Below are 121,896 nucleotides of genomic sequence, written 5' to 3'. Positions count from 1 at the left end.
AATCTCCATCTGCCATCTCTCCGCCCAAGTCTCCAAAAGATTTAAATCGTGCTGTATCCTCTGACAGTCCTCATCACTATCCGCAATTCCACCAACCTTTGTGTTGTCTGCAAACTTACTAATCAGACCAGTTACATTTTCCTCCAAATCATTTACATATACTACAAACAGCAAAGGTCCCAGCACTGATCCCTGCGGGACACCACTAGTCACAGCCGTCAAATCAGAAAAGCAGACTTCCATTGCTATGCTCTGCCTTCTATGACCTAGCAAGTTCTGTATCCATCTTGCCAGCTCACCCGTGATCCCATTTGACTTCACCTTTTGTACCATTCTGCCATGAGAGACCTTGTCAAAGGCCTTACTGACGTCCAAATAGACAACAGCAACTGCCCTACCTGCACCAATCATCTTTGTGACCTCCTCGAAAAATCACTTGTACTTTAATAAATCAGAATTGTTAGAGCAATAAGAAGTCAGCTTTGAATTGTTGAACAGAATCTGGAAGGACTTCCCTTTTTTCTTGTTTGTGACGGAAAGGTTCTTCCAATTCAATATAAAGAGTTCGGTCGTTCAATAGTTTTACACTTTATTTCCGTAAAATGCATGTAATTCACCACACAAATCTGACGAAAACTGCAACCAACGTGATTTAACTATATTTTTGAAATCTTAATTACTATTCTATTTGAGAGTCCTTAGGTAAGTTGTTTCCAGGGACTTTGGAAGCAGATCCAATACTAACAGCTGAAAACCGATTTAGATACCTACTTGGAGAGGAATCTTCTTTCACGCTAGCGGGAAGAAACAGTACTGTGGGCCTAATTTGGCTCAGCCAAAGAGCCGGCATAATAGAAACATTTAACCGAATGGCCCATTTCTGTGCCAGACGGGACTATACTGTTCTGCAATTTCCTCTGCGTCATATATAAACTGACGTTTACAGTAAATAATTGAATAAGGTTCGCTCCACTACTTTCTCTAAAAATCGACCATGGTCAGTGAAATCGCATTGTCACATTAACATAATCGCATTACAAATTACCATTGGTTTGCTAAAGGTCTGGTGAATATAATCTGTGAAATAATGTCTTAGGAAGATGTAAAAACTCCACATGATGGTATTCCGGCAGTGCCCTTGTATGAATGAGTGTGTATTATTATTAAACGTGCACGAAATACGAGACAGAACATTTACCATACAATTGCGTTTAATTCCAAATATGTGTATGTGCAATTCTAGTCGGCATGTTGTGACATAAAACACAATGGAAGGAACGACAGCAGCGACTGTAAAATAATGATCTTTACGAAATAACTCAATTTGTGTGCTCAGTAAGTGGAGAAACGACATGTTTACTTGAATCACACTTTCTGTGGGCCCTGATGCCGTGAGATGATGCTTTAAAATTTCTGGCACGCCTTTTCTTCGATTTCATGTAAAGTGATGATAAAATGTGGAAGAAATAGTTAAGTAGGTCTTGCACTGGAAATTGCAATATAAGCATATTTAGCCAGATGTCGCTATGATTTACATCAAGGTCAGGTGATGTGGCGTATGGTTAACATAAATATTTTAGCTTATAATGCAATAGGTATTCAGGGAAGTACATACGCATTTCTCAATTGCTGGCGAAACACATTTTCTGTGAAAATTATTTCTTCATAATGTTGTCGTCAACAGTGATGCCATTCAGTGGTAAGGTAGGAGGAGCTGTATTGAGGAACAAAAAATCACTCTTGGATGATTCCGGCGATAAGCGAACCGTGTAACGAAGAGTTTCAGAAACAGGGAGCACCTGCCCAGCTCCATAACCATGCAAAGCGGATAATGGTGCAGGTCTGCGATTAAAGACGTCATTGGAATGTCGTCTCATGCAACAACTACAACTGAAAAGGCTGTGGTCACGCATGTAACTTCGGTCTTTCCTGCACTTCAGAACGACTAGAAATATAATAGTTGCAAGAAATATGACGCTTGTTGATCCAAAAATTATTATTAAATACATATTTAGATCTGAGACATAATCTGTGCTACTGAAATTATCTACACGGGTAGCCAGACTTTCCGTAATATTCGGCTGAATCGCAAAGAAGATTGTGACCGTGCTTGACAGACTCGGTTGTCCATTGTCCTTCACGAAGATAACCAACCTTTGTCCAGTGGTGTCTTTTTCCGTAAATTTTCTGGTAGTTCTGATTTCCCCGGAGTTTTGGCCCACAGTGACAAGACTCCGATCCGATGCCTCAAGCAGCTGGTAAGAAAGCCGTGCATTCTGCCCGGAATCCGCGTCATATGCAGTTACCTTAGTAACTAAGTAACCTGGATATGTTAATTGAGGCAAAATCAAGATTTCCGCTGTTGTGTTCCACGTTAGTGGCGAAGTAATAAGAGGAGCATTGTCATTTTGATCCAAGATAATAATGCTCACTATTGCAGTAGTGCTGAGCGCCGGTGTTCCAGCATCCTGAGCTTGAACTTTGATGTGGAATATCTTCAGATGCTCATAATCAAAGGAGCGCAACGCATGCATTCTTCCACTGTTGGAATTAATAGAAAAGTAAGCAGACGCAGGGACGTCTTCAATTAGATCCTCCAGTATAGAATAGGAAATGTCTCCATTTTGATCCAAATCAGCATCCAGAGCAGTAACCGAAAAGATGGATGCACCCGGAGTATTGTTTTCCATTAAATACAAATTGTATTTGGACTGCGTAAACCGCGGGACGTTGTCATTTACATCAGATACCAAAACGCTGATGGTTTTGTTTGCAGAAAGTGCGGGCGAACCAGCATCCCAAGCTGAAATAGAAACATTGTAGCGATCCATTCTTTCGCGATCCAGCATGTCGGTTGTTACCAACTTGTAGTGATTCCTTAAAGTGGTTTGAAGTTTGAACGGCATGTTGAGTGGAATCTGACATCGAACGCGCCCGTTTTCCGCAGCATCTCGATCCGTGATACCAAAGACAGAGATCACGGTACCTGGGGCCGCATCCTCTGATATCATTTTGATTGCTGAGTTCAGCTTTATTTCCGGAGAGTTATCATTCACATCGACTATTCGAACCAAAACTTTGGCATGTCCCACGTTTGGTGCGTTATCCACAGCTTGTACGTCAAGCTCATAAACGTCGGTGGCTTCAAAGTCCAGTAAACCTGTCACGCTGATCTCTCCGCTGTCTGCATTCAAACTGAATAACTCGCGCTCTCGTTGTGAAGCGTAATTACTAAATGAATATTTGAACTCAGCGTTCGCTCCTTCGTCTAAATCAGTGGCGTGCAGTTTTATCAACAATGTACCTTTGGGTGCATTTTCAAAGACATTTGTTCTGTACAATTCATGATCGAATACAGGAGCGTTGTCATTAACGTCAATTACGGTAATGATTATCTGAGCTGTGCCAGATCTATGCGGTGTTCCACCGTCAATAGCCGTCAATGTTAATTCAAAAGACGATTGTTGTTCGCGATCCAAGGGTGTTTTCAACAACAATTCAGCTATTTTGCTGCCATCGTTTATTGTCTTTAATTTCAGGCCGAAATGATCATTCGAACTAATCTGATAAGTACTTATCGTGTTTGTGCCCACGTCTGGGTCCTGCGCACCCATCAGAGGGAAGCGCGCTCCAGGTGTAATGGACTCTGCGATCTGCAATGTCATTATCCTTGTCGGAAAAATCGGTGAATTATCATTGACATCTAATATCTCCACTTCAACCGGAAACATGTCCGCAGGATTTTCCACCGCGAACTCCAAAGGAATGAAACAGATGGAGCGTTCCGTGCAAAGATCTTCCCTATCGATTCTTTCATTGACGATTAAAATCCCATTTCCCACATTTACCTCAAAATGCTGCTTTCTACCATCAGAGAGCAGCTGAAACTTCCGAGCTGATATTTCCCGAACGTTTATCTTCAAGTCATCAGCGATGTTTCCCACAAAGGCACCAATTTCCAGTTCCTCTGGGATAGAATAACGGATTTGACCGAAAACCAGGTTCGACATAAAAAGCAATAAAATATAAAATGCCCCGCCGTTCAGAGATTTCGCCATCGTTTTGGTTCTTGCAGTACGTATGGCAGATTTTCTGGTAAACAATTCAATCTCCGCCTTTTCTCATTTTAGTGCGTAGTTGATTTGTCGCGCAACTCTGATATTAAATACAAAATACACAAATGCGAACAGAGCGATCCGCCTGAACATGCCGCAAGAGGAAAGGCAAGCACTGCGTCTCTTTCTTTTCCACTCTGGTCTGTATTTGATGTTGATTGTGGAGGTAGATCTCTCGGAGCCTCTCAGCTCCTTATTGGCAGACAGCGACACAAAGAGCCTCAACCAATTACTGCACCAAGCTTTTCTTAAAGCAGACTCGTTTTGCAATTCTTCACAAACTGTGGATTGTATTTACAAGTGTTCAATAAAAAATAGCCATGCTCATTTTAATTGTATTGTCACATTGTGACATGTAAAAATATGCGTATTAGAATCCGGATCTGTGCTTTCATTACAATTTAAGTTCTAGAAAATCAACAAAAAAAATTATTCGCATAATCGCATATATGTCATCTGTTCGCCATCATTGATGTTTATTGTAAATAACGTTTAAAGAAATAAATTCACACTGTAATGCCCTTTTATTGAATTTGAACAGGTTCTGCTCTTAGAAGTTAATTAAAAACGGGTTGTAACTGCATGAATTCAAACTGTGGAGGAAAAGAAATATTGGTTTATTTTTTTAAGGATGATACCTTTGAACCAGCCGGATTGAAAGATTATAAGACCATGCGAAATATGAATAGTAATAGGTGGATCGGCCCCTCGAATCTGCTCTGCCGGTCAATTGGATTATGGCTGATCCGGTATTCCTCACGTTCACTGTCCTGTTCCTTCTCCGTAACCTTGATCAATAATCTATTTATCTCTGCCTTAAATTTACACAAGGACTCTTTCCCCACAATTCTCTGTGACAGGGAGTTCCAACGACTCACAACCTTCTGAGAGAAGACATTCTTCCTCATCACGGGAATAGGCTATTGAGCTGGATGATCAGCCATTATCATAATCAATGGCGGAGCAGGCTTCTGGGGCCCAAAAGCCTCCCCCTGCTCCTAATTTCGATGTTTCTATGTTTCTACTCAGTCTTAAATTGGCACTTATTTAGTTTGATGCTGTACCCTCTAGTCCGAGACTCTCCCGTGAGGGGAAACATGGTCTCAGCTTTTACCCTATTAAAACCCTTAAGAATCCTATATGTATCAATGAGATCACCTCTCATTCTGCTCAATTCCAATGCGTAGCGCCACATCGTTAACATGTGCTCATGAGACAATCCCTCCTTGCCATAGATCATCCTGGTGAACCTTTTCTGAACCACCTCCAATGAAATAATAGTTTTCCCTAAATAAGGGGACCAAAACTGCTCACAGTACTCCAGATGTGGCCCTTCCAGTACCTTGTGCAGTTGCAGCAAAATTTCCCTACTCCCATACACCAACCCCTTTGAAATAAGAGTCCAAATTCCATTTGCCTTCCTGATTACTGCTGCATCTGTTCCTCGTTTTCTGTTTTCCGTGCACAAATACCCACAAGTCCCTTTTTGTTGTGGCTTTTTGCAGTTTTATCAATTTAACTAATACCCTGTTCTGTTGTTCTCCGTTCCAAAATAAACAACTTTACAACTTCCCTCATTATACACCATTTGCCAACTTATTTCTCAGTTACGTAACCCTTCAATATTTCATTGCAAACTGGTTGTATCCCCCTCGCAACTTATTTTTCCGTCCGTTTTCGATCGTCTGGAAATTTGGCTGCCGTACATTCACTCTGTCCCACGTCCTTAATAAATATTATAAACAGCTGCGTTTCCATCAGTGATCCTTGTGGAACCCCAATGGCTGCATGTCTACCACCTGAAAACGCCCTTATGTCTACTCGCTGTTTGTTGTCCATTAGCCGATTCTTTATCAATGCGAATATACAATCTCCAACACCATGGTCTTCAATCTTATGACTTAAAACTTTATTTTGAGACACCTTGTCGAACGCCATCTGGAAGTCCAAATACTGCCTCCCCTGAAACCACGCTGGTTGAGGCTTCATCAAAAACCTGTAATAAATTAGTCAGACACAATCTCCTTTTCATGAAGTCACGCTGAGTCTGCTCGATCAGATTATGATTTGACAAATATACTGATATTACTTCTTTAATAATATATTCCAACATTTTTCCAATAGATATTAGGGTAATCGGCCGACAGTTACTCGCTTTTTGCGTCCCACTCTATTTGAATAGCGATGTCACGCTGGCAGTTTTTCAAGCCTCCAGTACTTCTCCAGAATCCAAGCATTTTGGAAAATTATAACTGATGCATTCACTTTCTCTGCAGCAATTTTCCCCCTTCATGCACGAGCCTAAGATCAATCTTAGCAACTTTCCATTCCGAATTTGCGCACAGACAATGACTATACCAGCTTCCACGATTGGTCCAGGCTCCCTGAGAGGCGCTCCGACATTAGTTACAGAAATATTTCATAATCCTCATATTTAATTATGCTAATTTAAAGGTTGGAAGGCTTACCCGACGGCTAGCGTGGAAAGAATGTCGTGATCATTTATTTTGAAATTCAGTGACGTGTGCGTAAAGGTGGTACCATTTGCATCTACTGGAACTGTTCTTCGTTGTGCACAGGCAACACATTGCCCTCGTCGTTCTGAAAACAGAACTCAGGGAAAAAAGTGACACATGCAGGCAGAGCTGCCCTCTGCTGGATATGCTGCTGCTTTGCTTTATTTCAAGACTCGAGAACAAATACGTGAGATGCGGTGGAATAAAACACAACGTTAAACTCCTTTTTATACTTTTCCATTGGTATTTTGGACCCACCATGAATCTTAGGTGTTAACCTCGAAATAACCTAACTTTGCTTTAACAAAGTAACTTTGTATTGGAAAAGCACACCGGTATGCATTTGCAAAGTATTCAAGGCATTATTGTACATTAAAGAAAACACCAATACAACCGTTGTATATTAGCAGCACTTGGAGAAAAAACAGCATACGCTATAGAATACTTTCTGCAAAGTGGATCTGGTCTTTGGTTGTCTTCATTAACTTTCGCAGATGCAAGGTCCAGCTGAATATTCGGGTCACCTGCAAATTCAAACTTTTTATCGTTTCGAATTGTTTCAATCAATCCTTCTCCCGCACAACGGAAATTTCCTGACTTTGCTCGTGCGACATCCACAAACGTGTCACTCCTCGTATTATTTTTCTATGTATTAAACCCTGTGGCGCTTCCTTTTTTTTGCGATACATCCATTGCTCTTTCATTTATTGCTTCCCTCCTATATCTATTTATGGATCCACGGCAATTCAATATTCTAGCACACATTCGATCCGATTTTACTCTTGCAATTCATCACAATTCGTGAGTCACGTCGGCTATATAAACGTGGATATATTTGGGTTTCACATTCGGGTCTTTAAAAAAAACATGCTTCTTTCCACACGCCAGGCGTTGTTCAGTGTCCCTGGCGCTGTGAAGCAACAGTGCTAACCGCTGTGCTACCGTGCCGGCAACAGCTGTAATGTTTGCCACCAGCTCTGCTGCCGAAGGTGCTGAAAAGCTGGCTGAGAAATGTCGGATTGCTGCCTAGGGGGCTCAACTCCATATTCTCAGTCAGGATTTACTCATTTGACGTCTTCTCGTCAGAGACACGCACAATTATGTTCTGCTACTTCCGCTGATGTAGGAGACTGTTGTATGGCAACTGTGCGTAACCGCATTCCCGTATGCCTGTATGCCTAGTTTCTGAGGTTTCGAGCGTGCCCTTTTGTTTAGCCTGGGCCTGCGAGGTGCCCACTTTGCGAATATTGTCATGGGGCAAGCACTACATAGGGCTTGGTGATGATGGGGTTAAACACTGGTGGGAACGGCTCATGCACTCGGCTCTGTTTTCGAAATAGTTATACTGCTAGTGCAACCTGAAGAATGGACTGATGTGCACTCCATTGTTATACTGTGAGAGATAACATTTAGAGGTGACAAGCAGACGCACTAAAATGTACTATGAAATTTGCGAACACACTTGATGTAAATATCAACCAATTATAAATGGCTTCAATACACGCTGTCTTTATCTTTGCAGGTTCATCCTCCCAAAATTGATCAACCGTTTTTTTTATTACTTTACGGCTACTGTGTTGAGAAGTTAAACTTAATATTTAGCCTAATCTATTTCTGATTTCCCAATTATTATATGTTCCTTTACTAGGTCAATTACTAGGGGACATAGGTTTAAGGTGCCAGGGGCAAGGTTTAGAGGAGATGGAGGAGGCAAGGTTTTTTACACAGAGGGTAGTGGGTGCCTGGAACTCGCTGCTGGAGGAGGTGGTGGAAGCAGGGACGATTGTGTCATTTAAGGGGCATCTTGACAAATACATGAATAGGATGGGAATAGAGGGATACGGACCCAGGAAGTGTAGAAGATTCCAGTTTAGTCGGGCAGCATGGTCCCCACGGGCGTGGAGGGCCGAAGGGCCTGTTCCTGTGCTGTACTTTTCTTTGTTCTTTGTTTGTTCTTTGTTCATTCGAACTGCAATATTTAAATTCAAGTCATTTCCCGTCGCTCCTGAATGAAACTTTCCATTTATTCAGCTTCCTGAGCACTCTATCTTCGTTTTCTTCGTGATTATTCCAAAGAATTTGCCTTCAAACGTCCTTTGTTGATGTTTTGGCCATTGCAATCAATTGTCTCCAATTCAATAAAGACGGACACTCTCAAAAATAGCCTGCTCCCTACCATATGACAATATGAGAACGATACTGCAGAAATGAAATATAATTCTTCTAATTTTCCTGACACCTCCCTCCTTATTGGGAAATGAACCGTCAATATTCGTTTTAGGATCCTTTTTCGCAGTAATTACTTTGCTTATCCACATACATAAACTATTACATTATAATGCGGGAACTACATGATAATATATGCAGGTTTGCTGTAAGATGGAGTTCACATCAGTCCCTTCTTCAGGTTGCAAATGTTGAAACTCCCATAAACTTTTGAAAAATAAATATTTTATTGTTTTTCACATTTTATGTTGCACGTTTCAGTTCTAACATTGAGTTATAGGTGTCGTCACCATACGTAGTATTTTACAAAGGCATCGTGGTGCGGTTATAATTATACAAGATAAAAGAAAGTAAAAAGACAACGACGTCCAAACAAACAAGGCTCAATATACATATTTCAATTTCCATATTCCGCCTCCCTTCGGTGGCTGTGGCGCCATTTGTTTGGTCTGCCTCAGAATCTGCCTGTTGTTGTTTCCAGCTTGTATTTCCCCACATGTTGCTGCTCCGCCGTCTGCCCTTGGGTCTATCCCATGCGGCTTTGCCCCTTCAATGGATTTTCAATGTGTCTGCAATGGGGTTTTGCCACCCCCCCCTTCCCCTTCCCCCTCCCAAGTCCCTTTCCTTTAAGATATGTGGCTCGCCTGTGTCATCCTCGTGTCCCCCCGCGCCCGCTCTATTGGTTGTTGACTACAAACAAGTCCTGGAACAAGTTGATTAATGGCTTCCACTTCTTACTGAAACCCTTTTCCGATCCTCGGATGGCGAATTTGATTGTCTCCTGTTGGAGAAATTCCGATAGGTTGGAAAGCCAGCCTGCAGCTTTGTGTGGTGCTGATCGCCAAAAGAGCAGGGTTCTTCGGTGGGCTATTAGAGAGACAAAGACACGGGCGTCTGCCCCCCTCCTCATGACGCGTTCTGGCTGGTCACATACCATGAATACACTTCTGGGCTTGGCTCTACCCTCAACCCCACAACCTTGAGAATTGCCTCAAAGAAGGCTGTCCAGAATCCGAGAACTCTGGGACATTACCAAAACAGGAGGGTGTGGTTGTCTGGGCCTCGCTGGCACCGTTCACATTTGTGCTCAAATGTGAACTTGCTCATTCGGGTAATGGTTAAGTGGGTTCTGTTCACCTCTTCCAGTTGCATTCGCGTTGTGCATGCGGACGTGGAGTTTGCCTTGTTCAGTGCTTTGCTCCAGAGCCCGCACCCTATCTCCATCCCTCGTTCTTCCTCCCATCTTTTCCTTGTCTCGTCCAGTGGGGAACGTGCCTCCTCTAACAGTCGACCATACAGGTACCCGCAGTTCCCCCTCCCTAATTTGCCTCCATCCAACAGCTCCTCTATCATTTATGGTCCTGGCGTCCATCGGTATGTTGTCTTTACTTTACGGAAGAAGTTTTTGATTTGTAAGTGTGGTAGTCATTCTATTTGGGCATTTGCAACCTTTCCATCAGCTCCTCTAGAGTCACTGGTCTGCCATCCATGAAGAATTCCAGAACTGCTTGTGTCCCCCTGTCCTGTCTTCACGTTTTAAAGGTGGCGTCAATTTGGCCGGTGTGAACCTGTGACTGTTGCAGATGGGGGCCATGGTGGAAATTGTGGTTAGGCGAAAGTGTTGCCTTCGCTGGTTCACTGTCCGAAGCCTGTCTGTTACCACTGGCTTTGTGAAGTGCTTGGCTGGCAAAGATGGCAGTGTTGCTCTGACAAGGGCCCAGAGGGTTGTCCCTATCCAGAAGTTCTCCTCCATCCTTATACGTTCTGTTTCCTGCTCCCTTACCCATCCTCTCACTCTTTTTCCTGTGGCTTCCGAGTGTTATGATGTATGTTTGGGAGGGCCAGACCACCCAGGCTTCTCTTTCTCTGCAGGACGCTTTTGGGGATATTTGGACCACCCCCCCCCCCCCCCCCCACACACACACACACACACACACACCAACTCACACAAACGCCACCATAATTTCGTCTACTGTGTGAAAAAGAACAGGTCTTGGTGAGATAGATCGACAGCGAACTGAACAGGGTGAGGATCGTGGGCAGGACATTCATCTTGATCGTCTGCACCCCCACCCCGCCCCTGCCAGGAAGAGTGGGAGCGTGTCCCACCTCTGCCTGTCCCTTCCTCGACCAGACCTCTCAGATTCCATTTGTAGAACCGTGCCCTGGATCCCACGTAGCGGAATTTGCTTTGGACTTTTTTAAGTGGCAGTACCCTTGTGGGTTCACTGGGAAGATTTCACTTTTGGTCAGGTTGTATTTGTAAACTGAGAAGGTTCCCAATTTTGTACAGGGGAAGCCTGCTCTGAGCCCTGACCACTCCCGTACCTTTATAAATTACATCCAGTCTACTCTGCTGATGGTATTTTTGATTCCATACATATGAATACCTCTGCTGTTTTCCCCCCGGATGGGGTCATTAACACGGTCATTAGACGCCTCATATTCAATGTTATTGTTTAACCTTAACAACGCCCGTCTGTTCCTCTGTGGCCATGTCTGGTACGTGGTTATCCAGTCGCTTGGCCAGGACCGTGGCCAGTATTTTGAGCAACGAAATGTGCCTGTACGACTCGCATTCAGTCAGGTCTAACATAGACAGAGTAATTTGGATTGAATTATCTCTCATTCGGATGGTAGTCATGCCTTCCATTCAACTTTTCCTACCTCCTCCCACTCTCACTTTAACATTTGGATGTTGCAGATCCCAGTGGGATGTTGGCGTCCAACACACCAGCATTTCAGTGGATGAGAGGGCGGTTGTCATTTGTGGTGCAATACAATACTGGAACAAGAACACAAGAGCTCGCTCCTAAAGTGCCACTTGTCATTCTCGTCAGTCCATTTTTCAATGACTGTACAAATGGCTCTGCTAAATCATTCAAAACAGGTTAAAAAAGAGCAATGCAGACATGGTGTATTCCAATTCTTTGCACAAAGTCTTCGAAAATGTCTCTCGTAAACATTGCCCTGTTATCAAAAACAAGAGAATCAGGTAACCTATAGAACATACAGTGCAGAAGGAGGCCATTCGGCCATTCTAGTCTGCACAGACCCACTTAAGCCCTCACTTCCACTCTATTCTGGTAATCCAATAACCCTCCTAACCTTTTTTGGTCACTAAGCACAATTTATCATGGCCAATTCATCTAACTTGCACATCTTTGGACTGTGGGAGGAAACCGGAGCACCCGGAGGGAGCCCACGCAGACACGGGGAGAATGTGCAAACTCCGCACAGACAGTGACCCAGCAGGGAATACACCTGGGACCCTGGCACTGAGAAGCCACAGTGCTGATCACTTGTGCTACCATGTTGCCCTAACTTGGCCTAGATTCTCTCTAGTTAGGGGAGCTGTAATATTGCTCAAGTTGCACAGTTCTAAAAAATTAGAATGCACATCCAGGATGACGAGAAACATGGAACTCAAAAAAGGCCCGGCAATGTGCACATGAAATCTATACCAGGGACGGTCAGGTCACTCGCATGGATGTAGTGGTTCTGGTGGCGCCGTCTGTCTATTTATCTATCTTCCTTAATGCTGCAGATTATTCTGCCGCAGAACATGTCCTCCAATGCCGCTCCGAAAGCACACTTTTCAGAGTGTTTGCATAATTCTGAAACAAAGTTAGTTCCTTGTCTTGTGAAATTTACTTTTTAATTTAAACTGTTGGACAATCACTCAGGCTTAGGATTGTGTTGCTTCTCAACGAGTGCAACTAAATGTGCAACCGAAATGCCCCCCGCCCCCCACCCCCACCGTTTCCGTTGTGTTGCTAAATTCTGATTAGCTTGTAAGTCTTTGGCACACACTCAGAAGATTTTAACCTTTTATAGCCTCATGTGCAATTCCACTTTCCCTCTTTGTTCCTGATGGCCCTTTTGTTTTCTTCTTGTTTCATATGTCCCTCTAGCAGGATATTGTGTGCTGTTCCAGCGTAAGCTGTCTGCTTAGACACGATTCTGGCACCTCTGAGAACATCTAGATTCTGTTTGCTGTGGGCATGCTTGAAGTACATGAGGGCTATCCACTTGGTTGAAGTAACTGGACCCATATCTGTATAATTAGTCCCAATTCTGTCAGCATTCACCTGTTCCATTTTCCGATTAGCAGTGAGTGCTGAGTTTCAAATGATGTTGTGCAGATGATTCCACTTTGACACCGCACTGTGGCTATGAACATTGCTTCCCAAAACAGTATGAGCGTGGATGCACAAGAACCCCTGCGGCCATTCTGGAACACTGGTATGGCAAGTATTGATCCGAAGTCAAAGTTTCTTCTTGCAGTGGAATATTTGTCTTGGCTGTGACCTGAAAATGCTACACTAGTGAGTACTGGTTCCACAGTCAGCCTTGTGGTATCTACGATCGAAGAGGACACCGTTGAGCGTGCAAATTCAGCACAGTTTGGCATCGAATTTGGAGAGAGAAACTCGGTTAATATTTCGAGTCTAATATAGCCTATTCGGAAAAGAAGAAAGGGAGGAATGATTTGAGGTTTAGGACTTTTAACAACGATTTAATTGAACCAAAGACAAGGGGTGTATTTAGTGTTCAGAATAAAAAGGTTCGATGCAGTGGACGTGGGGATTTCACAATAAATGTCACCACGCACTAAAAGCAAAGTAGCTGAAAGTGTTCATATCAGCGTAAAGGTCAGCATTGGATCAACGCAAAACACATTGGAAGAAGGTGCAGACTGGCACATTTCGGGGAAATCACGCATTTGAGGACATTGTCCATAGTCTAAGTCTTTGACCTCAATGTTGCGACAAAATGTACAGTGCCTGATCAGAAACTGAGGTGTTGTTACAACAGCTTGATTAGAGCTCCACTGGACCATTGAAGCAGGTAAAAGGCAGGAACCTGCACAGAAGGGGATGATGGTGATTTGGAACGGCACGCGACCAGAAAGTCACCGTTAGATCTGCAGCCGAGAGCACGTAATCCTCAATTTGGCTAGCAAATCTGTGCGTGGCCTCCTCATTGTAGGGCATACTGCATTGTGAGCAGCCAATACAACAGGCAGAATTGAAAGAAATACGAGTGATTCAGTTGACTGGAATATTTTGGACATTGCACCTTGGGAAAATGTAAACATCCAGGTATTGTACAATCTGGATTTGCATGGGAAAGTGCGATTGGAAGGGGATAAGGTGTTGGGGCTGAAAGGTGAGGGTGTCGCGGAGGCAATGGTCCTGTCAGGATCATGGAAGGGGGGTGGGGTAGGGGGACTAGAAGACGTATTTGTTAGGAGCATCAGAATGGAGTTAACATAAGTGATGGCGAATAATCCTTTGAGGAGGCTGGTGGAGTGAAAATTGGGGACAATGAAAACTATATTGCGTTTCGGGGAGGGACTACAACTGGTGAGGGCAGAGATTCGTGAGTTGGGTCAGACGTGGTAGAAGACACTATCATCCACAAAAAGGGAACTTTTCGGCTGCGGGAAAAGAAAGCCATTTGCAAGTGCCCTTGTGGAAGGTGGTATAATCGGAACCGATGCAATTCAAGTGAAGAAAGTAGTGAATGCAATGGGTTCCTTGCAGGACCAGGGTGTGAGCAGTTGTATGCACTGAAGCTCTGGGAGCCAGTCGGCATGTAATGAATGTCAAAATACAATGGGTTGGATACCCTTTCTGAGCCTAAGAAGAGAGGATCTGTGGTGTTTTATATCAAAAGAACCGGCGGCGCATCCTCACCGACTCTGCGACGCCTCCTCAGCGACCCTGCGACTGGTGAGTGGCTAGCAGCCACGCCGCGCAAAACTCCATCTCACACGACAAAAACGGCAGAGAAGGCTAGATCAGTGGCCACACATGTGCATGGCGACGACCTGCAGTGGTTGCGCCACAAAACATGGCGCAGGCTGTGCACGGACCCGACCTACCAGATAGTGCCCCCCCCCCACCCCCATGCCACTCCCTGGCCACCCGCTAGCAGTCCCGCCAGTCCTCTTGGAGCCACCCCCCGCCGACTGTGCCGTCACTGGACACAGTCCACAGCCGCCACAGTTGGCTCCCGATCGCTGAGCCCACAAGTCAACCCTGCAGTCGGGAAATCAACTCATCGGGGGGTGAAGCATCTGGGCGAGGGCTTTCACGTGACGTGCTAAGGCCATCCAAACGGTGATGCCATTTCGGAGGGAGTCGAGCATACAAAGTCTGCGTCAAACAGGCACCGCCGCCGATTTCCGCATCAAAAGGGATTCTCTACCTGATTGCCAATTGTGAAATCGGCATCAGGGAACTGTGAATCCTGCCCAATCGATCCCAGAAACGGAGTCTTGCTGCCCCCTAAGGAAGGCAAAGTGTTGGAGATGGACCACGTGAAGATAAAATAGGGGTGTAAATTGGAAACAGAATTGTTTAGTTTTCCAGTTGCAGGCTAGAGTATGAAGTCGCACAAATTCAGTCGTTGATATTGGAAAATGAATCTTGAACTGGAGGCCTAAATAGGATTGCAACAATGAATGGCTCCACACCTCACAAAAAATAAGCAATACAGGTACAATGTCTCATGCAGAAAGCCATAACCGCACTTTAATTTGGTGCAACAAGGATAAGCTACAGGTGAAATTCACCAATGAAAGAGCAAATTAATAATAATAAATGCTTATTGTCATGAGTAGGCTTCAATGAAGTTACTGTGAAAAGCCCCTAGTTGTCACATTCCGGCGTCTGTTCGCAGAGGCCGGTACGGGAATTGAACCAGCGCTGCTCGCATTGTTCTGTATTACAAGTCAGCTATTTAGCCCACTGTGCTAAACCAGCCCCTATTATTATTACATTATTATAATCTTTAGTATTATAATCTTTATTGTCACAGGGGGGCTTTCATTAACACTGCAATGAAGTTACTGTGAAAAGCGCCTGGTCGCCACATTCTAGCGCCTGTTCAGAAGGTGAAAGAGAAATTAGAATGTCCAAATTACCTAACAGCACATATTTCAGGACTAGTGGGAGGAAACCGAAGCAACCGGAGGAAACCCATGCAGACATCGGGAGAATGTGCAGACCCTGCACAGACAGTGACCCAAGTTGTGAATTGAACCTGGGACATTGGTGCTGTGAAGCTACAGTGCGAACCACTATGCTACCTTGCTGCCCACAGCTGTGCAGAAGACAAGGTTGGTCGTGGATGGGGATTGTTCTTGCTTCCATTCAGAGAAGAAACTGAACGCAATCAGACTGTCTTTGTGGGGAGATGAAGCCAGAATAATTGGGTATCTATAGTGAAGAAAGTGTGGGTAGTGTCAGGGAACTGGAATAGCTTGAAATCACATCGGTCCGTAGGAGAATCATGAATGTATGTGGGAAGAGGCAGAAAAAACCGAGAACAACTAGAGTCAAGAAAGGAAGAAATAAGTTCTGTGAAGCAGGAACATGATGAAACGATGGATCCAACAGGACAGTCCTGTTCTGGAATTTCGAGAAGTATGCGTTTGGAGGTCCATGAAATTTTAGCCTAGAAAGTACTACCTACGCAGCAGATTATTTAGTGGCAGCCATGGAAACAATGACTAGATCTTCAGTCTGGTGTAGTCGTCCAGGGGTAAATAGCAAGAAGTATCTTAGAGTTTGTGCCCGGAATCTGCAACGTCGAGATTGGTAAACCTGACGCAACTGCATCACCTCTGTCAGCAGACTTAGAAATCTACATAGAAAATCGAAGCTGGAGTGGATCATTCGGCCCTTTGAGCCTGCTCCACCATTCATTGCGATCATCATTGCTCATCAGATTCAATAGCCTCGTCTCATCTTCCTCCATATCCCTTGATCCATTTAGCACCAAGAGCTGTTTATAATTCCTTCTTCAAAATCAAACAACGGTTTGGCATCAACTACTTTCTGTGGTCGTGAATTCCACAGATTCACCACCAACTGGGTGAAGAATTGTAACCTCACCTCAGTCTGAAGAGGTTTACCCCTTATCCTCAAACTATGACCGCTAGTTCTGGACGCCCCCACAATCTGAAACAATCACTCTGAATCTACCCTGTCTATTGCTGTTAGAATATGTTTCTATGCGATCCCCTCTCACTCTTCTAAACTGCAATTCATATAATCCAACCGACTATGTCTTTCCTCATATGACAGTCCCGCGATCCCAAGAATCAGCTTGGTAAACATTCGCTGCCTTCCCTCCATACCAAAAACATCCTTCCTCAGAAAAAGACACGAAAACTGCAAACAATACCAGGTGTGGCCTCACCAATACCTTATACAATTGTCACAAAACATCACGATTGCTATACTGAAATACTCCTGCTATGAAGAAAAACATACCATTTACCCTCTTTACAACCTGCTGTAGACCTGCGCTGATTTTCAAAGACTGATGCACGAGGACACCAAGGTCTCAATGAACATTTTCCTCTCTGAATTTACACCATTGAAATAATAACATTTTTGTATTTTGCCAGTGAAGTGGATACCCTCACATTTATCCACATTATATTGCATCTGCAGTGCATATGTCCACTCACTCAGCCTGTCCAAATCACCCTGAAGCACCTATGTATCCTCCTCACAGCTCATCATCCCACCCACCTTTGTACCAGCTGCAAATTTGGAGATAATACATTTATCTCCCTCGTCCAAATCAGTAATATATCATGTGAACAATTAGGGTCTGAGCACAGATCCCTCCGGGAACCCACTAATCACTGCTTGCCAATTGGAAAAACAGAGTCCGACACTTTGTTTCCTGTCAGCGAACCAGCTTTCAATCCATCTCAAGATACTCCCCACAAACCCATACACTTTAACTTTACATAGTAATATGCTATTGGAGACACTGGAAAATCTTCTCAAAGTATAAATAAACCATATCCACCATCTCTCACTGGTCAACTCTACTCGTTGTATCGACAAAGAATTCTAGTCGTTTTGTTAAACATAATTTCCCTTTCGTAAATACAGGTGGCCTTTCAGTATATCACTCCTGGCCAAATGCTGCGCAATGAAATATTTGAAAATGGACTCTAGGAACTTCCCTACCACCAACGTTAGGCTATTATTAGCAAATTCAAGCATGGGCATGCAGCCCGCTTGACTGCTACCCCTTCCACAGACAGTCCATTCCTCCACGACCGACAAACAGTGGAAGCAGTGTGTATCAACTACCATATGCCCTGCATAAATTCGCCAAGGTACCTTAGGCAGGACTTTCCCAATCCACGACCACTACCATGAAGAAGGACAAGACCAGCAGATAGCTGGGAGCCCCATCACCCACAGGTGCCCTTGCAAGTCACTCACCACTCCGAAATGGTAATATTTCGCCGTTGCTTCACTATTGCTGTGTCAAAATCCTGGAACTCCTTCCCTGACGGCACTGTGGGTGTACCTACACCTCAGTGACTGCAGCAGTTTAAGTAGGCAACTCACCACCACATTCTGAAAGGCAACTGGGAATGGACAATAAATACTGGCCAACCACTGATGCCCACATCCCGTGAATGAATTAAAAAGCTGCAAAACAGCTTATATTCTGCTGTCTTATTGTGTGACTGATCTTCTCAATTCAGAACTAACAACTCAGGTCGATGGAAAAAAATACTAATTTCTCTAGTTTCTCCACGTCACTGAACTTTATCATTAATAGGATCATTCCAATATTTTTTCTGTACCCATGAATTAATTCCAGCTAGAATCGTGGATTGCAAAAAAAAGAGTCATCACGAGAGAGCGAGATTTCCAGGAAGAGATGGTGCTGCTGCCTATCCTGCTGCCGCTGCTCGAGCTTTAAACCGAAATTTAGATGTGGAAACACCGGGAAGGCATAGGATGATTAGATTCCCTGCTAAGTCGCAGAGTCACAACAGGAAGAAGTTCAATCGAATAATATATGATTTGATTTGATTCATTGTCACATGTACTGAAGTACAGTGAAAAGTATTTTTTATGCGGCCAAGAGAACGGACACAGTATATAGTTGGCAGAAAAAGAATAATCGACAGAGTACATTTAACAGTAGCCGAGCCTTAGTGAACAGTGGCTGGCCCTGAACAAATCCTGTCTGATCATCATGTCTCACCCCATGGAGGGAGAGCAATATCCTTATCGCTAGCACGTTATGCCATTATTTGGCACCAACATTCAGCATGTCTTAAAGGAAGTGGCGAATGAGTTAGTTGATGCATTGATTCTAATTTTACAAAGATAACTAGATTCAGAGAAGGATCCAATAGATTAGAATATAATCTAATCTAGATTATAGATTAGAACTATTTTTTATCTCAAAAAGGCAGGGAGACAGAAAGCAGGAAACTATGGGCGAAATCTTGAGGCTGCCTTGACGGCCTGCAGAATCGATGGTGAGGGCGAATAATGTCGTCAAAATATGGAAGCGGGATTCTCGCAGGAGAAATCATGGGCTGAATTCTCCATTCCGGAGATAGGTCAGGATTTGCGAACTTCCCAGCAACGGCGGGTGGCAGGTGGTGGCATAAAGTTTGCTGGACGCAGGATTTTCTGATTCTGCTGCTGTCAATGAGGATTCCCATTGAAGCCACGCCACCACGAAACTAATGGAAGGGTGTGCAATGCTTGCAGGACCAGTGAATCCGGCACCAAGGAACAGCCGACGACTTCTGGCCTAACTGTTCCCGCCGGAGTAAAATTATTTCTGATCTCTGCTGGCGCTAAAGGGGCGGCAAGGAGAGATCCACTCCTTTTCCTTGCAAATATACGCATGGAGGAGGAATAATTTTATTCTATAGGAATCCTGGTATTGGAGCACCAATTTCAGCGGGCGCCGCCATGCTGAGGTCTGGAAGCTGCACCTCCCCTCCTATCCCCACCACCACCCACAAGGCCGAACCCTCCACTACCGCCGGACCTGCTGACATGTCCCCGCTGACAAGTAGAGTCATTCTTCCCCTCAACATCACGGGAATACGCCCCCATATCACCCATGCACAAGCGTGACCTGAGCCCTACCTCCATCAGGCTCCCTCCAGCAGGCCGCCCATCAGACACCCCAATCATAGTCATGCATCTTACTCCAAAGGAAAGGGCCAACAGGAACCCCAGCAGGGACCTTAACAGAGACCCCCCATAGGACTGTCAACAGAGGTGCCCAACCGAGACCGCCATCGGACCCCCAAAAAAGACTTCCAACATAGATCCACTTCATCAGTCCACCTGCCCCCATCCAAAAGAGAGCCCTGCCTGAAAGCTGAAGAGCAGACGAGACAATACCTAAAAATCATTGCATTTTCATTTACCCTTTCCTGACATCCTCAGACAGAAGTGTTTAAAGCAGGAGCTGCTATATCGTTCAGAGTCTTCTGCGCATACCAAGTATAATTCAAAAGGGCTTGAAATTCCTTGACAGCCTTTGAAATGAAAATTTTCCATTCGATTTCACACAATAGGGCAGGGCATGAACCAATGACTGACAGTGTTGTTATTCCTGAGAGTGCTGTTTGGTGCATTGTTTATTGATCTTCCTTTTCACGCTCGAATGCATTTCTATTGCCCTGATTGGATGATAACCACAATGCTTATAAACACACTAACTATGATTGGCAGCCCCTCACCTCATCAAAAACAGTTCAGGCATAAAGCTAATAGTCGCGCTGAACATTTATGCCTGTGACCGATTCCAGTGTTCTACGTCGACCTGTGAGGGATGTCGCAGAAATCCACACAAAGATGCCCCTGAGTTGGCACGGATGCCATTTGCGCCGTGGCATCAGACTACATCACCTTCAGAACGTACCATCAGGCAACCATACCAGAGAAAACCCCAGATCAAAAACACCCATATTCGAGACAACTTAAATCAGAGACCCCCATGGCAGTGAGCCCAATACAACTTCACCCATATTAGAGACCATCATATCAGAGACCCCCCTATCAGAAACCTACATATCAGGAACCCGTGTATAAGTGAATCCCCCCCCCCCCCCCTCTGGTTTCAAAGACCGGCATCAGAGAACTCCGATATAAGACAACACCATACCAGAGAATCCACCATAACACAAACCCACCTATCTGACATGTCCCATATCAGGGACCCCCACCACGGAGCCACCCCACCCCCATTCCTCCCGATCAGCTATCCCTGTCTGGAAGTTCAAGTGCAGTCCATGGAGAAAAAGTGAAAAAAACATTGCTTTTTCACTTACCTGTCCTTTACTCCTACTGCCTCAGACAGATGTGTCGGAAATAGCTGTATCGTCCTAGAAAGCCAAAACCTATCACAAGGGTCTAAACCCCCTCAGATACTTTGATCAGCGAGATTTCTATTCAGTTTAAGGATGAAAATAGCTTTTAGTAGGCTGTAATTGACAGGGCAAAACCTTCCAGATAGCCATGTGACTCGATTGTTAAGTTTAATTTCCCGTTACTCATGAATGCATCTCAACCCTCCTGTTCTGAAGCTAAACAAATTGTTTTATAAACATCTAGGAGAAAAGCGTTTTCACTTCTTTTTCTGAGCAGAAAGCACATAACTGTTCTAGATACACTGACAACCTATCAGTCATAAAAACATTAGATGAACAGCCTGCTCATAATGAATGGCAGAGGAGGCTCGAAACCTCCGATAGCCTACGGAAATTGTGTTCCCGTGTATGGATCTTGCTGGAACACAGCAATTCCATTAACGCAAATATTGATTAGTTTATGTTCCCAGTGGCTAGTGTGAAACATCTACGTCCAGTTCTGTTGAATATGGGGGCTGTATTTAAGCTGCAGTACTTTGGTCTGCCTGTCGTTATTGGCTGAACCTCATGTCTGGCAGCAACTATTTGAATGCATGCAGAAAATTGCGCTCCCCTACCCTCCTGTGTAAGTAGAATGAAAGTGGACTTGAATATACGGCACTGATTCAAGAGCCAGAAATCTAGCTACTGATGAACACTGACAAGCAGTGAAAACACATTAAAGGCAAGCTGGATATTGCACAGGCAGGGGAGGGATTCTGTCGCTGCATTATATTCCAGAAGGAGACTGTGGAGTAGTAATAATATAACTCGAACAATTATATAGGAAGCCAGGCCGGAGCTCGAATCCCACCATTATAGCTGGTGGGGTTCAATTGTTTTACAAAATTATATAAGAATGTGGAATTGAGAGCTTTTCACAGTCATAAAAACCCTTCTTCCCTCCAGTAACCAGCCTCTCTTCTGGCCTTCCGTTCGATGTCACTCTAGACACAAATAATGTAATTGCCTCTAAATTGCCCTCTTAAATGGCATCTGGAGCAATCCATTTTGTACGATTAAAGCTGAAATTATCTGTCGGAGTAAACCAACTTCGAACATCGTTTCGTGTGTGTGTATAGTTTTGTTTTTGACAGGGTTTCATGGATCAGGCGTAAGCCTAGTGAGAACAAACAGCCCAGTCGTGTAACAATTATTTAAGACTATTTATTAAATTAAAGAAAAGCTCCATGAATAGTACGACTTTACTTCAAGACTAAACACATGAAGAATACATAGCTTATCCAGAACCTGCCCCTTGTTTAAAATTTCTCTACGTTCACTGAACTCCATAAGACTTTCCCTGTCCCTTAAAAACATCCAAATTATAAAACTGTGCAAGTTGATTCCAGCTGATACATACCACGTCATACAAGCTTGATGATCAAGTCTCGAAGACATATTTTCCTGGTCCACCAAAGACATTTACACCCCCTGTGCCAAAGTTTGTGCACTGCCTTCGCTCCACGAATTAGAGGCTGCTTGATATTATCTGGCTTTCTCGGTTGTTAGCTGTAAAAACCGACCAACAGGCTGCGCGGTGGAAAGGCGTCCAGCCAGCCTCTGCTGGCGCTGCTCAGTGTACCATTTCTCCCCTTTGATTCTGCATTTTACGCATATGGCTGTCTGCCTCTATCAAACTCCGTGACTTCAGTAATTTTCACGTGTATACCTGAATGATCTCCGGACCGTCGAGGTAGTCTGCTTCTATGAATAGGTGATTCATACCTGATTCTATCTCGATGTCTGCTAATCTCGTTACTGAGAAAACGCCTCTCATCCTGCCTTTAGAATGCTGGCTCCCGATGTGGTTTGGCGGATTTCTGCCTGCTGCTGTGCAGATCACTTTCTAGTATGCCCTGTTAAATTCGTCTTACTGCTGTTAATAGGCAGATACATGACACGCTGTAACAAACTACTGCAAAAAACCTCAAATGAATAAATCTGGAAAGAGTACCTCGAATGGAGCGGGGCAACTGAAATAAAAGAAAGGGAAACTCAGCCCTGCCGACCCTGAAAATACTTCTTTATAAAACTATGTGCGGTTTGTATAAAACTGGGAAGCTGTTCCACATTCTAATCAATTAAGAGCCTATGAGTGTCAGAACCACTAAATCATAAAGTACAGCCAACAGTGAGATACATTGGGTCATTAGTGGCCCTGTGGTTTCTCAAAATTGGCTCCAGGCTCCGTGAAATCTTATGACATCAGGTCAAACATGTGGAAGAAATGTTAGCCTACCCAACGTTGTCTGCATCTTGTGAAATAATAAAAAATGGCGCTGTTGCAATTTAAAAAAAAATACTTTATCAGAGTTACAAAGCCAGAGGTCAGATTTTCGACAGGGGGCAAACCCTTAAACCAGCTCCTTACCTTCTCCAAAAACTAATTCAAATTGAATCCAAGTCATGGTCCCCACAACAGAGTCATGCCAGATTCAGGCATTGCACCTGACGTCGCGCTCATCTTAGCCAAATGGCCAAGCTGTTGCAATTTTGCCTACCAGAGTCTGGTTCAGTTGGACCCGTCATTGATTATTTCTCCATTCATTCATAATAACTATCTTTTAGAAGTTTGGTTGACATTTCCCTTAACCTGCCCCCTTATCCAACCTTCTGATTCGATCATCACTTTTGCCCACATGGTCTCCAAAGACATTGTTCGACTCGGCTCAGGTCATTTTCTCGCACTAGAACTCTCAGTATCTCCCTTCTCATTGGACCGAGAACATTTACCTCAACAATATTCTATTAACCACATTGCAGAATTATTTGCCCCATCCCCACCCTACCACTCACCAACCACTTACTAAAAGATTATCCCTGTCATATTTGATCAATTAAAGCCCTGGAAAAGCATGACACCATAGCTCTTCCAATAGAGTTTTGATTCCCTGAAGATTTTTATCCTCTTTTTCTCTCTATCTATCTTTCGTTCTGTCTCATTATCACGGGGTGTAGGGCTTCCGCATGTCCTCTGTAGCGTGATCATCCCCTTTTGCTTCCAAACACCCATCGTTTGTGTTCCTCCCCTGACCCATTAACGCCATGCCCTCGGCAAATTTAAGCCATGTTTCTTCTGTTACCATAACGTCATATTCGCGCACTGTTATTTCTATTTGTAGCTCGCTTATCACGCATTGAGAATTTATATTCGTGCATTCCAGGTTGGCCTTCTGTATGCAGTACCCTCTATTCGACAGCTTTTTCCTAATATTGAACAACGTAATTATGCACCTCATTTCTTTAAGCAAATAAAGTGTTCATAAATATATAAAACGCGTTCTGTATTTATTCTGTGGCCGCTGTTATATTTTGATAAGACTTCAATATGTTTAGTAATGTGTGTCCTTTCAAGAAAGATAAGTTATAAACATGCTTCGCTTGCACTCATATGACCCAAATCTTCTCAAATGCGGTTGGCTCTTACACCCACGCCTGATGGTATCTCCCGACGCACTGCGGTTGCAGTAAATAGAATCTTTGAGTTGTAATCCCACTTTCCACGCAGCTTCCGTGTTACATTACAAACACGGGGCATTCACCACCGGTACATATTGTGACAACAGAGACAAGGGAACGCACATGGGAACACGTGTAATAAGGACTTCGATATATATTACGTTCCCTACCTGTCCGCTGAGTCAATGTCTACATGTAACAGACTTATAGGACCACCTTCATCGCATGGACTGAAGTGGGTTGAGAGTAAGGCTAATCCTGACTCCCCCAAGAGCCTTTAGAAATCAATTTTATCGTCACCTGACTGGTGAGGTTCAAATGCCCACAATGCACTAAAAGAAAACACAGACAGCTACTGAAAAAGAGGAAATGTATTAGTGTGACTGGGAAGCTTACACTTCCACTAGAATTAGAAATATCAGTTCACTGTTTCCGAATTTACTCACAAATTTACAATAACCGATGTCAAATTTCTCTCGGCAGATTTTAAAGAAGTTCAGTGATTCTGGAATGTTTCTATATTTTTATTATATCAAGGTCAATCTTTGCACGACAAAACATAATCAAAGCCAATGTAGTTAAGTAACACTGAAAGCAAAATGTGCAGCAGAACTGTTTACGTTATGATGCTTAAGAAACCCTTATCAGGTCTTTCTCTAGTTCAGTAAAATGAAACATTTAAAATGCTCAGGATTTATCCAGAGATAAATGCCATACCACAGATGCTGCGATTGGTAGCTTCTAAACAGAATAACAAGAACAAAGTAGTGCTTATGGGACTGCGTTTCTTATATATGTGCCCTTCCTGACTAATCCGTAATTTGTGACATCCATTCATATATCGACACATGGAACTCTCTTCATATGCTGTGCGTATGGATTGATGACTCGAAAATCAATAACAGTAAACACTGACAAATCAAATTATTTCCCTCTGTCAACTACGTTGATTTCGTCGAGAGGCAAGGTCGGATGGCACGATTTTAAGAACAAAAAATCACTCTGAGCGGATTCAGGAGAGAGACAGACGGTGTAGTTATACGAATCACGGATAGGTGCAGGAGTTTCGGGGTAACTTAAATTTGCTTTTGGGACAGATCTACCATGAAAGGCATCAGTCGAATTCCTTTGCCTGGAGCAACAAGTCCCAAAAGTGTATCCGTAAACATTTCTGTCTTGCTTGCACTTCAGGGCGATCAGAAAACATATTATTAATAAAAATATTGAGGAAGTTAACCCGAAACATAAAATTAGTAAGAGATTCGTATCAGAAAATAATCCAGGATTTCGAGGCGTATTTTTTCTCTCAGAGAAATTTTCGGTAACATTGGGCAGGACTGAAATTACAATTGTGACCGTACTGGAGAGGCTGGGCTGCCCCTTGTCCTTCACCAAAATGAGAACATTCTGTATTGGGACATCATGGTCCCTGAATCTTCTAGTTGTTCGTATTTCTCCAGACGTAATTCCGACACTAAACATATTGCGGTCGGTAGCTTCTACGAGCTGATAGGAAAGCCGTGCGTTCTGTCCGGAATCTGCGTCTGTAGCAATTACTTTGGTAACCAAGTATCCAGGATATGCTGACATGGGCACAACCTCCATCGCCGTTGAACTATTGTACTTTGAAGGCGCAATAATAACTGGAGCATTGTCATTTTGGTCCAATATAACAATATTGACAATGGCAGTGCTGCTCAATGGAGGAGTCCCGGCATCCTGAGCTTGGATTTTGATCTGAATTTCTTTCCGTATTTCATAGTCAAAGGAGCGCAGCGCGTAAATGTGCCCTGTTTCCGAGTTAACAGTCACGTCACCAGACCGGGAAACATCTTCCCTTCGATACTCCAAGAGAAAATATGATAGCTTACTATTTTTGTCCAAATCAGGGTCGAAAGCAGTAACAGCAAATATCGATGTACCGGGAATATTGTTTTCCATCAGGAATACATTATATGACGCTTGTGTAAAACGTGGCACATTGTCATTTATATCAGAAATCGAAACGAGGATGGTTCTTTTTGTTGAAAGACGGGGTGACCCTGCATCCCAGGCCGAAATACAGATGTTGTAATACGGAGTCATTTCACGATCCAGTTTATCGCTGATTACCAACTTATATTGGTTATTAAAAGACTTTTGAAGTTTGAATGGGATATTTGGGGGCAGCTGACATTGTACTTGTCCGTTTGCACCGGAATCTTGATCAATGACGCTTATTATAGCGACTACCGACCCGAATGCAGCATCTTCCCGTACTTTACGTGACAGCGAGCTAATTTTTAGCTCCGGTGGGTTATCATTAACATCAATTAATTCAACAAGAATCTCCGCGCGAGCAGTTAATATCGGTGTACCATTGTCCACAGCTTCTACCTCAAGTTCATAGATACGTTTTTCTTCATAATCTAATGATCCTTGAACTCTGATCTGTCCTGATATCGGGTCCAATCTGAAAAGCTCTTGAACCCTTTGATTGGCGTCGCTCCGTAAAATATATTTTACCTCGCCATTTGCTCCTTCATCTAAATCAGTAGCGTTTATTGTTAGCACCAAGTGACCTACAGGTGCGTTCTCCATTATGTTAACACTGTATATCTTGTGATCGAATACGGGTGTGTTATCATTAAAGTCCAGAACAGTAATTATTATTTCGGCATTGCCAGATCTGTGAGGAATCCCACCGTCAAAGGCTGTCAGTGTCACGTGAATAGTCGAATGTTTCTCGCGGTCCAAGGGAGTTTCTAACACCAATTCTGCAATTTTACTCCCATCGCTTCTGGTGTGAGTCTTCAGTCCAAAGTGCTTGTTTGTGCTGATTTTATAAATATTCACACAGTTTGAGCCGACGTCTGGATCGTGAGCGCTGTCGAGACGGAAGAAAGCGCCGACTGCAGTTACCTCAGAGACTTGTAAATAATATCTGTTTTTGGCAAAACTAGGCGAGTTATCATTTACATCCAATATCTCCACGTTAACGCGATGCATTTCCAAAGGATTTTCTAACGCGACATCAAGAGAAACGGAACAGGTCGAGCTTTGTCCACAGAGAAATTCCCTGTCGATTCTCTGGTTCACAAATAGAATGCCATTCCCCATGTTCACCTTCAATAACTGCATACCGTCATCATAGACCAGCTTAAATTTGCGACCTGTCATCTCTCGAATGCTTAGGCCTAAATCCTCGGCGATATTCCCAACAAACGCACCGTGTTCCAGTTCTTCGGGGATTGAGTAATGAATTTGTCCTGAAACTAGTTCCCCACAAATCAACAATATAAAATGTAACCGGCGGCTGAGGGGAGTCGCCATTGTCCCGGGATGGATGCGGTTGCAAATATACCAGAATCTCTCCTATTTTCAGGCTTGCGATAAAATCAAATGCGTCTCCTGGTGGAGGAATATATCGATATTAATCTGAGAAAATAAAATCTCGGAGTGTGCGGTCCCCTAATCTTGACTCGATGCTATAAATGCGGCACCGTCTGTCCTTTCCTTTGCTCTGTTCTGCGTTTTGTACAAAAGGACGGGGAGGTCGATCTCTTGCAGTGTTTGGTTTTCTTATTGGTAGACAGCGACACAAAGAGTCCTTGCCCATAACTGCACCAAGCATTTCTTAAAGCTGAGCACCCTTCTTGGGCTTACATTTGCAAGGCATGGGCATTTAATAGTGCGCAATGTAAATTGAACCTTGTGCCAGCAAATATACCCATGCATTGTTTGACAGATTCATTTGCCAATAATTTTTCAAACATTTTTGGGAATTGCAATTTGCCATTCACAGTTAATAATGTTGTAATTTTAAAAATTATATAATTTTCACGAAGGTGATCGGATGAGAATGATACTTTCAGTTGCGTAATTCTTATTACAAGGAACATGCTCGTTCATTATTTTTGAAAACAAATAAGTCAATTACAAGGTCCAAGAATAGAAGTCAACGAATTCAAAATTAATGAACATCTTTCCATGATGGCTGTGTGGTGGTTGTTTCTAAGTACACCTCAGCTTCCACGATTGGGCTATTCCAATACCGCGCGAATTGTAGACGACCAAGAAAACACATTGCTGCTTGTGCAGTGAAATATTTAAATCATAGTTCCATCATTCTCCTCGATCTCATAAGGACAAGATACACACGGAAGCAGCACAACATCAGTATACAGTACGATGGCGTTAGCTTGGAAACATTTTTGAAAGATGTAAATACAAAAGGGTTGCCGTGGTGGGTGACTGTCTTCAGCCCTACATTGACTGGGACTCACTGGAGGCTTGGATGGGGCAGAATGTGTAAGGAACATCCAGGAGGTGTTCTTGGAGTAATAAGTAAATAGTCCAAGTAGGGAAGGGGCACATTCGCCCTGGAATTGGGGACAAAACCCGGCCAGGTGATCGAAGTTTGAGTCGGGGAGATTTCCGGGAAGAGTGAGCATAATTCCTTAAATTTAACGGTACTCGTGAATAAGGAGAAGAGTAGTCCTTGTGTGAATGTGTTAATTTGGGGGAAGGCTAATTCCAACAATATTAGTCAGGAACCGATCAATTTAGATTGCGGGTAGCTTTTTGAGGGGAAATCAGCATCTGACATGTGAGAGTCTTTCAAACGTCAGTCGATTAGAATGTAGGACCACCATGTTCCTCTGAAGTTGAAGCATAAGTATGGCAAGTTTCAGGAAGCTTGGATAACGAGGGATATTGTGAGCCTCGTTAAGAAGAAAAAGGACGCATTTGTAAGATCTAAAAGTCTGAAAACAGACGAAGCCTTTGAAGAATATAAATAACGTAGGAAATAACTTAAACAATGTGTTAAAATAATAAAAATCTTTATTGTCACAAGTAGGCTTACATTAACACAGCAATGAAGTTACTGTGAAAAGCTCCTAATCGCCAAATTCTGGCACCTCAGGGGACATGGAAGTTTTTGGCAAACAAAATTAAGGAGAAGCACAAGGAATGTTATATTCATATAAAGTGTAAGAGGGTAGCCAGGGGAAAACGTTGCCCGACTCATAGACTGAAAATGAAAATGAAAATAAAAATCGCTAATTGTCACGAGTCGGCTTCAATGAAGTTGAAAAGCCCCGAGTCACCACATTCTGGCGCCTGTTCGGGGAGACTGGTACGGGAATTGAACCGTGCTGCTGGCCTGCCTTGGTCTGCTTTAAAGGCCAGCGATTTAGCCCAGTATGCTAAACCAGCCCCTTGAGGAGTGAATCTATGTATGAAGCTAGAGGAAATGGGCGAGGTACTGAATGAGTACTTTGCATCAGTATTCACCAAAGAGAATAACATGGTGGATGATGAGTCCAGGGGACAGTGTGTATATACTCAGGGTCATGTCGATACCAAAAGTGAGGAGATGCTGGGCGTCTTAAATAAAGTAAGGTAGTAAGGCCCCAGGCCTTATCTGATCTATCGCAGGGTACAAAGGGAGGGAAGGGAGGAAATTTCTATGGCCTTGTCAGAAATGTTTGTATCCTCATCGGCTGCAGGTGAGATCATAGAATCATAGAATTTACATTCCAGAAGTATACCATTCGGCCCATCGACTCTGCATCGGGTCGACGAAAGAGTACCCCTCTTAAGCCCAGACCTTTACCCTATCCCCATAAACCAGTAGACCCACCGAATCAAAGGGCAATTTAGCATGGCCAATCCACCTAACCTGCACATCATTGGACTGTGGGAGGAAACAGGGGCACCTGAAGGAAACACACACAGATGCGGGGAGTACGCGCAGACTCTGCACAGACAGTAACCCAAGCCAGGAATCGAACCTGGGGCCCTGGAGCTGTGAAGCAACCAAGCTAACCATTGTGCTACCGTTCTGCCCGATCTGAGAACCGAGAGGACCGGAGAATAGCCACTGCTGTTCCATTGCTTAAGAAGGGTAGGGGGAATAAATCACGAAACTATCGGCTGGTGAGCTTATGTCAGTGGTAGGGGAATTATTAGAAAAGATCCTTAGTGATAGAATTTACTCACGTTTGGAAACAAATAGACCGATTAGCGACAGGCCACCTGGTTTTCTAAAAGGGAGGTCATGCGCCACTACAATTAATGAATTTTTTGAGGAAGTGAAGAAGTTGACTGATGAAAGAAGGACAGTGGATGTTATCTATCTGGCCTTCCGGAATGCCTTTGACATGCTCCCTCATGGCACACTGGGACAAAAGGTGAAATCATACAGGATCAGAGGTGAGGTGGCATAGTGGACGACACAATGATAGCTGGGGTTGTGGGTAATGAAGAGGATTGTGAGAGGATACAGCACAATATAGATAGGTTGGAGACTTGGGCAGAGAAATGGAAGATGGAGGTTAAACCAGAAAAATATGATGTAATGAATTTTGAAAGGTCTGGGGATTATACTTGGAACGGGAGAACCCTTCGGAGTTTTGACAGGCAGCGAGATCTGGGCGTCCAGGTCTACAGACCATTGCAAGTAGAAACGTAGGTTGAGAAGGTGATCAATAAGCAATATGGCATTATGTCGTCATCGGTCAGGGCATTGAGTGTAAGAATTGGCAAGTTCTGCTGCAGCTCTGCAGAATCTACCGTCGGCCATATTTGGAAAATTGCTTACAATTCTGGACGCCACATTACCAGAAGGATGAGGATGCTTTGAAGGGCGCAGAGAAAATGTTTACCGGATGGTGCCTGGTCTGGAGGGCGTTAACTATGTGGACAGGTTGGGAAACTCGGATTGTTTTCACTAGAACGCCGTGGGTTCAGGCGACCTGAGAGAGGTTCTTGAAATTATGAGTGGCATGGACAAAGTGGTCAGTCAGCACTTTTGCAGGGTGGGAAAGTCAGGATATTGGTTTAAGGTGCGAAGGGGAAACTTTAGAGGACAAGTGCGAGGTACTTTATTGAGCACAGAGGGTGTTGAGTGCCTGAAACACCCTGCTGGGAGATACCAGGGGAGATATGGTGGAAGCAGATAACATTGTGGCGTTTTGGAGGTATTTGAGAATACATGATTAGGATGGGAATTGAAGGGATACGGACTGCAGAAGGTTTTACTTCAGACTGGCATCATGACCGGCGCACGCATGGAGGGCCAAATGTCCTGTTCCTGTGCTGTATTGTTATTTGATCTTTGTTATCGTTGTATTACGAGATTCAGTTGTAATTCACTGCAGGCAGAATTAACGATGACCATGTTGACCTGCCATTGAAAATTCCAACATTTATACTAGGGAAATATGCTGCTGCGGTAGAGTTCTCCAAAGGGTACGAAAATGCCCTGGGCCCCGAGGTCACATATGAGGGCGCTGTAGCTCAGGATTACATTTGCCTCCAAGCATGTCAGGCAATTAAAGCAACCGAAGATACATGACCATGAGGGGCTGGTTTAGGTCACAAGGCTAAATCGCTGGCATATAAAGCAGACCAAGCAGGCCAGCAGCACGGTTTGATTCCCGTACCAGACTCCCCGGACAGGCGCCGGAATGTGGCGACTAGGGGGTTTTCACAGTAACTTCATTGAAGCCTACTCGTGACAATAAGCGATTTTCATTTCATGAACAGGAGCGAATTGACTGTGCTATCCCTTCTTTTATTAATTTCTAACTTCTGACAAGGAGCCCACGAAACGTATATCCTTCCTATTCTGTGAATGTAGTATTAACGCGGTAGGCATGCGAGGTTAAACTATAAATTGGTACAAGGAAAGCGCAGGGAAAGATGCACTGTGAATTCTGTGACACGAAATCCGACTTGGCTGCACGATATTAGCTGACTTAATTCGATATAGAAAACACTTCGCCCCCTTCTCACCTTCATGCCTCTCCATCATTAGTTCGGTTACGGCACACAAACTGTACATTCAGCAAAAGTTTTTTAAAAACATTTCCCTCAGGCCTGTACAATTCAGCACTCTTCTGAGAGGTTTCGTTTTTCGGTTATGCAGAGATGATTATGGAGCCAGAAATTTAATAGCGTCTTTTCTTCAGTCTCTAATTCGTATGTTCGAAACGGGGTTCTCTCCATCATTTAATACATGCTAGGATAAGGTAGATTCTGGATCGATTTTGGAATAAGGGGACATGGGGAGTTCGCTGTAAAATGGAGTTGAAGCCCAATATCAGCGATGATCGTATTGAATGGCGGAGCAGGCTGGGTGAGCAGGACAGTTTCTGCTTCGTTCTCATGTCATGGTGCTGCTAAAACTCTCCGCACTTTATCTGCCTCTCCTGCTTCAAAAACTCAATGAAATTCGCTAATTGTACTAAACCTTTCACCGCTCATCCTGATTATAATTATTCTGTCACCGCTTCCATTTTTTCAGATGTAATTAGAACATAGAACATAGAACAGTACAGCACAGAACAGGCCCTTCGGCACTCAATGCTGTGCCGAGCCATGATCACCCTACTCAAACCCACGTATCCACCCTATACCCGTAACGCAACAACCTCCCCCTTAACCCTACTTTTATTAGGACACTACGGGCAATTTAGCATGGCCAATCCACCTAACCCGCACATCTTTGGACTGTGGGAGGAAACCGGAGCACCCGGAGGAAACCCACGCACACAGGGGGAGGACGTGCAGACTCCACACAGACAGTGACCCAGCCGGGAATCGAACCTGGGACCCTGGAGCTGTGAAGCATTTATGCTAACCACCATGCTACCCTGCTGCCCCTAATGCAGCCAGAAGCACTGGAAGATATTCACCTGCTTTAAAAGTGATTTATACGTGTATGAAATTCCTTATTGAGGTATACCAAAATACGAGGGACACAAATACGATGGATAGGAATGAATTGTTCCCCTTGGCGGAAGGGTCAACAACCAATGGGTAGGAGGTTTAAAGGAGATGTGAGGGAAAACATTTTCATCCATTCGGTGGTGGGAATCTGGAACTCCCTGCCTGAAATAATAGTAGAAGTGGGAACCCTCACAACATTTAATAAGTATTTGGATGAGCACTTGAAATGCCAGAGGATACAAGGCACCGGGCAAGTGCTGAATCGCGGGACGAGAGTAGATAGGTGCTTGATGGCCGACACGAACTCGATGGGCCAACTGACTTCTTTCGTGCTGTAAAAACTGTATGATTCAATGATCCTACAAATGATGTACTTCCCCTGAACGATAGAATGGGTAAAGCAAAGAAGGAGGCGTTTGACCCCCAAATGTCTCTGCAGGTTCTCTAAATTACACAGCCTCGCAATTTCCGCATATATTTGCAATTTGCTTTCCCCTCTTAATAATGTTTTACACATCATTTTTAAACAATACAATTTTCCGTTCTACACTCCAAGAAAGTGAATTTAATATCATAAACACTCGCTGGTTTGAAATTTTTTTTTCCAATTCATTTAATAAAGCCCGAGTCATGAAGGAGTTGAACCTTCACCAAGAGCAGAGAGAGGGAAGCTACAAACAATGCGACGAAAATAAGCGGGTTGTGGGATGGGGTGTGCGGTTGGGGGGGGGGGGGGGGGCGCTAGGATGATGGTTTGGGAGGGATAACGTAGCTGATGTTGAGGCTGGTTGCTGCGAGGGGACAGTATCGTGAGACTGTTTTGTTTACCTGTTGGGGAAACACTTGCCGATGCATTGATTTATTCTAAAGAATTCTGAGACAAAAGAGTCCATCGAAAAGCTGAAATGCTGTTAAAAATGATGCCTTACCTCCACAGGCAAGGATTTTTTGATAGGAATAGCCTCCTATTGCGCATTTGGGATCAGGCCAAACCATCACTGAGCACCATTGAGCAGAGATAATGCCGTCATGCTCATCTGAGACCAGATGAAACTGCACTTTATATATCGTCAAAGCAAATTACTGCAGGTGCTGAAACCCGAAACAAAAACGAACACAATTGACAATCTCAGCATGTCTGACAGGATCTGTGGCGAGAAAAAGAAGTACCATTTTGAATCTGGATGATTCTACATCAAAGCTAGAGACAACTGGACATAGTCAAATTTGTATTGATGTGTGTATCTGTGAGCGTGTGGAGGGGGGTGGGGAGATGGTGGAGCGGTGGGACTGGTTAAAGGGCCAGCGATGGGTGGAGATTGACAAATACTCCATGGAAATAAATATAAAGCAAATGCAAATGGGTGTGATAAAGGCTAAGAAGAATATTAACGGAGGCACATAAAGAGTTTGGATCGTGTTAATGGCAGAACAAAGGTAAGGAGTGTATCAACAACAACTAGGAACAAGGAACGGATGGTCCAAGTCGGATGGACAGGGAAAAGCGAGAGCAATGGTGAAGGAAAAAGAGAACAATGGAAGGAATGAAAATAAATTGATAGAAATAAAAACGGGGTGAAGGCGGTGAAGCGAGCTAACAGTCTCAAGTTGTTGAACTCAATGTTATGTCTGGAAGGTTGTAATGTGCTTGTAACGTGGAAAGTTCCAGAACGCCAAGGAGGGACATGTGGAGATGAGAGCAGGACTGAGCTGAAATGGCAAGCGACAGAAAGGTCTGGGTCCTGCTTCTGGATTTACCAAAGTTGTTCTGCAAAGTGGTCACCCAGTCTGCGTTTAGTCTCTCCAATGTAGAGTTGACCGCATTGGCAGCCGCAAGTGCAAGAGACGAAATTGAAAGAGGTGCACGTGAAGCACTGCCTCACTTGAAAACAGTGCTTCGGCATTTGGATGGTGAGCAAGAAGGAGGTAAAGGTGCACGTGTTACAGTTTCTGCGGTTGCATGGGTAGGTGCCTTGGGAAGAGGGTGATGTGTTGGCAGTGATGGAGCGGTGGCTAGAGTATCCAGGATGAAATTGCACCTGTAAAATGCTGAAAAGTGGAGTGAGAGGAATACATATTTGATGGTGGCATTATGCAGGAATTGGCGTAACTGGCGGAGGATGATTCTTTACATACGGGGGCTGGTGGGGTGAAAAGTCAGGACAGTGTGGAAACTATCTTCGTTCAGGGTAGGAGGCGAAGGGCTGAGAGCAGAGGTGTTGGAGGTGGACTGAACACGGTTGAGAGCCCTGTCGACCACAGGGTTGCGAAACCACGATTGAGGAAAAGTGAAGACATGTCAGCAGCACCTCTCAGACCAGATGCTACAGAAGTGAAGGAACCCGAGTGATTATAAGCGATCGTGTCCAACTTTTTTTCAGCTCTGAAATGGAAAACAGGCACCAAAGGAAACTTTGTCTCGATCTCGACACATACGGCCTGACCTTCTGTGTTTTAGCAACCGTTTTTCTTTTCGCTTTCGATTACCAACATCCGCAGTATTTTGCTTTCAGGTCCCGTGCAAAATTAATCCAAAACTGAAAATAAAGCAACTGATCTTCTACGTATTGCGGTTTTGTGTGAAACCCCAGGCGCTGGCTTGTAATGGAAAGGGTTTTGTGGGATGCGGGGTTTTGGGAGAGGGGTTGGGCATGTCAATGGAATGCGTGGGAATTGAAAGCAGATCTGTTCTCGCCACAGACTATGTTTTCCATAGGCAGTCGAGTGGCAGGATCTAGTGACGTGAAGTGGCAGTGGGCAGGACGTTAAAATCCTGATAAACGGCTCTTTGGAGCATGTTTTAACTTTCACAAGAAACCCACTGATTCCACTGCATTTCAGAGGTTCACCAGCAATAAATCGGTGAGACGTCAGTGGCAGATTAGCTGTTGTGAACTGCAGCTTTTGAACCCAGGAAGGTTCTGAGACAATAAATGCGCAAGAGGGGGCAACTGGATGTACTGCGAAGTGACTGAAAACTCCGGAGGCAGAATACAAGAATAATATCTTTGCAGTATAATTCATGAAAACAGAGGTGCGGGATGCAGCCGATTTCCGAACTGACCGCAGCAATTACGGAAGGTCAACGTGCTCAGAATGTGACTTTTCGAGTCCGCAGAGGAGTGGGAGAAAGAGAGACATAGAAATGGAATTCCATGAATCGGGGCACTTACACCCAACACAACAGCTGGTTTACGAAGGTAAAGAGGGGATGTCGGCGACGTTAGCCAAGAGTGCCATGAATGGACGATAGTAGTCGTAGAAGGTTCGGCCACTCTGGGGTTTTGACGGAGTATACATTGCAGCTTCGAAAAATTATCGTCGAGGCAGATTGTTTCAAATCTCTCCGTAATGCTGCAGAATAACCTGATGACGCTGGGATATTTCCATCTCAGGGCTATTCCGGGTCTGCTCTGGAGACATATGTCGGGTTTCCCATTCAGTTGCCTCAGTTCCCATTCCAGCCTCAAGCTGGAAATGCATTCCGTCTAACGGAGGGCCAGCGCACACTTACATCTGCACAAAGATCGGGTCAGTCAGACAAAAGGGCAGGTCGATTCGGAGCCATCGCAAATTGCATAAATATGCAAGTGTAACCGATTGCATTCATGCTTCAGGAAAGGCCCTTACGCAGTCATCTTAACTAATTGGGCGGGTTTCTATTCGCTGCTGAACACCAAGTGAAAGAGTACGTCAAACGTGTGTGCAAGGCTCGCGGGAAATCTGTCCAGTTTCTTTCATCCTGAGACAATCCTAGCTGCCTCATTTTTCAGGCCACCCAAATGCCTCCGGGGATTGATAATGCCTGAAAATGTTCAAACTCAGATGGGAGAGCTCTTCACAGTAGCGCCCAGTTCCGAAAGAGCGGCAGAAGAATCCGACAAAATGTGCCTCGTAACTATATGGGCATTCATTGCACAAACCAGCGGCATGCTGATCATTAGGTTGTTCTTGCTGAACAGATCTGACTGCAGCCCCAGCGCACAACATTTAGGGTGTCATAGACCAATTAGATATGCCGAGTTCTGCAAAAAGATCTGACGAGGCAAGGCGACCAAACGCAAAGTAAACGGGGAATTATGTCCAATGGACATTGATACATTGTGACAGAAAGTCAGACGAATAACTGATCGTGACATGATTCTCCTCAGGCGACCAGAAACACTTGTTTAACCACCTCACTTTGCTCCGTCGTGCAACATCCTTAGTCTTTCTTTGAATCTCCTTACCAATTTAGCATGGCTAATCCACCTAACCCGCCCATCTTTGGACGATGGGAGGAAACCGGAGCACCCGGAGGAAACCCATGCAGACACGGGGAGAACGTACAGACTCCGCACAGACTGTGAACCAAGTCGGGAATCGAAACTGGGACCTGGAGCTCTGAAACAACTGTGCCAACCACTGTACTACCATGCTAGAATGCATTTCCAGGTTCTTAAAAAGACACCATAACACGGCTACTGTTCCAAATGTTAAATGCAGTATTGATGCGGAAATCGTGCATCTCTGAGATACAAATTGTTGCATGTGAAAAGGTTAGCTTAGGGAAAGATTAACTATGAATTAGTTAACTCCATAACTGGTCTGCGAGCACGGTATTAGCTGAATAATTCGATGTGGAAAGCATTTTGCCCACCGCACTGTCATTCAGCTCCAACATTATTTACCTCGTAAAACACAAACTGTTAATTCGTCGGACAATCAGCTCATGCAGCCTGAAATTTATAATATAATTGCCTTCAACAGCCTGATGGAGTGAACATGGTTCCCTCTACCGTTGAATACATTCCAGTAGAATCCATGGAATCCCCCAGTGCAGGAGGAACTGCACCGACCCTCCGAAAGAGCACTCCACCCATGCCAACTCCCCCGCCCGGAGCTCCACGATCTAAACTACATATCTTTGGACACTAAGGGGCAATGTAGCATGGCCAATCCACCTAACTTGCACAACTTTGAGCTTCCAACTTGAGAGAGACATATTCTTTGATCTATCAGTGAAGTTGGCAAAAGAAGTGGAGTTGAAGCCCAATATTAACCCTAATTGCATTGAATGGTGGAACGTGCTGGTCCAGCAGGTCTGTTCCTGCACTATCCATTGAGTAAGTGTGAAGAAATTCGGGTTATTTATCTTCATTACATGCGCTTTATAAGCAATTTATAATCACTGAACCACAACATGAATAAAGCACAGAAGGACGTCCTCTGCCCCTCGTGTCGCTGCGTCTTCTCTGATTCCCACTGCCCCCCAATTTCCACATATCTTTGCAATTTATTTTACTCTCTTAATTATGCTTTGCATTCCATTTTGAAAGGCAAAGTCAAATCGGTCCGCACTACACTCTACAATAATGAATTTCAGATATTAAACGCTCACTATTTTAAAATGAATTCCAAATATTTTAATAATGGCCGGTCCCTAAACCAACTGATGAAAAAAATTGAATTTTCAACAAGAGCAGGGAGAGAACGAAGCGACAAATAATCAGACAACAGCATGGTGGTAGTGGAATAGGGAGGTGGGTGGGAGAAGCTAAAATAACGTGGCGGACCTTCAGATTGGTTGCTGTGAGGTAGAAAAACTTGAGGCTGTTTGTTACCAGCTGGAAAAAAACATTTGCAGACACACTGATTGATTCTCAAAGATTCTGAAAAAAAAAGTGTTTAAGAAAAGCTAAAATAACGGTCAAAATACATCAGCGATTGTATTATTAGCGATTATATAGTTCCTGAGGCAACAATTGTTCATTAAATATAGCCCCGAAGTATGAATTTGGGGTCAGGCATTGGGGTCAGGCATTGCCGTCACTCCACAACAGTAAGCAGACGTCTTGGATAAACCTCCTGATGCTTTGCTAAGGCCAGAGAAAACTCTGATTTATGCACTGATTGTGACTATACAAGATATATTATTTGCTGATATCATCCTATCTTTTTCGCTTAGGTGCATTGGGTTCTTCATTTACTGTTAGATGCACTTATTTATGCTAATTATTTTTACATGTGCAATGTGAGCTTTGCTGTATAGTAAATCAGGATATATTTTCAGAACAACATATTAATACATAATCATCAAAAGAGGTGGAATGCAGTTTCAAACTTTACAGTCCAGCACCCTAACATATCTATAATTCTTAGATGGAGAACATTATGAATGGGAGAGGTTAACGCAGGAGAAATAATTATATTATAACTCACGCCAGATCCATATTTAATCCTGATTTGTATTTCTTTAAACTCTATACTCCAGATGGGTGGGCATTGTAAGATCAAATCTATCACTAGTTCAACTATCCAAGTTCCTAGAATAATTTAAAATTACTCCTGGTAGAGGAATAAGACTAAACTACCCTTAACCGCTTGGAGGATAAAGATAGTAGATCTGTCATAGACCCTTTCAACAATGGAACACTTCTCCCTATGTTTTTAGCCCAGACCCTCAATGATTCTTTGCACCTATGTGTGCAAGTGCTTGTCAATCACCTCTACTCAGAGGACAACAGTACAGATACTCCAATCCATGCATATATCCGTATCACTCATTCTTCTCAATATTCTCTGATGCCGTGAATTCCTTTCTAACGTTTGCAGCGCAGAATCCGACGGATTACTCCAGTTGTCGAAATAGAATTTTGGAAAGGTGTACAATAATGTTCTTGCTTTTATATTATTGATGAAACAGTGGACCTCGGAATCCTTATTAACCACCTGATGTTTTATTATGTCTTTCCCTAGTGCTGTCTGTCTCAACCGGAACTGCAAGTCTCGACTCCAAGTTTTACTTTCCAAGCGTTTCTGAGTGGTTACCGCCCTCCTGCCAAATTGGTACAAATCCTCCTCAGAAGCACGAACAAAGCACCTGCAAGACATTCCTTCCCTTCCTGATGAGGTGCAAGCCGTACATCAAGTATAGAACTGCTTCTCGCCTGCAATGTCAGAAGAATATGTCGCACTCCTTCCGACAATCGCATTGGGCTATATAGACCCCCGATTTCAATACTCACGAGGCATGTGGGGTCAAATACACATGAAAATCAGCAAGCCCCTTTGGCAAAATTAAAAGAAACACAAAGTGAAAGACCTGATCTAATCTACCTTCTATCTGCAAACGGGCATACGTATAATCTTCCCATGAATCATACCCCCAAGACAATTCTTCACCGCACGGGTTCTCCGCTATACTGTATTAGCCTGTCATAAACACGTTCACTAAGGTATTATTGATCTATTGCAACCCATATGTGGAGAGTCATACAAAAACCGCTGCGCACAAGTACAAATATGCTGTTGCAATCGCAGATCAAAACACATTTGAAAGAACTATGATTTGGTGACATTCAACCTAATGGAAAATTATTTAACATTAAGTGCACACTATCCAATTACACTTACAGAACTTCAAATTCGACATGATACGCTTGAACATTCGGGGTAGAAAGGGCCCTTGATCGTGCCCAATGACTTTGCCCCACTTCTGCTCACACGCTTTCCCTCCTGGAACCATAAGATATCTTGGGTTTTTTTCAATTGCGGAGATGAATACTACAGGCACTAAACGTAAACACTGTTTCCATCTCTACACATACCGCCTCGACTTCGGGTTTTCCCAACAGTTTCTCTTTTCGTTTCAGATTTCCAGCATCCGCAGTATTTTACTTTCGGAATCGTGCAAAATTGCTGAGGGAACAGACCGCTGTCATCAAAAAATGAAAAGAAAGGAAGCGAATTTCCATTTATTGCGGTTGTGTGCGAAAAGCCAATGAGTTGGCTTGGACGAGAAAATGATTTCGTTATGTGGTTGACGAGAGGAGAAGTGTAAAACGACAGTGGAATGCCTGAGAATTGAACCAGATATATTCCCCCCAATGACTATTTTTCTGAAGGCAGTCTAGTGGCGGTAATTTGTTGATTGCACTGAGTTTCAGAGATTCACCAGCAATAAATAGGCCAGACGTCAGTGTCACGTCAGTGGTGGATTTAGTTGGAAGACATGGTGAGCAGCAGTTTTTTCAAATCATGAAGGCTGAGAGAAGTTTTAAAAAATCAGGAGAGAAAAGTTGGAAGTACTGCCAACCGATTGAAAACTTCGAAGCAAGATTACTAAAATGATTTTTCTGTTGCTGTGTGACTCACGAAAGCAGAGTTCGGGGTGCCGGCGATTTCAGACAGAATCACAGAATCGCAGCGTGCAGAAGAGGCCCTTCGGCCCATCGGCTCTGTACCAACCCGTGGAAGCAGGCGGCCTACCAACCTCATCACATTAGCCAGCACTTGGTCCATGCCGTTGAATGTTAAGAGCTCATCCAAGTTCTTCTTAAATGAGAGTAAGAAGTATTACAACACCAGGTTAAAGTCGAAATGGTTTGTTTCAAACACTAGCTTTCGGAGCACTGCTCCTTCCTCAGGTGAATGAGCAGTTCTCCGAAAGCTAGTGTTTGAAACAAACCTGTTGGACTTTAACCTGGTGTTGTAAGACTTCTTACTGTGCTCACCTCAGTCCAACGCAAGCATCTCCGCATCTTGCTATAGGATGTGAGGGAACACGCCTCCATCACCCTCACAGGCATTACATTCCATTCCATCGCCACTCTCTGGGTGAAAAGAATTTTCCTCAAATCGTCCCTAAACCTCCTGTCCCTCACCTTGAAATTGTGTCACCTCGTGACAGGACATTTATCTAAGGGGAATAGCTGCTCGCTATACATGTTGTCCATGCCCCTCTTAATCTTGAACACCTTGAACAGGTCGCCCCTCAGTCTCAACTCCAAGGAAAACAGCCCAAACCAATCTAACCTCTCTTCATAAATTAAATGTTCCATCCCAGGCAACATCTATTCAGGTGTACAGTGAAGGTGCTGGTACATAGCGTGTTCAAGGATACTGACTTAGTGACACTGAAATAACGCAGATATATTTCCAAGTCAAGATAGCTGGTGGCTTGGAGGGGAATTTCCAAGATCTGTTGTTCTCACGTGTCTATTACCCATGTCCTTCTCGATGGTATTGGTCATGGATTTAGATGGTGCTGTGTATGGCGTCTTGAATACTTATAGAATCTTGTAGATGTCAATGACTGACACTGCTGTACGTCGATGGTGGAGGACTGATGTTTGTGACTAGGATGCCAGTCAAGCAACTCAGCAGTACTGCATTCATATATGCTTCATCCGATGTCTGTGTCTATTGTGTATTTGTGTATTCCCTATGTTTTTTTTCATGTATTGAATGATCTGTCCGGACTGTATGTAGAACAATACTTTTCATTGGACCACGGTGACATTGAAAGAAATCCAATTATTTAAGCTGCGTCTCTGCTGGTGTCACTATATCATGTGTGCAGTTAATTAGATTTGTTCATTACGCACTCAGAATTTACATACATGCAGTCTGGTTTTGCACTTCTGTTTCCCGACACGTCCCAGACATCACTATCACAATTCCTGGGCATGTCCTAGCCCACTGGCAGGACAGACCCAACGGAGGTTGCGGCACAGTGGCATACCATCGGGAGGGTGTTGTCCTGGGGTAACCCTCAACATCGATTCTCGACCGCATGAAATGTCGTTGCTTCAGGTCAAACAGAGCCAAGGAAACCTCCTGCCGATTACCCTGTTCTGTCCACCGCCAACTGATTAATCTGCACGCCTCCGTCTTGAGAACCACTTGAAGGAAGCACTGAGGGTGGCAAGGACACCGAATGTACTCCGGGTGGGGGACTTCAATGGCCATCACCAAGAGAGGCATAGTAGCACCCCCACTACTGATTGAGCTGGACATATCCTGAGGGGCAAAACTGTTATCTGGGTCTGAAACAGGCGTTGAGGGAATTTACAAGCGAGGAAAGATAATAGACCTCATTCTCACAAACCTGCCTGCCACAGAGCCATCTGTCCACGGAAGTGTCAGGATACGTGACCACTGTACAGCCCTAGCGGAGACGAAGCCACGTATTTTCTTTGAGGAAACATATATCACGTTGTGTGACATTATCTTCGTGCTAAATGGGTTAGACTATGAACAGGTCTAGCAAGTCAAAACTGGGCATCCATGAGCCTCTGTGGGAAATCAGCAGCAGCAGCACTGCACTTAGCCACAATCTATAACTTCAAGGCCAGGCATATCGCCCACTGTAGCATTACCACCAGGCCAGTCCCACGATCGTGATTGAATGAAGAGTGCCAACGGGCATGCCTGGACCAGAACCAGGCATACCAAACAATAACAAAGCGCTTTGACGAACAGTTATCAAAATCGAAATGTTAGCTCTTTCCTCTCCATACAGATGTTGCCAGACCGGCTGAGATTTTCCAGCATTTTCTCTTTCATACGAAACAGTGAGGTGTCAACCTGGTGAATCTACAGCACAGGGCTAATTGCATGCCAAATAACCAAAGCACCAAGTGATAGACAGAACGAAGCTATTCGACAAAGAAAGGATCTGATTGAAGATTTGCAGTCTTGCCACATCCAGTCCTGAATGATGGTTGACAATTACACAACTCATTTGAGGAAGAGGTTCCACAAATATCTCTACCCTCAATGATGGAAAAGCCCAGCAAATCTGTGCAAAAGATAAGGCTGAAGTGTTCACAACAATCTTCAGCCAGATGCCGAGTGGATGATCCATCTCGGGCTTCCCCAGAAACCAACAGCCCCGCGGATGCCTGTCTTCAGCCAATTCGATTCACCCCACTTGATATCGAGAAACGGCTGAAGGCACTGTATATTGCATAGGCTATGGGCCCTGACAACATCCCGGCAATAGTACGGAAAACTTGTGCTCCAGAACTAGAAGTGGCCCTGATCAAACTGTTCCAGTAATGCTATAACACTGTGTCTACCCGGTAATGTGGAAAGTGGCCCGTCATGTCCTGTATACAGATGGCAGGAAAAATCCAAACCGGCCTATTGGCGACCGATCAGTCTACTCTCAACCTTCAGTAAAGTCATGGAAGAGGTCATCAATAGTGCTCTCAAGTGGTAAATTATTTTCAGTAATTTACTCATTGATGGTTAATTAGGGTTCGTCAGGGTCACTCAGCTCCTCACGTCATTACAGCCTTGGTTCAAACATGGACAAAAGATCTGAATTTCACCCGTGAGGTGAGAGTGAATGCCCTTGAAGCCAATACTAAATTTGACCGAATATGTCATCGAGGAGTCCTAGCAAAGCTGGAGTCAATGGGAACTAGTGGGAACATTCTCCATTGGTTGGAGTCATACATAGTACAAAGGAAGGTGATTCCGTTTGCTGGAGGTCAGTGATCTCAGTTCTGGGGCTTCACTATAGGTGCTCCTTAGTGTAGTCTCCCAGCTCACTCATCTTCACCTGCTTCATGAATGACCTTCCTTCCAACATAAATTCAGATGTTTTCTGATGATTGTACAATATTCTACACCATTAGCGACTCCACAGACACTGAAACAGTCCACGTGCAAGTGTCGCAAGATCTGGTCAATATCCAGTCTTACGCTGACAAGTGTCAAATAACATAATAATTATGTAATAATAATAATTTATTGTCACAAGTAGACTTCAATAAAGTTACTGTGAAAAGCCCCTAGTCGCCACATTCTGGCGTCTCTTCAGGAGGCCGGTACGGGAAATGAACCCGCGCTGCTGGCATTACAAGCCAGCTCTTTAGCTCACTTAGCTAAACCAGCCCCTCATTAATGCCACACAGGTGCCAGGCAATGACCATCTCCAATAACAGAAAATCAAACAATGGCCCGTGACATTCAATGGCATTACCATTATCTCCCGCGAACAACATCCATTGACCAGAAGCTGAACTGGATCAGTCATATAAAGACGGTGGTTACAAGGGCAGGTCAGAGATCTGATGAAACATCCCCACTTGCCTGTATCAGAGCTGCTTCAACAAAACTAAAGAACTGCGACACCTCCAGGACAAATTACCCGCCTAATTGGCACCCGTTCCACAAACATCCACTCCCTCCACGACTGACGCCTGGTAACAGCAGCGTATACTGTCTGCAAAATGCAGTTCAGGAACTCATCAAGGTGCTTAGACAGAACATTTGAAACCCATGACCGCTCCCATCTGGAAGTCAAAGACAGCGAATTCACGGGAACACCCTGACTTTGAAGTTCCCTTCCAAGTCACTCACCATCCTAACTTGGAAATGTATCGCCGTTTCTTCACTGTCACTGGGTCAAAATCCTGGAAATCCCACCCTAATTGCTCAGTGCGTGAGCCCACACAACATGGATGCAGCTGTTTATGAAGACAGTTAACCACCACTTTCTCACGGGCAATTAGGGTTGGGCAACAAATGCTGGCCTTGGCGGCAATCCCAGATCCCGTAAACACGAATTAAAAACAAATCTCTTGTGATTTTCTAAACCTACTTAATCCTTTCAGTCAATTGTGAACTTTTAGTCTACATATAAATACTGAGTCAATAAGTATTTAAAATAATTTCTATTTCATGCTGTGACCGCTGTTGGATTTTGGAGAGAGTTCAATTGGTTTGGGATTATTGTTAATTTTTAGAAAGATAAGTTGATAACCATGCATCTCTTCCGCTAATTGTGACGCCAGTCTCATAAAATGCGGTAGACATTAATGACCCATTACCAACGCACACGCCCGAATCACGAAGTCTGCCTTATACAGTATCTATGGTTGTCATCTCACTTTCCATGCAGCTTCCTTGCTACATCACAAACACTGGACATTCGCCATCAGCACGCGTTTCGCCAACTCATACAAGATAACAACTATTCTAGTCATGTGCAATAAATACTTCTATATCTAGCACGTTCCCTCCCCGTCTGCTCGGTCAACATATTCATGCAAAACAGCCTTCTGGGAGCACCAGCATCGCATGGACTGCACATGAGTTGTGAGTAAGGCTCAACGGGAGTTCCCCAAGAGCGTTTAGAAATTAGTTTTTGGTCGTCTTTCAGTTGAAGTTCAAATTGCCTCATCAACTAAAATGAAACACTGGGAGTTACTGACATGGGGAAATGTATAGTTGTGTCTGCAAACTCTCACTTTGGGCGGGATTTTCTGCGAAGCCCGCGACGTTGTTTTGGGCGGGGGAAGCTGCTCGCACCCCAGCGGGATCTTCTGTGCCCGCAGCTGTCAAGGGGATTTTCTGTTAAATGCATCTCGAGTCGCTGGAAATCCGAGGACGCGGTTCGTCGTCCTTGGGAACGGCGGATTCCGCCGGCGTGAATAGCTGGTAGATTCCAGCCTCTGACTAGAATTAGAAACATGGAATATAATCTCTGCAGTGCAAAAGGGGGACATTCGGCCCATCGAGTCTGCACCCAACCTCTGAAAGAGCACCCTAACGTGGGCCCACTCCCCCACCTATCCCTGTAACCGCACCAAACATACACAGCTTTGGACTGTGGGAGGAAAAGCGGAGCACCCGGGGAAACCCACGCAGATAGTCATCCAAGGCCGGAATTGAACCCGGGTCCCTGGTCCCTGGCGCTGTACGGCGGCAGTGTTAACCACTTTGCCCACCTGTTGCTCCTTTGATGTCTTTGACTGTTTTCGAATTTACTCACAATTTTGTATAAGCAGCCATGCTAGTTCTCTCGGCAAAGTACAAAGAGGTTTGGTCTTTCAGGAATCTTTCTAAGATGAACACATTTATTGAAACAAAGTTAATCTTTGCACAGCACTCAACAGTCAAGCCATTGCAGCTAAGTGACACATATACGACTGAAAACAAAATGTTCAGTCGATCTATTTACGTCATGTTGTTTTAGGAGGGTCTCATCAGATTATGCTCTAGGTCACCTGATCATGAAACATATAAAATGCTCAGGTTTTCGCCAGAGATAAATCTCGTTGTAAAATGTCTGCGATTGGAAACGACCAATGTTAATTTAAAAAATAACAAAGTGGAATTCATGAGACGGCATCCGGATACATGCGCCCCTCCAAACTATTACGTAAGTTATGTCATCGACCAACATACCGATTCATGGAACTCTCGTTTTAATGTGTTGTGGTTATGGATTTAGATTCGCAAATCAGTAACAGTAAACATTAAGAATTTATATTATTTCCCTCTGAAGAACGTTGATACCATCGAGAGGCAAGGTCGGATTGCAAGGTTTTAAATATAGAAAATCACTCTGACAGGATTCAGGGGAGAGGCAAACATTAAAATTGTACGATTCCCTAATAGGTAGTGTTTGAGTAGTGTTGGAAAAATGTAATGTTGCTTTTGGGACAGATCTACCATTAAAGACATCAGTCGAATTTCCCCACCTGAAGCAACAAACTTCAGACGCGCAGCCGTAGATATTTCTGTTTTGCTTGCATTTCAGGGCGATCAGAAAAATTATGATTAATAAAAATAAGGAGGAAGTTGATCCTAAACATATAATTAGGAACACATTCAGGTCTGAAAATAATTCAGGACTTCGTGGCGTGTTTTTTCTCTCAGGGAGCTTTTCGGTAACGTTAGACAGGACTGAAACCAGAATTGTGACCGTACTAGAGAGGCTTGGCTCCCCATTGTCCTTCACCAAAATAACAAGCCTCCGTGTTAGGATATCTTGATCTCTAAATCTTCGAGTTGTTCGGATTTCTCCAGAGGTGAATCCCACACTAAACATATTGCGGTGGGTAGATTCTATGAACTGATAGGAAACTCTTGCGTTTTGTCCGGAATCTGCGTCTCTAGCAATTACTTTGCTAACCAAATATCCTGGATGTGCTGACAAGGGCACAACTTCCAGAGCAGTGGAATTATTGTACTTTGAAGGTGAAATAATAGTTGGAGCATTGTCATTTTGGTCCAATGTAATAATATTGACGATGACCGTGCTGCTCAATGTGGGGGTTCCGGCGTCCTGGGCTTGGATTGTGATATGAATATTTTTGCGTACTTCATAGTCAAAGGAACTGAGCGCGTAGATGCATCCACTTTCAGAGTTAACCGTCACGTCGCCAGACATGGAAATAGCTTCTGTGCCATGCTCCAAGAGAAAATATGATACCTCACTATTCTTGTCCAAGTCAGGATCTAAAGCAGTAACTGTAAATATCGATGCACCCGGAGTATTGTTTTCCATCAGGAACACATTATATGAAGGTTGGGAAAACTGTGGAGCATTATCATTTATATCAGAAATCGAAATGAGGATTGTTCTATTTGTTGAAAGAGGGGGTGACCCTGCATCCCAGGCTGAAATACAGATGTTGTAGAACGGGATCGTTTCGCGATCCAGTGTATCGCTAATTACCAACTCATACTTGTTATTCAAAGACTTTTGAAGTTTGAACGGCATATTTGGGGGGACCTGGCACTGCACATGTCCATTTTCACCAGAATCGCGATCGAATACACTGATTATAGCGACCACTGACCCGAAACCAACATCTTCTCTTATTTGACTCGACACCGCGGTAATCTTCAACTCCGGTGCATTATCATTAACATCAAGTAATCCAACACGAATCAACGCGCGTGAGGCCAATGCCGGTATGCCATTATCCACAGCTTGTACCTCAAATTCATAAGTATTTTTTTCTTCGTAGTCCAGTGCTCCTTCAACTCTGATCTGTCCTGTTTCAGGCTCCAAACGGAACAACTCCTGAACCCTTTTAGATACGTGGCTGGTTAAAAAATATCTTACCTGTCCATTTGCTCCTTCATCTAAATCAGTGGCGTTTATTGTGACCACACGGTTGCCTTTAGGTGCATTCTCCATTATATTAACTCTGTATATGTTATGATTGAACATGGGCGCGTTGTCGTTTCCGTCTACAACAGTAATAACTATCTTTGCATTGCCAGATCTGTGGGGAATCCCACCGTCAATGGCCATAAGTGTCAAGTGACATGTCGACTGTTCCTCACGGTCTAAGTGGTTTTCTAGCACCAATTCTGCAATTTTACTCCCATCACTTCTTGTGTGAGTCTTCAGGCCAAAGTGCTTGTTTGTGCTGATTTGATAAGTACTCACTGTGTTTGTGCCGACGTCTGGATCGTGAGCGCTCTCGAGAGGGAAGAGAGCTCCTTCAGCAGTTAATTCAGATACTTGTAAAGAATAACTGGTCTTCGTAAAACTGGGCGAGTTATCATTTACATCCAATATCTCCACGTCAACGCGATGCATTTCCAAAGGGTTTTCTACCGCGATATCCTGAGAAATGGAACAGATCAAGCTTGGTCCACAGAGAATTTCCCGGTCGATTCTTTGGTTCACAAATAAAATTCCATTCCCCATGTTCACCTTCAACAATTCTATTGCGTCATCAGAGACTAACCGGAATTTACGAAGTCTCATCTCTCCGATGCTTAGGCCTAAATCCTCGGCGATATTTCCAACGAACGCGCCGCGCTCGAGTTCTTCAGGAATTGAGTAATGAATTTTCCCGAAAATCTCGTCCCAGGCACACATCAAGAATATAAAATATAACCGGCGGCTGGCTTCATTCGCCATCGTTCCCGATTAGGTCACGTTGAAAATCTATCAGAATTTCTCCTGATCTAATCGGGCTTTCTTGTAAAATCAAATGTGTTTTCTTGTGAAGGAAAATATCGGCACTGAACTGATAAATTCGGGTCCTTTAGCGTGCGGTAGTCTGACCGTGACTCGGTGCTGGGAATGCTGGCACTGTTTGTCGTTCTGCTTTGTGTAGCGTTTAAAAGGCGAGGAGGTAGATCTCTCGCGGCATCTGGTTTTCGTATTGGTAGACAGCGACGCAAAGAGTCCACACCCATTACTGCACCAAGCATTTCTTAAAGCTGAACAGCCGGAATGGACTGACACTTGTCACAACTGTGTATTTAATGGTGCGCAATATAAATCCGCCCTTTTTCTGTCAAATATTCCCAAACGTTGTTTAACAGTCTTTATTTACCAGGATGTTTCAAACGATTGTGGTATTTGAAATTTGTCATTCACGGTTAATGACCCTGTAATTTTAAGGAGTAAATTTTCATTAATGTGGAATTATTGAAATGTCAGTTTAACCTGTGTAATTCGTCTCAATTATACATCTTCATTCAAGAGTGCTCCTCGTCCTTTCGACTGCAACTAAAGCACATTGCTGGTTGGATTGTGAAATATTTGAATCATTGTTCCATTACTCGCGTCAAACACATGAGGATAAACTTCGTAAGAAAAAGGCACGACGTTGAGAGAGGAAGGGGACATTGTTGGCTTCAGTTGTAATACCCAGTGGAAAAATTGGCGATGACTATGTTTATGCGCCTTTGAAATATTAGATCATTTATACGGGGATTTGCACAGAATCATAGAATGGGTACAGGATCTCCCCCCCCCCACCCCCTAAGCCACCCCCCCCCCCGCTCGTTCCCACTGAATCCCACTGCCCTTCAATTTCAGTAAGTCTGTGCAACTTGGTTTCCTCTTTTAGTTAACCTTTACATTCCATTTTTAAAGACAGAATTAAATATTCCTGCAATACGCTCCAAGACTGTGCACTTCAAATCCTAAACACTCTCTGTTTTAAAAGATTTTTCCAAGGCAAATTCTGGAGTACAAGCCTTTAGTACAATTGTTGGGATGCTGTCAAGTCCCACAGCTTTTCCACTATCCATGAATTTAGTCATTTCTTGATACCACGCGGAATGAATCGAATTGACTGGAATCTACGATTATGGGGACCTCCGGTGGAGGCCGAATGATCATCCACGCGGTAGTTCCGACTAAATATTTTTGTAAATGCTTCAATCTTATGTTTTGCACTGATGTGATGGGTTCGCCCATTATTGAGGTTAAGGAGATTTGTGCAGCTTGCGACTTCAGTAAGTTGTTCAAATGTCCATCACCACTCATGACTATTCGTGGCAGGACTGCAGTGCTTAGATCTGATCCTTTGGTTGCGCTCAGAATTTTGTAGCAGTGGTAAGGACCAACATTGTGTCACAATTAGATCTGATGCGAGGGGCCATCTAGTATTGACAATATATTGATATTGACTGAAGAGGGGTCCCTACTCTACTGTCACTATATTTCTCGTGGTGATCGTTGTCTGCTGATTATCGATGCCTCGGCCGTCAATTTTAAGTTTCGTTGGCACTTTTTGTGACGTCTGAAGCTGCGGGTTTAATTGAACGAAATCTCCTCAGGTCGCTAGATCGCTGCAGATTATTGACAGTTTTGAAATCGGTAATAACTTCGATGCGGCAAACCCGTCTCTGCTCAATTCAAGTGCAATCTACAGCAATACCTTTTTGGTCAGGCGTGTTGTCCTCTCCCTCCTGTAAACTTGGGAACGGACTTAGGCAGTCGCGTTGCCAACTGAAACCGGGGCATCATTAAATCTGCCTGCAAATCTTCCTCCAATTGCAGCCATTCCAAGTAAGCAAACCTTAATTGTTCATCTTCCTGGTGCTTCGAGTGCGACGTCTTAAAACCCTGTGCTATCTACCTCTCGAATATGGCGCCTGTATTTTAGCTGCCAAGACCTTCTTCGTTATTGGTTGACCCTCATGTATGGCAAGTTATTTGCATGCGAAAAAATCCATTTCCAAGCCGCCCTCCTGTGAAAACAGCCAGAGTGGCAGGATTGATTCAAGAGCCCGAAAACAAACGACTGAAAAAATGTCAAGTCAAGAAACCTATCACAGACAAATTAGATATTGAACGCGCAGGAGAAGTGAAAGGACACTGGCACTGCGGTCTGTGCCGAAGAGTGACTGTGTTTTAATAGAAATCGTGTTGGACGAGAAGGCGTGGCTAATGTTCTGTGGCACGCGTTCGAACCTTACCACCATAGCTGGCGGAATTAAAATTCATTTAAATCATAAAATAAAAATCTTGGAATTGAGAGCTTGCCACCATATTGGTCCTAATAAACCCCTTGACTGTTGGGAAATCATCCGTATTTATCTGGTCTAGCATGTGACTCAATATCCACAATAATGTAATTGCATCATACCAGCCCTCTTACATGGCTGAGCAAGGAATTCAGTTGTGCTAAATCGCTATAGCATAGTTGAAAATGAATGTAAACGCAACGACCACCGACATCAAGCGCGACACCGGGAAAACCAATGGTAAACCGAGCTCTGTCGATCCTGCTTAGCTCCTCCAAACTGGGTGGTTGCGTCAAAATTAGGAGAGCAGTCCGGCAGTCTAGTCAAGGACGATCCGAGCATTGTCATACCAATTGAATGATACGCCAACAGTGATCTCCAACCCGGGAGGGAGTTGCCATGAGGTTTCTCAAAACTGTGTTCAGACCGCATTCAATTTCATGGCATGAGTTCAAATTTATGGAAGCAAGCATCCTACTTATGAGCACGTTCCGCTTTTTCGCAGCGGCTGAATCAATACTCACCCATTTTGAACACACCCTGGAGAAAGCACTTAGTGTGGCAATGCAGATAATGCAATTTGGGTCTTGTGCTTCCACGTCCATCACCAAGCTTTGCTCGGCATTTTCACTGTTCGGCATGTCCTGAACGACAAATCTGCCATACTGGTCCATTTAGCAGATGCTATCGAAGTATCATGAAGAAAAAGCCTTCTGCACCTTATTCCCAGCAATCTATCTGTCGCATCTGCCATTGTCGTTAGAGGCAGGAGTGACGCCGAACAGTGCTTGTGAAGACGAAACACCCTCGATCGCCTTTGCCACTATTACCGTGCTGAATTGAATCGATTCAAAATAGATCCAGCAATTGAAAACTTGGTAATAACCTGCTCACTCATGCTTAGCTTGGGTGCTGCAAGGGTCACTTCGCTCCTGACTTTGTTTAATTTTAAAAATAAAGTTAGAGTAGTCAATTATTTTTATTCTCCAATTAAAGGGCAATTTAGCGTGGCCAATATTCCTAACCTCACATCTTTAGGTTGTGAGGGCGAAACACACGCAGACATGAGCAGAATGTGCAAACTCCACACGGACTGTCCCAGGGCAGTGATTCGCAGCCCGGTCCTCAGCGCTGCATTCCTAGTGCTAACCACTGCGCAATATGCCGCCCCAGCTCCTGACATTTTGATAGCCTTTGTCCAAACGTTGCTAAAGCAGCTTATCTTTAGAGTCGTGTAGCATTCACAATCCTTAGCATCATAAGATCATAAAAAATAGGAACAGGAGTAGGCAATTGAGCCCTTCGAGGCTCCGCCACTTAAGAAGATCACGGCAGATCTAGCAGTTGCTAAGTCCACTTTCGTGCCTTATCTCCATAACCCTTAATTCTTCAAATTCGTAAAAACCCAACGATCTTAGCTTTGGAAATCTTCAAGCACTCTGTCCGGAATATGTAATTCCAAAGGTTCGCCACTCTTTCAGAGAAGCAGTTGTTCACCATATCCGTCTTAAATGAGCACCCCCCCTCCCCCCTATTCTGGGGCTCTGCCCTCTGCTCCAACACCCTCCCATGAGTCGAAGCATTCTCGCAAAATATACCCTGCCTAACCCCCTAAGAATCCTATATGTTTCAATCATAGCACCTCTCATTTTTCTGAACGCCAAGGAGCAGAGACGCAATCTGTTTAATCTCTCCTTAAACGGCAATCACTCCATTCCCGGGATCATCCTCGGAAACACCCTCTCTACTGTCTCTTTGATAATATGTATTTCCTTAATAAGGGAGCCAAAACTGTACACAGTATTCTAAATATGGCTTCATTGGTACTTGTACATTTGTCCCAAAACCTCTTTACTTTTGTACTGCATTGAAATAACCGCTAGAATTCCATTTCACTTCCCGATCATCTTCTGCACCTGTATGCTGGCTTTCGGAGTTTCATTAACAAGGACTTCCACATCCGTTTTTGCTACTCTTTCCAATTAAATAAGTCAATAACCTAATCTTGATTATTGTGACAAGTAGGCTTACCTTAACACTGCAGAGAAGTTACTGTGAAAAGCCCCTGGTCGCCACACTCTGCCGCCTGTTCGGGTACAATAGAGGGAGAATTCAGAATGTACAATTCACCTAACAATCACGTCTTTCGGGACTTGTGGGAGGAAACCGGAGCACCCAAAGAAAATCCACGAAGACACGGGGAGAACATGCAGACTCCGCACAGACAGTGAACCAAGCCGGGAATCGAATCCGGTATCCTGGCACTGTGAAGAAACAGTGCTAACCATTGTGATACCATTTGTTTACTTGATGCCCCATGTGGTGATAGATATATTGTATCGCGGGGTCGTTCATGATCGAAAATATCCTTTGTAATCCCGTTGAATGTTTTCTGCAGCTCAAATAGAACATTCGGATCGACGTCGCACTGAACACGCCCATTATCAGCTGCGTCAGCATCCCTTAAACAGATTGCTGCTAGCAAGTTCCCCGGCTGCACATTTTCCGAACATTTTGGGATACCTACGTCACCTCCAACTCTGGGGCATCGTCATCCACATTACTTTATCCGACAGTAACTGTGACACGTACGGCCATTGAATATGCACCTTTGTCCCAAGTTCGTAAATGTTTAATTCGTCGAAATCCAGTACTCCTGCAACTCTGAGCTCTCCGCTTCTCAGGTCTAACCTGAAAAGCTCAAGAGCCATTTGGGACCTGTGACTGATTAAATAATATGTCAGCTAAGCATTTGTGCCTTCATTTAAATTAACAGGATTGACTTTTATCAGCAATGTGCCTTTGGCATGTTTTTTAGAACATGGGACCTGTACGTTTAGTGATGAAATACACGGGCGTTGTCATTCGCATCCATAACCGTAATTCTAAACTGAGCATTTCAAGATCCGTCGGGTATCGCACCATCAGTAGCCGTCAGTAGAAGGTGAAATGCTGTCTACTGCTCATGGCATAAGGCTTTCTCTACTAACAATTCGGCAATTATGCTTCCATCGCTTCTTGTCTACATCTTAAGACCGAAGTGTTCGTTTGGACTGATCTAGTAAGTGTCGATAGAATTTGCGCTATCTGGGCCGTACGCGCATTCTAGAGGGAAGCGTGCTAATGATGCGGTTACCTCAGTAATCCGTAAAGGGATTGCCTTCCTTGAAAAACCTGCTGAATTACCATTTACATCCAGCATGTCCGCTACAACACGACGCAGTTCCAGAGGATTAGCAAGCGCCAACTGAAAAGATAGGGAGCAAGTAGCACTTTGTCTATCGCCTTCTTATCTGTCGATTCTTTCATGAACAAATAAAAGCACGTTTTCCAGATTCACCTCCATGTACACGACTCCTTGCGTCGGAGATCAGACGAAACCCGCGAGATTATAACTCCCGAATGTTAAGGCGTAGATCCTCAACAATATTTCCAACCAAGGCCGCAAACTCCATCTCCTCCGAAATGGAGTAGGCATTTTGTTCCGAAGACATGCAAAGAACGAAAACAAAAGTCGGCAGGCTGTTAACTGCGTTCCCCATTGTTCTGGGATGGACGTTGTGCAAAATATTTAAATATTATTCAAGCATGAAAAGATTAAGCCGCCACTACCTCTTCATGCAGAAACGGAAGGGAGAGCTACAGATTCAACCGGCTCTATTTCTGAACACGGCAGTGCAGCGTAAATGCAGCCTTCATTGAAGCCTACTCGTGACAATAAGCGATTTTCATTTTCATTTTAATTTCATTTTCTTTCTCCGCGATGCTTTCAGTGCAACTGCCGGACGAGCGACTAGATCTCCAACGCCGTCTCAGCTCCTTATTGGTAGGATCGAGACAACGTTTCCCAACGAAAAACTGCAGCACCTGTTCTTAAAGCTGGACATCTCAGAATTTGTTATTAAACTTCTTATTTAGAACTGCAATTCAAATATTCATGCAAGAAAAACAATAACGTTACCTCATTATTCAACTGCATTCTATTTTAAGTTGCCATAACCTAGGAAGATGAAATGTTTGTTTTATTGCAAGTATATGGGTGAGAGTCTTCAATGCTCATGTGCAGCATACCCACATTTTAAAAAGTGTGAAGCAAGCTCTGAAAATAATCAGCGCCAATAATCAATTAGTTGCGGTATGCTAGAATTAACCTGGGTTTATTTGTGTACTTAGATAATACATTTTGCTTTTAATTCAGTCTATAAGTATTTTAGCTCCAGTGCAATTATATACAAGGTCATTTTCGTCATTTCTGTAGTCCGAAATTAATTGTTTGGAAAATGTTTGCAATATAAATTCGTAATAGCTGCTTCGAAGAGACAAAATACATTTAATACGGTATTCAATTTAGCACGTATCAAATACATATAGTTCACGCTTGTTTCACTGGTAGAACAATTTGCTTATGGTCAGATATTCACACGATCGAAGGTTTGAATTACCTTTAGATATTGTTTACCTGCATTTCCTTAGATAAGCAGTTTGCCTTCGGATTCAAAAGTTACTTATGGTTGTTGACATGTATTCTGAAATAGTTGTGCCCAAAACTGGCTCCAAACTGCACCTTGTTTATTTCCAAATAATGCGTCAGCAAATCAACACTTAGGCAATAAAACTGTGTCAGTGGTTTCTCAGATTCTAATCTTTTATCGGTTTTGCACACATGTATGAATGCAATGACTAACGTTCAGCAAGATAGCACAGTGGTTAGCATTGTTGCTTCACAGCGCCAGGGTCACAGGTTCGATTCCTGGCTTGGGTCCATGTTTGTGCGGAGTCTGCACGTTCTACCCGTGTCTGCGTGGGTTTCCTTCCACGAGTCACGAAAGATGTGCTGTTAGGTGAATTGGACATTCTGAGTTCTTACTCTGTGTACCCGAACAGGCGCCGGAATGCGGCGACTCGGGGATTTTCACCGTAACTTCAATGCAGTGTTAAGGTAAGCCTACTTGTGACAATAAGGACTATTATTATTAAGACCATCCTTTCTTTTTGTGGTGTTATGAGTAATAGGATTTTGTGACTGATGGTGTGAGCAACAAAGGAGGTGAAACTATTTACAGCAATTCGAGAAAAGCATTTCTGGCAGGAGAAGATTATTTTCTGTGGCAATTGTTTGATCTAACCTTATAAACGCCAAAGTATAACTTCATCCAAGTAGAGAATGAATTCTCCAAAAGTTATGTAAAATGTTACAAAGCACTTTCAAACATGGTGATTCTACCCCCTACTCGATACTTCAGTTAATTTGTTGCGCGAAGCACTTTTGAAGATTCATGTGTTCATACCAATAATGTCATCAACACTGATCGAAATATCTCTGCAGCTTTGGAATTACTAATCGTAATAACTTCATCAGTACTGCATTTCGCTATCACGTGGTAGCCATATCCGCTCTTCTTCCTCCACCCCCTCACCCCCCTGCCAACACAAACACATATCTGTATTTAGAGGTACAGTCACATACGTATTGTTTCTGAGAAATGTTCGTGAAGTAAATATTTAGGCGGATATTCATGATGTCGTTATTTACAGGAATCCAGTGAATTCTTATTTTGGTCTTTAGGTCGGTGTTCAGGTTTGTTATATCGGACATTCAGAATTAGCTTCAATCATATTCATTCAATAGAATAAATGCATGGAACATGGAGGCCCAAAAGACTATGGGTAAAGCAAAGTAAAGCTCGTGTGTTGCATCGAAATTCTGGAATAGAAATTAGGACTAATCTAATACTATATTATTTTTACTTAGGCTCAGAAATCCGGATTTTCCATAACGATATGACAACTTTCATACCGCTCCAGGAATTCCTTTCAAAGTTATGAAGAAGAAAATATTCCGAGTAATCAGGCGACATGTTGGGACCAATTTTCACCAAGTTTATTTATACATGCGAATTCGAGAGAAAGCATTACTTTTTTGCTTTGAAAGTTCAGAAAGCACAATTATGAAACAAGCGCATACATTGTTTAAGGCAATGATCACCACATAAAAATGTACATATGTACATTCTGCCTTGTAAGGGATGTCGGGTACTCTACCACTTGAACATGAAAAGAAGAACTGCATGCAAACTTATGTCCTGTTGATTGGCATTTTGCGTTTCAAAAACATAAGGCACTTAATAATATAGTTACAATTGAAGATGATTAAGACAGCATTGCAAATACTTTTTCGAAAACCGATATGCAATATATAGTATGTTATACATAGAAACAAAGAAAATAAAAGCAGGAGCAGGCCATTCGACGCTTCGAGCATGCTCCGTCGTTCATTATGATCATGGACGATCATCATGTTCAATACCCTGATCCGCCTCATCCCGCCCCCCACCCCCCATATCCCTCGATCCCTTTAGACCAAAGAGCTAAATCTAATTCCTTCTTGAAATTAAACAACGTTTTGGCCTCAACTACGTTCTGTGGTCACGAATTCCACAGACTCATCACTCACTGGGTGAATAAATTTCTCTTCACCTCAGTCCAAAAGGTTTACACTTTATCCTCAAACTATGATCCCTAGTTCAGGAGTCCCCAACCATCGGGAAAATTCTTTCTCAATCTCCCCTATCTAATCCTGTCAGGATTTTGTACGTTTCTATGAGATACGCTTCACTCTTCCAATCTGCAATGAATATAATTCTAACCGATTTAGTCTCTGCTCATTTGACAGGCCCATCACCCCAGGAATCTGCCTGGAAAACGTTCGCTGCACTCCTTCTATAGCAATAATTTCCTCCCTCAGATAAGGACACCATAACGGCACACAATACCCCAGGTGTGGCGTCACCAATGCCCTATAAAATTGCAGCAAAACATCTATATTCATATATTCAAATCCGGTCGCTATGAAGGCGAGCTTACCTATTGCCTTCTTTACACGGTTACTTTCAGGGACTGATGCACGAGGATACCAAGGTCTAGCTGAATATCCACCTCTCTTAATTTACACCTATTCAAGTAATAATCTGCCTTCTAATTTTTGCTACTGAAGTAGAAAACCTCACATCCATCCGCATTATACTACATATGTCATGCATGTGCCTACTCACTCATCTTGTCTAAATCCCTCTGACGCACCTCTGTATCTTCCTCACCTCCCACTGAACTTTGTATCATCTGCAAATTTGGAGATTATACATTTAGTTCTCTCGTCCAAATCATTAATATATAATGCGAACAGTTGGGGTCCGAGCACAAATCCCTGTGGTACCCTACTAGTCCCTTACTGCCAATCGCAAACAGACCCATTTATTCCAAGGTTTTGCTTCCTTTCTGCGAACCATCTTTATATCCATCTCAAGACACTACTCATAACGCCATGTGTTTTAACTTTACAGATGAATCTGCTATGCAAGACCTTGCTGAAAGCCTTCTGAATGTCTAAATAAACCATATCCACCGGTTCTCCTTTGTCAACTGTACTATTTACATCCTAAAAGAAATGCGATAGTCTTGCGAAGCATGGTTTTCATTTTGTAAATCCATGCTGACTTCGTTTGAGTTCACCACTACTTTCCAAATGCTGTGCTATGAAACCATCGGTAAATTGCCTTTTCTTGCTTCTTTGAATCTAACAATATCTCTAATTTCCCTCGAACGTCATGGTTTGGCAACAGCTCCCTTTCTACTCTTGCGCCAAATAGGAATAAACAACTTTTGGACTTCACCTATTCCTTCCTTGGATGCCTGGCATTGCCTGTCCGCTGCATTTCTCTCAGTAATGTTTCACAGTCCGTCATAGCCAGCTCATGCCTCATACCATCATAGTTACCTTTATTGAGGTTCAGGACTTTGGTGTCAGAATCAACAACCTGACTATTCAACTTGATAAAGAATTCTAGCATATTGTGGTCACTCACTCCCAAGGGTTGTCTCACAACTAGATTGCCAACTAATCCTTAGCCAATCCACGATGGCTTGCTTCCCTGTTAGTTCCTCAACATACCGGTCCAAAAACCCATCCCGTGTATATTCAAGAAATTCTTCCTCTATTATTCTGTGTCTATTTTGAGTCACCCAATCTATATGCTGATTAAAGTCAACCATAATCTCAGATGGCCCTTTATCACATGCATCGCTGTGTTCCTGCCTAATGCTATTCCCAACATTACCACTGCAGTTTGGTTGTCTGCATGCCGCTCCAAAGAATGTTTTTGCCCCTTGATGTTTTTAAACTCGTCCCAGACAGATTCCAGATCATCTGCACCAATATCTTGTATCAATATATTCCATAATCAAAAATGCAACTCCACCAACTTTTCCTTTCAGTCTGAAAACTGAATTGCTCCAAATAAATAAACTGAATAGTTCCCATCATTGGTCACCTTGGAGCTGTGTCTTGGTAATGCGAACTGTATCATATCTCTTTACATCGATCTGTGGAACTAATTCATCCATTTCATTTTGAATGCTCCGATGCGTTCAGATACAAAACCTTCGTTCTAGTCCTCTTGTAGCACAATTGTGCCCGTCCCTACTATTTACTACAGTCAGGGTTTGGCCCGTATGAATTGCCATCGAGGTTGAAACATGCGGAGTTTTCACTGGCACTTGGGAAGGATAGGTCTCCTGGGAAGAATCCTTCTTCCCGTCCTTATCCTTCCCTGACATCCTCTGCGTTTCCGTGGTTGCACGTAAAGGGGCATCGAAACTATATAAGTAATTAAAATGAAGCAAATTGAATGAGAATACCCTTCAAGGGAAAACCGAGGTTGTACCACGTGTCAGACCACCAGCTCTATAATTTACCAACATTACGTATCAGTATAAACCTCCAAAAGCTTATATTAATTCAGGCATAACTCGTACAACTCATGTAGCACGTAATTTGAAAGTGATTTCTGGTCAGCTTCACAATCACTACTAAGGGACGGGGTCTTATTGCTGCTGCTAAATGCAGCTTCCTCTGTACGAAGTTAAAAGGGTACGTGAAGTAGAGAGTTAGATTTGAAGATTAAAATGGTAACAAAAAAAGTCTTGCACGCTGACTGACATCACAACCCGAATGATTTGAGAGTGTTCTGGCTCACAGGTCCGGGGACAATACTAATCACTTTATCAAAATGATATCCAGTGCAGTCACACCAGAAGTGTCTGCGGACATTGCAGACGGCTCTCTGCGAAGGGGATCGTACCCATTGCATCAAACATACGGGTGCTACGCAAATAAATCTTATTGTTTTTATATCAAAGTTCATTATTCTCGCAAATCTTGTTATCATAAGAACATAAGAACTAGGAGCAGGAATAGGCCATCTGGCCCTTCGAGCCTGCTCCGCCATTCAATGAGATCATGGCTGATCTTTTGTGGACTCAGTTCCACTTTCCGGCCCGTACACCATAACCCTTTATTCCTTTATTGTCCAAAAAACGATCTACCTTTATCTTGAAAACATTTAATGAAAGGGCCTCAACTGCTTCACTGGGCAGGGAATTCCATAGATTCACAAACCTTTGGGTGAAGATGTTCCTCCTGAGCTTTATTTTGAGGCTACGCCCCCTAGTTCTGCTTTCACCCGCCATTGGAAACAACCTGCCCGCTTCAATCCTATCTAATCCCTTCATAATTGTATATGTTATCATAACGTCTCCATTCATCCTTCTAAATTCCAACGAGTACAGTCTCAGTCTACTCAACTGTCGTCGTAATCCAGCTACCTCCGCTCTGGGATTAACCTAGTGAATATTCTCTGCACACCCTCGAACACCAGTACGCCCTTTCTCAGGTAAGGAGACCAAAACTGAACACAACACTCCACGTGTGGCCTCACTAACACCTTATACAGTTGCAGCATAACCTCCATAGTGTTAATCTCCATCCCTCTAGCAATAAAGGACAAAACTCCATTCGCCTTCTTAATCACTTGTTTCACCTTTAAACCAACTTTTTGCGACTCATGCACTCGCACACCCAGGTCCTTCTGCACAGCAGCATGTTTTAATATTTTATCATTTAAATAATTATCCCTTTTGCTGTTGTTCCTACCAAAATGGATAACCTCACATTTGTCAACATCGTATTCCATCTGCCTGACCCTAGGCCATTCACTCAACCTACCCAAATCCCTCTGCAGACTTCCAGTATTCTCTGCACTTTTTGCTTTTCCACTCGCCTAAGTTTTGTGTGCAAACTTGGACACATTGCACTTGGTCCCCGACTCCAGTCATCTATGTAAATTCTGAGCAATTGTGGGCCCAACACTGATCCGTGAGGGACACCACTAGCTACTGATTGCCAACAAGAGAAAGACCCATTAATCCCCCTCTTTGCTTTCTATAAATTAACCAATTCACCATCCATGCTACTACTTTACCATTAACGCCATGCACCTTTATCTTATGCAGCAACCGTTTGTGTGTCACCTTGTCAAAAGCTTTCTGGAAATCCACACATACCACATCCATTGGCTCCCAAACTAGCAATGTCTTCAAATAATTCCACTAAATTAGTTAGGCACGACCTGCCCTATCATGATTCAGACGGATCAACAGAAGGGACAAAAATTAAGAAAAGTCAATAAATAGCTTCAGGCCCAATACCTCAAAACCGCAAATCAAATAAAACACAATTTAAGGATAAAGAAGTCAGAGTTACTTTTGGTTTCAGAGTCAGATGACCTGGGCACGGAAATCTTCATGGACCAGAGTTCAGGTTGGAGGCTCCCAAATAAGTTGGTGAATAAACAACTGGCAAGAGTTTCGAAAAGCTACTTGGGACTAAATGGAGGAGACTTCTATAGTGGTTGGTCAAATTGTCGCTATGTTTCTATTATAAAGTGTGAGCCCTTCTTAATTATTTGGGTTTTTTCTCATTAGCCGTTGCAAATTGAAATCCTATTTGATTAAAATTCCTCCAATAACTTCATTTGCATATCTTCAGGGAAATTATTTTCATCAGTTATTAACAAGCGTTGTATCTTTGTCAAGAATCGTTCAAGTGTTATTAGTCATCTCATCATATTGAAATAATTGTCATCTGGTTTTATCCAAATGCCTCCAGGTGATCTGTAGCCTCTTCTCAGGGAAAAGGCAGTTGCATCCTGATCGCTCCATATATTTTACAAATTGCTTTCATCTAACCTTCTTGTTGTTATGTATTGAAGGAAAGTACATGATTGATTTATTTCATCATCATCACTTCAAATGCTCACTTGACAATTCTGTAACATCGGAATAAATTGTGAAAATATGAGGTTCCTGATATGTATTGACGAACGACAATGCACTCACATCATTGCAAGTAAAGACTGAATAATTTAATACAACATCAGTGTTGAAAAGAAAGCTTTTAGAGCTGTGATCGGTACACTGACGTAACACGAGTCGTAAAACCACAGAACAGCAAAAGGTTAGGGGGAAACTAACAAAGCAGATTATTATTACGACATTCAGAAGATAAAGATAGAGCAAATAGTCTTCAATATGGCTACCTACACATACTCAGTTTCTTCTTTTATATTGGGCAATTTAAGTTGCAACACACAATAATTCAATCATACATGAGAGTGATTTTTGACATAATAGCCCAGCCTGAAAGTTATATTTCTTCTTTTCTCACGCTACTGGCATGGATATTCAAATCATTCAATGGTAAGGTTGCATCGCAGGGTTTTAGGAATAAGAAATCACTTTTTGATGAATCTGGAGGTAAACGGACAGAGTACTGATAAGTTGCAGAAATGGGAAGTGGCTGATGTGTTCCTGTGTAGCTTATCATGTCTTTTGAGATATTTCTCCGATGAAAGGCATCATTCGAATGACTCCGTCTACGGCGACAACAACATGTGGGATTGTAATGATTGATATTCTTGTCCTGTTTGCATTTTAGCACTGCCAGAATTATGATAATTGCAAGAAATATGAACGATGTTGACCCAAAAATGATGATTAAATAAATATTTAGTTCCGTAATGTTGTCAGGATCACTGGGCTCACGACTTTGGACTGAGAGTTTTTCAGGAACATTGGACAAGACTGAATAACAGATGGTAGTTGTGCTGGAGAGGCTGGGTTGTCCATTGTCCTTTACCATGATAACTACTTTCTGCGTTGTGGCGTCATGGTTATTAAACTTTCGAACTGCACTGATTTCTCCAGAGAGTAGACCCACGCTGAAAAGACTAGAATCAGAAGCCTCCAACATTTGGAAGAAAAGCCGTGTGTTCATGCCGGAATCTGCGTCAGTTGCGATTACCTTGGTGACAACGTCTCCTGGATATATGGCCTGCCGGTCAATCTGCACTGATGCGGAACTGTTGCACGGTAATGGTGAAATAATGACCGGGGCATTGTCATTTTGGTCCAGGATAATAACATTTACGATGGCAGTGCTGCTCAGTGGAGGTAATCCAGCATCCTGAGCTTGAACAATGGTCTGGAAATTCTTCAGCTGTTCATAGTCAAAGGAAAGCAGCGCGTAAATGCTTCCACTCTCCGAGTTCATTGAAATGTACGGAGACGTAGACACATTCTGCATCTTATTTTTCAGGAATGAATAGGTCACCGCTCCATTCTGAGCCAAATCTGGATCCAAAGCGGTGACAGCAGATAGAAAAGCACCAGGTTGGTTGTTCTCCATAATAAGTACATTATATGAGGGCTGTGTAAATTTCGGCGCATTATCATTTACATCTGAAATAGACACCAATATGTTTTTAATTGCTGCAAGCGGAGGAAACCCGCTGTCCCAACAGGAAATTGATATATTGTACTCAGGGTACGTTTCACAATCCAAAACATCATTTGAAACCAATTTATAGTTGTCGTTCTGTGTCTTCTGAAGCTTAAAAGGAATATTTACATCAATTGCACACTGAACCTGCCCATTCTCACCAACATCTGGATCCCGTACACTTATTGCGGCTATTAAAGTCCCAGGATGCGCATCTTCAGCAATGGTGCTGGATACGGAGGTCACCTCGACTTCCGGGATGTTATCATTTACATCAATTAATCCCACCAATACTTTGGTGTGCCCTGTCATTGCGAAAGAACTTTTATCCACAGCTTCCACATGAAGCTCATGAAGATTGTTTTGTTCAAAATCCAGTACTCCTTGAACTCTGATCTCTCCAGTTCCTGGGTCGAGTTTGAACAACTCACGAGCCCTTTGCAAAGTGTGACTTGTGAAAGAATATGTCAATTCAGCATTTGTGCCTTCATCTAAATCAACAGCATTGACTTTTATCACTAACGTACCTTTCGGGGCGTTTTCTAGGACATTAGTCCTGTATATTCCATGGTCAAATACAGGTGCATTATCATTCGCATCCATAATGCTGATGATAATCTGAGCAGTGCCAGATCTGTGTGGAATACCGCCGTCAATGGCCGTCAACACAAGATGAAATGTTGACTGTTCTTCACGATCCAAGGATTTTTCTAATAATAACCCTGCCATTTTACCCCCATCGCTTCTTGTCTGCACTTTGAGGCCGAAGTGTGAGTTTGGACTGATCTGGTAACCACTGATAGTGTTTGAACCGGCGTCTGGGTCGAATGCGCTCTCGAGAGGATAACGCGCCCCCGTCGCGGTTAATTCAATAATTCGAAAAGAATAAACGTCCTTTGAAAAACTAGGTGAATTGTCATTGACGTCTAAGATTTCCACTGCAACGCGATGCATTTCCGGAGGATTATCGAGTTCAATTTCAAAAGATATGGAACAATGCGACCTTTGTCCACAAAGATATTCCCTGTCGATTCTTTCTCCAACATGTAAAATTCCATTTTCCAGATTTACCTCCATATATTGGTTCCGATCATCAGAGACAAGACGAAAATTGCGAGCAGACAGCTCCCAAATGTTTAGCTTTAAATCCTCAGCGATATTCCCAACAAAGGCCCCATATTCCAGCTCTTCGGGAATTGAGTAGTGTACTTGTCCCGAAACCAGATTCAACGCGCCAAGCAGGAAGATGAAAGGCACCCGGCTTTTCACTGTGTTAGCCATTTTCAGCGGTAGATTCTGCAGTAAAGCCGATAAATATCTGCCAATCGGTAATGTTAGACGAAAAAAAATAGACGCGAATGTTGACCGTTGCACTAATCCACAGCCGAGAAAAACTGATGATCGGGTTCTTTCCCCCGAAAAGGGTCGGATAGCATAAACGCAGGAACAGGCTTTCTGCCTCCTTCTCTCTCAGTCTCTGTTCTGTGTTTCCCTGTCGGAGCAGGGTCCAGATCTCTCGCAGCATCTCAACTCCTTATTGGAAGACAGCGACACAACGTGTCCTAACCAATAACTGCAGCAACAGTTCTTAAAGCAGAACTGCTGCTAACTATTTTCATCCAGCAACCCAAAATATTTACCAGTGCGCAACTGAAATATTGAGATATACAATATTTATATTACTGGCCGTGTCGCTTTATAAAAATCTGTGCTCTGTGTATAAGTTCTCAATAAAGTGGGCAGTGTATCGAATCAGATGTTTCTATTTTACAGCATTACAGGATTTGATAAACCATTCAACCGTGGCGTTTCCGTTATAGGACAATTTTAGTCCTTCTGTTCTTTTGGCGATGTGATCTCTGGACTGTTGCAATTATGGCTTCTTGTGCATCCTAACTTGATCTCTTTATTACTGACGGCCATGAATTCTGGAAGTTAAATTCTGGAATGTCGTCTCTAAACCTCCCCAGCTGTCCAAATCTTTCCCCTCATTGATGACGCTTATGTTTCTGTACGTTCTACTGCGTTAAAAGGCTGTATATAAATGCGAGCGGATTTGGATACATTCAGTGGCTCCTTTACATAGTTGGCATTCGGATGAGCGCTTCATAATCGTTTATTCCTACATATTGGTGCAGATACTATATTGGATGCTTAACTCCAATTGCCTCTTCGATGTTTCTAGTGCTCGAAACGTGTGTCGGAAAATTAATAATATTTAATTATGTCAGGTGGTGCTTCACTTAAGTTTCAACACATGTCTGTTCAGTTTAATGCGTATAAATTTATTTGCTGCCTTCTCCCCTTCACAGGATCATTCAAGTGAAATTATCATGTGACTAATAATGTGATCAACACAATTTCATATCAGTCTGTAATCATGTGTCACGTTGATCTAAGAAGACAATAGCTTGGTGCTGTAACGCCGAAACGCTGATAGATAATTTATTTTAATCATAAAAATGGTGGCTGTCCCTGGGAAGAACTATGGCCAACCGTTTACAAGCCCACACTGTTGCATGAAAAAATAGAAATTATTACAGTATCTAAGTTAAAATGAATTCTCCAATGAACGCAATGGCAAATGGTTTGGAAGAATTCTTGTTCAGTCTCCAAACGACGATAGTGTTGTTATTCCCTGTAAGGTATCAATGAGTTGTGATTAATCCGAGTGATAACTTTCATGCACCACGTTTAATATCTGGCCATGGTGATCTCTGCCCATTTCTACAATTTTTGCTGCTGAAAAAATAACAATGTTTTCAAGGAGTCTGAATTCAGCACTCATAGCGGAACATGATTGTATTCGTATACCTCTTTATTGCCGCCTTCTACTGGCCGATTTATAACCACATTAAAATAACACATGACAAGCTTCAAAATAAATATATAATTATTTGCGTTGTTAATATTTAAAAATTGTACTTCCATGTGTTTTATCACATACGCGATTGTTAACCATAACCCTTTTTTCCTAATTGGAAGCGGTTATAAAAATGAACATTACAAATATTCTACTGCCTTTGAGCTAGTGGATGTGTCCCATAATAGTATTTAATCTCAAAATGGAATGAAAACGTTCTGTGATAATCACGTAATACAGTGACGCAAGTATGTTTTCAGCACCTCTTGTATAATTATAATTCTTTATAATTATTAAAACAGACTATATTGAAATTTGATTCAATGTCACGCATTGGACAGATCAAAAATTGTTCAAAATAAGGATAACGATACGCTGCTCGGTTGACTTCACGTCGACAGGCTGCATTTCAGCATTTATTCTTGGCACTTTAACAAGGTTGAAATATGTTATGTAAATCGCTGATGAATAATAACTCTTGGCAAATTAAATTATAGATGTAGTTATGTTTCAGCAAAAACGCGCATTTCAGGGCCTTTTGAGTGCCCATTTATGCTAATATGACAGTGTACATGTGATTGCATAACAATTGTCAATTGTGGGTTGCTGCATAATTTCCTCTTTCGGACATGGGTCTTTCTAAAGTAGCATACTTACAGACAAATGTATCAAACTACATTTCCAATACTTGAGACAAATTCAAACAACTTCGATGCTGTACGTTCCATTTCTTCATCCTCTGCAGCGTGGTTTCAAATCCCATACCGGCCTCCCTGAACAGGTGCTGGAATGAGGCGACTAGGGGGTTTGCACAGTCACTTCATTGAAGCCTACTTGTGATAATAAGCAATTATTATTATTATTATTTCATATTTTCACATTGACTGGTGTACCATTTCATTACATTTATTGTGAAACTATATTGACCACGAATTTCCTGTTACAAATCTCTGATTTCCTTCCACGAGTCCAGAAAGACGTGCTTGTTAGGTGAATTGGACATTCTGAATTCTCCCTCATTCTACGTTCAAACATAGAACATAGAACATACAGTGCAGAAGGAGGCCATTGTTCCCATCGAGTCTGCACCAATCCACTAAAGCACTCACTTACACCCTATCCCCGTAACCCAATAAACCCTACTAAGCTTTTTGGTCACTAAGGGTAATTTATCATGGCCAGTCCACCTAACCTGCCCGTCCTGGACTGTGGGAGGAAACAAGAGCACCCAGAGAAAACCCACACAGACACGGGGAGAACGTTCAGACTCCGCACAGACAGGTCATTTATCTATATCATGAACAGCCGGGACCCAAGTACCATGCCCTGCGTACCCCGCCAGTCAATTCCGGCCACAAGGAAAAGGATCCAATTGTTCAACTCTCCGTTTCCTGCCTGTCAACTGTTGCTCGTTGTGTTCTCTCTTTAATTGGCTCCGTTTATGGCAGTTAATATGGTCGTCTTTCTTAATTCTAATTACATTTGCTCAAGAGTCGCCAGGTATCTTTTGATACCGCCACACGGTTCAAAACCGAATACTGATCAAATACGCGATACACCAGTTAGTAAGTTCGAAATCAATGCTTATTTATTTACACACACAGTCAAATATGCTCATGCACTAAACTTTACCAACTAAACTATCACTACTTCTAAAACCTATACTTAGCTTCGGGCGCCCAATCAGTCAGAGCAACAATGGACGTTGTCCGGTTCTGAGGCTGCTGGGGTTGAGCTGGTACGGAATAGTAGCTAGCAGCGTCTGTCTCGTAGCGTGCGTTGACTTTGGACTTACTTGTTCTGGTGCAGCTGCTAGGCAGGTCTCTCCTCGCTGAGAGCCAAGGCCAAGAGAGCAATTCTCTCTTGGGGACTTCTTCTTATACCCACAAGAGGATTTGCGCGCTTTTGGGCCCGCCTTGAACTTGGTCCCAATTAATTGGACCATATCTTGATCATTGGTATCGATTTCCTCCAATAAAGGGTTGGGTGCCATGACTGCTGGGCGGGTCGTGGTGGCCATTGGCCTGCTTTGTTCTAGTCTCCTCTGGCGCCGGGGTGTCTGCTTTAGTATCGTTTACCTAAATGTTACCCTTTGTCCCCGGAGATGGTTCATTCGTATGGTAATGGATTTGCAGTATTGGTCTTGTCTGGGAGCTACTGCTCCAATCCACAGACAAACCTTGTACCTGCTTGCTTTCTCAGCATTGCCCATTTTCCCTGCATTCTTTGCAAAGTGTCCAGTGTGTAATCGGGACGTGGCCACACCAGGTGGCGACACAACCAATTCTCAATCTATGCCAATACATTACCACCAATCTCATGTGCTTTGATTTTGCCCACTAACCTTCGGCCCTCAATGTTGTGCCGAGCAATGATCACCACAATCAAACCTTCTATCCACCCTATACCCGTAACCCAACAACCCCCCCCCCCTAACCTTACTTTCTTTAGGACACTACGGACAATTTAGCATGGCCAATCCACCTAACCCGCACATCTTTGGACTGTGGGAGGAAACCGAAGCACCCGGAGGAAACCCACGCACACACGGGGAGGACGTGCCGACTCCGCACAGACAGTGACCCAGCCGGGAATCGAACCTGGGACCCTGGAGCTGTGAAGCATTTATGCTAACCACCATGCGACCATGCTGCCCTTGCCAGTTTCTCACTACTGATGTTCGATTAATTGTTCTGTAATTCTCCCCATCTCTCTCACTTTGCTTACAAAATGGATTTCAATTTTCCACCTTCCAGTCTGTACGAACTGTTCCAGAGTCCATCGAATTTTCGAAGATCACCACAGTATTCAATATTTCGAGCTGCACTTCTTTTTTAAAAAAAAATTCTTTATTCTCCTACTTTTTCACATTTTCTCCCAAATTTACACCACCAACAATAAGCAATAATCAGTACCAAATATGTCAATCCCCACATCAATAACAACGATCCCATCCTCCCACCAAACTCCAAACATTCCCCCGCATGGTCACATAAGCAAATGACAAAAAGGAATCAGGAATCACCCATAGCCACCATTAACACACACCGCCCGCCCCTCCAACCCTCCCACCCACCCCGCCCCCCCCTAACTAATGTTCGATGTTATCCAGTTCTTGAAAGTGCATAATGAATCATGATCATGAATTGTAGAACCCCTCCATCCTTCCCCTCAGTTCAAAATTAACCTTTGCATGAGTCAAGAATTCCAACAGGTTCCCTCTCCACGCCAGGGCACAGGGTGGAAAGGTTGGTCTCCAACCCATCAGAATCCGCCTTCGGGCGATCAACGAGGCGAAGGCTACAATATCTGCCTGCGCACCCGTTTCCGACCCTGGCTAGTCCGACACCCCGAACATGGCCTCCCGGGGGCCCGGGTCCAGTATCCCATGCACCACTTTAGAAATTACCCTAAAAAACCCCTTCCAGCAATCCTCTAGCTTTGGACAGGACCAAAACATATGAACGTGATTAGCGCCCCCCACATCCGCAACGTTCACACACATCTTCTACTCCTTCAAAGAATCGGTTCATCCTTGCCCTCGTGAAGTGTGCTCTGCATACCTCCTTCAGCTGTATCAGCCCCAACCTCGCGCAAAAGGTGGAGGCATTCACTCTCCGGAGCACCTCACACCAGAACACCTCCTCGATATCCTCATCCAACTCTTCTTCCCACTTTGCTTTGATCCCTTCCAGTGGTGCCTTCTCCTCTTCCAAAAGGCTCCGTAAACCGCTGACACTACCCCCTTCTCCAGTCCCCCTGTCATCCGCACCTCCTCCAGCAATGTGGAGGCCGGCTCCACTGGGAAGCCCTGCATCTCCTTTCTTGCTAAATCCCGAAGCTGCATGTATCTAAACATTTCCCCGTGCTCCAGCCCATACTTTGCTTCCAGCTACTTAAGTCCTTCAAATTGACATCTACAAAATAAATATTTTAGTGTCTTAATCCCCTTCTCCTCCCATTTAAGAAAAATTTCCATCCCACCTCCCTGGCTCAAATCTGTGGTTCCCCCGAATCGGCATTTCCCTTGACCCTGTCTCCAACCCGAAGTGTTGGCTAAACTGCCACCAAATTCTCAATGAAGCTATTATTACAGGACTCCGTGAGTACTTCCCTGGGGCTATCGGGAGCAGTGCTGATGCTAGTCCTTTCAATCCCGACCCCCTGCACAACCTCTACTCCATTCTGACTGACTGGGAATCAACCCCTCTAACCCAGCTCCGCACCTTCTCCACATTCGCCGCCCAGTAGTAGTACATCAGGTTCGGAAAACCCAAACCCCCTGCCTGCCTTCCCATCTGTAGCAGTACCTTTCTAACTCTGGCCATCTTCCTTCCCCATATGAACGAGGTAATCATTCCCTCAATCTCTCTGAAAAAAGCCTTTGGCAGGAAAATCGGCAGGCATTGAAATATAAACAGAAATCGCGACAACACGTTCATTTTAACCGCCTGTACCCAACCTGCCAGTGACAGAGGGAGACCATGCCACCTTGCCGAATCAGCTTTCACTCTCCCCACCAAACTAGAAATGTTGCACCTGTGGAGACGCCCCCCCCCCCCAACGTACTCCCGGACAACCTGCAACCCTAGGTACCGAAAATGAGTCCTTGACCTACGGAATGGCAGCCCCCACCCCACCCCTGCTCCCACCCCCGGCCGAGACATCACAAAATACTCACTGTTGTCTCGAGTTAGTTTATACCCCTAGAAAGACCCAAAAACTCGATGCAGTTCCAATATTCCCCCTATCCGCACACTCAGTTCCGGCACGTATCTCAGCAAGTCATCAGCATATAAGGACACCATATGCTCTATCACCCCCCCCCCCCCCCCCCCCACTATTCCTTTCCATACTTCCGAACTTCTTAATGCGATGGCCAATGGCTCAATCGTGAGTGCAAACAGCAGGGGGGACAGAGGATATCCCTGCCTAGTCCCACGGTGGAGAGAAAAGTATTTCGAGCTGATGTTGTTTGTGCGGGCACTCGCCCTCGGCTCCTTATATAATAGCTTTACCCAGTTCACAAATCTTGGTCCAATCCCAAACTGCTCCAGAACTGTCATCGCGTTCCCCAATTTTACCCGGTCAAACCACTGTGCTACCGTGCCGCCCAATAATAATATTCAATAATATCAGCCCTAATTTCCTTTGTGAGCAATAGTTGAGCCACTTTTCCAGTTTTATTTTTGCGCCAGACAGGAATGAACAATTCTTGTAATTCATGCACACGTTCTTTAAAAATGGACCATCGACTAACCACCGTTTACCCCTTTGGTAAGACTCTCCAATGTATCCTACCTCATACCCGAATATATCCCTTTATTTAGATTTAGGATGCTTGTTCCGGATTCGACTTCCTTAATGAATAATTCCACTGTACGGCACGGAGGCACAACTGCCTCCAGGGTTCCCGGTTCAATTCCGGTCTCAGGTGACTGTCTGTCTGACGTTTGTACTTTCTCACAATGTATGTGTGGGTTTCCTCCGGGTGCTACGGTTTCTTCCCATAGTCCAAAGATATGCAGGTGAGGTGGATTGGCCATGCTAAATTACCCCTTAATGTCAAGTGGGGTTACTCGGTTCGGGGGATAGAATTTATAGTGCAGAAGGAGGCGATTCGCCCCATTGGGTCGGCACAGGGCCCCTCGAGGTGGGACAGGTACAAACAGGAAGGATTGCCTGTGGAGAGGTCCCGGACCAAAAGCGTTTTGGGGGTGTTTGCTGTTTGCTGGTATTGTCGGGGACTTTGGAAACCTTTTAGGAACTTGAGAAGGGAGACAGACGACGGGGTAGCAAGGATGGAAGCTGAAGACAGAAATGTAAGAAACAAAAATGAAACACAGAAACAACAGAGGCGTAAAGTAAATGGGTCCAGAATGAAAAATAAAACTAAAATAGCTCAAAGTTTTTAAGAAAGACGCCTTTGTGTCGCAGCATAACATTCGCAGTAAGGTAAATTAAGTAAGCGCATATGAATATAAACTGTTCTACAGTTGCAATTACAGAGACGTGCCTGCAAAGTTATGAATATTTTGAACTTAAATCCCAGGGTATTCAAGATTTATTAGTTGCTCGCACCTGTCCCACCTAGGGGTGGTGGTGGTGGTGGGGGGGGGGGGGGGGGGGGAGCTGGTCGGTGTCGTAGTGCTGCTGTCGCTGGAGTAGTAACCCAGAGACGCAGGATAATGATCTGTGACCCGGGTTCGAATTTAAACACAACATTTCTAGAATTAGCAGTCTAATGATGGCCGTGAATCGATTGTCGTTAACAACCCATTTGGTTCATGACTGTGCTTTCGGGATGGAAAACTGCCTTAATCAAATACCTCTGTGATTCCAGACCCACATCAATATGGTTGACTCTTACATGCTGAGCAAGCCACTCAGTTGTACGCAACCAGTGCAAAACAGGAAAAAGGAATGAAACCGGATGGACCGCCTGGCATCGATGCAGGCATTCGAACCGACGACAAATCCAGCCCTATCGAACCTACAAAGTCCTCCTTACTTTAAAAAAAATGTTTTAAATTGATTTTCATCTTTTTATGTTACGTGGTCCAGCAATCAATGAAAGGGAAATGCTTTCATATTTACTGAGATCGTTCTGAGAGGCGAGCAGGGACACATCAAACAGAACGCAAAAAAATCTATTTATATATTCAAACGAGGAACGTAATTATATTTAAACGTTTCTCGTTCTGCCCTGATTGGGCTCTCGATGGTTGGCCCTGGCGGACACGCTGGTGTTCTCCCTCTTTTCACTCGTGTCCTCTGACCCGTCCTCCGTGACAATTTCACCTGTAACCTGTGGTCGCCCTGGGGTATTTTTGTGGTTCCCCACTTCACATCACGATCCCGCTCCCTCCCCTGCCCCTTCCCCTTCCTTTCCTCTCTTCACATTTCCTCTGCGTTTTGGGTCTCGCCCCCCCCCCTCCCATTCCTGCTCTATTGGTTGTTGTCTACAAACGCGCATTGAAACAAGTTGGTGAATGTTTTCCACGTCTTGTGGAAGCCCTCTCGGACACACGGATGGTGAATTTTATTTTCTTCAGCTTGAGGAATTCCGACAGGTCGGGCAGCAAATCTGCAGCTTTGGGTGTCGATCGCCAGCTGAACAGGATTCTTTGGCGGGCGATTATGCAGGCAATGGCGAGGGAGTCGGCACTCCTCCTCATGCTTAGTGCTTCAATCCAATGTCAACCCCCGAACATCTTTGCCAAGTACGTCCTCCCATTTTTCTCTTTTCTCACCTGGGGGAGCGGGCCTCTTCCAACAATCATCCATACAGGTCCTCGCAGTCCCATCCCCCATGTCACCCGCGGTCAACAGTTCCTCCCATAGATAATGTCTCGGCGTCCATGGCACCGTAGTTGTTTCCCTATGGAGGAAGTTTTTGACTTGTAGGTACCTCAATTTGTTCACTTTGGTCAGCTGGGATCTTTCCGTCTGTTCCTCCAGAGTCTCTAGTTAGTTGTATGTGTGCATGTCGCTAACTGTCAGTGCCCCTCGTCCTGTCTCCATCATTTAAAGGTAGGATCCATTGTTGCTGGCGTGAAGCTATGGTTGTTACAGGGTTGAGCATTTTGGTCAGGCCGAAGTGTTGCCTCAGGTAGTACCACGTTCAGAGCGCGGTTACTGCCACTGGGATTTCTTTGAGTGTTTGGTTGGTGTGGATGGGGAGCTGTCGTGACTAGGGCCTGGAGGGACGTCCCCTGACAGCAAACCGCCTCCATCTTCAACCATTTTGATCCTGGTTCCTTCCCCCATCCCCTTATTCTTTATAAATAAAAACATATCACTGCAGATACATGAATCTGAAACCAAGGAGCAAATGCTGGAAAATCTAAGCAGGTCTGGCAGCATTTGTAGGGAGAGAAAAGAGCTAACGATTCGAGTCCAGATAATCCTTTGTCAAAGCTTTGGACTCGAAACATAAAGATGCATGGCATTAAGGGTAAAGTGGTAGCATGGATAGAGGATTGGTTAATTAATAGAAAGCAAAGAGTTGGGATACATGGGTGTTTCTCTGGTTGGCAATCAGTAGCTAGTGGTGTCCCTCAGGGATCGGTGCTGGGCCCACAATTGTTCACAATTTACATAGATGATTTGGAGTTGGGGACCAAGGGCAATGTGTCCAAGTTTGCAGATGACACTAAGATGAGTGGTAAAGCGAAAAGTGCAGAGGATACTGGAAGTCTGCAGAGGGATTTGGATAGGTTAAGTGAATGGGCTAGGGTCTGGCAGATGGAATACAATGTTGACAAACGTGAGGTTATCCATTTTGGTAGGAATAACAGCAAACGGGATTATTATTTAAACGATAAAATATTAAAGCATGCCGCTGTTCAGAGAGACTTGGGTGTGCTAGTGCATGAGTCACAGAAGGTTCGCTTACAAGTGCAACAGGTGATTAAGAAGGCAAATGGAATTTTGTCCTTCATTGCTAGAGGGATGGAGTTTAAGACTGGGGAGGTTATGTTGCAATTGTATAAGGTGTTAGTGCGGCCACACCTGGAGTATTGTGTTCAGTTTTAGTCTCCTTACTTGAGAAAGGACGTACTGGCGCTGGAGGGTGTGCAGAGGAGATTCACTAGGTTAATCCCAGAGCTGAAGGGGTTGGATTATGAGGAGAGGTTGAGTAGACTGGGACTGTACTCGTTGGAATTTATAAGGATGAGGGGGGATCTTATAGAAACATTTGAAATTATGAAGGGAATAGATAGGATAGATGCGGGCAGGTTGTTTCCACTGGCGGGTGAAAGCAGAACTAGGGGACATAGCCTCAAAATAAGGGGAAGTAGATTTAGGACTGAGTTTAGGAGGAACTTCTTCACCCAAAGGGTTGTGAATCTATGGAATTCCTTGCCCAGTGAAGCAATTGAGGAGCCTTCATTACATGTTTTTAAGGTAAAGATAGATAGTTTTTTGAAGAATAAAGGGATTAAGGGTTATGGTGTTCGGGCCGGAAAGTGGAACTGAGTCCACAAAAGATCAGCCATGATCTAATTGAATGGTGGAGCAGGCTCGAGGGGCCAGATGGCCTACTCCTGCTCCTAGTACTTATGTTCTTATGTTCTTATGAAACGTTAGCTATTTCTCTCCCGACAGATGCTGCCCGATCTTCTGAGATTTTCCAGCATTTTCTCTGTGCTCCCATTCTTTCTGCTGTGGCCGCTCATGGAAAAACTGCAGGTTTGATAGGGCCAAGTCTCCCATGCTTCATTTGCTGTGTAGGACCCTTTTTTGGACCTTTGAAATGCTACCCCCCACCCCCTCCTCCCTCCGCGCGCACACACACACACACACACGCACATATATAAACGTCATGATTAGTTGATCTTCTGTGCTGGGAAAGGCCTTGGAGATGTAGATCGGTAGGGATTTGAAAAGGAAGAGGAACCTGGGCATAACATTCACCTTGATCGTCTGCCCCCTCCCTGCCAGAGAAAGTGGAAGTCCCACCTCTGCAGGTCCTTTTTTACTTCCTCCACCAGACTCGTCAGGGTCCATTTTTGAATCTGTGTCCAGTCGTTGTCAATTTGAATCCCCATGTAGCGGAATTTGTTTTGGGCGTGTTTGAACGGTAATGCCAGAATCTCTGTCCCTCTCCCTTGTTGGTTCATCTGGAAGGTTTGAATTTGCTCAAGTTTTGTTTGTAGCCCAAGAAGGCTCCATTGCAAGGACAAACAGCAACGGGGACAGCCGGCATCCCTGCATTGAGCCTCTGTACACCTGGAAGTATTCAAAGCTGGTTCTGTCAGTCCACATGCTCGACATGGGAAACTTTTACAGACGTTTCACATAAATGTGAGTATGATCCAAGCCCGAACCGCTCCAGTACCTCTGTGAGACACTTCCACTCGACTCTGTCGATGGCCTTTTCTTGGTCCAGTGAGACAATCAATTCTGGTGTTCACGTTCAACAGGGGCTTGTGTTCGACTTCCGGGGACTGCCCTTGGCAAAACCCGTTTGGTCCTCTGCGACCACCTCTGGTATGCAGTTCTCCAGCCTCCAGCCAGGAATCTTGCTAGAGTTTTCACATCTACATTGAGCAGAGAGATGTGTCCGCAGGACTTTCATTCAGACGGATCTTTGCCTTTCTTGGGTATCAGGGATATTGAGGCTTTGTAAGAGTGTTGGTGGCACGTATCCCCTTACTAGTGAGTTTGTGAATATCACCCGTAAGTGGGGGGCGAGTGCTGGCTCGAATGTTTTATAGGGGTCTGCTGGCAATCAATCTGGATCCAGCGTCTTCCCCGCCTGCATAGAGCTGATACTCTCCATGACTTCCCCCAGTTCTAATGATGCCTTCAAGACCTCACCTCCTATCTTCCTCCACAACTGGCAATTCCAGTACGTCGAGGAACTGCTCGATCCTCGAGTCCACACGAGGGACTCACACATGTATAGACGCCAGTAGAAAGCCTCGAATGTTTCGTTGACTTTTTCCGGTTCGGCTACCAGTCTGCCATTTTTATCCAAAGCTGCACTACTTAGCTCGTGGCTGCTGCTATCTTGGCTGGTGAGCCAGCAGGCAGTTGGCATTCTCTCCATGTTCATAGAAGGACCGCATGTATGGTGGAGTTGGTGCTCTAGTTTCAATGTGGAGAGCAAAGTTTAGCTCACTGGGCTAAATCGCTGGCTTTTAAAGCAGACCAAGCAGGCCAGCAGCACGGATCGATTCCAGTACCAGCCTCCCCGGACAGGCGCCGGAATGTGGCGACTAGGGGCTTTTCACAGTAACTTCATTGAAGCCTACTCGTGACAATTAGCGATTTTCATTTTCATTTTTTCATTTCAAGTCAAAGACCATTTGAAGCTTTTCCCTCTTGGACAGAAGCTCCACAATCGGGGCCCCTAAATACGACCAGTCTACCTACAGTATGGAGTCGACCAGTCATTGCCCAGCTGCCCTTTCTTCCTCTCTATGAGTACTTTGCAAGAAATGATCTCTCCTCCGATCACTGCTTTCAGTGCCTCCCAAGATATGAAAGGTGAGATCTTCCCGTTTTGGTTATTGGTGATGTACCCACCTATGGTCTGTGATATTACTTCGCAAAATGACTTATCGGCGAGGAGGAACGTATCCAACCCCCATGGGCAGGTAAGGCCCGACCTGTCTCAAACCTCACACACATGTGGTGATGATCAAGGGCGAAGATCACAATTGCAGAGTATTCCATTCTTCCTACGCCAGGAAGCAACGATTTCCCCAATGATTAGTCAGTGTGTGAATTTGTCGGGGTTTCGTTATGAATTCTGTCTCGTCCAAGTTAGGAGTGTATACGTTAACAAGGTCCACTGGTTCTCCTTCCGGGACTCTGCCGTCCATGACGTAACAACCCCAGGATCCATAACCGTGCTCGTCGCTGTAATCACTTTCCTCTTACAGAGCAATATGGTCAAATTCTTGCTCTTGTCCCGTAGAATGAATGGTACGTCTGTCTCAGCCAGCCCTTTCTTACACGGATTCGGTCCTACTTCCTTCCGTGTGTTTCTTATTGGAAGATTATGTCAGCGTTAATACTTTTCCATGGGCGAAGACTCTGGATCTTTTCACTGGGCTGTTAAGTTCCCTGAATTTCTCGGTGACTATTCCAATGGGGGGGGGGGGGGGGGTTGGTTTCGGTACCCAACTTTCTGCGGATAAACCATACTAACCTTGTGGATGCGGCCCTGCACTCTGGGGTTTTCCTTTGTTCGCGGGTCATCCAAGATGGCCGTAGGCACCGTACACCCCCCATGAGTCCGAGCACTAAGCTCCGTGGTATCACGTTGTTCAGGGGCCACGCAAAATGGCTGTCAACTATGTGTACGGCCATGTGGGTGATCCCTTGCACTCCGGGGCTTCATTTTGATTGGGGGCCCTCCAATGTGGCTGTTCACGGTGCCTTTGTGTTCCTCGTTGCCATTTGTGATCCATCGTAGCCAGCTTAGAGCCCTAACCTCCTTCATAGAATCATAGTTCAAAGAATCATTGATCATAGAATCATAGAATCCCTACAGTGCAGAAGGAGGCCATTCGACCTATCGAATTTGCACCGTCCCTGGCAAGTGAACTCAACGCAGACCCACACCACCACCCTATCCTATAACCCCACCTAACCCTTTTGACAGTAAGGGGCAATCTAACATGGTCAATCTATCTAACCTGCACAACTTTGAACTACGGTAGCAAACTAGAGCACCTGGAGGAAACCCACGCAGACAGGGGGAGAACATGCAAACTCCACATAAACCGTCACCCGAGGCTGGAATTTTACCCTCTTCCCCGGGGCTGTGAGGCGGCAGTGCTTGTGGCTTGTTTTTTCCTCCACCGATCTCCCCCTCTTTGACCCCTTTAGCTCAAGTGTTGTCATCTTCCCCATTTCCCATCCTCACCCCTCTTACTGCGTTGGTTGTGTTCACCGCCCACCCGCCGCGTCACCAGGCACACTCTCCCCGACAGGAGCTGCGCCACGGACCACCAATCTCTCATACCTCCTGATACTATGTTTCACGCTACTGTGGTGGCCCCACTCCTGTGGTCGGCCTAAACCTCCCTTCAATGGCCACATGTCTGTCCCGTTCCTCTTCTTCGCCCTTCGAAGCAGCCTATTGCCCTCTACTCCTGCTTTATGAACTTTAGCTTTCAGGATCAAACCGAGGTGAAGCAGTCCTCCACAAATAGTGTTTCACTGTCCCAATCTGACAGAGTGTCCACTTAATTGCTGGCTCTGATGCGGCCTTCCCAGCCCATGTTTATGGACGAATTCGTCCCCGTCTACAGGTCTCATGAAGTAGTGTTCTCAATCCTGGAAGGTGATCCAGAGCTTAGCTGTGTCCAGCATTCCGAATGTCACCCTATTTTTGTAAAGGGCTGCTTTGGTTCAGATGAATTCCGCCCAGCGCTTGGCCAGGTCTGCTCCAATGACCTGATTAATCCTGATTTGATGTCCCTCCAAGTTGCTGGACCTGTGTGACGGCCCAGTTCAGGATTCTTTCCCAGTCTTGGTACAGGTGAAATATTATAATTATGTCCCTTGGTTGTCCCCCGCCGATAGGCTTTGACCTGTGGGCACTGACTGTTTCTGGAGGATTGGAGAACCTTCCCCTTCCCACCAGGTTTTCCATCATCTGGGCCATATATTCGGTGGGGTTCCTTCCCACTGTTCCCTCCGGTAGGATCACTACTCGTAGGTTCTGGTGCAGCGATTGGTACTCCTGATCTTCAACCTTGCCCCTTAGCATTCCTTGAGTTGCCACCAACCTTGCAATCTCGGTTTCCAGTGCAGCACTCCTGTCGCTCTTGTCCATTGAGGCCTTTTCCAACCCTCTTGACTTCTACATGAATGCCTGCATGGTGAGCAGTGCCGCTGCTACTGCCAACTTAACCAATTCCCTCACATCGATTTTAATGGCCACCTTCAGTTCCTGGAGTTCCTCCGTAAGGAATTCCCTCCATCCGTTGGCCGGGAGGGGAAGAACGGTGTGTGGCCTGGTGATCGCTCTCGGTTGGGTGTGGCCGGAGTTCCATCTCCTCGCGTGATTTCTACCTCCTCGTTTTACTTCTCCAGGATTTTGTTCCAATTCCTTCTTTCCGTCCACTGGAGCTGCTGCTGCTTGGCATTACTCGTCTTACTGTTGTTGGACGAGGGTGAGCCGATTTTAACTGGCTATTTTGAATTTAAAGTGCCTAAATCCAGTTCCTCAGGAGAAGCGCCACAATTAGTGCGCTCGCTCAGCACATACCCGTCACCGGAAGTCCAAGATCCACCTTACTAACATCTGGGAGCTTGTGCAACGTTGGGAAAGTTGTCTCAAACTAGTCATGCAGCAGACTGACGTCGTGATATTCACAGAATAATAATTTACAATGTCCCAGACACCACTATCACTATTCCTGTATATGTTCTGCAAGACAGATCTAGCAGAGGTGGAGGCACCGTGGTATGCAGTCGGGATGCAGTAGTCCTGGGAGTCCTAAACATCGACTCAAGACCCCGTGAAGTCTCATGGCTTTGGGATAAACATGGGCAAGGAAGCCTCCTTTGGATTACCTCGGGCCAGCCAGCATCAGCTGATGAATTAGTAGTCCTCCATGTTGAACACTACTTGGAGGAAACACTGAGGGTGACAAGGGGGCAGAATATACTCTGGGTGGGGGACTTCAATGTTCATCATCAAGAGTGGGTGGGCAGTACCACCAAAGAACGATCTGGTCCTGCCCTAAAGGACACAGCAGGTGGTGAGAGAACCAAAAAGAGGGAAAAGCATACTTGACGTCATCCTAATCAATCTGCTTGCTGTAGATGCATCTGTCCATTACAACATCTGTAAAAGCGACCACTGCGCAGTCCTTGTCAAGACAAAGTCACTTTGTTACATTGATGATCCCCTCTACCTTACTGAGTGACACTATCATGGTTTAGCACACTGGGCTAACTCGCTGGCTTTTAAATAAGTCCAAGGCAGGCCAGCAGCACGATTCAATTCCCGTACCAGGCTACCCAAATAGGCGATGGAATGTGGCGACTAGGGGCTTTTCACTGTAACTTCACTGAAGCCTACTCGTGATAATAACCGATTTTCCTTTCAGTGGCTGGGTTAGCACAGGGCTAAATCGCTGTCTTTAAAATGCAGACCACGGCAGGCCAGCAGCACGGTTCAATTCCCATATCAGCCTCCCCAAACAGGTGCCGGAATGTGGCGACTCGGGGCTTTTAACAGTAACTTAATTTGAAGCCTACTTGTGACAATAAGCAAATTTCTTTCTTTCTTTCCTTGTTTTCTATCACCGTGCTAAATTGGATAGGCTTCAAACAGACGTAGCAACTCAAGACTGGTCATCTGTGAGGCGCTATGGGTCATTCGGAGCAGTAAACTTCCACTCAGCCTCGCTGCAACTTCATGGTCTGGCATATCCTCCACTCTACTATCACCACCATGTCAAGGGATCAACCCTGGTTCAATGAAGCGTGCAGGAGAGCATGCCAGGAGCAACACCAGCACACCGAAAATGTGAAAACGATCTGCTAGTCTACAACATAGCATTACTTGTTTGGAAACAGCATAAGCATCAGCTAATAGATTGCGCTAAGTGATTCTATAACAAACGCACCAAATCTCAGATCTGCAGTCCTGCCAATTCCAATCATGAATGGTGGTAGAAAATTCAGCAAATCATCGGAGGAGGAGGCTCCACAACTATCCTCCTTCTCAATGATGGAGGAGCCCAGCACATTTGTGCAAAAGGCAAGGCTGACACATTAGCAACAATCTTCAGCCAGAAGTGGCAAGTGGACGATCCATCTTGGTCTCCCCCGTAGGTCCCCAGCATCACCGTTATCAGGCGTCAGCCCATACTATTTACTCCACGTGATATCAATAAACAACTGAAGGCACTGGATACTGCAAAGTGTATGAGCCCTACCAATATTTATATAATCACAGTGGAGACTTGTGCGTAAGACCTTGAGTCACCTCTAGCCAAGTTGTCCCAGTGCAATGTTAACAGTGGCATCTGCCCGGCAATGTGGAACATTGTTCAGGTCTGGTCTGTGCACAGGAAAGAGTAAACAGCAATCCCTGTCAAGTACTGCCCGAACAGTCTGCTCTCTATCACCAGAAAAGCAATTGAAGGAATCATCAACAGTGCTATCAAGTGGCATTTACTCAGCAGTACACTGCTCATGGACGCTCAGTTTAGGTTCCACCAGGGTCACTGAGCTCTTGAACTGATTAAAGCCTTAGTTCAAACATGGACAAAAGAGCTGAATGCCAGAGGTGAGGTGAAAGTGAATGCCTTTGACAGCAAGGCATCATTTGACTGAGCAAGGCATCAAGGAGCCTGAGCAAAATTGGAGTGAGTGAGAATCAGGAGGAAAAACTTCCACTGGTTGGAGTCATACTTGGCAGAAAGGGATATGGTTGTGGCGGTTGGAGTCCAATCAGCCCAGCTTCAGGACCTCACTGCAGGGGTTCCTCAGACATTCCATCCCTCCACCACTGCAGCCATAAGTACCGTCTACAAGATGCACTGCTGGAACTGGCCAAGCTTCCTTCGGCAGTACCTACCAAACCCACGACCTCAACCACCTGGAAGGACAGGAGTGGTGGTTGCCTAGGAACCCCACCACCTGGAGGTTCCCCTCCAAGTTACTCACCACCCACACTTGGAAATATATCGCTGTTCCATCACTGTCGCTGGTCAAAGTCCTGGAATACCCTCCCTCATAGCACTGTGGGTGTAGCTACACTTTAAGTACTGCAGCGGTTCAAGAAGGCAACTCACCAGCACCTCCTGAAGAGAAAATAGGAATAGGAATAAATTAGGAGAGCTAAGAGAGGGCATGAAAAATCTTTGGCGGGTAGGATCAAGGAAAACCCCAAGGCCTTTTACACATACGTGAGAAATATGAGAATGACTAGAGTGAGAGTAGGTCCGATTAAGGACAGTAGCGGGAGATTGTGTATTGAGTCTGAAGAGATAGGAGAGGTCTTGAACAAGTATTTTTCTTCAGTATTTACAAATGAGAGGGGCCATATTGTTGGAGAGGATAGCGTGAAGCAGACTGATAAGCTTGAGGAGATACTTGTCAGGAAGGAAGATGTGTTGCGCGTTTTGAAAAACTTGAGGATAGACAAGTCCCCCGGGCCTGACGGGATATATCCAAGGATTCTATGGGAAGCAAGAAATGAAATTGCAGAGCCGTTGGCAATGATCTTTTCGTCCTCGCTGTCAACAGGGGTGGTACCAGAGGATTGGAGAGTGGCGAATGTCGTGCCCCTGTTCAAAAAAGGGAATAGGGATAACCCTGGGAATTACAGGCCAGTTAGTCTTACTTCGGTGGTAGGCAAAGTAATGGAAAGGGTACTGAGGGATAGGATTTCTGAGCATCTGGAAAGGCATTGCTTGATTAGGGATAGTCAGCACGGATTTGTGAGGGGTAGGTCTTGCCTTACAAGTCTTATTGAATTCTTTGAAGAGGTGACCAAGCATGTGGATGAAGGTAAAGCAGTGGATGTAGTGTACATGGATTTTAGTAAGGCATTTGATAAGGTTCCCCATGGTAGGCTTATGCAGAAAGTAAGGAGGCATGGGATAGTGGGAAATTTGGCCAGTTGGATAACAAACTGGCTAACCGATAGAAGACAGAGAGTTGTGGTGGATGGCAAATATTCAGCCTGGAGCCCAGTTATCAGTGGCGTACCGCAGGGATCAGTTCTGGGTCCTCTGCTGTTTGTGATTTTCATTAACGACTTGGATGAGGGAGTTGAAGGGTGGGTCAGTAAATTTGCAGATGATACGAAGATTGGTGGAGTTGTGGATAGTGAGGAGGGCTGTTGTCGGCTTCAAAGAGACATAGATAGAATGCAGAGCTGGGCTGAGAAGTGGCAGATGGAGTTTAACCCTGACAAGTGTGAGGTTGTCCATTTTGGAAGGACAAATCTGAATGCGGAATACAGGGTTAATGGTAGGGTTCTTGGCAATGTGGAGGAGCAGAGAGATCTTGGGGTCTATGTTCATTGTTCTTTGAAAGTTGCCACTCAAGTGGATAGAGCTGTGAAGAAGGCCTATGGTGTGCTAGCGTTCATTAGCAGAGGGATTGAATTTAAGAGCCGTGAGGTGATGATGCAGCTGTACAAAACCTTGGTCAGGCCACATTTGGAGTACTGTGTGCAGTTCTGGTCACCTCATTTTAGGAAGGATGTGGAAGCTTTGGAAAAGGTGCAAAGGAGATTTACCAGGATGTTGCCTGGAATGGAGAGTAGGTCATACGAGGAAAGATTGAGGGTGCTGGGCCTTTTCTCATTGGAACGGAGAAGGATGAGGGGCGACTTGATAGAGGTTTATAAGATGATCAGGGGAATAGATAGAGTAGATAGTCAGAGACTTTTTCCCCGGGTGGAACACACCATTACAAGGGGACATAAATTTAAGATAAATGGTGGAAGATATAGAGGGGATGTCAGAGGTAGGTTCTTTACCCAGAGAGTAGTGGGGGCATGGAATGCACTGCCTGTGGTAGTAGTTGAGTCGGAAAATTTATGGACCTTCAAACGGCTATTGGATAGGTACTTGGATTAGGGTAGAATAAGGGAGTGTAGGTTAACGTCTTAAGGGCAGCACGGTAGCATTGTGGATAGCACAATTGCTTCACAGCTCCAGGGTCCCAAGTTCGATTTTGACATGGGTCACTGTCTGTGTGGAGTCTACACATCCTCCCCGTGACTGCGTGGGTTTCCTCCGGGTACTCCGGTTTCCTCCCACAGTCCAAAGATGTGCAGGTTGGGTGGATTGGCCATGACAAATTGTCCAAAATTCTATGATTAACCTAGGACAAAAGTTCGGCGCAACATCGTGGGCCGAAGGGCCTGTTCTGTGCTGTATTTCTCAAAAAAAAAAAAAAAAAAAAAGTTTAACCAGTGGCATCCACATCCCGTAAATTATTTTTTACAAAAACCTTCCCAGAACCGTTCCCAATCTCACAGGAATCTGAATCCCCCCCCCCCCTCTACAAAATGTCGAGGATATATGCTGTTATTTTACTCTCCGCACACCGCACTTGCAACAATCCTGAGATTTAATGCCCCTGACACCTCACCTTTCAATTAATATCCTAACTCCGTAAATTCTGCTTGTCGAACCTCAAAGCATATTCACCTATGGTGAACATGTGGTTGGTTCCGTAATATACCACGATCATTGCCTCTTCGCCCTCCCCCTTCAGAATGCCCCCAAGCTGCTGCTTGTTCCGGGCAGCAGGGAGGCAACACACCGCCCTGCCGTCTCTTTTATGGCCAGAGAATCGCATGTCTGTTCCATTTACTACTGAATCCACTCTCACCATCGCACATCTGATGGACATATGTATGTCATAAGGCGAAGCACTTTATTGAAAGAGAGTAAGGAATGAAAGTTAATTTGTGGGCGGCACGGCAGCACAGTAGTTAGCACTGTTGCTTCACAGCACCAGGTTCGTTTCCCGGCTTGAGTCACTGTCTGTGTCTGCACATTTACTCCGTGTCTGCGTGAGTTTCCTCCCACAAGTCCCGGAAGACGTGCTGTTCGGTAATTAGGACATTTTCAATTCTCCCTGTGTACCCGAACAGGCGCCGGGGTCTGGCAACGAGGGGATTTTCACAGTAACTTCATTGCAGTGTTAATGTAAGCTACATGTCACAATAATAAAGATTGTTCTTCAGCTAAAATTTTAACTGTCCATCTCCGCTTATTGAAAAAATGTTAGAATGTAAACGAGACAGAGGAGTAAATCCAGAAAACGTTAATGATAGCAGTCTTAGATTGTGGTCGTTTTCGTTCCTACGCTCTAACCTTTTTTTCAAAATCTGTGTATGTCTATTCTGACTTCAATCCACAATCTTTAAATATTTAGAATTTTAAAAAGCAATGGAAGAAACATTCGCATTTGTGTCAGAAAACATGTGCAGATATTTTGTAGAGCAGCCAGCCAAGATATATGTGCTTAGTGTTAAAAGCTTTCTGGGCAAAATGGGAATCTAAACGAATCTGGATACGATTTAGTAACACTAGCATTTCGTCGACAACTGTAGTATCTTGCAATTGGGAAGCGCGGTTGTGAAGGCCGTTTACTGGAACATCACACCAAATGAGTCCTTAGTTCTGCAGGCCGTGGCTGAGAGAGAAATAAGAAGGGACAGTGAACAATCAGAAAATATAAAGACCAATGGTGACATTGTTGACGACCTTTTTTGGACTCACCTCGGTTTCCTTTGCGGATGCGGGGGTACAGTGGAGACAACAACATCCAGTGACTACCTTTGAGGAATTGTGTACGAATTCAACCACGGATGGTGAAATTTGAATCGAACAAAAATCTGGAATTTAAATTCTAATGGCCCTGAAACCATGGGAGGACTTATTCTGTCGTTACCTGGTTTCACCGACATGTGACACAGGACCCATGCAACCGTAGCGTTTTATAGCACACAGAGAGGCCCTTCATCCCATCATGTATGTGCCGGCCATCAAGTGCCAATCCATTCTAATCACATTTTCTCGCACTTGGTCCGCAACTTTCTATTCTATAATGTTTCAAATATTCATATAAATGTTTATTAAATATTCCCGGGTCCCGCCTCCACCATCCTTTGAATCGGTGTAGTTGCAGATTCTCAGCACATTCTGGGTGAAAAGGTTTTTTCTCAACTCCCTCTCAAGTGTCCTGTCCATTAGGTTAAATCTTCGTTGCCTGGTTATTGGTTACTCAAATAAGTTTATTCTGATCTACCGTATCAATGTTGTTCATATCTTTGTACGCCTAAGTCAGGTCCCCACTCTGCCTTCCCTGCTCTACGGAGAACAACACAAACCTCACTTCACAGCTGATAAGCTGCAGCGCAGGAAACATCCTGATGAATCCCCTCTGAATCCTTTCTAGTCAAATCACATACTTCCTCGAGTGTGGCGACCAGACTGCGCACATTACTCCAGCTGCGGCTTCAGGCCCGTCTCATACATCTCCATCATAACATCCCTGCTTTCCATTGTTTACCTTGACCAATAAAGACAAGTATTCCAGATGCCTTCTTAGCCATCTTATCTACCTGTTCTGCTGCCTTGTACGACGTATGAATATCCACCCTCAGGTCACTCTGGTCCTCTGTGCCTCTGAGGGCCCGACCGTTCATTGTGTTTTAACATGTCTTCTTAGTCCTTCCAAAATGCATCATCTCACACTGTACAGGGTTAAATGCCATTTGCCACTGTTCTGACAATCTGACCAGCCCGCCAATATCGCCCTCTAATCTAATGCTTTCCTCCTCGCTAATTAGCTCCAATTTGTGTGTCATCACAAACATACTGATTGTACCAACCATATTTCCGTCTAAACCATTAGCGTACACAATGAAAAGCAAGGCATCGATCCCAGCGGTACCCAACTGGCCACATGCTTCCAATCACAAAACAACTTTTGGACAACATCCTCTGTCACCTGCTACTAAACCAATTTTAGGTCCATTTTGTCAAATCGCCCTGGATCCAATGGGCTCATACTGTCTTGATCAGTCTTCCATGCAATATGATTGACTCTTAACTGCCCCTCTGAAATGGTCGAGTGGGACATTCAGTTCAAGGGGCAATTAGAAATGAAAACTGAAATGAAAATTAGGGATGGATAACAAACGTTGGCCCAGCCAGCAGCGTCCACATCCCATGAACGAATAAAATAAATTGCAGTTTCCCTCAAACCCAGTATGATATGAAGGACCACAAAAATCCAAGGAATGGCACGAGAATAATTCCTGGTTTTAATGTGTTAATATCTTGCATCTGTTTATTATTTTCATTTAAAGTGGTAAGTTCTATATCTATTTATATATATAGATACAACTATATTCACAAATTATTTTCTGGTAATGAAAAACTCATACACCATTCTGTCTTATTAAATCACTATAAATAATTCATGCACGGATCAGCTTCACCACACTGTGCCCAGCTGCTGAAGAAGACCCGCCAAAGAAACAATAGTAGGTCATTAAATGCAGGCCTTTCTCGAAGATTCGAATGTGAAACAAGGAAAAAGTAAATACGCCTCGTGATTACTGTGATGTCCTGAACTGGCCTGACAGGTTTAGAGGTTACTTTCCTCAAAATGGAATCACCGAGCTATTTCATTTTTACTTGATGATACTCCTCTCCCACGAGATTGCATGCCCGACGACCTGAGGGAACAGTGGTGAGCCAATAATGCCTGGTAAGGTGATGACTGGACAGTAGTGGTTCAATGGAGCAGACAATCCTTTACTGCCCATGCTGGTACATGTTCCTGCTTGCAAAATGGTCATAAAAAAGGCTCAACACAATTAAAAATCATATTAAATTCCACATAATTGAAAGAGCTTGCGTGCATCCCGCTATATATAAAAAAAATGTTTGCAATCGATTTTCATATTTGCACCACGCAAGTAATAGATTGTTAGGCAACTGTATTTTTACTTGAGAGATAAATGTAATTCGAGTGTTCTATGTGTGCTGCTAATATTTAGAGTTGATGATTCGAAATTTGGTGACTCTCCACTATATGTTGTCGATGCTTCCATTATCCAAACGCGCATGAGTTGCTGTGCCTCTTTTCCATCAAACACATTCCAGAAGCTTCAAAATACGAATATTCTGATCGTCCATCGGGAGCCTACTTTGTTATCTCACGGTAAATTCTCGATATAACACTTTCAACATCACAGATGAAGATTTCCTTACATGTTTCCATTGCTCGCTTTGAGTTCAAGTTTCTATTACTAACGAAAGGAATTAATTGAGTCAGATTTATGGATGCATGCAAAGGATTCGAAAAAATGCCTTCAGCAAAAACGTCAGATCCAAAAGTTTGAAACTGGACGAGCCAATTAACAATAGCTATGACCAAAATAGGACTGAGTAGCTCGGGATCTGAAGATTCGATTGTGAAGCTTCCGGGTAGAGGTGGATTTGGGACTGAAGTTGAAGATCCTTCTTGCATACCATGGCTAAATAGATTGCATGGTTAAGTCTATTAAATAAAACATATTTTACTTACTCTGCCTTTCTCAACTGAAATTCTAATTTAACACGGTCTCCACTCCTTTTCCTGTATTTGTGAACATGACGAGCTATGCTCTAGGGAGAAAAACATCTATTGTCGTCAAGTTTGGATACATGACATTCCCTTCCAACGCTGATGTGCCATTGTAATATGTTTAAACTCGTTTTTTTCCAATTCCTCCTGAAATACATTTATACTTCCATGTAGTTTCTAAGCGACATCAGCTCTTTTCAGAGTTGAAAATAACATTCGCTGATTTGTGCAAGCTGAACTGATCAGAAATGTGTGTTCGGCTTTCTATTTGAAGTACTGACTTGACGAGACGGCCAGGATGCAGTTTGGCGAAAGGAAAACAAAAATAACGTTTCATTTGTTGAACATTTCGCTTCAATTTATCCTATACAACAAGAAGAAAAGCGATCAAGGAGTTAAACTGACAAAATTAAGGACCCTCTAATTAGTGAAAGAAGCAACGTGCTTCCAGAATTAGAATCTAAAAACTAAAATGTAAATGTAGAGTTTGAACAATAAAGTTTCGAACCGCCAGCAACTATAATTATAGGTAGTGGGGGATATGACGATTCCAAATGTTTGCGAATTTCGGTCAAGCAGAAATTACAACAAGTACCGAGCCAGGTATTTAGGTGCGATGAAGACAATCGAGATATTGACATAACTCAAACAAATATTTCGATTAATAGCCATACATATCCAAGAGAATGTTCATGCGCTGAAATAAATATTAATCATACTGCACAATACGTCAACTCCGCCACAACAGCAAATTATTATCAACTATCAAAAGTCAATATGTATCATTTCCTCACGCTACCGCCACGAACATTCAAATCATTCAGAGGTAAAGTTGCTTCGCATGGTTTTAGGAACAAAAAATCACTTTTCGATGATTCTGGAGTTAAACAGACAGTGTACTGATGCATGTCAGAAATGGGATGCGTTTGACGGGCGCCGGAATAATTTAGAAGTTCTTTGGGGAGAGCTCTCCGATTTAAAGCGTAATTCGAATTCCACCGAATGCAGCAACAAGAACTGGTGGAGGGGTAATAACTTAAATTCCGGTTCTGCTTGCACATCAGTACCAGCAGGAAAATGATTATTGCAAGAAATATGAAGGATGTTGAGCCAAACATGATGATTAAATAAGCATTCAGATCGGAAAATTGCTCAGGACTTCTGGGTTGGTGACTTCTTACTGAGGGCTTTTCAGTACCATTCCGTAAGATTGAAAAGAAGATTGTAGCTGTGCTGGAGAGACTCGGCTGCCCATTGTCCGTCACCTCGATTATCACTCGATGTATGGTGGAGTCATGCTCCCTAAAATATCTCGCCGCTGTGATTTCTCCAGAGAGTCGGCCCAGACTGAAGAGACTGGGATCAGTGGCCTCCAGAATTTGGAAGGAAAGCCGCATATTCTGTCCAGAATCCGCATCAGTTGCGATTACTTTGGTGATCAAATAGCCTGGGCTTATGGCATGATACATAATCTCCACGGCCGAGGAACTGTTCCAAGCTAAAGGTGAAGCAATAATTGGAGCATTGTCGTTTTGATCCAAGATAATAACATTCACAGTGGCAGTGCTGCTCAAGGGGGGAGATCCGGCATCTTGAGCTTGAACGATGATCTGGAAATTTTTCAGCAGTTCATAATCAAATGAAAGTAGTGTATTGATGTCCCCACTTGTCAAGTGAATCATAATATAAGGAGATGCCGATGTATATTTTATATTGTTTCCCAACATAAGGTAGGAAACCTCTCCATTCTGATCCAAATCTGGATCTGAAGCGATAACAGCAAAAATTGAAGCACCGGGTGAATTGTTCTCCATCACAAACACGTTATACGAGGATTGTGTAAATCTTGGAACATTATCATTTACATCAGAAACTGTCACCATTACAATGTTGCTTGTTGTAAGAGGTGGAGATCCTCTGTCCCGGGCCATGATTGATATATTGTAGAGCGGGGTCGTTTCCCGATCTAAATGACCACTTATAACCAATTTATAGTTATTCTTGAAAGAGGTCTGAACCTGAAATGGTATATCTATATCAATTTCACATTGAACCTGCCCATTTTCACTCGAGTCTGCATCCCTTACACTGATTGTAGCTATCATGGTCCCAGACTGCGCATCTTCCGGAACTGCACTGAATAATGACCTCACCTCAATCTCAGGGGCGTTGTCATTCAAGTCAATTAGACCAACCAGAACTTTTGCATGTCCTACCATTGGATAGGGACCTTTATCCACAGCTTCTACATCAAGTTCATAGATATATGATTCTTCAAAATCTAATAGGCCTTCAACTCTGATGTCTCCGGTTATGGGGTCCAATTTGAACAACTTACGAGCATTTTGGGAAACATGACTCGAGAAGGAATATGTTAGCTCAGCGTTTGTACCTTCATCCAAATCAACAGCATTTACTTTTATCACTAACGTACCTTCGCTCATGTTTTCTGCAACATTAGTCCGATATGTTTCATGATCAAATACAGGTGCGTTATCATTCGCGTCCATAATAGTTATAACGATTCGAGTTGCACCAGACATGTGTGGAATCCCGCCGTCAATTGCAGTCAGTACAAGGTTAAAGGCTGCCTGGTGTTCACGGTCCAACGGCTTTTCTAACAGCAACTCGACACTCTTAGTCCCATCTTTTCGTGTCTGAACTCTGAGGCCAAAGTGTTCGTTTGGGCTGATCTGGTAAGCGCTGATTGCATTTGTGCCGACGTCCGGATCGTGCGCGCTTTCGAGAGGCAAAAGCGTTCCTGGTGCAATTAGCTCAATAATCCCTGAAGCATATTCTTCCTTTGAAAAACTAGGTGCATTATCATTTATATCTAGTATTTCTACTGCAATGCGACGCATTTCTAAAGGATTATCGAGCGCTAACTGAAACGAAAGTGAACAGCTCTGGCTTTGTCTACAAAGTTGTTCTCTGTCGATTCTTTCAGTAACAAATAAAATCCCATTTTCGAGATTTACCTCTATGTATTGCTTCTTGCTGTCGGAGACCAGTCGGACATTGCGGCCTGACAATGCCTGAACATTTACGCTTAAATCCTCAGCGATATTGCCAACAAAGGCCCCATACTCCAGCTCCTCGGGAATCGAATAGCGAATTTGTCCAGAAACCAGGCCCAATACACAGAGCAGAAAAATTAAAGACGACCGGCTGTTGACTATATTCGCCATTGCTGTGGCAGAATTTTTCAATCACTAATAATAACTACTATTACCAAAATGGAAGAGACGACTTTCCATCTGAATGCTGCTGCTCAATTGGGAGAGGCAAATTCATTCTGCTTCTTATTTTCTGAATATGTTCGCTCCACATGAACGCAGGGAAGGTCTGACTCTCACCCTTCCAATCTGCACAGTGTATATCTGCGAGAGGCGGGATAGATCTGGAGAAGTATTTCAGCTCCTTATTGGTAGACAGCGACACAAAGTGTCCCAACCAATAACTGCAACATCTACTCTTAAAGCTACACAGCTTCAAAAGTATTTGTATTTTTAAGTGTGCAATGAAAATGTTCAGACAGGCGTCAATGTTATTAGGTCATTTTCTTCATGTATTTGTATCGGTTCCTACTTTATTTCAAAGTGAACTATGATGTATAATCAAAAGTATTGTAATTGCTTACAAAGGTCCATGATGGCAACATCCGTCGCGGGCACGATTCTTTCTGATGCGCTGCTCTGGATAACGTACCAATACTGCCGTTATAATCAATTAGTTGATTTGTGTAAAAGTACCTGAAACATATTTAAGGTAAAAAAAATCTCAATGCATACATCTGCTTATACACCATTTTTCATGCAATTTTTACCTTAAATATGTTTTTATACAATACATTAATTTCTATCTTTATCGCACAAAAATAATTATTTGCACAACTGTTTATATTTTGCATTGTCAGCAGTCTTTGCAAATGTACAACATTTTCACTGTACTTTTAATTCAATAAAGTACATTTTCAATTTACCAACAAACAAACATCGCGTGAGAACGTCTGTTGCTATAACTGAATACTGTGCCTTCAGTGAGACAACAGCATGCTTGGTTTCCTGAAGTAATTTTGATATTGCTCTTAGCGAGTTAGCTTGAATAGTTCGTACTCTTCAAAAAAGTAAATTCTCAGCATATTGCATCGTCTTTGGCCGAAATATGTGTCCATTTGCATGTTATTTAAATCGCCAACATTAAAGAAACCTGGAATAGAGTATCTGCTGAACTAGTGCATTCTGCGCATTTCTGAACTCATGTTTCAACACTTGTCACTCTGTTAACTTAATTATGGGTCTATTCACTTCAATGGAAGGTGAAACATTTGCTTTGATTTTACCGCCACAGATGCTGAACATTTTCGGAAATATTTGTGTTTATCGTGAAATTTATTTAATAATCTGCCTTTTCTGCCTGCTACAAAATAGGTTCCTACCTTCATATACTGAAGAAAATTGAATTATTATATGTTATACGACGTTCATAATAGTATGTATGGCTGTAAGAATTTACAACGTACAACAGATGAAGACTTGTTGAAAAAAGTGGGCTGTTAAACGTGGTCTGTTTCGTGACCCAGAAAACACAAATAACGACACATGCTGCTACCATTGCATCTACCAGCCTGATGTTACAACAAAGAGCACTTCGAAGTAATCCTTCCATCGTGTTTGGCGTGATTCTTTTCTGGGTAAGAACAGATTTATTAAATAAAAATAAGGTGACATCTGAAACATGTAGTCACTGCGTTTATTTAACGAAGAACCGTGTGCAGCAAGTATTGCAATTCATTTTTCGCACATTATCAAAGAAGAAACAGAACATGTATACATTAATTTATTTTTAGCAACTTGTATAGTATTTGCGAATAATAATACTTACATAAACATTAATGTCAAGCTACTTTTGCACGGGTGATTACTGGTGCGGAATGCATGCTGACTACCAATCATTGTGCACAGTATTAATGCATCATGCAAACTGATTTGTGCATTTCTACGATAGCCCTATCGATTTCAGATTCGCACGCTTAACAACGTATTCATCTATATTGGTGTCAGATGTTTTTTCTTCCGATGCATAAAACTATTGTGAGTAAGTCCATCTCCCGACCATAATTTTCGACCAAACCATTTTTTTCTAAACAAGGATAATCTGCACTTTGGCCAAATTTTACATATTAGGTCAATTTTACTTTCTCGATTTGATTCTTCTTTTCAAACAGTTCTATTATGAGAAACCCATTGAACGTCCAAGCCAGAATAACAATTATTGGAAGCGAAAGTTCAACTTCTGTTGCAGAAGAGGAGTTGCTAATCAGTTGTTTTATTAATGTTTATAATCTAAAAATAAATAAACGTGTTCAACTCCTTTGACTTAAACCATACTTTAATATACTAAATAATATGATGCCAGCTCTCATTCTGGAAGAGTTTCGTAGTCTATAATGGCTGATATTATGGACTCAGTGCGAATTTCACAAGTCACAAAACAGGGGGCCGGGATACGTGCCTCAGATGATCCAGCGAAGTAAATGGTCCTTTTATGAGCAGCATCTTGAGGTTAGATCGGATTTTCCTTCATTCTAGCATATTGCTGAAACCGGGAAAGCAGAGATTGTGAAAATAAATTACTGGCAAGGATGCAAGCCAGGCGAATGTAAATCGCCATCGTCAGCGAGTGCCATCGGCGACTCTTGCCTTTTGCGTGAGGTCTGAGAGGGAGAGTTCACAGGTAATGAATGAATCTGAGTGTCACCACACTTCAGGCGATTGGCACGGATGTGGATACTCTCAGCAGGCATGGGGATTGCTTTCGGTGTCGCTCTGCATCATAAACCAGCTAACTGAGCAAATCGGCCCCCTTTTCAGGTTAATAAAAGTATCGAAGAAGCAGGTTTCTTAGAAACATATGAACAACTAAGGCGTTGTCAAAGAGAGTGGCACCTATTTAATCACCCAAAACCAGAAGCAAAACAAGAAAATGGTGGAGAATCTCAGCAGGTCTGACAGCACCTCTGGAGAGTGAAAGGAGCGAACGTTTCGAGTCTGGATGATTCTTTGTCAAAGCATTTAAACGCATTTAGCGCCATTCAAAATAATTTCTGGAAATCTAGGTGTACTACCGGTTCCCCTTAATTCACGTTAATGTTACTTCCAAAATAACTCCACTAAACTGGTTGTACAGGATTTCCTCTCTACAAAACCATGTATATTCTGCCTCATTGCCTTGGACGTTCGAAGCACCCAGCAATAACCTATGAATAGTTTGTGTGTGTTGGGGGTGAGGGGATCTCCGTTCAGCAATAAAGGCATCGCAATCCGGCCGGAGAATCGGTGGTCAGCCGAAAACCGAGGTCGCCTGGCGCCTCACCGACCGCCAGCTCAGGTGCCTCGCTGCCGGCGTGAACATGCAAAACGTACAGGAGAAAATATATAATTAACGGGATTGACCCAGTTTTATGCCGACTCCCGCCAAACTCCTCCGCCCATGCGGAAGTGACGACAGTGCGGTTTACTTGTGGCATTGAAAAAACAGAAGCAGGCGCCATTTCTGCTGAGGGCGAGAGGGGGTAAGAAGAGTGACCAAAAGGAACACAGTGGGCTGACAGTTGTGCTGATGTCTGGGGATCATCTGCCAGGGCCGGGGGTGTAGGGCGCGACAAGGAGATGAACTGTGGTTCAGGATGTCCACCCCTGTGACGGGGTTACCGTCCATGCATTGCCAATGCCGTCGTCTGCAAGGCAGTCATCTGGCGACGAACTCCACTGACTGTCCACTGTGTCCTGTAAATGTACAGAGCGCTACCAGACATTAAGGTTCCCCTCCCCAGGCCAAATCCCCAGGAACCTTCAGACCCCAGCCGACTCATCCACGAGATGACAGACAATGACCCTCTCGGTGATGGCACACCTCAGTGCACCCATCTGAGACACTGCCCCACTGCAGGGGGAGAGCAGAGCGCACCCCAAACAGCGGACACACGCATCGCGACCTTCGGCAGCAGCGTGGCACAGTGACCCTCCAGAAAGGATGCCACAGCAGTGAAACTATCAGCTAAACCACCCCACAGGACAAGCAGCCATCAAAAATTCCCCCCTTTATCCCATTCGCCCTGCCCCCAGACAGGTAGGCACAACCCGTGGATCACATACAGGACCCAGACCATATCACAGCTACGGTCCGAACAGATGGCAACCCCCTCGACCAGCCCCATCCTCGGGCCCTGCCCGCATACATGCCAGCAAGCATGGGACCGGTCAGTGCCAAACAGTGGCCCCAACCGACCCCTACCCCACAGCCAGGTGCCAACCTGCTGGCGGGGTATCAGACGGCCCACCCAAAGATGCCACACGCAGGATACCCCAAAGTAGGTGGCAGCACAGTGATCACAGAGCATATTGCTGGCATGGGTAATGCCGGCCAGCGGATGATCTGCCAGCAGTGAAGGGCGGTAATGTAAGCCGCTCCCTCTCCCTCCCCCGGCGCTCCTCCGACCGAGAGGTGATGTCCTCCCCTATACCCCGCAGTCTCGATGTGTCATAATCCGGCAGAGATGCTACATAGTCTCCCTGTGCATCCGTAGCCATTGCATCATTCTTGGTCTGACTGATCCTGAAATAGGGTTAGGGGTGCTGTGCAGAAGGAAAATGTGCAATCTTCTCGCCTGCCACGATTATTTGATTTTTCGTCAAGTTTCCTTAAGTTCTTTGGCTAACCAGGAGTGGTCAGTTCTTTGCTTAAAAATAAATTTCTCATTGGAAAATATCCGATATATGTATTCTCAAATGCTCCCTTCAAGGTCTGCCATCGCATCGCAATTGGCCTATCCCTTAACCTAATTTTGCCAGTTTAATATAGCTAACTTTGAATTAATGCCCTCATAATTGTGCTTTTTTAAGTTCACAATAAGAGTCTGGAACCCACCCTTCGCTCGCTCAACGTGAATGTAAAATGTAATCGTATTATAATCACTGTTGTCTCAAATTGTCTTCAGTATGAGGACATTGATTCATCATATCTCGTTGCACATTGCCAGGGCTAGAAGAGCATGCTCTTTATGTGGATATAGAAGACTCTGTTCAATGTTATTAATCGGAAATCATTCAACTATCTCATTGGGTGAAACTTTCCACTTGGGTGCTGATGGGTGGCATTCTCTCACCAGCAATGCTGGAATCGCAAAACCCGATTTTGTGAAGAATCGCGGATGAGTCGAAAGTCGTGGCCTGCACCAACGGCCCAACAGAATGCCATGCTGTGGTGCCTCAACAGCGGTGTCAATGCATTCTATTCTGCAAGTATAGTGACCGCCTTTGGCATACCATTAACAGGCCCGACCAGGTATTCTCTGGGGATCTCGTTCTGGGCTGTCTCTGCTCAGAGGAATTAACGACGGCGATGTTCACTTCGGTTTTAAAAATCGGGGAACAGGTGTAGCCACCCGGGGTGGCCACGTCCCGATTCCAAAATGGATGCCCGCAAAGAATACAGGGAAAATTGGCCAGCCACAGGAAAAACAAGCAGGTGCAATGTTTCCTATGTATTAAGATTTGCAGAACATAGACAGAACCGAACCAATAGCCATCTACTTACTAATGAGCGATCCCCAGGAACAATTAGAAATATTGAATCAATCAGGACCAAGACAGACTCCCCGGCGCCAGCTGGAGCCAGGACAAAGGCAGCCCAACGATCAGGGAACTCCTCCGGTATTGGAGAAATCGATTAGAACGATTGGGACATGGTCCAATTATAGGGACCAAGTCCGGGGACCGCCCACAAGGGCGCGAACCCCCTGGGGACTATAAAGTGGAGCCCCAAGTTCAGTGTGCTCCCTTGGCAGCTCTCAAAGAACTCTTGACCGTGACTCTCAGCGAGGAGAGACCTGCCTAGCAGCTGCATCAACCAAGTAAGTCTCAAGTCAACGTACTCCGAGAGAACTCAAAATTTAAATTAGAATCCTATTGGGAACAGAAATAACTACAAGTTTTCAAACAGTTCTGATCAATCCTCCAGAATTCGGAAGTGAGTTAATGCATGTGTACTAACAGGGATATATGTTAAACCTGAGAGATTTTGTTGCAAAAAACTATCGGGAGTTTGTATTACAGAAATTAGCGAAAGCCCTACCCGTGTTTGCAGCATCGCTTTATTACCCCTTGTTCCAAATTTAAAGAGAACTCAGATAGGAATAATGGCAATGAAGGCAACGGAACTCCTTATGAACCCACAGGAATTTGTGGTCGCAGCGACCAGTCAACAGTCTCCCGTTTGGGAAGAAGGATTAGAAAGTACCTCAAAGGGAAAGGATGGTCCCTTTGTAGCGAATTTTGCGCGAATGAAGAAACAGGTCCCGGGAGTATAGGACATACTTGGTTGGCGAACCTGATAGAGTCACAAGAAGAGCTTGGGAAAAGCTCGCAAGCCGATGGCAATCATGTCCTGTCTGGCACAATTGTGAGGCACAGGGGAGGTTGTTAGGACGCTCTGTAGAGAGATAGAGGAGAGAGATAGGACGAGTAAGGTAGATGTGAGCGAGATAGAGAAGGAGAACAGAGAGTTAAAAGGGTGGTTGGCAGCAAAAGACAGAGAGGTAGATGATGCCAAGAGGGCACATCAGTCTTGTCTGGCGCACTTAAGCAGCTTCCAGACCCAATACGACAAGGCCTACCAGGACACACAACGCGCAGTCCTGGTATGACAAGAAATGGAACAGCAGGTAGAGGCATTGCAGAAGCAGTGTAGCGATTTAAAGGCAGCCCTACGATAACTCCATGCTTCCACCACGGGACAAGGGCAGAGCTCGGTAGACAATGCAAACTGCTGGAAGCAGATTGCTGAATTGCAATCTCTGCTTTCAGTCCAGAATGGCTTTCAAAGCACATTTGGATCCCAATTAAATGAGGAAAAGGGCCCCGATTGGCAAGAGTTAAACGGGACAGTGCACACGTATGTACATGGAGCATGTACGCATGAGAAGCCTCAGAAAAGAAGAGCGCCCAAACCCCCCACAGAACAGGTAGAACACACCCCCATGAATCCAGTAACCACCCACCGCAGAGCAGCAGCAGGAGATACGGATTTCCTTTATACGACCCCCTTAACCATGACCCATTTACAGGATGCATGTGAGAAAATCACACCATTGCTCCCCACTTCAGACCCCCACCAATTCTTTGCAAAAGTTAAGCAGCAGACCAGCATGTACGACCTGGACGAGAAAGAGCAAGTGAAGCTCACAGTTTTGAGCCTAGACGCTTCTGTAGTAGCAGCCGTTCCCGACCCACAGAATGTAGAAGGAGGCACCCTAGCAGATAAGCACACAGCGATCCTTGATGCGATCGGCTATAACAGAATAATGGGGAGTAATTGAGGGCAGCACGGTAGCATTGTGGATAGCGCAATTGCTTCACAGCTCCAGGGTCCCAGGTTCGATTCCGACTTGGGTCACTGTCTGTGCAGAGTCTGCGCATCCTCCCTGGGTGTGCGTGGGTTTCCTCCAGGTGCTCCGGTTTCCTCCCACTTTCCAAAGATGTGCAGGTTAGGTAGATTGGCCATGATAAATTGCCCCTAGCGTTGGGTGGGGTTACTGGGTTATGGGGATAGGGTGGAGGTGTTGATCTTGGGTAGGGTGCTCTTTCCAAGAGCCGGTGCAGACTCGATGGGCCGAATGGCCTCCTTCTGCACTGTAAATTCTATACCCGAGGAGACCCGGTAGAAGGCCTGAATAAATGCAGCCAAAAGAAGACAGAGCACCCCACAGCGTTTTCTGGACGCTTGTGGATTCACTTCACAGCAGTTTTCGGAGAATTAGCCCGTGCCCATTTGTCCTCAGATAACATGGCCAAATTGACTCGAATCCTGATCTCCCATTAAACAGAGGCAGGACAGAGAGCTTGCGCGAATTATGACCCCTCAGATGAGGCCCACAACGAAAAATGGGTTTTAAAAAGGTTGTCCAGCGCTTGGGAGCAATCTGTGCACATTATAACCTCATTTAGGAAACCCGATGAAGAGCAGGCAGATGCAGATATGCATGCAGTAAAACGCACCAGAACACCGCATGGGTAAATGAAGGTAGGAACAGCCCACACCAGAAATCGCAAGAATCTTACAACTGTGGTCAATTAGGATACTTTGCACGAGAGTGCAATGCCCCACAGAAAGCACAGAGAGCCCAACAGAGAGGCACCCTAAATAGGAATATAACAAAGCCTATTCACAGTGTAAGCGCCCGTTCAGACCAGTGAGATATGAACGTCACAGACTGACGGTGATCAGGCTCCCCAACTTGGGTCTGCGACACACTTTGGGATAGATCCGGTCGACCAATCGTTGCAGCAAAAGAATGTGGTCAGCCCGTTGAATTTCTTTGGGACACAGGAGGGTCCCGCACCACACTTAAGTCTTCCACCATGTTTCATAAGGACACATGAAATGAAATGAAATGAAAATCGCTTATTGTCACGAGTAGGCTTCAATGATGTTAATGTAAAAAGCCTCTAATCGCCACATTCCGGCGAGGCTGGTACGGGAATTGAACCGTGCTGCTGGTCTGCTTGTTCTGCTTTAAAAGCCAGCGATATAGCTGAGTGTGCTAAACCAGCCCCTATGGCCCAGCTACACAGCTACACATGGCCCACTAGAGACACCATCACCCTCAGCGGCTTCACAGACCACTCACAGCAGGGTCACAATACAGCCCCTGTCTCCATTCAGATTGGCAGTATAATGACCAAACACCCTATAGTTTAAGTTGATCTACCCCACATAGCAGACCACATTTTGGGAATTGATTTTATGAGCTCCCACAACCTTTCAGTAAACAAATTTGTCTGGAGAATGGCAAAAACAGCGAGAGCCCCCGCTACGCACATAGTAGGAGATTTTGCTAATAGGATCAGCGCAGTAGGCGAATACTGGTTTGACCCCGGCACAATTAGCACAGACAAGCATGTTTGGGCAGTTCTGCAGGAAAACAGAGCAGCATTTGCACATCATAAGCATGACTGTGGCAGATTGGCTGGCTGTGTGGAGATTACAGGACCTGACCGCAGACCCAGAGGCAGTATGGATTTCCCCAGGAAGCAGAGGGAGAAATCTCAAAGGTTATAGACAGCTTATTAGAACAGGGCGTACTAGGATCAGTAGCCTCCACTAATAATGCCCTGATTTGGAAGTAAGAAAACCCGATGGATCATGGCGACTGACCATTGATTACCGAGAACTCAACAAAGTCACCCCAGCCGCAGCCCCCACTGTAGCCACAGGTCCCGAGACCATGCTCAAACAGGGACTCCATTCACGAGACTTTACAGTCTTGGACATTAGCAACGGATTCTGGTCCATTCCATTGGCAAAAGCGTGCCAGTATAAATTTGCATTCACTTGTAAAGGTCAGCAATACACGTGGACATGCCTTCCACAAGGATTCCACAACTCCCCCTCCATTTTACACAGACAGCTGGCAAATGAATTAGCTAAATTGTCCCGCCCCGAATGTCTGTCCAGTACGTAGACTGTTACTGCAGACAGACACAAAGGCAGAGCACATCTCGCTTCTAGCAGAACTCCTAGGACTCCTGAAAGGAATTGGATGTAAAGTTAACCCCAAAAAGGCCCAGATTTTGGAAGACAAGGTGATATATTTGGGAACAATTATCACGCATGGTAAACGCGAGATCGAGCACAAAAGGATTGACTTAATTGTCAAATTGCCCCTTCCCCAAAATTTCTCAGCCCTCCGGTCGTTTTTAGAACTGGTTGGCTACTGCCAAAACCATATTGATGGTTTCGCCACTAAAGCAGCACCCCTGTCCTACCTTCTCAAGAAAAAAGCACCTTGGGAATGGCTTCCGCAGCAGACAGATGCCGTGGACGCTTTAAAACGCGCACTACAGGTTCCAGACCCACTTTCCCCCTACGCTATAGAGGTAGCAAGCACCGACCGCACCCTTTCGGCTGTGCTCCTCCAGGAACGGCATGAACAGTTAAGACCCGTGGCATAAGCCTCAAGAGTTTTAGATCCTGTAGAACAAGGATTCTCTGCCTGTGAAACGCAACTGCTCGCAGTATTTTGGGAAGTTCGGTGTTTTTCATACATAACAGGACTCAACCCCATTACCATCCTCACAGAACACACCCCGACACAGCTATTGTTAGACGTCCGCCTTAAAGATGGCATAGTCAGCCAAATCCGAGCAGCCCGTTGGACCCTTCTTTTACAGGGACAGGACATCACTGTTAAAAGGACAAAAAACCACACTTTCCTTACAGACAATTTACAGTACCCAGGCACCCCTCATGAATGTGAGATTATCTCACCACACCACGACACAGGCACCACACCCCTTCATCGCAAAAACACCTCCCAAGAAGATAGGTAGTTCACCCCAGAGACTCCAGCCCACAGACACGTGCGCACCCCTAAGAATATATGTGGATGGCTCTTCCACCGTATTAGATGGAAAACACATAAAAGGATGCGGAATTTATGTAGAGGACGTGCAGGGACGCACCCTAAAAGAAATCTCCTTAAAGTTGCCAGGACACTTTGGCTCGCAGGCAGCAGAACTGGCAGCAATTGCATACATAGTTGATCACCCCGATTCGTTCCCCAGCCCAGTAGACATCTACTCGGACAGCCTGTATGTTTGCAACAGCTTGACAGAATTCCTACCCCTATGGGAAGCAAGAGGATTTGTTCCCGCAGATGGAAAACCCCTACCATCACCCTCATTACTCCGCCATATTTTAAAACAGGCAAAGGACAGGAAATATGGCATCATAAAAGTTCAAAGTCACCACCATTCGTCCCCACCTGGCAATGTGAAAGCTGACGCACTAGCTCAAGCAGGTTCCAGGCATGGTTATTTTTGGACCCCCCCCCCCCCCCCCACACACACACATCCCGAAAGCGCCCCAGTACACGCAGTTCAGGTCTCACAGACCAACATCCATGATTTGATGCAGGCCCAGGGACAAGATGAAAAGCTCAGAGAAGTTTTAAAGGGAAACTTTCCAGCCCCTTACGACAAATTTAGAAATTCTCTGACCACACATGACGGTGTGATCCTTAAAGATAGTCTTTATGTGGTTGCTGAGCAGGACAGGAACCAACTCATTTGTTTGTTCCATGACAGTCATGGACACCAGGGAATTGAGCCCACGGTAGCCCACCTCAGGCAGCTCTGTTGGTGGCCAATTTTAAAAGCAGACATCACCCACTACATTGAGAATTGCTTGACCAGTGACCAGAAAAATCCAGACAGATATGCAAAGAAGGCTCAACTTAGCCACACCCGCCCCGTTAATGGCCCCTGGACTAACCTCCAGATTGACTTTATCGGAGCCTTACCCCCTTACAGAAATGGTTACAAATATGTGTTGGTGGTCATCGACTCATTTACAAAATGGGTAGAGGCATTCCCATGAAGAACAAATGCGGCAAAGACGACATCTAAAATTCTGACCCACCACATCTTTACGAGATGGGGACTCCCCCGCAGCATAGAATCCGACCAAGGCTCCCATTTTACCGGACGCATTATGAAAAACGTCCTGACAATATTTGGAATCACTCAAAAGTTTCATATCGCGTACCACCCCCCCCCCCCCCCGTCCAGCGGTATTGTCGAGAGAATGAATCGGACACTAAAAGCCACCCTCAGAAAGATGGTTGAACAGCACATGGGACTCAGTCCTCCTATTTGCGTTGATGTTTTTAAGAAACACGGTTTCCACGTCCACAGGAGACACCCCCCCCACCCCCCGCCCCACACACACTCTCTTGACCGGACGCCCCATGAAAGGAACAGAATATTTATTGCGATTAGACTTGACCAGCCCCGAAGTCACGGCCCTCACCCACGAGAACGTTGTGCGACAGCTTGTAGATAACGTTAAAACGGCTCAGCTAGCAGCCACAGTAAGATTAGGCACAAGAAAGAAACAGAGCAATGCTTGTTTCGGCAAGACAGTGCATGCAACTGAGTTTTCAGTAGGGCAGCAGGTTATGCTATACCTTTACAAACCCAGAACATTCCTGTCACCCATGGACTCAGGTCCATACTCCATTTCGGACAAAGTAAGCCCCTCTGTATATAAAATAAAGTACCCCAACGGAAGGACTGGGTGGTTTCATATTAACCAGCTCAAGGCATATGGCTCGTAGTCCAAACACACGCATCATCTCCTGCTCGCCGCAGCAGACAAACTCGCCCCACCCACAGGAAACGCATTCCTACCCTCCCCCAGCCAGTCCAGCCCATCCACGGACTCGACCTCGACTCCGCCCCCTGACTGACGACTCCGCCCCTCCACGCCCACCGACTTCAGCTACAGCGACAGTGACTGCAAAAACACTGAAGACAGACACAGCACACCTCGATACCATCCCCCTGCAACAGGTCCCACTCCCAGCGACTCTGAACACGATTCGACTGATCCCTTCGTGATCACATACCTTAAAGCCCCAGACCCAGAACCACCGCCCTACGACGACGACCCCGGCTCCATTACCTCCGGCCTTGACACACGTATATGGCTCCGCGACAATTCGTTCAGGCTCATCCAGAATGATGAGATGAACCCCAGGTCACACCACGCAGCTTTGGCGAAACTTATCCAAACAAGAGTATGGCAGGCGGGAGACGAGGATGACATTGAGTCTGACTTCCACCACGCGAATCTGTTTGCGACCCTGTTCGCAACAGAAAACTGAGGTGTCCAGATGATGTTTTAAAAAGGAACCGCTTGAGAGAAACTGTGTCTTTTCTGATGGAACCTGCACGATATTCGTTGCATGTTTGTTTGTATGTCTTTGTTAAATTTTCTTTGTTTAAATTCAAACTGGCTTCCACAGCCCCACGCCAAATTTGTCCGCAGAAACATATGAGAACTTGACAGCAGGCTTATCAGCCGAAACCACTGAGAACTTGCCAGAGACCATCTCATAATTGCTCTTCCGATTCGACGGTAGAGGCATTACTGCAACCCCCACGATGACTACATTCTTGCCCGTTACTCAGGCAGTGGAGAAACGGCACTAACCCCCGCCCTGTCTGAGCCACCCCCCCCCCCCCCCTCCCTCTGGTCAGCTAAGCTCGGGTAGAGCACAGACCCCCCTACCCGGGGATTCCATCCAATTCTTGCCCGCCACGGCCCATACGCACCTCATTTCGGCTCTTTTGTTTCAAAAGTTTTTGTTTTGTTGAAAGGTAACCCTTCGGTTGCTTCCCCTCATGCTATTTACATCCTCGAACATTGGAATGATAAATCGCACAGGCTGCGAGACGGCTCACACTGTTTCAGTATTTTTAAGAGTGTCTTGTCCTGAAATTCAGTTTAAAAAATAAAAAATGAGGGAGTCACAGGTGGTGACCAATTATAAATGCAAATTGACACAAAAGGACAGAGATCTTAAGCAAGATAATAACAGAAATTATGCTTGTCCCCACAGAATTTCAGAAGCTCCAGGACAAGAAGAAAAGAGAAGAGAGAAGAGAAGGGAAGAGAAGATGAGGACGACCTCCATCTTCCTTCTTTGGACATTATGTATTTGGTTGCGCACAAACGCGAACCCCCTCACCCCCACCCCATAGGCCGTCAATGATTCACTTCCCCATAGTACACAGGGCCCAGTAACAACCAACAGTACCCCGACATGGTGTGATAAGTTTATCACATGGTATTCTCTTTCATATGTTGTCGAAGCACTTCTAGCACTGGCAATACTCTGCAGCTACGTGCAGACTATTCGCATGAAGAAATGGCGAAGGAGAGCCTACCGCTCTCGCACCCCGGTATACAGAATACGATCCCCTATTTTCGGTTTCCACCAGGCCCCCGAACACCTTGACATGTAATAAAGAACTTTCGTTTTGTTTGTGCATCTTCATTTGTAAATAAAGAAATGTGTTCATTTGTGAGCAAAGGATTGAAAAACTCTGCGTTTGACTGCCAAACCAGAGGAAAAATTTGAATGCTGCTATTTGTACAGTTAGGAAGTTAGTATGTTCTTGAATGATTTAAGTGAGAGTAGTTTATTGAGGATAGTTAGAGATTCCAGTGTTTTTGTTTGGTAATGCATGTCCTTTAATGACATAGTGCCCCCATAGAGGTTTGATGATGTGTATGTAAAATTGTTAGTTAAAAAAATTAATGCATAGTTATGGTAAGAGTAGAGCCTAAGCATGAATGCCCACTGGGTCAGGGAATGAAGACATTGCAGTAATGTGATCCTTCACGCTTCGCATTGGGGATCACAAGGAGCGAGTGTAGCCACCCGGGGTGGCCACGTCACGATTCCAAAATGAATACAGGGAAAATTGGCCAGGAGAGAAAAAACAAGCAGGTGCAAGGTTTACTGTGTATTAAGATTTGCAGAACCCAGACAGAACCGAAGCCAATAGCCATCCACATACTAATGAGCGATCCCCAGGAACAATTAGAAATTTTGAATCAATCGGGACCAAGACAGACTCCCCGGCGCCAGCTGGAGCTAGGACAAAGGCAGGCCAACGGACACATAGGGCCCGCCCAACGATCAGGGAACACCTCCGGTATAGGATAAATCGATTAGGACGATTGGGACATGGTTCAATTAATTAGGAGCAGCATGGTAGCATTGTGGATAGCACAATCGCTTCACAGCTCCAGGGTCCCAGGTTCGATTCCGGCTTGGGTCACTGTCTGTGTGGAGTCTGCACATCCTCCCCGTGTGTGCGTGGGTTTCCTCCGGGTGCTCCAGTTTCCTCCCACAGTCCAAAGATGTGCAGGTTAGGTGGATTGGCCGTGATAAATTGCGCTTAGTGTCCAAAATTGCCGTTAGTGTTGGGTGGGGTGACTGGGTTATGGGGATAGGGTGGAGGTGTTAACCTTGGGTAGGGTGCTCTTTCCAGAAGCCGGTGCAGACTCGATGGGCCGAATGGCCTCCTTCTGCACTGTAAATTCTATGTATCTAATTGGTACCAAGTCCGGGGTCCGCCAACAAGGGCGCAAAACCCGAGGGGACTATAAAGTAGAGTCCCCAAGTTCAGTTCGCTCTCTTTGCAGCTCTCAAAGAACTCTTGACCGTGACTCTCAGCGAGGAGACACCTGCCTAGCAGCTGCAGCAACCAAGTAAGTCTCAAGTCAATGCACGCTACGAGATAGACGCTCCTAGCTCCTATTCCGTACCGGTATGAAGCCAGCAGATTCAGAACCAGACAAAGGCCATTGTTCCTCTGACCTGGTGGGCCATTTGAAAGCTAAGTATAGGCCTTTAGTGGCAGTGATAGTTTAGTAAGTAGAGTTTATGCATGAGTAGTGATTGACTGTGTGTGTAATAAATGTGTATTTATTTGAAACTTACTGACTGGTGTATTGAGTTATTGATCAGCACTTGGCATTGAACCTCGTGGTTGTATCAGAAAGATACCTGGCGACTCTAGAGCAAAGGTTATTAACACAGAGCAATTAAAGAGAAAGCATAACGAGCAACACAGGCGCCTTGGCTGCTGAGGGAGAGGGAGGAGGTAGGACATATAGGCTCAGGCTCGAACTTGCGCTGCCGGTCGAGCTGCTGACATGGCTGGCTGGGGGAAGTGGTTTGGGCCTTGAAGCATCAGTGAGGGCAGGGGGAAGAAGCGGGTGTTGACCAGGGATTGGGCATGGGGTCAGGGTGAGCCCCCGGGAACGGCTGTCCTGGCAAGGATTGGAATTGCCGGGGCCTGCACGGCGGCCATCTTGATGCACACCCCACTGACCGTCAACCGTGGTAGAGCCGGCCGTATGGATGTCCCCTCCCCATCAGCCCCACACTCCACCCACGTCGACCCCAGCAAACGTCCACAGCTGGTGGCCAACTGCCAGTAGGGCATCATGTGGCCAACCCAAGGAGAGTTCCAGACAGGGCCGATGAGTGTACTTCCGGCAAGGGTACGGCCAGGCATGAGAACTCTGAGAGCAGAGGGGGTCATGAAGGTCTTCTGTGCAGGCCGGGACCACTGTGTCGCCGGTGGATGTGGTTGGGAACGGGACATGCACCATACTAATATGTCTACCTTTTACCCCTCCGCAGACGGTGGACTTCGGCATCCAACCAGGAATGCTGGCCTTCATCCTAGCCACTGCAGCACTGAGGGATCCACTGATGCTGTATGGACTGGAGAATTTCGGGGAGGACCCGACTGCAGTGGAGCATACCCCAGATGACCAGGGGACAGCCAGTGAGGATGGACAGCCCGCCACCCAATAGGATGAAGAGGAAGTCGAATCAGGCGCCATATTAGGTCTCATGTGCACTGGCATTGCCTGTCATTCCAGCACCTACCACACAAGGCAGGTTATCGGAGAATCCGGCTGAGCAATGGGGTGGTGCAACTTGTCTGCCGGATCATGGCACACTTGGAACCGTGGGCAATGGCAGAAGGCAACCACTCCCAGTGGCCGACAAGGTAATAGTTGCTCTGAACCTTTATGCCACGTGGCCTTCCAGGCGCCGAGTGAGGTCCTTCCTGATATTTCGCAGACCTCAGTTCATCCTTGCCATCACGGAGCCCCTATATGACAAGTCAGCACAATATATCAATCTCAATGTGGAGAGAGCCCAACAGGACGCCCAGACAGCAGTCTTCACTGCTATCGCCCGGGATGCCCCTGGCCCACGGATGATCAACGGAATGCATGTTCCTCTATAACACATGGCCATGATGTATTTCTCTTCAGAAACCAAAAGTGGTTCCACTCGATGAACATGCAGCTGGTGTGTGACCATGAATGGCACATCAGCATGCCTGCACCCGATACCAGACCAGTGTGTACGACGCCTTCATGCTGGCACACTCAACATTTCCTGACACCTTGGAGCCGCACCCTCAGGTGAAGGGTTGGCTCCTGGGCGACAGCAGTTAACCACTGTGCGTATAGCTTATGATGCCTATCCGGACACACACCAATGCGGCGACCCACCACAAAGACCCCCATGGAGCAAACACGGGCATGGTCGAGCAGTACATCGCATCTTGATGAGGGTCAGGTGCCTGGACTGGTGTGGAGAGGGCCTGCAGTGTTGCATGAAGAGAGCCTTCCAGATCGTGGTGGCGTGCTGCATCCTCCACAGCACCATTCAGGAAGAGGAACGACGTGCTGGAAGAGGGAGAATCAACACCACTCCTCGTCCGACGAGAAGGATGCGGAGGAGCGCCAGGATGGGCAGGCCATGGGGCTGGCAGTAGCAGGAGGCACAGAATTTTTCCACCGGCCCGCATGGGACACACAAATTACCTCCAGCTTCATTGACTATGTGTCCGGCCAATGGCACGAACATTGCACGCCACCCTTCGCCCCCCCCCCCCACCCCTTGCAACCCCGCTATGATTTCTACCTGCTTCATGTCGGGGTGCGGGTCTGGTTCATGGGATGGAGGATGATGACAACCCATTCTGAGATGAACTCGGGTGCTCCACGGATTTGACGTCTGACTCTTTCCCAAGGTAGCACATTCCATCGTCCACCTGGCTTATCCCTGCATGAGAACTGGCCATTCCATGACACAGTCCCCCCTAACACTTATGCTGGCAGAGGTTGAGATGGGATGGGGTACTGGGGCGATGTGCAGGGTCCGGCCTCAGGTTCCTGACTCGTGTTCAAATCTAATGTCTGCCGAATCGCTCCCACGCACCCACCCCAGTTCCCACACAGCAGACAGCCCAGAGCATCCCTCACTCCCCTGCTGAAAGAGCACCGAATCCTTGTGTAACATTTGTGCACAGGTGTTTATTTTGAAGAGAACAGGTGAACGTTTCTATAACGGGCTGTTTCCTAGCCCCGAACGCTATTCTGGGCTGGATTCTACATTTATAATACTTAGCCTGTCGTGAAAAGGGTTGTGATTTATACCAGCGGAACTGGCACAAAACGGCCACCGACTCACTGCACCAGTGAGTGGGGGTGGGGGGATGAGGATGCAGTGCTAGCAGCCAGGCAGCGTACAGCTTCCAGCAATAACTGCCGATATTGCTCGGAGCATTGCCGGGTCCGCGGTGGCACATGCGCATGGTGGACTTGAGGTATTGACCAAACGAATGTGATAAAAAATGGGATAATTAGTTAGAATAATGTAGAGGATAGAGCTGGATACAAAATGGGATAATTAGTTCGAATAATGTAGAGGATAGAGCCTGTCTGATGGTAGTGAGTTAGCAGGCAATGAACAAAGGAATTCAGTAAAGCAGGCAATTAACAAAGGAATTGAGCAAAGCATGGCCAAGAAGGGGGGAGGGGAGCCTCGTGCAGAGGATGGTGAAAAGAATGCTGGGTAACAAGAGGCCCTGGGTTGAGGAATGCAAAGTGAGCCAATCAGGATATATGGCCAGGTCAGGAGGTGTATACGATGACCTATGGGAATCTTGTATGTGAAATTTGATGCCATTTGAATGATATGTATAGAAGTTCTCTTTGTCCTCGATCTCACTTGGTTCTGGGAGCTTCAGGAGACTGTACGTGTTCTGAGTCTCTACAGAGCGGGTCTGCCTTGCAAGTTTAAAAAAAAATAATACCATACCGACAGATCCCTCTCGAGTTTTATTGAGACCAGACTGACGGGTAAAGAACTTAATATGCCATTTGGTACCGAAAACCCGGGTTTCCAGCCGATCACCGGCCAGATGCGAAATCAGAATTAGACTGATGTTGGACAAGGAAAGAGGAAATGGGCCCACAATGTGAGTAGCTGGAAAATGACCCCGTTGATTTTCCCCTTTTCGTATGGTCTGATTAGTCTGGTCACTCACAGTTGGTCCGGAAAGATCGTCTCGATGAAATGAAGGTCAGTCTGGGGATTAGAAAATTAAGAATTCAGTCGATGTAGGTACGACTGAGGGTTGAGGAAAACTGATGGGATATCATAGTAATTGTTCAGTTAAGGGTTGATTGCGGAATTGGTGGGATATCGGAAAGATAGTTCTGTTCCACGTGTGTTTTGGAAACTATAATTGATTAAGCTAAAATTGTATCCTTGGACTGTAGTGGCGAACAACGCCATCTTGAGGACTAGTTCGTGATTATGGGGAATTGCTTGGATAACACGAATGATCCAAACAGTTCATTGCAAATATAGTTTGATACTTATACAGATAAAGCGAGAGATTTTAGAAAAATGTCAGCACCTTTAAGGAAGAAATTGGATGATGAATGACCACTAGGGGGCACTAAAGATCTGGACATCATTAAAATAATTCAGGGTGAAATCTGGAAAAATAACCAAAGTATGAAAGCCAAAGAGTTAATTGGATTATGGAGACCATATTGTCAAGAGGAGAGGGATAAGATCATGTTATCAAGTTGGCAAGAAAATGCCTTTAAAATGGGGATTCCAATTAGTGAAGGGGGGAAGCAGAAAACTCTGGAGATCTTGAAAAAGGAGTGTGGATTCAAAAAGCGTGCAAATAAAGAGAGGGAGATACCTAACAGGACAGACACGAGTTTTAAAAAATTGGCTACGTAGTTCAATGGCTGGCCTTGCATTGACAGAGGTAGACGATGACCTAGAGAATTGGACCATGTTGGGTAGAGTCCCGACGGCACCAGTGGCATTGCCCGCACTAATTCCAGAAGCACCAAACACCATAATTTATATCCAGTTGCTGCTTCCCAGATTCAATTCATGCCATCTTCTCCAGGCCCTTTAGATTCGGTCTCACAGGCTTCGGCAGTTATACTGCCCCTTATGGCCGGAGGCATTGATATTAGCCTCTCCAGTCCCTCCAGTTGATGGTTTGGGTCCTATTTCTTCACCTTCACCGTCTGTTGGAGAAGGGGAGCTCCGTACCACAAGCCCGGTTAGCTCTAGGACCCGATCTCGAACAATGGGAAAGGGGTCTGATCATATCCAGAAACAATTAGGAATACCACCCAGATCCCTTAAGGCTAATATGATAGGACAGAAAAGTCTGAGAACACGGGGTGAGGACAGGAATGGTTCTGAGGAGGCGGAGCCCCCCCCCCCCCCCGCCCCCCATCGGAAGAGAAGGACGTTGAACTCTTTGAAGAGCCAGAGGAATCCGCGAAAGCGCCCCCTTCTGAGACTCTGAGACATTTGCCGATTAGGAAAATATCCAACCCTGATGTTGCTACAGCAGCAACCCAGCCCACGATAGACGTTTATTTCCCATGGAGACCCAGTAAGATGATGGCTATTTTGGCTGCAATCCAGACAAGAAGAAATCTCCTGCTGCTTTTGTGGACTATCTGAGAACTACCACCTCAGTTTATCAAGCTGATTCCAGGGACCTCTGGGCCCGAGACCAGCAGGTTTTAACCCCAGCAGACTACCGCCGCCATCTCAACCACTTGAATCATGCTAGCCACGCCGCACTTCAGCAAGCCCATGCCTTGGACGATGATAGACGGGCACAAATCCTGAATGCGCTTAATGCCACATTTAAAAAGCCCATAAACATCTCTGCTATCCTAGACCTCAAACCTAAAAAGACTGAGGAGCCAGAGGAATTTCTGGAATGCTTTAATTAATTCTTCTTTGGGCAGTAAGGCGACTTGCTGTACTCAATATTGTGCTTTGTTAATGCATTGCCTTCCACCTTCCGTGGCTACTGCCGTGAAATGTAATAACATGAATTGGACAGAGAACGACCCTTCCCACATGGCCCGGGCAGTCAGATTTTGTTGGAAGGAGGGTGTAGGCCTTACAAAGATTAAGACTGAGTATGTAATGAAAAAGGATGATCTGAGACCCCAACCAGCGGCAGATACAGCGGCTTACCAGCTGGAAACCCAATATTGTGAATTTGGGTGGGCGGATCAACAAGGGGGAGGATATCAAACCTACCCGAATGGACCCTCAGCCCCTCTTTATGGCCCACCGTATGCACCAACAACTTTACAACTGCCGCCCCCTCTGAGGGGCCATTGGTCTACTGGGAAAAGAGGACGGGGCAGATATATAGGGAACAATGCATGTTTTAATTGTGGCCGTACAGATCACTGGCATCAGGAATGTCCCGTTAGAAGAAGGGCAGCAGAAGGAGACTACCCGACACAAAGGAGGGGGTATCCACCGAGGGGAGGAAAAGACGAGGTACACCGACTTTTCCCAGGCAAACCCTTTTCCAACACGAGATTGACTAGCTAATCTAGTCATAAGGACTTTCCAATCGGACAGGGAATCTATTATCTCTTGGCAGATAGGAGATCAACATCACCCATTTGCAATCGACACTGAAGCAGCCATGTCTACGGTTCAATCAGAACTTCAACCTCCACTATCCGACCATACTCAGCATTTGTCGGGGTTCCAATGCCAGGTGTGTGAGTATCCTATTTCTGAACCTGTGTCAGTCACTTATGAGAATAAGTCTACAGATCATCAGTTTGTGGTGACTACTGGATTGGACTGTAACTTCTTGGCCCGAGATTTACTGTGTATCTTCCAGCTACAACTAGAGTGCTGAGACGAAGGGGTAACGGTTCAATCATGGAGGATGAGACAACAGTGCTATATTTCTATCACACGCCAGTGGACGTTGGACGTTGATCATTCACTGCACCACGTTTACTGGCCTATGACAGAACCGGACAGAACAGGTAGTTGGAGGACAAATATCGGCCGTTAACTGGGACTGAATGACCAGTCAAGATTACAGCCACAGTCACGAGAAAATAAGTGCTGTTTTACAGGTGTGGAGCATGATGGGCCGCCTATTCAATCTTCAGCCTTGCCTCACTTGGAGTGACATCGGCGGCGGAAACGGAAAAGGCAAACATCATCTAGATATGTAACCCCAAACAAGCTACAAGGACATTTAACTTATGCAGAGGTGACATTCTCCGCTGCCCCCATATATGAGGACATGGTATTGACTCATGGAAGGTCATCAGGTTAATGGACAATGCAGGACTCATGAAGCAATTGTACCGGTCCCAAAGACGGGAAGGGAACATTGCATGGACATTGCCTTGTTTTTGGAGTACATGTAAATTTGATTTTGGATGTGCTAAGATTGGTGCCATAAAGGTAAAGTCAGACCGTGCGGAAAGTGTAGGAAGAAGTTGTGGGAGAGAGAGGAGGACTAGAAACAGGACGGAGCGTGTGAGAAGTGGGGTACAACTAGAACGTAGGTTATCAGGAGATATATTTACTTCACTTAGGACCCAGAATGAGGGAACCCTGGGCAGCATGAATCTCTTCTACCAGATCTACCACCGCATGTATGGCCAGGGACGGGTTTTCTGCTACCTGAACCCCGCATTGGTGTCTCAGTTCTTTTCTGTTTCACCGCTTTGGGGCACTCCCCAAATGGTGGTTCATTGTCAGCGTTCCGAGCCACCTGCTTCAATGGTAGAGGGCGTATATACCTAGCCACTTCACTCCCAATGGAGACTCCCGGTCATACGAGAATTGTTTCAGCAGGGAAGGATGCGGCTATTTGCTGGTAGAGGTGGAAATGAATATAACATGTCTGTTCCCCACTTGTACGGACAGGAGGAGTCACGTCACTCAGACGTCCGGCCAATTCGTTTGTTACAACACCACCTGCGTTCCATTGAACGCCGGCCTTCAGCTCCTTTGTGGCTGAGCGAATGTCTCTCATATCACTGTTGGGACCAGGGCTTTCCCCATTGCGAGGAGGCCCGAATGCGCATTCCAAAGCTGGATAAACTGGGCTACTGGGGATCCCTACTCAACCGATATACTGATTGTGATGCTAGCCTGTATGCGGAGCAAGGATATTACTTTCTTTTTAATGGCGCAGCAACCAATCTTTTGTCACCCTCATTTCCTCGCCGAACCGCTATCGGGACCCTAGTCCCCACCACAGTCCCCTGCCCCTCTGCATGGATACTGCACAATCAGGTGGCACGCCGGGCAGTCTCAGCCGAATTCTGGGAAAAACCTCAGGTTCTGGCGCCCAACCGGGGCCGCTCAGCCGGATGGGGAATTCTGAGCATCTTGACACTGGGAGGTGTGGGGGGTTCCTTGGCGGTCAGCGATAAGAATGATTTTATTTTTGGCCTTACCATCCTGGGAAACGAAGCCTTGGGAGCCCTCGGGGCAATAACCAAGGAATTGTCTCAACTGCAGTTGTTTGCCTTGCAGAACCGGTATGTTCTTTACTATTTTCTGGCTCGTGAGGGTGGGGTATGCACCACAGTGCAGGGCAAGTGTATCATGGGAGTTCAAGACCTAACCGCTAACATCACTAAATCTATGGATTGCAAACGGGACCATCTGGATGGTATGCAGGTGGCTCTTGGGGTAACTGGGGATTCGGAGGTTGGAAGGACTGGTTGATAAATATGGCCATGTAATTAGCAGTGGCACTCGGCTGCATCTTTGTGGGCCTGGCCATCCTTAAATGCATGATGGGTAAAATGCAGGGTGCACTGGAACAGATAGACACCCCTAGAATCTTGGCTGTTAGGACCCACGGGGGTGCAGCAGATGGTGGGGTGCTGCAACAAGAATTGGTAATGCAGCGAAGAATTATCTTAGATGAGGGGCAGGACGGTCGTCAGAGCGTAGCTACGGATTGGACCGATAGGTTATCATGAAATGATAAAAGGAGGTAATGAGGAATTGAGCAAACGAATGTGATATAAAATGGGATAATTAGTTAGAATAATGTAGAGGATAGAGCTGGATACAAAATGGGATAATTAGTTCGAATAATGTAGAGGATAGAGCCGGTCTGATGGTAGTGAGTTAGTAGGCAATGAACAAAGGCATTCAGCAAAGCAGGCAATGAACAAAGGAATTGAGCGAAGCATGGCCAGGAAGGGGGAGGGGAGCCTCGTGCAGAGGATGGTGAAAAGAATGCTGGGTAACAAGAGGCCCTGGGTTGAGGAATGCAAAGTGAGCCAATCAGGATATATGGCCAGGTCAGGATGTGTATAGGATTACCTATGGGAATCTTGTATGTGAAAATTGATGCCTTTTTAATGATATGTATAGGAGATCTCTTTGTCCTCGGCCTCACTTGGTACTGGGAGCTTCAGGAGACTGTATGTGTTCTGAGTCTCTACAGAGCGGGTCAGCCTTGCAAGTTGTTTAAAAATAAGTAATATCATACCTACAGATCCCTCTCGAGATTTATTGAGAACAGACTGAAATGTAAAGAACTTAATTTGTCAGACTCAGCCCGCGGACTAGCACTTAAAAAATAGTACCCCCTTTGGCTGCTCACGTGCTTTGCCCCCCCCCCGCCCCACAGCGCCCCCAGCCGCAAATGACGCACCTCAAGCCCGCGGATCGGCCCTCCCACGACTGTGGCGGCGCTGGAGTGAGTCTGCAGCCGCCACTCTGAGTTAATGATGGATGAGTCCACACGTGTCCCACGCCATCGGGAACTCGGCCGGTCGAGGATGGAGCATCGTGGGGCGGGCCTCAGGCAATGGGCTAAGGCCGTGCATATAGCATGCGGCGTATTCGTTGAGTATGCCAATTTTCATGGGGTGGAGCATTGCTAAAGCTGCGCCACTCCTAATTTTGGCATCATCGAGGATTCTTCGCCCCGTTGCCGAACGCGATTTCAGTGTCGGGCATCGGAGAATCCTGCCCACTGTGTCTGCACCTGTGCCAACTTAACTGGTGTCTACCATTCTGGCCTTACGTGCCCGAACGATATATTTAGGTCGATCTCTATGCTGTATATCAGGCGTCGAGGTGACCTAGCGCGATTTCTGTCCTGTGACATGGGTCCACTTTGGCCGCTGTCCTCTGGTGCAACTGGGCCTACCGCTTCGTTGTCCCAGGGGGCGTGGTGACACCCTCTTCTTCCCACTGCCCATCAGATGCGTGAGGAAAGCAGGGGAAAGGGGGTGCGATGCAGTGCAGTGCCTCAGCCCCTCCCCAGCGGGAGTCACCAGCACGGACATCAACACCTCCTCCTCCCACAGGTGCCGAATGGCCTGCAATCTGCTCCTTGGAAGGGCGTGCGTGTGCAACAAACTCCTGGTGCTTTCCCTCTAACTTGCGCTGCTCGTCCTAGAGTCCCACTCTAGTCTCGACCAGGGTGTGTTTGCTCGTGGCCATGGAGCACTAGGGACTGGTTCAGGTCAGCCAGTGGCAAAGCAACGACATTGACGCCCTGAGCCATAACCGTTCTGACTGGGCCAAACTCTGCAGCGACATTGCAATGCTTAGGTGGCCTTGGTACATAACTGCCTGTGACATGGCAGCTCTGTCCTGTGCCTCGGCCCCTGGCCGCACTGAGTACCCCCAGCCTTCGACAGCCAGAAGCATGGCCGATATCTTCGCACCCCAAGGCCTCCGCTGCAGATGCCACAATGCAGTTTTGCGCTGGGCGGCATGGTTGGCACCGCCTCTTCCCCCTGATGGTTGTGGCCCCCTGCAAACTGCAGGCACTGGATTTACTGACATTCTCTCATCAAACTCCGGGCTCTGTGTTTTCAAATCCATTATCGATAGGAAGCCCGAGACCAATCTGAACGGCACCTAGTCCCTGGGGTCGAACCGCTCTCCGACCATCCACCCGCTCGGTGATTCCTACATCCACCTGATGTACTGCTGCACGTGTGTGTTGCACACCAAATAGTGTGCCACGAGCCTCTGCACTGCTTGCCCACCGAGGCACGGTGAGGGTGAGTGTCGCTGTGATGGTGACGGATCTGACAGGAAGTCAGTGTCTTCTCCGGACTGGTATGCTGGGCGATCTCAGGCTGGCATTTGGTGGTTCGTGCCAATGTCCTTTGCCAATGCCTTGCCTGAATCCGTGTGGGTAGGAAGTCGGGGGCGGGGGCTAAAAAAACAGAACGGCCCGGCCCATTGCCAGATGATCCTACAAGACACAAGCCAGAATGCATTATTGGATCATGTGTTGTGGTGACGGGTGGTATTCGGAAATGGGTGGTGAGGGGTGGTGCGGGGCTGGTGTGGGTGTGGAGTGTGGGGGTTTTGGGTGGTGTAGGGAAGGTGGGCTGGTGAGGGTGTGGTCTGGAGTTGGTGAGCCGGTGGTGTGGGGGTGGTGGAGTGGAGATGGGGTGGTGATGGGATGTTGTGGAGTGGTGAGTGTGTGGTGTGGTAGTAGTGAGGTGCAATGCTACTCGTGCTCATGGGTCACCGCAACTCAGCAAGGGCTCACTTGGTTGCCCAATGCTAACCTCCACCTCAGCTACTGTCCTTTCTACTGGCCCACCGATTAGTTGCAGTGCCACTGCTCCGCAATGGTGATGGGCCACAGGCCTCGTGGTCTTCCTCCTGTCTTTCCTCTCTCACTTCTGTTATGCACTGCCTCCTCCTCGGTTACAGAAGATTGAAAACGCAGTGTTAGGCTGTCAGAAGGATGCAACACAGGGGTTTAGCAGCTAGTAGTGAGCACTGCACCCGGCCATGGAGGGCAGTTTGTGTTCGGGTATTGGGTGCAGGATTGATAGCACACAAACCGCCGACTGATCGGGATCAGTCCTCCTCTGGATTGGAGGGGTGTTCCGTACGTGTGTGACGGGAGTTGGTGCCAGGAGCACAGTCCTGCATAATTACTCTGGCCGCCCTGTGTCGGACACAGAGCCTTTTCCTGAACTGCTGTCCGGCCCTGCTGGTGGGGCCCACGGCTCTCACGGTCTCTACCATCTGCTCCAAGTCCCGGTGTATCGCGGCTGGCGGCAGCCTCCTTTCCACACGGGGAACAGAATGTTCGCCTCTCCTCCACAGTGTCCATGATCTGAAGCTCTGTTGCCATTCCCGTAACAGCGTCCCCGAAGAGGCGCCGGAATGTGGCGACGAGGGGCTTTTCGCAGTAACTTAGTGTGAAGGCTACTTGTGACAATAAGCGATTTTCATTTCATTTCATTTTTGTTGCTGCCAACCTGTTGGCTGGGATGATTGTGTGTGGGGAGTGCAATGCTAATATGAAGCTGCAGCATGTCAGGGGAGGAGGTGACGCAGTGGTTATCGTTGGATCTGTAATGCAGAAGCACAGGAAAACGCTCTGGGGAATGGCTTCAATTTTAACCACAGTACAATGTCTGCACTTAAAAGTCTACTGATGACCATGAAACCAGTGTCGATTTTCGTAAACACAATCTGGTTCATTAATGTCCTTTAGTTCAGGGAAGCACAGGGGCATAGTGGTTAGCATTATGGCTTCACCGCGCAAGGGCCCCAGATTCGATTCCCGGCTTGGATCACTAACTGTGCAGAGTCTGTACATTTTCTCCATGTCTGTTAGGTTTCCTCGTGGTGCTTTGGTTTCCTCCCAAATGGCCCAAAAGACGTGCTAGTAGGTAATTTGGCCATACGTGTCAGGGTTATGAGCCAGGGTTTAGAGAACACCAAAGTGTATCATGCAGTTCACCTGACCCACGAACTTTACTAGATTGTGGTATTGGGAGCACACGACCAACTCTACAGGTGTGGTGCAGCAGATATATAAAAGCAATTTTTAAAGCAAAACAATGTTTATTCTATGAACTCAGTTAACCATTTGAAAACATTCAGTGAATATCTTAGCACCCATCAATTCAACTACACCCCCCCCCCCCCAAGAATACAACATTCTACGTAATACTTAAACTTTCCTTTTAACATCCCCTTCGACAAAAGAACCCTTTGTACAGACAGACATCAGGTTTAACTTCACTACTGAAAACAATTACCAGGTTGAAATCACCAAATGGACATTTGTGAGCTTGCAGAGATTCACACACATCCTGCTGTGATTGCAGCGTCTCCAAATCGAAAACGTAACTAAAAAACATAGGCACACCCAAGCTTTTCCTGAAAGGGAACTAAAAAGCAGAGACAGATCTCAGCTCCACCCACACTCTGACAGCACTGCAGCCACTTTAACATCTAAACATTTCTTAAAGTAACATTCCCATGACACCTTCCCCCAAGAAGAAAAATAAACCATCAACTTCAAGATGGTTCCATTTTTCAACTTTTCACTTTCCTTTAAGAAATGCAGACAGTAAATATACTTTTTTGTTTAAAAAAACAACACACGCAAACAGGTATAATAACATCGCCCATTTTAGTTCTTCTTCCTCCAACTGGAATCCTCGATTGACAGTCTCTTTGAACAAGAAGGTCTCTGCACGACCCACCCAGTTCTCTACGCCTCAGCATATGTCTTTGAAGTCATATACTTTAGTTCTATCTGATCACAAAGTCCCTTCTAATTCTCCAACGCAGGAGCATTGGTTATCACAGCTTTCAGGCAGTCAACTGCCTGCTGAAACTCCGCTGTCCACTGGAATTTGTTTCGCTTCTTGAGCAAGCCCGTCAGTGGAGCAACCACGCTACAAAAAATTGGCACAAATGTTCGATCAAATCCACTCATGACAAGAAATCAATATATTTCCCTTCGTGTCGAGGGTACTGGAAACTCCGCAATAACTGTTGTTTTCACATCCTTTGACACCATTCTATCCAATCCGATTAATGGGCAAGGAAAGTGACTTGGGATTTTCCAAATTCACTTTTGGCTAGGTTTATCACCAAACCCACCCCCTGAAGTCGATCCAATAACTCCGTCAAATGCTTAAAATGTTCTGTCCATGCCTGGCTAAAAATTACCAGATCGTCGATGTATACTGCACAATTGGGTAATCCTGAAACAACTTTGTTAGTTAACCATTGAAATGTGGCTGGGGCGTTTTTCTTGCCAAATGGCATAACATTGAATTGGAATATACTGTCTGGAATCACAAAAGCTGAAATCTCCTTTTCCCTGACGGATAAACGTACTTTCTAGTAACATTTG

At 45.1% G+C, this 121,896-nt stretch overlaps 3 protein-coding genes across 3 annotated transcripts; all 3 read right to left on the bottom strand.

Moving 5' to 3' along the window:
• Positions 1–568: 568 nt before the first annotated feature.
• Positions 569–93,571, bottom strand: LOC119964288 (protocadherin Fat 4-like). Its single transcript, XM_038793564.1, has 9 exons — positions 90,955–93,571; positions 90,131–90,210; positions 63,604–66,034; positions 55,180–55,290; positions 47,302–49,698; positions 41,509–41,570; positions 40,844–40,950; positions 25,898–27,757; positions 569–4,120 (listed from the first exon to the last, which is right to left on the bottom strand). The coding sequence occupies exons 1-9, from the start codon at positions 93,355–93,357 to the stop codon at positions 1,656–1,658; spliced, it is 11,916 nt and encodes a 3,971-aa protein (XP_038649492.1). The 5' UTR covers positions 93,358–93,571; the 3' UTR covers positions 569–1,655.
• Positions 25,048–28,252, bottom strand: LOC119965486 (protocadherin-10-like). The gene has a single exon (XM_038796306.1). It carries the CDS (start codon positions 27,846–27,848, stop codon positions 25,461–25,463), a length of 2,388 nt encoding a protein of 795 aa, XP_038652234.1. The 5' UTR covers positions 27,849–28,252; the 3' UTR covers positions 25,048–25,460.
• On the bottom strand, positions 63,280–66,231 carry LOC119965481 (protocadherin-10-like). Its single transcript, XM_038796299.1, has one exon. The coding sequence runs from the start codon at positions 65,995–65,997 to the stop codon at positions 63,583–63,585; it is 2,415 nt and encodes an 804-aa protein (XP_038652227.1). The 5' UTR covers positions 65,998–66,231; the 3' UTR covers positions 63,280–63,582.
• Positions 93,572–121,896: the final 28,325 nt, after the last annotated feature.

The sequence above is a fragment of the Scyliorhinus canicula genome, chromosome 4 (assembly GCF_902713615.1).
Source record: "Scyliorhinus canicula chromosome 4, sScyCan1.1, whole genome shotgun sequence".
Taxonomy (NCBI): Eukaryota; Metazoa; Chordata; class Chondrichthyes; order Carcharhiniformes; family Scyliorhinidae; genus Scyliorhinus; species Scyliorhinus canicula.
Note: the sequence above shows the minus strand (reverse complement) of the source record. Positions and strands in the feature narration are given on the sequence as shown.

Excerpts from the sequence above, each read along its gene's own strand:
- LOC119965486 (XM_038796306.1), bottom strand. The coding sequence starts at position 27,848 with ATGGCGACTCCCCTCAGCCGCCGGTTACATTTTATATTGTTGATTTGT.
- LOC119964288 (XM_038793564.1), bottom strand. The coding sequence starts at position 93,357 with ATGGCGAATATAGTCAACAGCCGGTCGTCTTTAATTTTTCTGCTCTGT. Across the intron at positions 49,699-55,179 it reads TCCCTTTACGGATTACTGAG|ATGGCGAATGAAGCCAGCCG; the intron begins GTAACCGCATCA and ends TAATCGGGAACG. Across the intron at positions 4,121-25,897 it reads GGGGCAGCCCAGCCTCTCCA|AAAAGGCGGAGATTGAATTG; the intron begins GTACGGTCACAA and ends CACTAAAATGAG.
- LOC119965481 (XM_038796299.1), bottom strand. The coding sequence starts at position 65,997 with ATGGCTAACACAGTGAAAAGCCGGGTGCCTTTCATCTTCCTGCTTGGC.